The sequence below is a fragment of the Odocoileus virginianus genome, unplaced genomic scaffold (genome assembly GCF_023699985.2).
Source record: "Odocoileus virginianus isolate 20LAN1187 ecotype Illinois unplaced genomic scaffold, Ovbor_1.2 Unplaced_Scaffold_18, whole genome shotgun sequence".
NCBI classification, from domain to species: Eukaryota; Metazoa; Chordata; class Mammalia; order Artiodactyla; family Cervidae; genus Odocoileus; species Odocoileus virginianus.
The window spans coordinates 795,746-899,477 of NW_027224280.1; the positions used below are offsets into that span (position 1 = coordinate 795,746).

Here is a 103,732-nt window from a genome sequence, read left to right on the forward strand (position 1 = left end):
AATTAGCATCCAGGACATGACAGCCCAGGTGACTAGCCCATCAGGCAAGAGCCACGAGGCCGAAATCGTGGAAGGGGAGAACCATACCTACTGCATCCGCTTTGTGCCTGCTGAGATGGGCATGCACACGGTCAGCGTCAAGTACAAGGGCCAGCATGTGCCCGGGAGCCCTTTCCAGTTCACCGTGGGGCCCCTGGGGGAAGGGGGAGCCCACAAGGTCCGTGCTGGGGGCCCTGGCCTGGAAAGGGCTGAAGCCGGAGTGCCAGGTAGGCCTGCTTCCTTCGGGACTCTGGCTGCTCCCAGCTGGGGATGCGGTGGGAGGGAAGAAGTCTCCAGCAGCCCCTGCCGGGGTGGGGGCCACAGGGCACAGCTCTCCATGAGGACACACTCTACTTTCCTGCAGCCGAGTTCAGCATTTGGACCCGGGAAGCTGGCGCGGGGGGCCTGGCCATTGCTGTCGAGGGCCCCAGCAAGGCCGAGATCTCCTTTGAGGACCGCAAGGATGGCTCCTGTGGCGTGGCTTACGTGGTCCAGGAGCCAGGTACTGCAGTCTGGCCGGGGCCGTCAGGCTGCCCCTGGGGGTGGGTGCTGGTCCGGGTCTATGCAGACAGCCCCGCCCTCTCCCCCCCCACACCCGGAGGGCCCAGGGCCTCTTGGGCTGTTGGGGGGAGGCATGCATGGCCGTCTTGTTCCCGCTTCCCGTCCAGGTGACTATGAGGTGTCAGTCAAGTTCAACGAGGAGCACATCCCCGATAGCCCTTTCGTGGTGCCTGTGGCTTCTCCGTCTGGTGACGCCCGCCGCCTTACTGTTTCTAGTCTTCAGGTGAGGCACTGAGAGAAACCGCCCGCCTGGGGCTCCTGTGCCCGGCCAGACCAGAGCCCCTGTGTCCAGGGACCCGGCCAGCCCAGCTCAGGGTGCCGGGCTGCTTCTGCTCTGGCCGGGAACAGCCCACGCCTGGGTCGGCAGGACGCACCCCTGACGGCCGCGTGGAGTTTTTCTCGTGTCTCAGGTCTAAAGGCTTTGAACAGAAGCCTGTGCCCCTTGAGCACCAGGGCTGAGGTTTAAAGAGGGACAGCCGCCTGCCAGGGCTGCTGAGTGCTGCTCGCGGGCCGGGGTCCGTCCCGCTTCCCGCCTGCCCGCTGTGTGCCTGGAGCGTGTGGGGCTAGGTGTTCAGGGTGTGTGCCTGGAGCTTGCTGCCCCTTGAGAAGCGCTGGCTCTCCCTCTTTAAACCCACTTGGACGCCAGATGGGTAAGTGCCTCCCCCTGGGCCTCCTGCTTCTCGGGCCCAGCCTCCCCTCGCCCCGCACCCCAAGCCTCCACTATCCTAACCATGTCTGCTGTGCTTCCAGGAGTCAGGGCTAAAGGTCAACCAGCCAGCCTCTTTTGCAGTCAGCCTGAATGGGGCCAAGGGGGCAATCGATGCCAAGGTGCACAGCCCCTCAGGAGCCCTGGAGGAGTGCTATGTCACCGAGATCGACCAAGGTGAGGCCCTGCCCGGCCACCCAGCCATCCACCTGGGCACTGCTGGGAGCAGTGGGCCTCCTCAGGCTGGCCCTGCTTGCTGGAAGCAGGCTGAGAGTGTAAAGCAAGGCACACAGTCTGCAAACAGCCGAGACAGGGCCTGGGCTTCCCGCCCCCTACTTGGGACCCAAGCACTTGGCGACTGGGCTCAGCAGCCATGCTGCTAGAAAGGACAAAGCCTTCTGCAGGCACGATCCTGCCGTCTCTTACAAGAGAGACCCCAAGTCTAGCAGTGGGGCCTGCCAGGGCCTGGAACTCATAGACAGGCTTGGGGATGGGAGGAGCTGCTTAGTCAATTAGACTAGTCCATGGCTGAGTCCTGCCCCTTGCTGGCTGTGTGACCTAGAGGAAGTTCCTGCCTGTCTCTGGGCCCCCGTTAGCATGTGGTGGATATGGCATTCAGGATAGCCTTTCTCAAGAGGCACTGAGGCGGGTGTTTTGCTTACAAAAGACTTCAGTCCAAATGTTGCAGCATCTAAAGCTAGCTTGGGCATCTAAAGCTTCATCCCTCAGGCTTCAGGATTTCTGTGCAGTGGGGTGAAGGTGCCCAGCACAGTTCCCAGAAGAAGCTAACTGGGCCCCGAGACCTGCTGGACTCAGACTGGTGGGCACATGCCAGTTGCTCAGTTTTAGAGGAGGGACCCCAGGCCCATCACCTACTTCTCTGTTCCTCAGATAAGTATGCTGTGCGCTTTATCCCACGGGAGAATGGCATCTACCTGATTGATGTCAAGTTCAATGGCACCCACATCCCAGGGAGCCCCTTCAAGATCCGAGTTGGGGAGCCTGGGCATGGAGGGGACCCAGGCCTGGTGTCTGCTTATGGAGCTGGCTTGGAAGGCGGCATCACAGGTAGGTCAGCGTGGGCAGCTTCCGGTGTGTGAACATGACTAGGGTTCCCTCCTCCTCCGAGCTCTCAGTGACAACAGGTGGCGTGCAGAGGTGACAAGACTCTGCTGGGGACTGAGGGTGGAGGGTGGGGCAACGGGCCAAGCTAGTTCTACCTACCTTCCTGTGCCCCCAGGGAGCCCAGCTGAGTTTATCGTGAACACCAGCAACGCGGGTGCTGGTGCCCTCTCAGTCACCATCGACGGGCCTTCCAAGGTGAAGATGGATTGCCAAGAGTGCCCCGAGGGCTATCGCGTCACCTACACCCCCATGGCACCTGGCAGCTACCTCATCTCCATCAAGTACGGTGGCCCCTACCACATTGCGGGCAGCCCCTTCAAGGCCAGAGTCACAGGTGAGCCTGGTGCCAGACGGCTGCTACCCACCCTATTGCCGGGCACTCCCGCCACCTCTTGGCTGCCCACTGCTCTGCCCTGCAGGTCACCGCCTTGTCAGCAACCACAGCCTCCATGAGACGTCGTCCGTGTTTGTGGACTCCCTGACTAAGACTGCCACCGTCCCCCAGCACAGCACCCCAGGCCCGGGTCCCACTGATGCCAGCAAGGTGCTGGCCAAAGGCGTGGGGCTGAGCAAGGCCTACATGGGCCAGAAGAGCAGCTTTACGGTGGACTGCAGCAAAGCAGGTGGGCATGCGGGCCCCAGCCCTTACAGAAATGGGAGGCTGGAGAGAAAAGCAGAGAGGCCATGCCTGGGAAAGAGGGAGTGGGAAGGCCTCTTGGAGGGCCTTCTGGGCGCCCCTGCTAGCTCCTCTGCCCTCCAGGGCCCTGGAGGAACTGCAGGTTCTTTGGTTGTTCTGGGGGGATGGGTGCTGGCTGTTTTTAAGAAGGGCTGTCACCCCAAGACAGGCAAGGTGGGAAGGGGAGGACCCAGGGCAGGAACAAAGGGGGTCGCTGCAGTCACCACTGATGGGAGGGGGCTTGGGACCTGGCAGTGAGGCCCCGGCCCCCAACCCCAGGCAACAACATGCTGCTGGTGGGTGTGCACGGGCCCCGGACGCCCTGCGAGGAGATCCTGGTGAAACATGTGGGCAGCAGGCTCTACAGCGTGTCCTACCTGCTCAAGGACAAGGGGGAGTACACGCTGGTGGTCAAGTGGGGTGACGAGCACATCCCGGGCAGCCCCTACCGAGTCCTGGTGCCCTGAGTGCTGTGCGCCTGCCAGCCAGCAGCTCCCAGGACAAGAAGTGCCCCTGCGCCTGCCCCTCGCCACCCAAGCAGCACCCGCCCCAGCCCCGGCCAGCCCTGGCCACCCCATCACTGCAGCCTGACCCTGCCCTGTGCTGCGCTCACCTGCCTCCACGTGGGCAAAGGAGAGAGGCTAGCAGAGGCAGCCTGCCTGTCTTCTTTAGTTCTGGAAGGGGTGTAGGGTGGGGGCCATGCACACCTGCCCGCTAGTTCTCTCCCCTAGCCAAGAGGAATAAAAGTTCTGCTTCCATTCTCCTGAGCGTGACTTGAGCTTTGTGGCAAAGAGGGCTGACAGGGTGGCTGGAGGTGCGGGCCCGGACCACAGGCTGTGGGATCTTCCGCTCCAGCCCCCTCTGCTGCCTGGGCACCTGGGGGCTCCGCCTCCCTGGGTTCCGATCCGTGCGGGCTAGGGGGTGTCTAGTGCCCCGAGAACTGAGCCTGACATGGGTGTCCTTGTCCCAGATCATACCAGGAACAGATGCTGTCCCAGGGGAAGACCAGGCCTCAGCCAGGCTACAGGAGGTTGCGTGCCGGGTGGGAGGGCCAGGTAAACAGAAGGCGAAATCCCAGCAGATTCCTGGCCATGACCCAGGCATCTTAAATGTGCCACCAGTCCCTGGTAAGGGGCCATCCCCGGGCCACACAGGTGGCAGCAGGTGGACACCTTCAAAACCCTGCCCCCTGGCCAGCGTCTGCCCATCCTCACTAGGTCCTTCTGATCCCGCGCCTGTCCAGCTTTGTGTGCCTGGGTGGGCTGTGCTCTCGGCGCGGTAGGGTGATCTCAGCCCCTCAGTGCGCTGCTCTGAATCACTGTTCGGAATTCCCATCTTAGGCACACAGTCCGCCCCAGGTCCGCAGGTCAGGAAGGCTGTTACAGCCAGCCAGGGTTCCAGCTTTCAGGCTTCCTCTCAACTGGGCACCTGGAAGCCATACCCCTTTCTGGAAGCACCTTCTGGGCCAGCCTGAGCCCAGGGTTCACAGCACAGTTGCTTCTTGGCCACCTCAGTGACAAAAGCGTGAGGTCAGGAAGGGAGAGGAACAGGATCAGACGGGCTGGGGGCCAGCTCCCCCAGGCCCAGATCAAGGGCCCACCCATCCCCCAGCCCCTTCTGCCATGGAGGGAGCAGGCAGATCGCATACAGCCACTGGTCTTACAGGATACACTTCTAGAAGCTGCTCAGCTGGACAAGGGGGCAAGAAGAGGCAGATGCAGGCCTAGAGAAGTCCCACCCTGGGAGTGGGGACGGGGAAAGGGACCCCCCCCCCCAATCAGCGCTTTCTCACCTCTGCCAGCCCACCAGGCACCACTTCAGCACCCTGACTCGCCCCGAGCCTCTTGCCTGCTCCCTGGACCAGCCTGCCAAGGGCAGACAGTCCTCACTGCCATCAGTCCTCCCTGCCATTCAGAACCAGCAGGGGAGGGGGCCCAGCCCTGACAGGCCCCACGGCCGAGCCCTGCCCGCCACCAGGTGCCCGGAGCAGGGGAGGGGTCCAGCCACAGACGCCCGCCAGGGCCCTTCTTCCCTACTAAGCCTGGGAGGGGGTGTCTGGTCACCCTGTGGGGAGCGGCCCCCACATCCTGCAGGTCCTGTCTGCTCTGAGGCGGGGGGATGGGGGAGCTGACCACTCCCACACCATGACCAGCCCCCGCCCCCGCCCCAGGGCACCCCTGCACCGCACCCTCCCTGGTGCCTGCTCCCCCAGGAGGGTGGGCCAGACCTAGGTGAAGCGAGGTGCACAGCACCCCCAGGACTGGACGGCAAACCACCCACAGAGAGGGAGCCTCGGCGTTTCAATGATGGCGACGGTCTAGAGACCCTTGGAGGACCCGCACGGCCCCGGTCTGGGTGGCCACACCCCACTCCAGGGCACAGGGCCAGGGCACTGACGGGGACCCCGCTGGAACCCTGACAGAGACAGTGGGCCAAGGGGCGAGCAGCCGCTAAGTCAGGGTCAGCGAACATGAGGAGTGATGGATGCTGGCCGCCAGGAACTCGAGTGTGTGTGTGTGTGTGTGTGTCTCTGTGTATCATCCAGCTCCACGTCCCAGCTGTGGACAGGTCCCCAGAGGACAAGGCCCGCCACCGACAGCAGCCTCTTCCACAGGCCACGGGCACCCCCAGCAGGACTTAGGCATCTGGCAGGGGCACGCTGTGCTGCTCAGAGGTCAGGCTGGCCTCAGCCAGCTCCAATGCTTGCCATGGATGTTGGCAAGGTCCCCATGAGCCCAGGGAGGCCACAGCCTGGGGAGTGGGGCTGAATGAGGGCCGGGACTGGGGGGTGGCTCTGGGACCCAGCACCGGTGGAGGATGGGCCGCTCCAGACGCCTGAGCTCTGGAGGGCAGGCACCATCATGCCCAGCGGGCGGAGGATGAGGACTGAGGGTGAGGCCCGAGGCAAGCGGACAGCAGGGTGGGGCTGGGGCCAGGCTGCTGCCCAGACTGTGCCCATCCGCCAGGCAGGCACCTGCAGGAGCTCCACCAGCCACAGTGCCCGGGCGACAGGAGAGGGAGGACAGTGCCCACGCAGCCCTGGGCCCGAGGGCAGGCTTCCTTAGGGTGAAGACGGCAGGGAAGCTGGCCCCTTGTTGGTCCTTGTGCCCGGGGCTCAGGGGCTACAAGGCTGCTCTACTTAGGAGAACAGTTAGCGGGCCCAGGAGTGCGGGACTGCAGGGGTTCGAGCATCTCCAGGGGACCACAGGACCCTGCGGCGGCCCCACATCCTGGCCGAGCGGTGTCCCCGTGAGCCACGGCCACGATCCCCAAGGACAGGCCCCGCAAGCTCAGCCTCAGCCTCTGCTTCTGCCCCGGGACGGAGTCAGAGAGCCCGGCTCTCCTGAGGCCATGGTCGTCAGGCTCGAGAAGAGCGTGATGGCCACGGATGGGGCCAGGAGCTGTCTCCAAGGGCCCCAGTGCTGCCCAGAAGCAAGAGGCAACAGGAGGAGCCCTCACCGCCCACAGAAGCTGAGTGACACATTCAGAGCCACCAAGCGTGTCATCGGGAAGTCCTGTCTCAGTCCCAGCCAGGACAGGAGGTGGGCATGTCCCCCATGGGCACAGCGGGAGCACCTTCCTGGGACCAAAGGGACACTCGGCTGCCACCTCAGCCTGGCACCAGCCCAGCCCGGGGCTACCGGGCATGGTCATTGAAGAAAAGGGGCTTGTCAGCCTGCACCCCCTCAATGGGGGCCCCCTGGGAAGGAGGGGGTGTGGGCAGGGCTGACCACAGGGTGAGGATACCTCAGAGGGCACAAGGCACAGGGCCCAGGTCTGAGTGTGCCAGGGTGAGAAAGCTTCTGCACCTGTGCCCAGGGCTACACCACTCACTGGGATGGCACTCCAGGCTGCGGACACCTGGGCAGAGGGCAGAGGGCACACGCCACGGGCTCTTCAGGCCATGCTGGAATCATTACATGGTCTCTGTTTCTCTGGCTTTCCGTGTGTTCTGCAACCATTTCAAGGTGAAAAGATACTCTCTGCCCTTACAACACATGCCTGGCCTGGCCTGGATCCGGGCTGCAACCCGCCACCCCTGCTTCCACAAAAGACACATTCCTGAGGGCTCCGGGTAGCCCGGGAGTCCCACACCCGGGCCCAGGGGCAGAGACACTCCTCGGAGCCTTCTCATGTGCCATGAATGTGAAGAACCTAGGCCCACGCAGGTACCACTCTCTTCTCCATGGGTGACCGGTGTGACCCATAAAAACACAGCAGAGGCAAGGGAGTGTCACCTTGAGATGAGTTATGAGACAAACACTTTGGCTTCCATCTCAGGGCTGCTCTGTCTCTCTGAGATCGCTGGATCTGGGGAAGGCCTGACCCGAGCAGCCCAGTGGAGAGGCCTGGTGGGGAGGGACCGTCCCCTGCCACAGCCCCGTGAGCCCTCCAAAAGCAGAGCCTGCCCCCCTCCCACCCCAACACCCCAGGCAGACCAGAGGGTTGTGGCCCCGGAGAAGCCTTGACCGCAGCCTGTGATGGACCCCAGGCCAGAAGCCCCAGCCAGGCCTTCTAGAATCCTATCCTTCAGACACCTGGGAGAGTGCAGGTTGTTTTAAGGGACTACAACCTGTTTAGGGTAATTTGCTACACAAGCTTGCATGCTAAATCACTTCAGTTGTGTCTGACTCTTTGCAACCCCATAAATTGTAGCCTGCCAGGCTCCTCTGTCCATGGGATTCTCCAGGCAAGAGTACTAGTGTGGGTTGCCATTTGCTTCTCCAGGGGATCTTCCCAACCCATGTCTCTTATGTCTCCTGTGTTGACAGGCAGGTTCTTTACCACTAGCATCACCTGGGTATCCCCTTGTTACTCAGCAATGGGTAACTTATACACGATGACTTTAAATGGAGAAGATCACCCTAAGTCAGTTGGCAGCAAACAAACTGACAAGAAACCCCAGAAACCATTAGGAAGAGCCTGGAAAGTCTGATGACACAAATGCTAAGATCGTCTGCCTAGCCAAACACAAACCCCAAACCACAAAGTCAAGAGACAAGTGACAAAGTGGGCCAAAAAATAGTACCAAGATGTGACTCAGGGCTCATATCATTAATGTATAGAGAACTTGAACCAGTCAATAAGAAAAGATCAGCGACCCAAAGGAAAAGGGTGCAGGAGGAGTGGCCTTGGAAAATGCCAACCAAAGCGCCCCCCCTACCCCCCGAAATGATCTCACAGCCAGAATGTGCTCGGGGGCTGGGGTCCCAGAGCTGCTGCTTCTTGGCACATGGGGCAGTTGTACACTGGCATTGCTTTTGATCTGCAGCTCCAACTGGATGGTGGGCCATCCTGGAGCCACAGACAGACCAGTCTTCGGCAAAGACTGGCCAAAGCAGTGGGTGGTGCCCAGCTCAAAGCTGGGCATTGAGCAGGTCTGGGCAGCATCACCCAAGAGCTGGGAGACCCTCTTGGTGAGGAACGTGTGGCAGGAAAGGCAGTGGCTTCCCACCAGCAAGAGAAGGCTGACCACACCTGCAGACCAGACAGCTGTCAGGGCAGTTCCTGGGCAGACAACCTCCTTTCTGGTCTCCGTGCATGTGTACTAAGTCGCTTCAGTCGTGTCCGACTCTTCGCAATCCCATGGACTGTAGCCCACCAGGCTCCTGTGTCCATGGGATTCTCCAGGCAAGAATCTTCAGTGGGTTGCCATGCCCTTCTCCACGGGTCTTCCCGACTCAAGGATTGAACCCGCATCTCCTCACGTCTCCTGCATTGGCAGGTGAGTTCTTTACCACTAGCACCACCTGGGAAGCCCTTCGGGTCTCCATGCTCCCCTAGACCCACACTTGGTCTCAGGGCCGATGTTCCTTTCCCATCCCTGAGCTCGACATGCATGCCTTTTTCCTCTGCTCATCAGATAGTTCCTCCATCCCCACACCCAGCCACTGGATCTGATCTCGCCCCACCCTCCTACGTGTCCAGATGTTATCAGCCCAAGTGAGGAGCTGTTGAGCAACTCGACAAACCTGACACCTGATCTTGCCTGGTCTGTGGACAGTCCCCTCCTTCGGCTTCAGGCAGGGAAGGGTGACGACTGCTCAACGGGAAGCCCCAGATCTCGCCAGAGCCACCAGCCTCCTGGCTTTTCCCAGCTCCGTGGGGACCCTGCAGAGAGCCAGTCCGGGAGGAGGGCAGGGGGCACACACCTAGGAGTCTCGGGCCTCTAGAGCAGCGCTTCTCACTGTGGGGTCTCTGGACCAGCAGCTTGTTGGAGTCGCAAATGCTCAAGCCCCACCCCAGATGTGCAAGATCAGAGACTCTAGGGCGGGGCCCTGCGGCCGGCTTTGAGTGAGCCTTCCAGGTGTTCTCACGCCCCTTCCAGCATGATGGATGGAGGGGGCCAAATTCTAGACCCTGGGAGGGTGGAAGGAATCAGGAACGCGGGCCAAGGCCGCCCTCAGATGCCATCAGGATGAATGGTTTCTGATCTCACCCACTCCTAGGGAAGCCATGGGCTTTCTCTCCCTGCCGGGCTCACTCACCTTGACCTCCCAGGGGAGAGGCAGGCAGTAGGCACTGAGGGCTGCAACCATAGGCGGTCCTGGATAACAGGAGTGCTTGGGCAAGGTTCCCTCCCAGCGGGCCACACCTGTCGAGTGACAGGGGGAAGACTGTGTTACTTTGGGCCCTCCCCACCTCCAGAAGCATGGCACCCCTGCCCGACTCCGCTTTTCTGGGCACTGGGCTCAGCTCTGCCCACCTCTCCCTTGTTACTCCGTGTGGGGCAGGGGGGAAGGGAGGAGGATCCGGGCTTCACAGAGAATCGTCCCAGTCACACTCACGAGTGGTGGAACAGTGTGGGCCGGGCAAGGGGTGGGGGCGGCTGGAGGCGGCCAGATTCTAGACCCTGGGATGGTGGAAGGAATCAGGAACTCGGGCCAAGGCCGCCCTCAGATGCCAGGACTGGAGGGCGGGGCCGAGTGGAGACCCCCTGACCCTGCTCTTTGGCAGCATCCTGGTGGGGTTGCCGCCGACCGTCCCCGCTCACCCGGTCCCTGGGCTCCCCCAATACACTGTCCCGGGTCATCTCGAGGGCCAGACGCCCTCAGTACAGCAGGCGGAGTCCTGCCAGGAGCGGGGGGTGAGGCCCCGACGGAATCCCCAAGGTCTCCAGGGCCCTGGGCTCGGGGGAAGCGTCTTTTCGCCTTCCCCCAAGAGAGGGCGCACAACCCAGTGAACTGCGGGGCTCTGACCCCGCCCAGGACCCAGAGGGAGTGCGGTGGAGTACTGAGATGGAGGGCGGGGACACGGAGCAAGGGGGCCGTCTCCGCGCTTCGAGCCCCGCCCTGACCGCCCCAGCGGCCGTCGTCTCTCGCTCCCCGCTTCAGTCCGCCCACCGGAAGCCATGGAGCACTGCCCTCCTGCCCACCTCTTCCGTCTGACTCTACCAATGACCATGCTCGACTCCTCAGAAGACCCGCCCTCCAGTGCCGAACCCTCCCGTCCCTCTTTGTGACGGGCACCTCTGTGGCCCAGTCAAAGCAGGCCGATCTCGTGAGCTCCGCCCTCCGCTCAGCCTTTGGGCTCTTTCCTCAGTCCCTAGGCGGGCGTGCTGTGGGCCCTTGGACTTCCCCGCGGAGAGATCCAGACTTTCCGTGCAGAGTCATGCGAGTGTACACGCCAAGCCCTGCTATGTGCCTTTGGTGTGAGCTTGTATTCTGAAGGAGTTAAGTTCACGGGAAGTTACAGGGAAATGCCCCTCCCGTTGTTGCCCCAGCATCAGCGTGTTGTGTATCCAGTCGGACCTCACACTAGGAAATGGCATTCTGTGTGTGCGTGTGTGCGCGCACGTGCCAGTGGTTAGGACACCACACTCCCACTGCCAATGGCCTGGGTTCGATTCCTGGATGATGCTGCATACCTCGCCACACACACACATACACGTCAGTACATTAATGAAACCATGCAGTTTGATAACGGGGTGGCCTTTTTTTAATCACACACTGCCCTTGAGATCCATCCATCTCAATCAATAGTTAGTTGGTATCAGCAGTCAGTTTTCCCTTTGTATTGCTAGGCTTCTTCCTTGGTGTGGATCAGCCACAGTTGTTCAAGCCTTCATTCACTGAAGGACATGTTGCCCGTTTCCACTTTTAGATTTCTAGAAAAAATCTGCTTTGAACATTTGTATCCAGGCTTTCCTGTGGTCAGAATTCTCCATTTCTTTGGCATGAATGCTTAGCAGTGCAAGTGCTGTGTCCTTAGGAAGTGGACAATTAGCCTTAGAAGAAACTGCCAATTTGCATTCCACTGTGGCTGGACCATTTTTCCTTACCACCCCAGATATTTTTAAAGCACATAACTGAAGATTTTTACAAAACATTGTTTTAGGCAATACTGTTAACAATTCTGTTTCTCACCTCTAACTATATTCTTCTATGGGATCACCTACATAGTTCTTCACTCAGGTTAAAAAAAACACACACACCCTGTACATTCAGTGTGATTTTAACTAGCAATAATATATTTGCAAAAGTCTTCCTTGTCAGTGCACAAAACTCTAGCTCATGTCATCTCTGGCCACAAGGTATTGAACAGAACACATGTGCTATAGTTTACATAACAAATCCCCAACTGATGTAGTGTTACCTTTTCTGTTCTTCTTGTTTGTTTGTTAGCACCTCTGAAAATGTGTAAATCTCCCTCAGGATATTACCTTTAAGTGGAACTACCAGGTGAAAACCTATGGGCATTTACCGTGTTCATTGATACTAAGCAGTTGCCTCCCCAAAAGACCCTGATAGGCATATAGCAGGGCTTAGTTAGCCCTGTGTTCCACATGTTGCAGAGATTTTCTCTCAGTCTCTCTCTCTCTAAAGAGCTCAGCTTTTTATTGAATGTGTTATTAAAGTGAGTGAAGTTGCTCAGTCATGTCTCATTTTTTGCGACTCCATGGACTGTAGCCTACCAGGATCCTCCATCCATGGGATTTTCCAGGCAAGAGTACCGGAGAGGGTTGCCATTTCCTTCTCTAGGGGATCTTCCCAACCCATGGATTGAGCCTGGGTCTCCCACATTGTAGGCAGATGCTTTACCATCTGAGCCACCAGGGAAGTTACTACAGAGGTTTAGTCAAAAAGAGCAAAGCTCATCTCATCATCAGGGTCTTCATATTCTTTTTTCTTTGTTTCTACTTTCTTCTCCTCAGATTGGGCAGCAGTGGTGGAGGGGGCAGGACTTTCTGGTGGTGCAGCTCCTGCTGTCGGGACAGGTCCACCAGCCCCCACATGGCAGGTGAAGCTGCCGATGCTGACACTGGCCAAAGCCTTTACAAACAAGCCTGGCCAGAAACTGTCAACATTTACACCAGCTGCTTAAATGAGGGCACTGATCTTATCCTCTGTGACCATCACCTCACTGGGCAGAATGAGGGCCGAGTAGGTGCAAGGATGCTCCGAGACAGAGGCCATGGTGCGGGTGAGTGCTCGGTGGGGCTGCTGGCTCGGTGCCAGTCTCCAGATGAAGTGAGGGCCTCACCCCAAAATGGCCTTGGATTCTCGGAAGGACCAAGCACCTTAGCGGCCGCAGAAGAAAGGGATCTCTCTCCTTTTTTGGCTGCACAGCATGGCATGCCAGATCTTAATTTCCAGACCAAGAATTGAACTGAGCACGTAGTGGAAGCATGGAGTCTTAACCACTGGACCACTGTGGAATTCCCATCTCTTGTCTCAAAAGACTAGGCCAGCCAGTTTTGGCTGTCAAGTAGTTACACAGTTTTATGTGACCAAATTATTAAACACTGGATTGATGATTTCTGGGTTGTGTATCTTGGGCACAAAGTTGTCCTGCCTCAAGTGAGGAGAGTCATGTGACACAGGGCAGACTTTCCGAGTTCCCACACCCAATGCTTCGTGGACCCAGGCTGGCTGATTCTTGCTGTCCTGCAGGCCCCACTACTGTGTGTGTGTGTGTGTGTGGGGGGGGTCATATGATCCCAGGCTAGGTAGGGCAGGACTGGGGCCAGTGCCTCTCAGACACCCAGCCCCTGCCCTCCTGGGATGCCAGCTCAGTTGGGGAAAAGACGAGGAAACGTATACTGAGAAGAGAGTATTATATTATTTAAATGCATAGGTGGCCTGCAGGTGAGCAAGCGAGATCCATGGGGAAAGCACAAATAAGAACCAAGAATCCACCTAAAACCAGTGCTCTTGAATGGTCGCCTGCAACGGTTAGAAGGAAGGACAAGGCTGTCAAAGAACTGGGTCCATCCCAGCATGGGTCTGAGTGAGCAGGAGAAGACCGGTCCCCATCATCTGCAAGCAGGGGCTTCCATCCCTCTGCCACAGACAGTGGGGCTTCAGCAAACCACTGGCTGAGGGAGGCTCCCCCCTGACCCTGGCACTGCAGTCGTACTGCTGGGCTCCTGGCAGAGCACATGCTCCCAGAAGGGATGCCTCACCTCTGGCTTCCGACTCAGGACTCCCAGAGGGCCAGCTAAAGACTGGTCTGCGAACCATGTTGAAGACACCACCCATCCTCATGGAACGCTGGCTGGTCCCTCAAAGAGAGGAGTGGCCCTGTTATGTCCCCAGGGCATCACTGTCAGAAGCCAGATGATATAATTTTCAGTAAGGGCTGGGAGTGTCTGCTACAGGCCTGGACTCACCCATCCCAGCCTCGCGGTGGCCCTAGGAAGTCAGTAGCATGTCAACCCCTTCTCCAGATGAGCAAATGAGGACATGGAAGGCTTGAGCAGTTTGTTCTGAATCTCTAGCTAGCAGCAGGGAGGGGTGGTTAAGGACACTGGCCTCTAAGCCTGACCTCCTTTTGCAGGCTGTGAAGTGACATGAAGTCTCTCAGTCGTGTCCGACTCTTTGCGACCCCATGGACTGTACAGTTCATGGAATTCTCCAGGCCAGAATACTGGAGTGGGTAGCTCTTCCCTTCTCCAGGGGATCTTCCCAACCCAGGGATCGAACCCAGGTCTCCCGCATTGCAGGTGGATTCTTTACCAGCTGAGCCACCAGGGAAGCCCAAGAATACTGGAGTGGGTAGCCTATCCCTTCTCCAGCGGATCTTCCTGACCCAGGAATCAAACCGAGGTCTCCTGCATTGCAGGCAGATTCTTTACCAACTGAGCTCTCAGGGAAGCCCTTTTCCAGGCTATGCTCTCCATTTGGCTTCCAAGGAGGTTCCTGGGGCATCGTATCGCACATCAGCTTGTCCTGAAGGCATCGGAGGTGAGTCCCAGTGAATATCCCCGGGCCTTGGACCAGTCTATAAAGGAAGGAGGTAAGAAAGAGAAACACCTGTACTCTTGTGCCTAATCAGGGGGGACTTTGAAATAGACAGTACCTTTGAATTCTCATGAGATCAGAGAGCAGTTCTCATGGATATTTACCAGTTGTCTGCATTCCTGTGAATGAAGCCTACTGCAACTCCCCAAATCTTCACTAGCTTCTGAGACACACCAAAAGAGACATACATGGTGGGAGGTGGGAGGGAGGTTCAAGAGGGAGGGGGACATATGTATACCTATGGCTGATCCATGTTGATGTATGACAGAAACCAATGCAGTATTGTAAAGCAGTTATCCTCCAATTAAAAATAAAAAAGTAGATACACAAGAAGGAATCAAAAAGGTAAGACAAATTTTTAAAGTCCAGGCGGATTTTAAAATGAAAAAAGAACTTTAGATGTTAGACACAAAACCAGTCTTTGAAATAAAAATCTGAGCTGATGAATCAAACCACATGTAGATGACTCAGAAGATGACAAGGCAGTGACCTTTAGGAGAGATGGGCCGGTCTTCGTGGCCCCTCATCCTGGCTTCCGGGCTTCTGATGACATCAACCCCTTCCCTTCTTTTCTGGGTCTGGGGTGACAGCTGCTTCCTGTACTCACTGTGTGCCTTCAGCCCTCCGAGCCATCCCTGAGTGACCACCTGGGCTCGAGGCATCCATGACCTGCGGGGGTCTCAGCAGTCACCATGCTGCCCCCTGCACTCGAATGGGGTGAAGGGCCAAGGACAGCAAGTGCCCGAGGAGCCAGAGCAGCTGCTACCCTGAACTGTCATGGAGGGAATGCCAGGGACTAAGGCTGGGCTGTGCAGTCACTGCAGTGTCCCTGGGAGGAAACTGACAAGGACACCTGCCTTACCTCTCAGCTCAAGTCACAGGATGACAGCCACAGCTCTTCCATGGCAGCCTGCAAATTCCCCTGTGCCTGTTGGGCTGACGGGACTGGAAATCAAACACAGCATTCCACCGTGTCAGTTGCAGAATCCCCAGGTCGCTTGAATCCCCAGCCTCTCTGCATTTCCTAGGTAAAAGGCAGGGCACTGCGTGGCCGAGTGGGGCCTTGAAACTGCGACTCGGGATATCTGGTTGCCCTCAGTGGAAGCTGACAATGGGCAAGCCCCCAGTCCCCCAGAGCCTCCCTTGCAGACGGAAGTAGCTTGCCCAGCTGTGTCTGGAAGGCTGGTGTTCTGTCCTTTGAGGACTGTGTCATTACCTCACCTGGTGCTGATCCCTTGCAAGGGGACACTGACTGTCCTCCAGACCCTCTGCCACCACGTCCTGTTGCCATGAGTCCTATAAGTGGGGTCCGATTACTGCATGATTGAGGGGACAGACACAAAGTCTGACCCTTCAGGAAATAGCTCATACATCAGTAAATATTTTCCAGACTTCACTGCTATCTACCAGCTTAACTTTATTCGCACATTTCTGGTAGGAGTTTCTCAGGAAGTTCGATTCAGTAGGTGAGCTGTGCTAATCGATGAAGTGGATTAACTGTTAGAGGTCTATTTACTAGAGGGTTCTGATTGAAAGCATCAGTATTAGGACATGCAGCTGCTGTGTAGTCTAGCACACAGTTCACATGGGTGGCTGACTGATACTTGGACCTACTGCTGACCTGCATTTCATAGGTTTTGATGCCAGAAGAGCCCTGACAGGAGGTGGAGGAAAGAATACAAAGGCTTCAGTTCAGTTCAGTCACTCAGTTGTGTCTGATTCTTTGTGACCCCATGGACTGCAGCATGCCAGGCTTCCCTGTCCATCACCAACACCCAGAGCTTGCTCAAGCTCATGTCCATCGAGTCGGTGATGCCATCCAACCATCTCATCCTTTGTCATCCCCTTCTCCTCCCGCCTTCAATCTTTCCCAGCATCAGGGTCTTTTTTCCAATGAGTCAGTTCTTTGCATCAGGTGGCCAAGGCACTAGAGCTTCATCTTCAGCATCAGTCCTTCCAATGAATATTCAGGACTGATTTCCTTTAGGATGGACTGGTTGGATCTCCTTGCAGTCCAAGGGACTCTCAAGAGCCTTCTCCAACACCACAGTTCAAAAGCATCAATTCTTCGGTGCTCAGCCTTCTTTATGGTCCAACTCTCACATCCATACATGACTACTGCAAAAACCATAGCTTTGACTAGATGGACCTTTGTTGGCAAAGTAATGTCTCTGCTTTTTAATATGCTGTCTAGGTTTGTTATAGCTTTTCTTCCAAGGAGCAATCATCTTTGAATTTCATGGCTGCAGTCACAATCTGTAGTGATTCTGGAGCCCCCGAAATAAACTCTGTCACTGTTTCCATTGTTTCCTCATCTATTTGCCATAAAGTCTTGGGACCAGATGCCATGATCATTGCTTTTTGAATGTTGAATTTTAATCAGCTTTTTCACTTTCATCAAGAGGTTTTTCAGTTCCTCTTAGCTTTCTGCCATAAGGGTGGGGTCATCTACATATCTGAATTTACTGATATTTCTCCTGGCAATCTTGATTTCAACTTGTGCTTCATCCAGCCCGGCATTTTGCATGATGTACTCTGCATAGAAATTAAATAATCAGGGTGACAATATACAGCCTTGATGCTGGATATTGACAATATACTCCTTTCCCAATTTGGAACCCAGTCCATTGTTCCATGTCTGGTTCTAACTGTTGCTCCTTGAACTGCATACAGATTTCTCAAGAGGCAGGTAATGTGGTCTGGTATCCCCATCTCTTTGAAAATTTTCCACAATTTGTTGTGATCCACATAGTCAAAGGCTTTAGTGTAGTCAATAAAGCAGAAGTAGATGTTTTTCTGGAATTCTCTTGCTTTTTCTATGATCCAGTGGATGTTAGCAATTTGATCTCTGGTTCCTCTGCCTTTTCTAAATCCAGCTTGAACATCTGGAAAGTTCTCAGTTCATGTACTGTTGAAGCCTAGCTTGGAGAATTTTGAGCATTACTTTGCTAGTATGTGAGATGAGTGCAATTGTGCAGTAGGTTGAACATTCCTTGGCATTGCTTTTCTTAGGGATTGGAATTAAAACTGATCTTTGGCAGTGCTGTGGCCACGGCTAAGTTTTCCACATTTGCTGACATATTGAGTGGAGCACTTTCACAGCATCATCTTTTAGGATTTGAAATAGCTCAGCTGGAATTCCATCACCTCCACTAGCTTTGTTTATAGTGATGCTTCCTAAGGCCCACTTGACTTTGCACTCCAGAATGTCTGGCTCTAGTTAAGTGATCGCATCATTATGGTTATCTGGGTCATTAAGACCTTTTCTGTATAGTTCTTCTGTGTATTCGTACCACCTCTTCTTAATGTCTTCTGCTTCTGTTAGGTCCATACTGTTTCTGTCCTTTATTGTGCCCATCTTTGCATGAAATGTTCCCTTGGTATCTCTAATTTTTCTTGAAAAGATCTCTAGTCTTTCCCATTCTATTGCTTTCTTCTGTTTCCTTGCAGTGATACTGAGAAAGGCTTTCTTATCTTACCTCTCCTTGCTATTGTTTCGAACTCTGCATTCAGATGGGTTTATCTTTCCTTTTCTCCTTTGCCTTTCGCTTCTCTTCTTTTCACAGCTATTTGTAAGGCCTCCTCAGACACACATTTTGCCTTTGTGCATTTTTCTTGGGGATGATCTCAATCACCGCTTACTGCACAATATCATGAACCCCTGTCCATAGTTCTTCAGGCACTCTGTCTATCAGATCTAATCCCTTGAATCTATTTGTCACTTGCACTGTATAATCATAAGGGATTTGATTTAGGTTATACCTGAATGATCTAGTGGTTTTCCCTACTTTCTTCAATTTAAGTCTGAATTTGGCAATAAGGAGTTCATGATCTGAGTCACAGTCAGCTCCAGTCTTGTTTCTCCTGACTGTATAGAGCTTCTCTATCTTTGGCTGCAAAGGATATAATAAATCCAATTTCAGTATTGACATCTGTTGATATCCATGGGTAGAGTCATCTCTGGTGTTCTTGTCAGAGGGTTTTTGCTATGACCAGTGTTCTTTTGGCAAAACTGTTAGCCTTTGCCCTGCTTCATTTTGTACATATCCAAAAGCTTAGGGAGAGAGAAATCAGCTCTTTTCTGTGAGGCACTGACACAGCCATTGGAGCAGGAACATTAGTATCCCTGAAAAGCTCTGAAAGACCACAGCGCCTCTAGGGAAGAAATAGTTGGGCACCCTGCTCCAGATGGTCAATACTGAAACCAGATTAAGTATATATTTTTTCCAAGAGAATGCACTAGTCATAGCAAACACCCTCTTCCAACAACACAAGAGACGACTCTACACATGGATATCATCAGATGCTCAAAATGGAAACCAGACTGATTATATTTTTGCAGCTGAAGATGGAGACGCTCTATACAGTCAGCAAAAACAAGCCCGGAGCTGACTGTGGCTCAGATCATGAACTCCTTATTGCAAAATTCAGACTTAAATTGAAGGAAGTAGGGAAAACCACTAGACCATTCAGGTATGACCTAAATAAAATCTTATGATTATACAGTGGAAGTGACAAACAGATTCAAGGGATTAGATCTGATAGACAGACTGCCTGAAGAACTATGGACGGAGGTTCATGACATTGTACAGGAGGTGGTGATCAAGACCATCCCCAAGAAAAAGAAATGCACAAATGCAAAACAGTTGTCTGAGGAGGCCTTATATAAGTTGTGAAAAGAAGAGAAGCAAAAGGCAAAGTAGAAAAGGAAAGATATACCCATCTGAACGCAGAGTTCCAAAGAACAGCAAGGAGAGATAAGAAAGCCTTCCTCAGTGATCAATGCAAAGAAATTCAGAGAAAACAATAGAACAGGAAAATCTAGAGATCTCTTCAAGAACATCAAAGATACCAAGGGAACACATCATGCAACAGTGGGCACAATAAAGGACAGAGGTGGTACGGACCCAACAGAAGCAGGAGACGTTAAGAAGTGGTGGCAGATATGACCCAGCAATCCCACTTCTGGGCATACACACCGAGGAAACCAGATCTGAAAGAGACACGTGCACCCCAATGTTCATCGCAGCACTGTTTATAACAGCCAGGACATGGAAGCAACCTAGATGCCCATCAGCAGACAAATGGATGAGGAAGCTGTGGTACATATACACCATGGAATATTACTCAGCCATTAAAAAGAATTCATTTGAATCAGTTCTAATGAGATGGATGAAACTGGAGCCCATTATACAGAGCGAAGTAAGCCAGAAAGATAAAGACCATTACAGTATACTAACACATATATATGGAATTTAGAAAGATGGTAACGATAACCCTATATGCAAAACAGAAAAAGAGACTCAGATGTATAGAACAGACTTGTGGACTCTGGGAGAAGGCGAGGGTGGGATGTTTCAAGAGAACAGCATCGAAACATGTATATTATCTAGGGTGAAACAGATCACCAGCCCAGGTTGGGTGCATGAGACAGGTGCTCGGGCCTGGTGCACTGGGAAGACCCAGAGGGATCGGGTGGAGAGGGAGGTGGGAGGGGGGACCGGGATGGGGAATACATGTAAATCCATGGCTAATTCATTTCAATGTATGACAAAAACCACTGCAATGATGTAAAGTAATTAGCCTCCAACTAATAAAAAATAAATAAATAAATAAAAACACTAATTGGCAAAAAAAAAAAAAAGAAGTGGTGGCAGGAATACACAGAAGAACTATACAAAACAGGTCTTAATAACTCAGATAAGCACAATAATGCAATCACTCACCTAGAGCCAGACATCCTAGAATGTAAAGTGAAGTGGGCCTTAGGAAGCATCACTATGAAGAAAGCTAGTGGAGGTGATGGAATTCCAGCTGAGCTATTTCAAGTCCTAAAAGATGATGCTGTGAAAGTATTGCATTCAATATGTCAGCAAATGTGGAAAACTTAGCAGTGGCCGCAGCACTGCTAAAGATCATTTTTCACTCCAGTGCCAAAGAAAGGCAATGCCAAAGAATGTTCAAACTACCACACAATTGCACTCATCTCACACACTAGCAAAGTAATGCTCAAAATTCTCCAAGCTAGGCTTCAACAGTACGTGAACCGAGAACTTCCAGATGTTCAAGCTGGATTTAGAAAAGGCAGAGGAACCAGAGATCAAATTGCCAACATCCGTTGGATCATAGAAAAAGCAAGAGAATTCCAGAAAAACATCTACTTCTGCTTTATTGACTATGCTAAAGCTTTATGTGTGGATCACAACAAATTGTAGAAAATTGTTAAAGAGATGGGAATACCAGATCACCTTACCTGCCTCCTGAGAAATCTGTATGCAGTCAAGAAGCAACAGTTAGAACCAGACATGGAAAAACAGACTGGTTCCAAATTGGGAAAGGAGTACGTCAAGGCTATATATTGTCACCCTGCTTATTTAACTTCTATGCAGAGTACATCATGTGAAATGCCCAGCTGGGTGAAGCACAAGCTGGAATCAAGATTGCAGTGAGAAATATCAATAACTTCAGATATGCAGATGACACTACTCACCCTTACATCAGAAAGTGAAGAGGAACTAAAGAGCCTCTTGATGAATGTGAAAGAGGAGAGTGAAAAAGCTGGCTTAAAACTCATCATTCAAAAAACAGTTTAAAAAAAGTAAAAAAAAAAAGTTAATGGGATCCAGTACCATCACTTCATGGCAAATAGATGTGATACATTGGAAATAGTGACAGACTTTATTTTCTTGGGCTCTATATCACTGCAGACAGTGACTGCAGCCATGAAATTAAAAGACCTTTGCTTCTTGGAAAGAAAGCTATGACAAACCTAGACAGCATATTAAAAAGCAAAGACATCACTTTGCTGACAAAAGTCCATATTGTCAAAGCTATGGTTTTTCCAGTAGTCATGTATGGATGTGAGAGTGGACCATAAAGAAGGCTGAGCGCCAAAGAATTGATGCTTTGGAACTGTGGTGCTGGAGAAGACTCTTGAGTGTTCCTTGGACTCCAAGGAGACCCAAAAGGTCAATCCTAAAGGAAATCACTCCTGAATATTCATTGGAAAGAGTGATGCTGAAACTGAAGTTCCAATCCTTTCTCCTGATGCGAAGAGCCAACTCACTAGAAAAGACCCTGATGTTGGAAAAACTGAGGGCAGGAGAAGTGGGTGACAGAAAATGAGATGGTTGGATAGCATCACTGACTCAGTGAACATGAGCTTGAGCAAACTCTGGGAGACAGTGGAGGACAGAGGAGCCTGGCAAGCTGCATCCCATGGGTTTGCAAAGATTCAGACATGAGTGAGTGAACAGTATCAACAGCTGATCCAGCTCTGCCTGATGTATACTATAAAACCCTAAATGTTCTAGTTCTCGGGAGCCAAAAACCTGAGTTGAGTTGCCCCCACGGATAGTCACATCTCACCCCATTTCCAGAGATAAGGCCTCTGGATGGAATGAGAGATCATGTTCCCTAAGAAAGACCCCGTGCCACAGCTGGAAGTGCACACAGCAAATCTTCCCACGCCTTCCTAGAGGACCCATGCACTAAAGTGACAGGCCGTCCTGGAGAAGAGGTGCGTCACGTCTGTCAAGTGACATGGGGATGCCTTCAAAACTTCCTTACCTTCCTGTGGTCCTCACCTCTAGAAGGCTGGGCCCCTCTGGCAGACGTTTAGATCCCTGGTGGTAGGAACATTAGTTCTGCACACTTCTCTGGATACTATCCTTGGATTGGTGGGGGAAGGATCCTTGCTTTATCTGTAAACATTTCAAAGGCACACTTAGGAGGTGCTGGAATTCAGTGGGCAGGGAACAGAAAATACCGCATCGCGGGGGTGTGTGTGTTTTGGGGGGTATGGAGCGTTGAGTACCAGATTCTGGGCCCTGGGAGTGTGGAATCTCCCAGGAGTACCAGTTAAGGTAGCTCTCAGAGGCCAGGACTGGGGCGCAGCCCAGGACTGACAGTGTTCCTTTGCCATCTGAGGGGGATCACCAGCTTACTATCCCCTTCTCCAAAGCACCCTGTGGAGAACAACGTCTCATTTCTTGCAAGGGACAGGGTAGGCCCAACGGGGCTCGAGTGGGGTCTCCTGATCCCTGGATCTCGGTGGCGTCTCTTCCTTGGCCTTTCTCGCGGGAAGGCGCAGACCACCTGGGGTTGGCGCTGCTCCCCCTCCCTGCCCTGGGTCTTCAGAGAAGGGGGACATGGGTACTGCTCACAGACAAGTGGGTTCAAGACTCTTTGGGGGGGCTGAGACAGGGGCGGGCTTCCCCCTCGGCATCCCGGTCGACAAAGAAATGCAGGCTGAGCCTCCAGCCGGGCGCGTCCCTGCCGAGCTCTGGGGCGCTGGGGAAGGCGGAGAGGGCTTGTCCCAGGCTCCGCGATGCCCGGGAACACGCACGTGGCCGCCGCAAACCCCCACTTGAGAGTACTTCTTTCAACTCTAGGAACATAACGTCTTTCACAGTTACGGCAAAGCCTCGGGCAAGAGCTCTACGCCCAAGATGGCCAGCCGGAAGCTGAGTTCTCGCGCCGATGTGGCGAAGCCCCATTGGCCAGCTGGCCTCCCGCGGTCGGGAGCCCAGCCGCCTTCTCGGTCTGCGCATGTGCTCAGCTCCGACCGCACGCAGGCGCAGAGCATCGCTGCATCTATGGTCCGGAAGTCTGATAGAGCGTCTATGCGTCCTCGCCTGGACTCTATGGTTCCTACGCGTGAAGATAGGCTGCCTATATAAGACCTGCGCAGGGGTGGGAGCGCCTCTTTCCCTTCGGCACGGTGAGTAGTCGCGGGCTCTGGGTGTGGCTGTGCCCTTGCCATTTCTTCTAGTTTAATACCTGTGTTCGACTTCTCTTCCGACTTTGTTTCATTGTAGCCACTGAAGATCCTGGTGTCGCCATGGGCCGCCGCCCCGCCCGGTGGTGAGTGCTACTCCATGCTTTTTCACTGCTGGAAAGCGAGAGGACAGCCATTTAACCTTTAAAAGTAACAGTGGGGTGGGGTCTCCTTGGTGCGGCTTTTCTGTCCTGGGGACGGACTCTGCGTATTCTCTGAGACATTCCAGGTCACTTGAGGTCTTCCTCCATTTTGTTTTAGCGGTGGATTGACCCAATTTTGCATACGATGGCCCCATTGTAGGGGTACACACGATGTCTACCTTGCATCCCGCCTTCTGGACTTGAAAATTAGTCGGCTTAGTTTCCACTCGGGGCCTCTGTGTACCATTCCCATCTTATTTCCAGGCAACGTGCGATGTGGGCGCCTCGGATGCCAACGGCAGTCCCGGAAAAGTGGTTTCAGCCGCCTCGGCCCTGCAGGGGGCGCCGGGAGCCCTTCACATTGCTTGGAGGCGAACTTAATGCCACGTGCTCCAAGGTCCATTTAGGTGGATGGCTTGAACTGTGCAATTTTCTATTTAAACCGAGAAAGTGCATTTCAGAATGTTAGCCTTATATGACGTTTGAAACAACAGGATTGAGGATGGTATTTTATTTGTTAATCTCCTGTCATGGGTGACTTGCTTTAGCGCCCATTTCCTGTAAAGGAGACCAAGCTTGGAGATTAACATGTGTGAAATTTTCAACGTGCATGTTGTAGAGCTCGTTTATGAATCCTCTCTAATCTGGGTCCTCCTCCCTGCAGTTACCGGTATTGTAAGAACAAGCCGTACCCAAAGTCCCGCTTCTGCCGAGGTGTCCCTGGTAAGTAGGGACAAAGCTTCCAAACAGGTTTGGATGACCTAGTTTCTTACGGGACTCCCACACTAAGCAAGGTTGTCTTGTCTTTTTTTTTTCCAGATGCTAAGATCCGCATCTTCGACTTGGGGCGTAAGAAGGCCAAAGTGGATGAGTTCCCACTCTGTGGCCACATGGTGTCAGATGAGTATGAGCAGCTCTCCTCTGAAGGTGAGGCAGACTTCCTTGTTAGTGTTGCCGGGTTCCTTGTATGTGCCCTTCCCCCCCAGCCAAACCTGGAACTCACTGCACTGAAATGATCAGCTTATTAATCACAGGTGCCCAATCATTAGCCGGTTTGCTAAACTCATCCCACCAAGACAGAGTGTCATGGTAAATGCTTCTGTGGCATTTTGTCTTCCCCGTAGCCCTGGAGGCTGCCCGTATTTGTGCCAACAAGTACATGGTGAAAAGCTGTGGCAAAGATGGTTTTCACATCCGAGTGCGGCTCCACCCCTTCCATGTCATCCGCATCAACAAGATGTTGTCTTGCGCTGGAGCTGATAGGTGAGCTGCATCCTGAGACCTCTACTTTGGGCTTGATGATTTTCATCAACCAGGGCAGAGAGGTGGCCCCACAGAGATTGACCCACAGCAAAGCCGAGCCAAAGTGCTAGCAAGTGGGCCTCAGTGGACATTGAACAACCCAGAGTCCCAGAAAGAAGCTCAAAAGGCATCATGGCTCTGGGCAACATTGCAAGCTGTTTCTGGGGGAATAGCTCCTCTTTGCACCTGATGACATAACCTGCAAGCAAGCAGGTTGCTGGGGTGGTCATAGATCAGTTGGCTTTCAGAGGAGTCCAATGGCACCTTGCAGGGACTCTAGCTAGTCTGTTTTTCAGTTCTCTGTCCTTTGCAGCCAATTAAGCCGACTGTGCTCTTTTCCCCATGGGGGCCCAGTGTGCAATGGCTGCAAACAGCAGCCTCCTTGGTAGTGTATGCAACCTGTTGCCTGTACAGGTAGCCCTAAGGGACCTTGGAGACAACTCTTCCTAGTGGGCATTCATGACTGGCCTGCTGTTTCTCAATCTAGACTCCAGACAGGTATGCGCGGTGCCTTTGGAAAGCCCCAGGGCACAGTGGCCAGGGTCCACATTGGCCAGGTCATAATGTCCATCCGCACCAAGCTGCAGAACAAGGAGCATGTGATTGAAGCCCTCCGCCGGGCCAAGTTCAAGTTCCCTGGCCGTCAGAAGGTAAGGAACATTGCAGCCTTGATCTCCCCTTTCTCTGCTCCTGGCCTCAGGGCCCATGATTCAGTTGTTTCTCTCTCTCTCTAGATCCACATCTCCAAGAAGTGGGGATTTACCAAGTTCAATGCGGATGAATTTGAGAACATGGTGGCAGAAAAGCGACTCATCCCGGACGGCTGTGGGGTCAAATACATCCCTAATCGTGGTCCCCTGGACAAATGGCGGGCCCTGCACTCATGAGCATCAGCTCTGTTCCCTCCTTAATCACGCTCACCAATAAATGCTATTTCCTGTCCATCTGTCTTTGCATCTGAATTCATGGTGGGTGGGGAACCTCTGGAAGCCCCAAGGGTTGCTGTCATTTCAGAAGAAGGCTGACAAGCTGGCCAGTTGACTGTAAGGTCAGTGAGGTACATGCCTTGACCCCAGGCAGTCAGTTCTGAAGTCCCGACCTGTACGTGGAACACTGAAGCACACACCCTGGATGATGGAAAAGGGCTTTTGGTCTAATGTTGGCCTTAGGCTGCTGTGGAATCTCACCAGACAGCCCTGGAGGTGGGGGTCATCCAGTTAGCCCTAGAGTAAACATCTGTCGTGCCTAACCACCTTTTCCTGTCTTTAGAATTGTTGAGAAACCTTGTTGCCCTCCCCCATCCTAAGCCTAGTCTACCACCCCTTATAGGACTTCGTTTTCAGGGCCACCACCCCTGACATCAAGTTGCTATGGTAGAAATGTTTAGTCTCTAAATTGAGTCTGACTCTTGTGACCTTGGAGGTTGTAGCCTGCCAGACTCCTGTGTCCATGGATCTCCCAGGCAAGAATACTGGAGGGGGTTGCCATGCCCTCCAGGGGATCTTCCCAACCCAGGGGTGGAACCCAGGTCTCCCGCATTGTAGGCGTATTCTTGACTAGCTGAGCCACCCTTGTACCTCAAGTAGATGTTTCTAGATCACAGATAGTTCACAGTATGATGGATCTGATGTCCAGATTTTTAATGAGGTCTGTTTTCTGGAAAAGGGAGGTGGGGAAGAGTTCTGTGCTGACAACACACTAAATGGGGCTATTAACTTTTGCTCTGTGTCCTTTTACCCCCCACCACCACCCATAGGACTGCACATTTACAAAGTATAATGGTTACATGATAACTGGTTTCTGTAGATAGTTTGTGTGCATCTATAGCCTTGGTGACCAGCCTCTTCTAGGCAGTGCTTGACCACACCCTGAGTGGTAGGGGCCAGATTGCATTGTGGTTCTGAACATGGATTTGGCCAGAGGTGTTAACAGCATCTAGTTAAATTACAATGAGTTTGACCACTTGCTGTTGTTTTCTTATGTGTGTGTGTCTGTAAACTGCTGATCTCTACCCTTGTATCTCCTGTTGTTTTCTAGTTTATGTGTGTGTGTGTGTGTGTGTGTGTGTGTGTGTGTGTATAAACTGCTGATCTCTATCTTTGTATCTCCTGGGGTCTTAATACTGTTTCCTAGGAGTCTTGTGTATGTTAAAGATGACCTTTTGGCACGTCTGCTACACACATGTAATGTCTGTGTCATCTGGCTTTCTATTCTTGAGTGGATGGTTTTCTCAGGATAAAATCCTTTGATCTGTTGATTCCCTTCTCTGAGCCCTGCCCTTGAGCCAAGATCACCTCTCCTGAGCCCCTAACCCCCTACCCCAGCCTATTGTCATTCTTGACACTACCCTGGGGACAAGTGGCATGGGTCCAGCCCCAGGGCCCCACCTGCCTTTTCCACCTTCTGATGACAGGCAGGCACAGGCCCGACCAGAGGACACACCCAAAGTGAAGGCACACAGAGGGGTGGCACCAGGGCAGGCTAGGAGCAGGGCAGGGCTTTGAGTCCAGAAGACAGGACAGTCCTCACACTGGGGCAGCAGGTACGCGGTGGCTTCAGGCCACCAGGCCCAGTTGGAGGGGCAGCAGCAGTGACAGCCACAGAGTGGCCAGGCCAGGGGGCTGGACCCCATGTGCTGCCCAGCTCAGGGCCAGGTCCACCTCCACAGGGTAGTGATCACTGATGTTGAGGGCCTGGGGGCGGGCAGGGAGTGGGGAGACAAAGCATCAGTCTCAGGCCCGAGGGGCTTACTGGGGAGCCCACTGTGGCCTCGCCACTGCTTTACCTCCTGCTCAGTGAGCCCAAAGCTCTGGGGGAAGTCGAAGGCGGCCGCGCCACGCAGCAGACCCTTGAGGTGCTCCCCGTGGAGCACGATACGGTCATAGGTGCAGTGGGTGCTAGCCCGCACCGTAGTGTCCACGCCGTCAGCGATAGCCCAGTGGAAGCCGGCCTGAGTCCGAAGGACTAGGTCATCCAGGCGCTTTTTGGTCAGTGACGCACAGTCAGCATTGAAGTCCCCAAGCAGGATCACATCCTGGAGATGCAGACAGCCATTGGGCCCGACCACCCAGCTGCTCTGGCCCTCCTCCCTCCATAGAATCGGCCCAGCCTTACCTTGGTCTGCCAGCGCCTGGAAGCATCCAGAAACACGTCATACAGGGCATTCAGCTCTGTCTCCACGGCCTTCGGAGTGGTGTGCAGTGGGACCAGCACCAGGCTGGGAAGAACTGCAAGATCACAGGGACACAGGGCTCCCAGCCACTCCTGGCCCTCCCCGGCCCGGTCCCTGCCAGATGACCGACCACCCCCCCGCCCCCCCCCCCCGGCAGAACCCTCCAGACCCCGCTTCCTGCTCCCCCATAGTAGGACCACCGTTCTACCCCCTCCTCTTACCCTTGCTGTGTAAAGAGAACCAGCACACAAAGGGCTCCCGGATAAAGAGGTCATCCTGATCCTCGTACACGTAGGAGTCCCGAACCTCTGCCTCATGTGACCTGGTGGACCAGGGACAAGAAGCAGTGGCCCCGTGTCACTGCTCTTGGTCTGCAAGTGCCGGCATCAGAACTGGTACTCAGGGAGGGGGACCCACCACCAGCAGCTCTATTTCATGGAAGCACAGCCTTCCAGCCCTTCTTTCTAGAACTTCTTTTAGATTGAACTAGAATTCACTTACTATAAAAGCACCTTGTCTAACATGCACAGTTCAGTGGCAACGCACAAAGTTGTGCAACCATCACCACAATCAATTTCAGAATAGTCTTAGCACGCCAAAGAAGCATCAATCATGAGCAGTCTCCTTTCCCCTCCCCTTCAGCCACTGATCTGTTTTCCATCTCTGCTGAACACATCATGCGAATGGAATCAAATAATACGTAGTGTTCTGTGACTGGTTCTTTCCCTTAGCACGTGTGTCCCAGCTTCATCCGGGCTGCAGCCTGGCTGAGACTTCCTCCCTTCTTAGGCCGAATGATACTCCACTGTGTGTAGAGACCACCTTTCATTTACCTGTTCATCGACTGATGGACACTCAGATCAATTTCCACTCTGAGATGGTTAGGAGTGGGGCTGGTGTATGGGCAGGGCTCTGTCCCCCCATCATTTCGGAGTGAGTTCTAGATACTATATAATTTCATCTATATAGAGGAGCAGGTCTCCATCCCTGACTGCCACTCTTGCCCTCTCAATCCTGACACCCCCAGGCTGTCCTCCCAGGGATTGAGGGCTGTTTCCAGAAACTGCATCTGCCCAGGACTCAAGACAGGTGCCCAGGGAGTCTCTTCCCAGGAGCTGCAACAAGTCACTCCCAAAGAGGGGGCCACCCTTGCCCTGAGCCCCAGTGGCTTCCACAGGGGGGCGGCATGGGGTGCCCACATCTATGCTTGGGGAAGGAAGGCATCCTGCTGGAGGGAAACATGGGCACCAAAGCTGTCTGGGCTAGAGGACGGGAAGACCCCAGGATAACACCTCTGATGAGAAGTACGATGTGAAGATGAGGGCCACCCTTGGGGCTACTACACGGCACCAAGCGTCCAGGCTGCTTCAGTCTCTGTCTGTGCTCACCGGTAGATATACACGTACTTCTCCTTGTATGTGCTGCGCCCCAGCAGGCGGCTGCTGTGGGAGGCGTAGGGCCCAGAGTCACCAAATCTGCCAGGAAAGGGGAGCTGGGGTCAGCAACCCTGAGGCTCTTGGTGGGGGGAGCCTCCCTTAAGACCCACAGAGCCCTCCTCACCGATTGAGTTCTCGAAGCAAAAGGGGGATGGCACTGTCAGAAGAGTCCACCACCTCCTGCAGCACCATGATGTCACAGCGAGCCAGGATCTGCAGGAAACCAGGAAGGCTAGTCCCGCTCAGGGCCAGCTGCCCAGGGAGAAGGGTGGTCTTTCTGGGGACCGGGAAGTGGTGTGGCCATGAGTGTCATAACACGCTGGCTGCAGCCCCAAGAGAGCCATGAGGCTAGAAAAGCCCTGGGAGAAGATGGAATGCTATCGCCATCAACACTGCACCCATTTCACGGAGGAGGAGACTGAGGCCAATGACAGGGAAGGAAGGTGCTGTTCCACATTGCCACACCATGTCTCCTGATGTCCCCCTCTTCTCTGGGACATGCCCCCGGTCAGACAGGGCTAGGGGCTTTGGGTCATGGTCCTCAGGGGTCCGGCTCCCCTGCAGGGATGAACTGACCTTCACTAAGGTATCAAGCACAGGTTCCCTGGCCATCTTGGCAAGTGTCAGCCTCTGCGCATTGAAGGCACAGATGTGAAAGGTCTCAGCCCCACTGGCCAGGAGGAGGAGCAGGAGCAGAGCATGGCTGTGTATGGGCTTCTGGAACCCTCCAGAGGAATCCAGGTTGCCCCAGGTTCAGGTCCCAGTTGCGCACAGTTCTAGTTCCAGAAGGACATGGTAATATGCAACAGAGAAAGTGATGCTCATCCTGCTACCCAGAACCAGTTTCCCCGTGCTGCCACCATCACACATGTCCTACCTTTCTTCCTTGTGGATACCTTCCAACATCAGTATGTATGTCGGAAGCTCTTTTTCAGTCTTGTTCTTTTTCATTGCGATCAAATACACATAGCATCGAGTTTACCATCTGAACCATTTTTAACTGCACAGTTCAGTGGCGTGAAGCACCTTCACCTTGTTGTGCAACCATCCCCACCATCCATCTCCAGAACTTTCTCATCTTCCCAAACTGAAACTCTGTCCCCATTAGACAATAACCCCCCTTCCCTCCCCCAGCCTGTGGCCCCCACCATCCTTACTTTCTGTCTCTAGGAATCTGGTTCCTCTAGGCACCTCATGCAAGTGGAGTCATACAGTAGCTGTCTGTGACTGATTTCACTGACCATACTGTCCTCATTACATCCACAATGTAGCAGGTCTCAGAATGCTGTTTTGAAATTCTAAATAACATTCTACAGGATGGATGGACCACATTTTATCTATTCACCTATCCATAGACACTGGGTTGCTTCTACCTTTTGGCTACTGTCAATAATGCTGCTGTGAACATGAATCTACAAATATCTCTTCAAGCTCCTACTTTCAATCCTTTTCATTAAGTATCCAGAAGTGAAACTGCTGGATCATGTAGATTCAAGGGATTAGATCTGATAGACAGAGTGCCTGAAGAACTATGGACGGAGGTTTGTAACACTGTACAGTGAGGCAGTGATCAAAACCATCCCCAAGAAAAAGAAATGCAAAAAGGCAAAATGGTTGTCTGAGGAGGCCTTACAAATAGCTGTGAAAAGAAGAGAAGTGAAAGGCAAAGGAGAAAAGGAAAGATATACCCATCTGAATGCAGAGTTCCAAAGAATAGCAAGGAGAGATAAGAAAGCCTTCCTCAGTGATCAATGCAAGATATAGAGGAAAAAACAGAATGGGAAAGACTAGAGATCTCTTCAAGAAAATTAGAGATACCAAGGGAACATTTCATGCAAAGATGGGCACAATAAAGGACAGAAACAGTATGAACCTAACAGAAGCAGAAGATATTAAGAAGAGGTGGCAAGAATACACAGAAGAACTATACAAAAAAGATCTTAATGACCCAGATAACCACAATGGTGTGATCACTCACCTAGAGCCAGACATCCTGGAGTCCAAAGTCAAGTGGGCTTTAGGAAGCATCACTACAAACAAAGCTAGTGGAGGTGATGGAATTCCAGCTGAGCTATTTCAAATCCTAAAAGATGATGCTGTGAAAGTGCTGCACTCAATATGCCAATAAATTTGGAAAACTCAGTAGTGGCCACAGGACCAGAAGAGTTCGGTTTTCAGTTTTCATTCCAATCCCAAAGAAAGGCAATACCAAAGAACGTTCAAACTACCACACAATTGCACTCATTTCACATGCTAGCAAGGTCATGCTCAAAATTTCCAAGCTAGGCTTCAACAGTACATGAACTGAGAACTTCCAGATATACAAGCTGGATTTAGAAAAGGCAGAGGAACCAGAGATCAAATTGTCAACATCCATTGGATCATAGAAAAAGCAAGAGAATTTCAGAAAAAACATCTACTCCTGCTTCATTGACTACACTAAAGCCTGTGACTGTGTGGATCACAAAAAACTGTGGAAAATTCTTATTTTGGAGAATTCTTAAAGAGATGAGAATACCAGACCACCTTACCTGCCTCCTGAAAAATCTGTATGCAGGTCAAGAAGCAACAGTTAGAACCTGGACATGGAACAATGGACTGGTTCCAAATTGGGAAAGGAGTACATCAAGGCTGTATATTGTCACCCTGCTTATTTAACTTATATGCAGAGTACATCATACAAAATGCTGGGCTGGATGAAGCACAAGCTGGAATCAAGATTGCCAGGAGAAATATCAATAACCTCAGATATGCAGATGACACCACTTTAATGGCAGAAAGTGAAGAGGAACTAAAGAGCCTCTTGATGAAAGTGAAAGAGGAGAGTGAAAAGCTGGCTTAAAACTCAGCATTCAAAAAACTAAGATCATGACATCCAGTCCCATCACTTCATGGCAAAAGATGGGGAAACAATGGAAATGGTGACAGACTTTCTTTTCTTGGGCTCCAAAATCACTGCAGATGGTGACTGCCCCATAAAATTAAAAGACACTTGCTCCTTGGAAGAAAAGCTAAGGCCAACCTAGACAGCATATTAAAAAGCAGAGACATTACCTTGCCAGCAAAGGTCAGTCTACTCAAAGCTATGGTTTTTTGAGTAGTCATGTACCAATGTGAGAGTTGAACCATAAAGAAGGTTGAGCGCTGAAGAATTGATGCTTTCAAACTGTGGTGCCGGAGAAGACTCTTGAGAGTCCCTTGGATGGCAAGGAGATCAAACCAGTCAATCCTAAAGGAAATCAGTCCTAAATATTCATTGGAAGGACTGATGCTGAAACTGAAGCTCCAATACTTTGGCCACCTGATGCAAAGAGCCGACTCACTGGAAAAGACCCTGATGCTGGGAAAGATTGAAGGCAGGAGGAGAAGGGGACAACAGAGGATGAGATGGTTGGATGGCATCACTGACTCAACAGACATGAGTTTGAGCAAGCTCTGGGAGATGGTGAAGGACAGGGAAGCCTAGTGTGCTGCAGTCCATAGGATCGCAAAGAGTCGAACACGACTGAGCAACAAAAATAAAATGGTAATTCTCTTTTTTTTTTTTTTTTTGAGGAATGTCATTCTATTTTCCACAGTGGCTGCCTCATCTTCCATTCCCACCAGCAGCACACCGGGGTTCAACACCTTAGAGTTGATTCTACCTTTTCACCACCATCAGCAACCAGGAGGACCATCTTGGTGCATTTCTTTCTCTCCAGCTGCCAGACATGATCTTTAAGACAAACTCCCAGCAGTATAATTGCTGGATTCAAGTCAGCCACAGTCATGTCCCGACTCTTTGCGACCAAAGGCCCACTTCCTGCTGGTGTCACCCTTATACAGCCATGTCAGTCTGGCTACTTCCCTCTGCTGGCTTTTCTCTGGTGCCTCTGTGACCTTCCTCCCTGGGCTCACTTTCTCCTTGTCTGGGCCCCCTGCCTGTTTCTCTCTAGCCACCTGCTAGAGTCACTCATGCTAGTTTGGGCTCCTGCTCCAGTGCCTATTCTGGGATGCCCTTGGGTCTTTAGGCAGCCCTGGGCAGGCAAGGGCAGGCTTGGAGGCTCTGGGGCCAGGGGCTCCCAGGAGGGGGTAGGACCAGAAGAACTAGAGTTTCTGCCCTCACGGCTTCCCTGATAGCTCAGTTGGTAAAGAATCCGCCTGCAATGCAGGAGACCCTGGTTCAATCCCTGGGTCGGGAAGATCCCCTGGAGAAGGGATAGGCTACCCACTCCAGTATTCTTGGGCTTCCCTTGTGGCTCAGCTGGTAAAGAATCCGCCCACAATGCGGGAGACCTGGGTTTGATCCCTGGGTTGGGAAGATCCCCTGGAGAAGGGAAAGGCTACCCACTCCAGTATTCTGGCCTGGAGAATTCCATGGACTAGTCCATGGGGTCACAAAGAGTCGGACACGACTGAGCGACTTCACTTACACTTTGGCCTCATCTCAAAGCGGGTCAGGTCTCCCAACACCAGCCCTGAGCCCCAGTCCTGGAATCCCCTTCCCGGCTGGCCTTCCCAGGCTGGGGGCCACTTTCTCCTTCCCCCTCTAGCCAACGGGCGCCCATACCTGCGCAGACCGGGTCGTCTCCACACCTTTCTGTTCTGTGGGCTGATCGCGACAGCCCCCACGGAATCGCAGCGCTGGCCTGGGCCAGAGACGGAAGGAGACAGCAGAGGAAGACGCTGCCGATACGCTGACCGCCCCGTCGAGGCCAGTTCCCCGGCCTCACCCTTCCCGGCGGGCGGGCGCGGCCCTGGCTCCGCCTCGGCGGTGGATGGGAGGGCGGCACAGAGGCCTAGGAAGTGCTGACCCAGCCGACCGCCTTCCCAGCAGACTCCGCCTTCCCCGCCCGCGAGGGACCCGGCACCGGCGGTGGCCAAGGCGGCGGAGACTCAGAGGCATGGGGCGAGCCGTGACTCAGAGCCGGCCCTGGGCGCAATCTGGTGGCGAAGACGCCCGACCTGGAGCGCCTGGCGCACCGAGGGGAGCCCCGCGGCGAGCCTGGGCACTCCCCACCGCACCCCCCACCCCAAGACAAGAGCCTTTTCTCCAAGTCTTCGGGCCGCGCACTTCTAGGTTCTCTGCATGGCCGCAGGCGAGCGGGCACAGGAACGCGCGGTGTAGGTGGAGCCCAGGGCAGACCGCGTGGAGGGTCCCCGTGGGGGTCGCTGCTGGGACAATTGGGCGACTTGCGCGGGTTCTGCGGCCCGACGGTGGGTCCTCACTGGCTGCTTTGTAGTGCGGTCTTCCCCGCCTACCCACTTGTGGATTGGGGGTGGTGATGAGCAGAAGGTTTGGGCATTTTTTAATTTTTTGGCCTCTCCACACCTTGCAGGTACTTAGTTCCCGGACCAAGGACAGAACCTGCACCCTTGGCAGTGAGAGCATGGAGTCCTAACCACTGCACTGCCAGGAAATTGGTGGGGAAATGTTTTTTAAATACATGAAGTCATGCTGTGCTTTAAAAAATAAAAGTTAAAAATATACTGCTTAAGGAGTACAGGCCTTTCTTTTTAGGTGATGAACATGTCTGGAACGAGTTGGAAATGGCTGACAACATTGTGGATGTATCACTACTAAATGATATATGATAATGTTATATATATTTCCTATTGTATGTTATATGCATACATTGCATATATGTATGTTATATATACACTGCATATAACATCACATATGACATTATATTACAAACATACATTCATACAGTGCAATTCTATAATATGGCAATTAAATAAAATTGTATGTAGTTTCAGTTCAGTTCAGTAGCTCAGTCATGTCTGACTCTTTGCAACCCCATGGACTGCAGCATGCCAGGCCTCTCTGTCCATCACCAACTCCCAGAGCTTGCTCAAACTCATGTCCATTGAGTCGGTGATGCCATCCAACCACCTCATCCTGTCGTTCTCTTCTCCTGCCTTCAATCTTTCCCAGCATCAGGTCTTTTCCAATGAGTCAGTTCTTCACATCAGGTGGCCAAAGGATTGGAGTTTCAGCTTCAGCATCAGTCCTTCCAATGAATATTCAGGACTGATTTCCTTTATGATGGACTGGTTGGATCTCCTTGCAGTCCAAGGGACTCTCAAGAGTCTTCTCCAATACCACAGTTCAAAAGCATCAATTCTTTGGCGCTCAGCTTTCTTTACAGTCCAACTCTCACATCCATACATGACTACTGGAAAAACCACAGCTTTGACTAGATGGATCTTTATTGGCAAAGTAATGTCTCTGCTTTTGAATATGCTGTCTAGGTTGGTCATAGCTTTTCTTCCAAGGAGCAAGTGTCTTTTAATTTCATGTCTGCAATCACCATCTGCAGTGATTTTGGAGCCAAGAAAATAAAGTCTGTCACTGTTTCCATTGTTTCCCCATCTATTCGCCATGAAGTGATGGGACCGGATGCCATGATTTGAGTTTTTGAATGTTGAGTTTTAAGCCAGCTTTTTTTTTTTTTAATATATTTATTTATTTGGCTGTGCTGGGTCTTAGCATGTGGTATATGGGATCTAGTTCCCTGATCAGAGATTGAACCCGGGCCCCCTGCATTGTGAACGCAGAGTCTCAACCACTACACCACCAGGGAAGTCCCTTAAGCCAGCTTTTTCACTCTCTTCTTTCACCTTTATCAAGAGGCTCTTTAGTTTTTCTTCACTTTCTGCCATTAGGGTGGTGTCATCTGCATATCTGAGGTTACTGATATTTCTCCTGGCAATCTTGATTCCAGCTTGTGCTTCATCCAGCCTGGCATTTCACATGATGTACTCTGCATATAAGTTAAATAAGCAGGGTGACAATATACAGCCTTGACATACTCCTTTCCCAATTTGGAACCAGTCCATTGTTCCATGTCCAGTTCTAACTGTTGCTTCTTGACCTGCATACAGATTTCTCAGGAGGCAGGTCAGGTGGTCTGGTATTTCCATCTCTTGAAGAATTTTCCACAGTTTGTTGTGATCCACACAGTCAAAGGCTTTGGTGTAGTCAATAAAGCAGATGTTTTTCTAGAACTCTCTTGCTTTTTGTATGATCTATCAGATGGACATTTGATCTCTGGTTCCTTTCCCTTTTCTAAATCCTGCTAAACATCTGGAAGTTTTCAGTTCATGTACTGTTGAAGCCTCACTTGGAGAATTTTGAGCATTACTTTGCTAGCATGTGAGATGAGTGCAATTGTGCGGTAGTTTTTGAACATTCTTTGCCATTGCCTTTCTTTGGGACTGGAATGAAAACTGAACTTTTCCAGCCCTGCGGCTACTGCTGAGTTTTCCAAATTTGCTGGCATATTGAGTGCAGCACATTCACAGCAACATCTTTTAGGATTTGAAATAGCTCACCTGGAATTCCATCACCTCCATTAGCTTTGTTAACAGTGATGCTTCCTAAGGCCTGCGTGACTTCAGACTCCAGGATATCTGGCTCTAGGTGAGTGATCATACCATAGTGGTTATCTGGGTCATTAAGATCTTTTTTGTATAGTTCTTCTGTGTATTCTTGCCACCTCTTCTTAATATCTTCTGCTTGTTAGGTCCATACCATTTCTCTCCTTTATTGTGCCCATCTTTGCATGAAATATTCCTTTGGTATCTCTAATTTTCTTGAAGAGATCTCTAGTCTTTCCCATTCTATTGCTTTCCTCTATTTCTTTGCATTGTTCACTTAGGAAGGCTTTCTTATCTCTCCTTGCTATTCTTTGGAACTCTGCATTCAGATGGGTATATCTTTCCTTTTCTCCTTTGCCTTTTGCCTCTCTTCTTTTCTCAGCTATTTGTAAGGCCTCCTCAGACAAGTATTTTGCCTTTTGCATTTCTTTTTCTTGGGGAATGTCTTGATCCCTGCCTCCTGTACAATGTTACGAACCTCTGTCCATAGTTCTTCAGGCACTCTATCAGATCTAATCCCTGAATCTATTGTCACTTCCACTGTACAAGTGTAAGGGATTTGATTTAGGTCCTACCTGATTGGTCTAGTGGTTTTCCCTACTTTCTTCAATTTAGGTCTGAATTTTGCAGTGTACGTAGGTAATTATGTAAAATTACATAGTGTAATAACATTACATATGATACATTCATAAAATAATCTATTTAATAAAAATGCTATAACGTAAATTCCATGTTAGATGAAATTAATGAAAACAAAGGGGAAAAAGCTAAAAGGGCTCTGCCAACCCCGACCTTGAGTGGCGTCAGATAAACGTGCCGGCAGCAGGTTAGTCACGGAGACTTTTCCAAGGACGAACAAACTAGACAAAAGGGACGTGGACTCTGAAAGGGGCGGGGCTCGAGCCCCTCCTGCGCCGGGGCGTGGCGGGGGCGGGGGCGCGGCGTGGCGGGGCCAAGCCGCCCTTGAGCCCGTAATCGCTGCCATCAAGCGGCCTGAGCACGTTTTACGACAGTCGGCGGTCGAGCCCGGCGCCACCGCAGTCTTGCTTTCCGGCGGGTCCGCGGAGCTCGCGGCTACCGCCGCCATCCTCTCTGGTTCTTGAGTGCGCTCCCTTTCTTGGTTCCGGGACGGCTAGTGGGTGATGCGAGAGCGAGGCAGGGGCCAGGCCCGGTTCAGGCCCGACCCGCGAGGTGACCTTGATCGAGTGCCCTGTCGCGTCAAGCTGCGGCGCCCGTCCGTGGGCCTGTTAGTGACCCGGCTCCCGAGCGGTTGAGGACCTAGAGAGGCCCCTATAGGCTTGCCCCAGGGCAAGGGGAGCGCCGGGCCGCTGGGGGCTGTGGCAGAAGCTGGGTCGCGGGGGGAGATGCCCCTCCACGTGAAATGGCCGTTCCCCGCGGTGCCGCCGCTCACCTGGACCCTGGCCAGCAGCGTCGTCATGGGCCTGGTGGGCACCTACAGCTGCTTCTGGACCAGTGAGTGGGCCCACAGCCGAGGCAGGGTCGGCCGCGGGGCTCCACGCCCAGCCAGAGTTGGGGTTCGGGGCACTGGCAGGGGCTGGCTTGGTAGGGGGGAGCCCTGGGCCCCCGGGGAAAGGAAGCCAAGATCCCGACCCTGCCCGTCTCCCCTCAGAGTGCATGAACCACCTCACCGTACACAACAAGGAGGTTCTGTATGATCTCATCGAGAACCGAGGCCCAGCCACACCCCTCATCACGGTCTCCAATCACCAGTCGTGCATGGATGATCCTCATCTCTGGGGTACATGGGCCAGCGTGCTCGGCTTGGGGAGGCAAGGAGGGAACCTGGGTCAGGGCCGAACAAGAACAAACTCCTCACAGGGCTCTTTGCCCGGCCCTGACACTTCTGTTTCTGGGGTGTCCTGCCCCAGGGATGAAAGTTTGATTTGTGGCCCCTGCAGCATTCCCCTAGGCAGTATGGTTTAGAGAGGGCACCTGGAATTTGGAGGAAGTGAGGAGATGACCACAAGGCAAGGTCTGACGGCTTCTTTACTCTGAGCTATCAGGCCTGTGGGACCCTCCATTCTCTAAACTGTTGATGGTTCTAAAGAGCCTTGGGAATAAATCTGAGGAGCACAGCGTGTCCTGTCAAGAAAGCTCTGGGCTAGGGGCTGGAAGACCTGTGTCCTTGTTCCGGCTTTGCCCGGCTGGGTTTGTAGCCTTTTACCAGCCTCATTGGGGAGTCTAGAAGTTCTGCTGTGCTGACTTCACAGGTAGTTGCTTGGCTCTAATAACCCAGGTGGCTGGCTACAGGGGTGTCCAGAGCTCCCACTGCTGGATGAGGACAGGGAGCTCATAGGGATCCATGTGGTCAATTCAGTCTTTCAGAGCACACACTTGCTGCTGGGCAGAAGATGGCCTATAGGGTGCCAGAGGCAGATCCCAGGGACCAGGAGGAAGGTTTTAGTGCCATCCAGTCACCTGGACCAGGGTGGTGGCAGTGACTGGAGGAATAGTTAGAAGGATGTGCTGCATGTGCATGCTAGTCGCTTCAGTCTTGTCTGACTCTTTGCGACCCCATGGGCTGCAACACACCAGCTCCTTTGTCCATGGGATTCTCTAGGCAAGAATACTGGAGTGGGTTGTCATGCCCTCTTCCAGGGGATCTTCCACACCCAGGGATTGAACCCCCATTTCCTTTATTGCAAGTGGATTCTTTAATGCTGAGTCAGGAGGGATGGGCAACATTAGCATATATCAGGGAGGTAGGCAGACTGGATGTGGTGACTACTAAGATATAGGGGGTGGGAGACGGAGGAGCCAGGGAGAACTTGGGGGTCCAGCCGAAGGGTCTGGAAGATAGCTCTTTGGGCCATAGGGAAATGTCCTTCTCCCTCATTTCCTGAAACGGTGACAGAAAGTGGTGCCCCCTAGGTACAAGGTCAGTTGGGGCATGCAGCCTTCTCTCCTCCAGGGATCCTGAAACTCCGTCACATCTGGAACCTGAAGTTGATGCGTTGGTGAGGAGAAATGGACCCCCACGGTGGGCCCAGCAGGCCTTACCCGTCTGCCCAGATTGGCCCTCCTCCTGGCCTGCTCAGGAGGTGGCCTCCAGCAGTCCAGGCAGGGCCTGGGGTGGGACCCCACTGGCCCTCCTGTGTCTCCATTCTGCATTGCTGATGCCATCAGGCAGCATGCTGGTGGGGGGAGGGTGGCAGGGATGCAGGATGCAGGGGAAGCTGGGATGACCGCATCCATCCCCACTCCAGGACCCCCACAGCTGCAGACATCTGCTTCACCAAGGAGCTGCACTCACACTTCTTCAGCTTGGGCAAGTGTGTGCCCGTGTGCCGAGGTGAGCCGCTCCTCTGCAAGGGGCTGTTGGGCTGTTGGGTGCCGGGGACCCTTCTCTGGCCCTTCCGGGGGCAGGGAGACTGGTGGCAGTGTCTCTGATTCAACTGCACTGGGAGTTGAGGGACTCCAGTGAGACAGGCTGCCTGGGTGCCAGGGGCAGTTGCCTCACTTGCATGATGCCCACCTCCATCATCTGGGAGGAGGGAGCAATGGTTTCTTGGAGAGCACCAAGTTCCCTGTGAGTGCCGGAGGACTGGGTGCCCTGGGGCTCTGGCATTGGAGGTCATGGAGACATTATCCACAGTTGCTTCTTGGGAGGCTGTTGCTAAGAGACGCGTTGATGGCCACTTGGTGTCATCAGTCAGCGATGGTGGTGGCATGTGCCAGAGGCTGTGAGTTTGGGAAAACAAACAGGCTTCTGTGTCGAGCCGTGTGACATGGAGTGATTACTCCGCACCTCTTGAGAGCTTCAGAAGGTCAGGGCCATTTGGATCCCCCTTCTCCAATAAAAGGGGCTTGGAGAGATAAAGCTGCGGGGCCAAGGTCACAGGGCAAGAGGTGGCCAAGCCTGGATTCAAATCCAGCTTGCTTGTTTCTCTGGGGAAGTGGGATTTTTCCTGGCAGAGTATGAAAGGCAAGGCATCCTAGACCCAGGAAGCACGTAGCAAACCCTGGAAGGGTACGTGACCAAGGAAGAAATGTAGGTTGTGGGCTGCCTGTGAAGATTCTAGAACACTTGGCTAAGAATTTGACATGCTTTCGTGTGTGGTTGAGAGAGAGAGAGAGCCCCCAGGCTGCAGTGTACCTGGTGGACAGAATCAGGGTCGAGTGGAGGCCAGGAGCCTGGTTAGGGGCTGTCACAGTTCCTCTGGTGACAGGGCCTCTGGGGGTCACCACAGAGAGCCAGGGACCACGTGCTTTGAGCTGTGTTTTGGAGGTAGAGTTGCCAGGACTTGTTGATAGATTGCTCGTGGGCGGGGTGAGGGGGGCGGCGAGGAGAAGAAAACTCAACGATGACACTAGGTGACGGCTGGTGCCAGGGAGCTGCTGGGAGGATGGGACCAGGGACGAGCAGCAGGGTGTTGAGAGACCCTGTCACCCGAGGAAGGAGCAATCCAGAGACCATGTGATGTGCCATTCTGGAACTCTAAAAGATCCTGGGAACCCTGGTGCAAACAAAGTTGGCCACACAGAAATGAGAGCGTAGAGGGGGAGAGAAGGGACCAGAACAGCCCCTTACCGCAGTGGAGACACAAGCCCCCAGCGCAGCAGGGAGCAAAACAGGGCTCCTGGCTATTGTAGAAGCTTCCCATGACCCTGGAGAAGCCACTTCCCTGGACTGACAGCTAAAGGAGCTGCGGGAGTGGTGGGGAGGGGCCCAGCAAGGGGGGCCACTTCTCTCAGAGGTTGGGGTGTCAGGAGGAAGTAACCAGGGGGCGTTTGAGGGGAACCTTGAACGGAGAAACCTTATTGCTAGTAGTGGAAATGGTGATGATGGTTTAACTCGGTCGGAAAAGAATCTGCCTGCGATGCAGGAGATCCGGGCTTAATCCCTGGGTCAGGAAGATCCTGTGGAGAAGGAAATGGCAACCCACTCCAGTGTTCTTGCCTGGAGAATCCCATGGACAGAGGAGCCTGGCGGGCTGCAGTCCATGGGGTTGCAAGAGTCAGACACGACTTGGCGACTAAACCATCACCATCCACTGAAAAGTTGCCATGCCCACCCCTCAGATCTGCAGACTTACTTACTCCCCAGAGACCCCTGTCTGAAACACTCGTTTTTTGCTGCATTTGGAGGCAACTTCATCTCCCCAAAACACAAGCAAAGGCCCCAGTGTCATGGCAGTTGACTGTGGTGTCCATCACGCACTGCTCTGAGCGATGCTGATGCTGCTCGGGTACTCTGTCTTGAGTCTCAGTCCCTCCTTTCTGTGACGTCAGAGGCCTTCCATGTCCACTTCTAGCCTCATTCTTCTTTTTGACCTGTATCTACATTTTAGGGTACAATAAAAGCAGCAAGTGCAGTCTTAATCCTAAGCACCTTCTGGTGAGAGAATGCGGGAAGGGACAAGCTGTCAAATGCATTGGTCGCAGTAAAGGCCTAACAATTGAAGCAAAGGAAGTACCCAGTATACTTTGCTTCTGTATTCCAGAAAATTTCCTCCACACCTCCTGCTAGGACATGAAGTGTCAAAGTGATCTTGCACAAGTCATGCAAGTGAGTAGAAATAGCATTTGTAAAAGCTAAACATCCTGAAGGGTTGCTCCCCAAGCATAGAATTTTAAAATTTCAATCGTGAGCTGGAAGGCTGGTTTGCACCAGTGAGTTTTTGTAAAGCAGGAGCCTGTGCCTCTGAAGACCAACCCTAGCGTGTTGTGTGATCCCAAGTAGGGAACCTGCAGCTCTCACTCACAACACCCAGAGAAACTTCAGTGGGTGACTGCTCCCCAGCTCCAGCCCCTGAGGTAGCTGCTGGGCTGTTTCCATGTGGATCGGGTTGGGACCGTTGGATCCCTATCTAGCACCTTCCAAAGACTTGGCCTTGCAGAGAACAGGTTGTAAGTCCATTTCTTAGGGCATCGGCCCAGGTAGTCCTACCGTTCATCTGTTCTTGTCTCCCTCTTTGTTTTATTCTTCTTGTTCATTCCACAGGGCAAGCAAGATCTTACTTCCCTGACCAGGAATGCACCCACACCCCCTGCAGTGGAGGTGTGGAGTCTCAGCCACTGGGCCACCAGGGAAGCCCCAATCTACCCCTTTGTGTTGTGGCTCTCTACTCCTCACTTGATGAGATAAGGATATTTACCCCACTTTTTCAGCCTCCCTCTTTCTCGGTCTCTGTCCACTCTCCGGACAAGCTTGACAAGCAAGATTTTTACTGCGTGTGGGCACAGATTGTCCCCATGTGACTCTCAAGTTGAGAGCCAGCAGTCATGTCTGGGTTATTGCTGACCGCTGGGCCACTTGGGGCCAGTGTCACAGTCTCGGGGCATCTCCGAGGCAGTGTTGCCAGCATCGGGGATGGCTCAGCCACAGCGTTTTCCGTGTAGTGGATTTGACTTTTTCCCCAACTCTCAGTGACACTATGAGTCAAAGTCACTCAGTCATGTCCAACTCTTTGTGACCCCATGGACTATACAGTCTGTGGAATTCTCCAGGCCAGAACACTGGAGTGGGTAGCCCTTCCCTTCTCCAGGGGATCTTCCCGACCCAGGGATCGAAGCCAGGTCTCCCGCATTACAGGTGGATTCTTTATAAAGGGCGACTCGAGTTTTCAAGGGGCGCCCTTTGATGAAGGGGCCAGCAGGAGGGAGGGACAGCAGAGAATGAGGACTCAGGCGGGGCTCAGAGGCCCCTGAGGGGTACCTGTGGGAACTGGCCTGGAAGAGACCCTGGGGAAAGGCTTGCTGTGCAGAACCTGGGGCCCCAGTGAGACTGGAGATCACAAATAGCCTTGCTTTGCTCCCGCAGCTCCCTCTGGGCCAGCGGCAGCCACTGGGAGGCTTGCCCCCAGACTAGCTCATCCCAAGGCTCCAAGAGCCCAACTGTGGAAGTGGGGGCAGGGAGGACAGTAATTGGTTTGGGGGTCCGAGAGGGCACACACTGCAGGTGTCTGACCACAGCCGGAGTTCCTCAGGGGCCGCAGCTGTGCTGGAACTGACGGGCAGAAGGTGGGGTCATAGGTGGGTTGTAAGGAAGTAAGGGGAGTCACTCAGTTGTGGCTGACTCTGCAATCCCATGAACTGCAGCCAGCCAGGCTCCTCCATCCATGGAATTTTCCAGGCAAGAGTACTGGAGTGGGTTGCCATTTCCTTCTCCAGGGATATTCCCGACTCTGGGATCTTCCCGACCCAGGGATCGAACCCAGGTCTCCCACATTGCAGGCAGACACTTTACCATCTGAGGTGTTCGCGTGGACCAGGCCCTGAGGGTGAGGCAGAGGAGGGGGGTCCTGGACAACCGAGACTGACGGAGGAGACTTTCTCATTGGCAGGAGATGGCGTCTACCAGAAGGGAATGGATTTCATTTTGGAGAAGCTCAACCACGGGGACTGGGTGCACATCTTCCCAGAAGGTCAGTGGCGCTGGCAGGGTCGCAACCCACTCAAGGATCTAGATGGGACTGCCCCCTATCCCCTCCCAGTGGCCCCTAAGCCACAACTCTATCCTCTCTCTCGACAGGGAAAGTGAACATGAGCTCCGAGTTCCTCCGCTTCAAGTGGGGTAAGAGCCACTGGTCCTTTCTGGCTGGGTGGGACCTGGGCACGTGGGGCAGATGACTGTGATCATTGCCACAGAAGGGGGACAGGAGCCCAGACCAAGGCCTGCCTGGCAGAGAAGCTGGCCCAGGGCAGCCACTTTGAACAGGGTTGGGGGGCGGGCAGGAGTGGCCCTGTCCACAGGCTGGCACCAAAACACTGCTTGTGCCAATGTTTCTTCCTCTCCGCCCGGGCAGGAATAGGTCGCCTGATCGCCGAATGTCATCTCAATCCAATCATCCTGCCCCTGTGGCATGTCGGTGAGCCTCCCTCTCGGGCCACTGCTGCAGCCCAGGGAGAGGGGCTTGGCATGGTGGTCTTGTGGGGTGGGTCTCCTCCGGGTGGTTGAGGCAGGGTGCCCGGACTGCCCCGCTCCACCCCCCCCATGCCTGCATCCTGGCTCTCTGTCTGCTGTGCTGCAGGAATGAACGACGTCCTTCCTAACAGCCCACCCTACTTCCCCCGCTTTGGGCAGGTAGGTAGGGCCGCCGATCATGTCTGTCTGTCTGCCCTCTGCCCCGTGACTCCCACACGGCACCACCAAGCCCAGATTCAGGAGGGGCTGGGCTTGCAGCAGAGGGAACAGAATGAAGCAGAGACAAGGGGCGGTGGTTTCCTGGCACCACAGCCAGGGAAGGGGCAGGATAGGGACGACTTGGGCATGGACTCCAGGACTGGCAGGGCTCTTGGATGTCACTGAGCCCGACCGCTCTGTTTTAAAACGGGAGGGTCTGTAAAAAAATAAAATAAAAAATAAAACGGGAGGGTGGACCCAATGGGGTACTCAGCATCTTAGTGCTGGGGTTGTGGGCACCCTGTTCCTGTCAACCCACTGGTGGCTGGTCTCCCTGCAGAAAATCACCGTGCTGATCGGCAAGCCCTTCAGTGCCCGGCCTGTGCTCGAACGGCTGCGGGCAGAGAACAAGTCAGCAGTGAGTTTCTCCCTGGGGCTGTCCTTGCCTGTCCTGGTGCCCTTGGCTTCCCCAGGCACCCTGGGTGAAGCTCCCTGAGGACTGCCTGGCAGCCTCAGTCCTTCGCCCTCAGGTGGAGATGCGCAAAGCCCTGACAGACTTCATCCAAGAGGAATTCCAGCACCTGAAGAGCCAGGCAGAGCAGCTCCACAACCACCTGCAAGCCAGATAGGTGCCATCCCCCCTAGACCTGGGTCCAGCTGCATTTTGGACTGGGGGGAGGGGCAGCTAGGCCTGGGCCAGACACAGCTCTGGGACCCCTCCCAGCTCTCTCAGTGCTGCCTTTGGGCGCTGGGCTGGGGGATGGACTGATGCTGGGAGCTCAGATATGGTCCTTTTGACAGATTGGTGCATAACCCTTCCAGGGTTCCCCCTCCGAGTGGGTGAGCATCCCAGCGCCTCTGGTTCTGCCACTGAAAGAAGGCTCTCAGCTGCTCCTGGCACTTGGCCACGCAGGGAGGAAAGACCTTTAGGCAGGGGGCCCCTGCTCTCTTGCCTACAAGCCGTTTGCTCCCAGAGCTGGGGACTGGAAGGAGGAGCCCTAATCTTACTGCTTCCTCAGGGATAGCCATCAGCCATGTCTTCCTTCTGCCTGTGCTCCCTGCAGGCATGGGAGCCTCGGGCAGGGCCCAGCCCTGAGCTGCAGGTGGAAGAGGTGCCCTTTTCTATAAGGGGAGCCCGTCCAACAGGGCCCGAGACCCGGCCCCTCGCTGGGGCCCACTGTTCTTTCCGCCTCCCTGGCATCACTTGAATCCCCTGGTTGTTTTATAAACTATTAATAAAGGATTTGTGTTGTGCTCTTTTACCTCTGGCCTCTCTGTTGGGGTGGGGCTGGGAGGTGACCCTCTGGACCAGAAGGCTGGCCCCTGAGAGCTCTGGGCATGTCAACAGTATTTGACCGGACGGGCTCTCAGTGGGCACCAGCCACTGAAGACTTCCATCCTTGTCTGCGATCCCCACGCAGCCTGATAAGAGTAGGGCTTCATCTCATTCTGCAAATGGTGCAGCGTGAGGTTAATGGACTTGATTCAAAAACTAAAGTTTGCAAGGTAGGGAGGAGCAAGTAGCAATTCTGTCCTCGGGCTGGTTCCCAAGGCAGAGGTGGTCTCCGAAGCTCCCAGTGAGCCGCCATGAACTAACTACACGTGCTGTGATGGGAGGTGGGAAGGGGGACAACTTGACTGAGTTTGGGGCTCTGGGTGGGAGAAAAGGTAGGAGGATCCAGGGTGGTGGCACTCCTGGCAGAAGGGAAATCCTCTCGAGAGAAAAGCCAGTTCTGTTTAGGCCTCCAGTTTGTCCACAGGTGATTGTTCAGTTGCTAAGTTGTGTCTGACTCTGTGACCCCATGGACCGCAGCACACCAGGCTTCCCTGTCCTTCACTGTTTCCCAGAGTTTGCTCAAATTCATGTCCATTATTGTGGTGGTTTTCTTTCTGGCACATTTGTTAAGTTTTCAAATGGGCCTGACTCTGCCACATATATTATATAGGAGCTGGCAAAGGCTTGATGACAAAGAGATCTCTTTCTAGCCTTTTCTGCATCAGAGATGGCCTCCCACATGTGAAAGGCTGTCTCATAAGTTTAAGTCCTTACAGACAGGATGACATAGCCTGTCTGGCCTGAGGAAAATGTCTGCTGAGGGGGTCCTCAATCTTTCCCAGCATCAGGGTCTTTTCCAAAGAGTTGGCTCTTTGCATCAGGTGGCCAAAGTATTGGAGCTTCAGCTTTAGCATCAGTCCTTCCAATGAATATTCAGGGTTGGTTTTCTTTAGGATTGACTGTTTCCTTTACTTTTTCCTTTAATTTTCCTTGACTTTCCTTTTTTCCTTGCCTACTTTTCCTTTAGGAATGACTGTTTCCTTTACTTTTTCCTTTACTTTTCCTTGAATTTTTTCCTTTAGGATCAAGTCCTTGATCTTGCAGTCCAAGGGACTCTCAAGAGTCTTCTCCAGCACCACAGTTCAAAAGCATCAGTTCTTCAGTGCTCAGCCTTCTTTGTGGTCCAACTCTCACATCTATGTATGATGTGAGACATCATACAATTCCAGACAACTGGAGAAACCACAGCTTTGACTATACAGACCTTTGTTGGCAAAGTGATGTCTCTGCTTTTTAATATGCTGTCTAGGTTTGTCATAGCTTTCCTTCCAAGGAGCAAGCATCTTTTAATTTCATGGCTGCAGTCATCATCTGCAGTGATTTTGGAGCCCCCAAAAATAAAGTCTGTCACTGCTTCCACTTTTTCCCCTTCTATTTACCATGAAGTGATGGGACCAGATGCCATGATCTTAGTTTTTTGAATGTTGAGTTTCAAGCCAGCTTTTTCATTTTCTTTCACCCTCATCAATAGGCTCTTTAGTTCCTCTTCACTTTCTGCCATTAGTAAAGTTCAGTTCAGTCGCTCAGTCATGTCTGACTCTGTGACCCCATGAACTACAGCACGCCAGGCCTCCCTGTCCATCACCAACTCCCGGAGTTTACTCAAACTCATGTCCATTGAGTTGGTGATGCCATCCAACCATCTCATCCTCTGTCGTCCCCTTCTCCTCCTGCCCTCAATCTTTCCCAGCATCAGGGTCTTTTCAAATGAGCTCTTCACATCAGGTGGCCAAAGTATTGGAGTTTCAGCTTCAACATCAGTCCTTCCAGTGAACACCCAGGACTGATCTCCTTTAGGATGGACTGGTTGGATCTCCTTGCAGTCCAAGGGACTCTCAAGAGTCTTCTCCAACACCACAGTTCAAAAACATCAATTCTTCGGTGCTCAGTTTTCTTTATAGTCCAACTCTCACATCCATACATGACTACTGGAAAAACCATAGCCTTGACTAGACAGACCTTTGTGGACAAAGTAATGTCTCTGCTTTTTAATATGCTGTCTAGGTTGGTCATAACTTTCCTTCCAAGGAGTAAGCGTCTTTTAATTTCATGGCTGCAGTCACCATCTGCAGTGATTTTGGAGCCCCCCAAAATAAAGTCAGCCACTGTTTCCACTGTTTCCCCATCTATTTGCCATGAAGTGATGGGACCAGATGCCATGATCTTAGTTTTCTGAATGTTGAGCTTTAAGCCAACTTTCTCACTCTCCTTTCACTTTCATCAAGAGTTTCTGTAGTTCTTCAGCTTCTGTCATAAGGGTGGTGTCATCTGCATATCTGAGGTTAGCCATTAGTGAAAGTTGGACCATAAAGAAGGCTGAGCACCAAAGAATTGATGCCTTCAAGTTGTGGAGCTGGGAAGACTCTTCAGAGTCCCCTGGTATTTGAGGAGATCAAACCAGTCAATCCTAAAGGAAATCAACTCTGAATACTCATTGGAAGGACTGATGCTGAAGCTGAAACTCCAATACTTTGGCCACCTGATGCAAAGAGCTGACTCATTGGAAAAGACCCTGATGCTGGGAAAAATTGAGGGCAGGAGGAGAAGGGGGTGACAGAAGATGAGATGGTTGGATAGCATCACCAACTCAATGGACATGAGTTTAAGAAACTCCAGGAGATAGTGAAGGACAGGGAAGCCTGGCATGCTGTGTCCATGCCGGGTCGCAAAGAGTTGGACACGACTTAGCAACCGAACAACAACAATGGGAAAAAACATAAACCCTTGTAAACCTTAAAACAAGAAAGAACATAAACCCTTGTGGCTCAGCTGGTGAAGAATCTACCTGCAATTGAGAGACCTGGGTTCAATCCCTGGGTTGGAAGATCGCCTGGAAAAAGGAAAGGCTACCCATTCCAGTATTCTGGCCTGGAGAATTCCCATGGATTGTATAGTCCATGGGGTTGCAAAGAGTCAGACATGACTGAGCGACCTTCACTTGTAGGAAAAAACAGACTGTCAGCCAGTTTGCATCTGCATAAGTCCAAATGTAACATCTCTTTTTCATGTATATATTTTATATTCATTTTGACAGACATCAACTATTTCATGAAGAGTTCCAATTTGATAACCTAAATAAATGTTCCATTTTTCCATGTAGTTGTGTTTTAAATTATTTATTAATTTAACTTTTGGTTGCACTGGGTCTTCATTGCTGCCAGAGCGGGTGGTTACTCTCTAGTTGTGGTGCACAAGTTTCTTATTGCGGTGTCTTCTCTTGTTGTAGAGCACAGGCTCTCGATGTATGGCCTTCAGTAGTTGCAGTACATGAGCTCAGGAGTTGTGGGTCAGTAGTTATGTCACATGGGCCTAGTTACTCTGCTGTATGTGGGATCTTCCCAGACCAGGCATCAAACCTGTGTCGCCTGCATTGGCAGGTGGATTCCTATCCACCATACCACCAAGGAAGTCTCATGTTCAGTCTCAGAAAACTTGGAACAAAATGAGGTGAAAGTCAGTTTTTGGTTTTTCTATGTGGAGAGTCCTAATAGCAGAGAATAATGACAGTGTTGTTTCCTTCTTTACAAGTATTCTACTTTTTATTTCATTTGTCTAACTGCTTTGGCAGCACTTCTAGCTTCTGGAACTGAAAGAATACCTGAAAGAATTTATACCCAAATTTTTGGAAACAGGTTTTACAAAGTTTCCCAGTATAAGATCAACATGTATAAAAATCAGTTGTATTTACATACATACACCAGCAACAAAAAGTTAGAAAGTGTAGTTTAAGACTCCATTTACAAAAGTTACAAGGTAACTTGAAATCTCACAAAAGATGTGAAAGATCTATATAAGAAAAATCATAACATTTTATGGAAAGATAATAAAGAAGACCCAAGTAAATGGAGAGTGATCCCATGCTCACGAATAGGAATACTTGATATAGTAAATATGCCAGTTCTCCAGAATGATCTACAGATGGATAAAAAAAGATCGATCTACCGATTAAATGTGATTCCAATCACAAGCTAATCAGGGTTCAGACAGACAGTTGCACAACCATGTTCATAACAGCATTACTCACAACAGCAAAAAGGAAACTCAAGCGTCCATCAACAGATGAATGGGTAAATAAACCGGAGTCATACAAGGAAATATTATTCTCCATAAAAAGAAAGGAAATTCTGACATTGTGGCTGCATTGTGGATGAACCTTGAAAACATTACACTAAGCGAAGTATGCCAAACACAAAAGACCACATGTAGTATGATTCCATTCATATGAGATCCCTAGAGTAGTCAAATTCATAGAGACAAAAAGTAGAATGGGTGACAGGGACTGGGGGAGGACGGAATAGAGAGAAAGAATGTTTAGTGGAGACAGTTTTAGTTTGGGGTGGATGAGAATGTTCTGGCAATGGATGTAGGCAATGGTTGTAGAACAATGTGAATGTGCTTCATGCCCCAGAACTGGACAGTTAAAAATGGTTACAATGTTAAAGTTTTATGTCACGACTATTTTACCACAATAAAACTTTTAAATAAAAAATGGCTAAAATGGTAGACTTTGTTATGTACATTTTACCACAACTTTAAATAATCTAGCCAATATAATGAATTAATTCTAAAATCGATATGGACACACAATAGCCCAAGAACAGCCTCTTGAAAAAGGACAAGGTGGGAGGATTTGCCTTTTTGGGTATCAAAGTTTTTTATGAAGTTATAATAATTAAGACAGGGTGGTACTCGGGAGACAAATTGATTAGTGGAATGGAATAGGGGCCAAAAACTGACCCACAGCTGTAAGGACACTTAATATAGAGCAAAATTGGCATTTCAAGACAGTGGGTAAAGGACATTCATCTCAAACAATACTGGGATAATTGCAGCTCTCTTAAAGACACTTGATCCTTGCCTCACAACATACATGAAGGAAGTGAAAGTGTTAGTCACTCAGTCGTGTCCAACTCTTTGTGACCCCATGGACTGTAGCCTTCCAGGCTCCTCTGTCCATGGAATTCTCCAGGTGAGAATACTGGAGTGGGTTGCCATGCCCTTCTCCAGGGAATCTTCCCAACCCAAGGATTGAACCTGCATCTCTTATGTCTCCTGCATTGGCAGGTGGGTTCTTTATCACTCACACCACCTGGGAAGCCCCACAACATACATGAATACATGGAAAACAAAGACAACTTCTAGAAGATAATGTAGGCAAATATTTCCATAATCTAGGGGCAGGGAAAGGCTTCGTAAACAGGATATTAAAACATGAGGGATTCCCCGATGGCTCACTGGTAAAGAATCTGCCTTCAATGCAAGAGACGCAGGAGATGCAGGTTTGATCCCTGGGTTGGGAAGATCCCCTAGAGGAGGAAACAGCAACCCACTCCAGTATTCTTGCCTGGAAATATCCCATGGACAGAGGAGCCTCACAGGCTACAGTCCATGGGGTCACAAAGAGTCAGACATGACTGGGCAACTGAGCACACACACAAAAAACATGAACCATCAAGAAAATGGTACATTTTACTACAGTAAAATTAAGACATTCTGTTCATCAGAAGACATCATGAAGAAAGTGCAAAGGGGGGCTTCCTTGGTGGCTCAGTGGTAAAGAATCTGCCTGCAATGCAGGAGACTTGGGTTTGATCCCTGGGTTGGGAAGAGCCCCTGGAGAAGGGAAAGGTTATCCACTCTAGTATCCTGGTCTGGAGAATCTCACAAATAAATCACTATTTACCCACTCCAGTATTCTGGCCTGGAGAATTCCATGGACTGTATAGTCCATGGGGTCACCAAGAGTCGGACATGACTGAGTGCCTTTCACTTCACTTCATCCACTATTTATCCATGGAGGATCCCATGGATAAATCACTAAGATAAAGATAAGCAATCCATAGAAAAATGGGAAGATTGATGTGAGCAGGCATCTCATTGAAGAGGAAACACAATGGCAGAGCTGAAAATGTATATACAGTAAGAACTTCCTGTAATTGCATTAACAAAGCACAATAAACTGAAGTGTTAGTTGCTCAGTCGTGTCCAACTCTTTGCAACTCCATGGACTATAGCCTGCCAGGCTCCTCTGTCCATGGAATTCTCTAGGCCAGAATACTGGAGTGGGTTGCCATTCCCTTCTCCAGGGGATCTTCCCAACCCAGGGACTGAACCCGGGTCTCCCACACTGCAGGCAGATTCTTTACTGTTTGTGCCATCACGGAAGCCTGGACATGAATTTGGGGGGACACTATTCAACCCAGTAAATGCTAAGTTGCTTCAGTCGCACCAGACTCTTTGCAACCCTATGGATTGTAGCCTGCCAGGCTTCCTCTGTCCATGGGATTCTCCAGACAAGAATACTGGAGTGGGTTGCCATTTCCTTTTCCAGGGGATCTTCCTGACCCAGGGATTGAACCTGTGTCTCTTACGTCTCCTGCATTGGCAGGTGGGTTCTTTACCACTAGCACCACCTGGGAAGCCCGTTCAACCCAGTGTATATACCTATGACCTGAGATACACACACACACACACACACACACACACACACACACACACACACACACCTATGGAAATACACATACATGTGTGCCATTAGGCAAATATATGTTTGCAGCACCACTAGTTGTGCTAGCTAAAGTGGAAAAACACTCAAATATCCCTCAATAGAAGGGCTCAATGACTGGCAGAATATCTGTCCAGAGGAACAGCAGTCATGTGGCTATTATGCATTGACTCACATTAACCTCCCAATTTTGAGCACAGAATCTAGACACAAATATAATACTGAATAATTCCATTTATACAAAGTCCCAATGCAGACAAAACAAAACCATTGTATTGAGAGATGCCTGCTTATCTGGCTCAATGGTCAGGATGTTTGTCCAAGCTCATATATTGAAACCTAATGCCCTAATGGTATTTATTAGGAGGTGGGGCCTGGGAGAGGTGCTCAGGTCATGAGCTCATCAGGGTGAAGTCCTCAAGATGGGATGAGTGTCCTCATCAAAGTGTCCTCATCCAGTTTCTTCAGTCCTCCTACCCAGTGAGGATACAATGAGAAGTCTGCAGCCTGGGAAGAAGACCCTCCCCCATGCTGATGGTACCTTGATCTCTGATGGCAAGCCTTGGTGAGCAATAAACTTCTGCTGTTTGTAAGTGCCACCATCTGTGACACTTTGTCCCAGCACCCCAAATGGGCTGATACAATTGGTAAAGTTATGAAAAGCCAAGAGATTACCCCCAAAATCAGGTGAGTGCTCACTGGTGGAAGGGAGAAGGAAGTGATGGGAAGGGGATGAGGATGTAGACATTTCAATTCTTGACTTGGGCAATGCCAAGGCAAAATTTGCTTTGCTAAGTCATTGTGCTGGACATCTGGATTTCGCAACTTTTCTTTATCAGTCACACAAGGAGTGTGTGGGGGAAGGCAAGCCTGGGAGGGCTGTGTGATGCCTGGGTGAGAGGGCTCAGAGTGTGGACTCCACTTTGGGGAGCACTCCAGGGACGTGGGCTGCAGGGGTGAGGCGGTGACCCCCTTCACCTCTATCACAGCAGGCACAGCATGGAGCTCAGGGTTTTGCAAGCAACGTTCCATTGCTGAGTCACTTGCCGTGAGGGTGCTGAAAGATTCCCACAGGGGGCCTGTGGGTTTCCTGATACCCGGACTCTGCCTCTTGCAGTGTGTCTCCTGGCTGGCAATGGGCAAGGAAGAGTGCTCCTAAAGGGAAGGTGACGGAATCATTGTGAACAAGAGGGCCATTGACCATGGCCCCAGAGACATCTTGCGTCTGTAGGTCATTAAGAGCCTCCTGGCAAACCAAGGGACAGTAAGAAGCACCAGCATCTGCCAAAGGAAGAGGAAAAGCAGGCATTGGTTTTACTCCATGAGGATGCTCCAATGCTCCCCATGTCATCTGTGTGGGTCTATGAGCAGGATGATGCCATTTTGTCAAGCTCAAGTATCAGCAGACTGAGCACAAGACTGTTTAGGGGGGCATCCTGAAGTGGTCAGCCTCTAAGAGAAAAAGGAATAATAAATAGAAAGTTTAGGCTAGCAATTACTTCCTGGGGGAAGGGAGGGGCAGGAGAAAGGGATTCGGGGAGAAAGATTCTTGCCCAGGACCTGGAAGCACTCTGTGAAGTCTTGGACGGGTGAAGGGGGCTCCTTTTATTGTCTATTTCACATGCAATAATGTGATGTGTGTAATGTAAATGTGATGCGTGTCTACGCAACATAGGTAATCCACACAGCACACAGATATTACACTGATTTTGGGATGTGTCCAATATTGTATTAAAAGAAGACACAGGGATGGTGAGGGCCCAGGTGGGTTTTCATGAATAAATGCTTTCACCCCCAAAAAGGAAGCCACAGACAGAAGGTACTCATGGGTTCTGTCAATATGTATTGAAGGACTCAGCTTAGATGTCACCTTGCGTTCGAAGCAGACTCAGGTGGGCGCCCCTCTGTGCACCTCCCTCCCAGCCCTGTGTGTCTCCCTTTTGAACATCCATCACCCTGGGCTGGGACCCCTGATGTCACGTCTCCTGCAGATCAGATTGGGAACTTGAAGGGCAGAGTCTAAGTCCGACTCAGTGCCCGGCCCATAGCCACTGCTTCCAGAGGATTACCACTCCAGGGACCTGTGGGAACTGAGCAAAGAAGAAACGCATCTGTGGGCCTCTGTAATGACAGGAAGCAGGAGACTGCTGGCCATCAAGGCCACACCTTGGAGAAAATCTTTCCCTTGAAACTTGGACTTCAGTGATGCTGTGATGCCCTGTTGGGGGGAGGGCATCCCTGTTTTTTTTTCCCTTGGGGCACCAGGCTGAGTAGGATTGACAGACCAGGGGAATGCAATTGAGCCCCCAGGCAGACAGCAAGAGCAAGGATGGGGGAGGACTCGAGCACGTGGACTCTGGTCTCTCCCTTCCCCATCCGCTGGCTACCCTGGCTCCAATCTCTCGCTTCAGATGCTCCCAGGGCCCCTGCCACCATGCCACCTGCTTGAACATCAGCCCCACATTAATGCTGAGGCAGCGGCCTCTGCAGTCTCTCTGGCTTTTTCCTCTGCCTCTATCAACTGGTCCAGCCCCATCACCTTCCTCCCAGACAAGGGCAGCAGCCTCTTGCTGGTCTCTGCTGCCACTCTCCCCACCTCATCTGTTCTGCTCCCATAGCCAGATTAGCCCTTTTAAACACAACTGAGATCATGGCCCTAAGCTTTCCAACCTCTCCCGGGCTTCTGGGGACACAGCAAGCTCCAGCACAAGGCTCTCCCTGCAGCTGACTCAGACATTACCACTGAGGGGCCCCACAAACAACCCAAACTTAACTGTCCTCAACTGACCTTGTCTCCCAGTCCCCAACTCAGACAGATCCAAGAGCCACCTCCAGTCTCTGTCTTCCTCAACAATGGCAAGCCCACCTCATTTCTTCAGTTCAACTGCCACTGTCGTAGTTGAACCCACATTTGTGACAACCATGATTACAATCTCCTAAGCAGTTGATGAGTAGAGGTGATCAGTGGTCTGTCAGGTCTGTGGGGTTGGGGGGTAGGGAGTCATATAGATTGAATTATGCCAAGGAGATGGTACTTGAGGGGCAGAGATGGCAGCAGCAGTGGCTGGACAGTGTCCCGATGTCCAGCCCCAAATACCCACATCTTTGTAACCACAAACAGTGCTGCAAAAGCTCTCCTTGTGTGCGGTTGGCTGAGTATTTCTATTGAAAGTGAAAGTGAAGTCACTCAGTCGTGTCTGACTCTTTGTGATCCCATGGACTGTAGCCTGCCAGGCTCCTCTGTCCATGGGATTTTCCAGGCAAGAACACTGGAGTGGGTTGCCATTTCCTTCTCCAGGGGATCTTCCCAACCCAGGGATCAAACCCAGGTCTCCCGCACTGCAGGCAGACTCTTCACCATCTGAGCCACCAGGGAAGCCCAATTCTATTGAATGGATCCCTAAGAGGGAAATCACTTAGTTAAAGGTCATACAGGTTTCAGTTTGTTAGATGCTACCAAATTATCCTCTAAAAACAGTTCAACCAGTTGATATTTTCACCACCATGTAGTCGAGACTATTTCCCAACATCCTTGCTGGCAATGGGCATGATCAAACTTTCATCTCCCCATATTTTTTATTGTGAAAAATTGCAAACATCTAGTGTTTTAGTCTCCCAGGGCTGCTATAGGAGATTACCAAAAACAAAAAAAAAAAAAAAAAAAAAAGAGAGATTACCACAAACGGGCAGGCTTCAACCAACAGAAATTTATTCTCTCCCAGTTCTGGAGGCTAGAAGTCCAAAGTCAAGGTGTCAACAGGGCTGTGTTCCCTCTGAAAGCTCTAGGGAAGAATCTCTCCTTGTTTCTTTCAGTTTCTGGTGGTTCCAGGAGCTCCTCAGTTTGTGGCTGCAAAACTCTGTCTCTACCATCGATTGGCCTTCCCTGTGTGTCTGTGTCTAAATTTCTCTCTTCTTAGGAGGATACTTGTCATGGATTTAGGGCCCGCCCTACTCCAGCATGACCTTATTTGGATCACATCTGCAAAGATATAATTTCCAAATGAAGTGACATTTACAAGCTTTGGATAGACATGAATTTTAGAGGGATACTCTTCAACTCAGTACATGTATCAATGTTAAAAAAAAAAAACAACAAACAGCACCCATTTACTCACCCACTAGATTCCAATGGTCGTCAATATGAGAAATGAAAAATGGCACAGACAGGGACTTCCTCAGTGGTCCAGTGGTTAAGACTCCATGCTTCCAATGCAGGGGACTTGGGTTTGATCCCTGGTTGGGGAACTAATATGCCACTTGCTGCGTGTTATGGCAAAAAAAAGAGGCATATAGCTAAAAAACATGACATTATGATTCCACTTTTTTGACTTAGTATGAATAGATTGCTAGATTTCTTTTTTTTTATTTCTAGATTCTAATTAAAAAAACAGATGTGCAACAAGCAACAAAGGTTTACTGTATACCGTAGGTAACTATAGTCAATAGTTTGTCAATATCTCTAATGGAATACCTATAATATAAAATTATCTGAAATATCTATAATGGAAAATAACCTAACAATAATAGATATGTCTATTATAAAAGTAACATATGTGTATAAGAATCACGGAGTTGTGCACCTGAAACATTGTAAGTGTTTTGTACCTGCTTTTGTAAGCACACACAAAATATTAAGAGAAAAAAAAGAGGCACAGAGAAAGATGAAAGTCTCCCAATTCATTTGAGGTGATGTCCCACATCTTCTGGCTCTAGCTTTCTCTTGAAGGCAAACTTTGAGAAAGGAACAATCGACGCTGTGTCTCCACTTCCTCACAATGGCATCGCTCTTACCAAACTGGTGTTCCGAAGTACAAGAAAGTTTTCTGTCCTCATCTTACCTGCTTCCTGGCAGCAGTCGAGACTGACTGTTATTCATGGCATCCTTGAAACTTCCCAGGGTTTTCCCCCTCCTCCTTGATGCTACTCTCCGATCTTTCTTCTGGATCGTCCTCCCTGCCCCTAGTAAGTGCTGGTGTTTCTCTGGACACTCTCCTGGGCGTCCTGTTCTCTCCTTACCTGTATAACGGAGGGTCCAACTGCGGGAAAAAGAAAGCACTCTTGCTATTCTAAGCATTCAGTTCAGTCGCTCAGTCGTGTCCGACTCTTTGCGACCCCATGGACTGCAGCACGCCAGGCCTCCCTGTCCATCACCAACTCTCCCGGAGTTTACTCAAATTCATGTCCATCGAGTCGGTGATGCCATCCAACCATCTCATCCTCTGTCATCCCCTTCTCCTCCCGCCTTCAATCTTTCCCAGCATCAGGGTCTTTTCCAAAGGAGTCAGTTCTTCGCATCAGGTGGCCAAATAACTGACTCATTGGAAAAGACCCTGACGCTGAAGTTTTAAAACAGGGAGAAGTTAGCCGTGAGTGCGGGGACTAGCAGAGTCCCACCCCGCCCAGTACCTTCAGCTGGGTCGCAGCCGCCTGCATCCGCAGATTGGCAGGCGGGCTGTGGGAACCAGAGGAGCGCTGCCCCGCCCCCTTAACTATTTGGAGCGTGCGCGCCCGGAGACCCGTAGAGCCAATCAGCGAAAAGGAGAGGCTGTGAGTGACAGCCACATCGTTCAATCACCTGAGAGCCTGGAGAGCCGTCTTGCACCCAGACCAATGGCAGCTCAAGGCGGACTTCGGGCGGGGGCGACAGTCACCTGATCCGCGGCGGCCGCGGTAGGTCCTGGCAGTGGAGGCCGAGAGGTTATGATGGCGGCGACAGCGGCGACTCGGGTGCGAGCGGGGACGCGGCGGGCCCCAGCGCTCTGCCAGATGCCATGGCTGCCGCTGATGCTGGTGGCGGCGGCGGCAGCGTCGTCGGAGCAGCAGGTGCCGCTGGTGCTGTGGTCGAGTGACCGGTGAGTGGGGCGGGCTGCGCTGTGCGCCGCGGCGGTTGAGGTGCCCTCGCTCGACTCCGGGGCTGTCCTTGGCGGGGGGCGGCGAGTCCCAGGGGGGCTGTCCCTTGTTCGGTGGCCTGTAGCAAGGGCGCTGGCTCTGGGCCCCAGGCATCAAGCTGGGAGCCCACGGGCTTCGGATCTCAAGCCCCCACTTGACAGCACCTCTCTATCCCCTGCCAGAGGCCTGTGGGCTCCTGCGGCCGACACCCACGAGGGCCATATCACCAGCGACATGCAGCTCTCCACCTACTTAGACCCCGCCCTGGAGCTGGGACCCCGAAATGTGCTGCTGTTCCTGCAGGACAAGGTGCGCCTCCCCCAGCCCCCTCTCCCTTCCTCATTCAGGAGACAGCCCCTCTGCCCCAGGACACTGAGGCCCATTCCCCGAGGGAAGCTGCAGTGACCTTGTCCAAACTGCAGGGAGGTGTGGTTCCTTCCTTGGGAAGGCCTGCGGAAGAACGTTCAGAGGGAATGGTGCGTGCCTGCTAAGTCACTTCAGTCGTGTCTGTCCTACTCTTTGGGACTCTATGGGCTAATAGCCCACCAGGCTCCTCTGTCCATGGGATTGTCTAGGCAAGAATACTGGAGAGTGGGTTGCCATGCCCTCCTCCAGGGCATCTTCCCAACCCAGGAATCGAACCTGGGTCTCCTGCATTGGCAGGCAGATTCTTTACAGTCTGAGCCACCAGGGATGCCCCTAGTCAAGAACAGTGGAGTGGGTTGTCATGCCCTCCTCCAAAGGATCTTCCCCACCCAGGGATCAAACCCACATCTCTCTATGTCTCCTGCACTGGCTGGCGGGGTTGTTGTTTTGTTTTTTTTTTAAACACTAGCGCCACTTGGGAAGCTGAACAGCTAGCAAAGGATGGTTTCCATCCATCTACCTCTGGGTTATGGGCACAACACGCTTCCACTGAGCCACTCTGCCAAGCATGGGAATAGTGAGGGCCCAGAAATGGCACCCACTTGATTGGGGGAAATAAGGGGTCAGAGGCCAGATGCTGATTGAGTGCCAAACCCTTGCCTGACTTACTACATGGCAGAGATGATGAACCCTTTTTACAGATGAAAAGCCCAAGGATGGTAAGTGACTTGCCCAAGGTCACATAGCTAATGGGTGGCAGAGTTGTGATTCTGACTGTAATGATTGTAAGACAGAGAATGGAGGAATGATAGATCACTTACTGAGTGCTTCATTCATACTAGCTGAGCTGATGTCATTATCTTGGTTTTACTGCCTAAGGAGCTAAGGGTTGTAGGATCAGCTGAAGTTCATGGCTTGTGCAAGCCCCAGGTTATTCCAGCTTGAGTCTGTTGGACACCCCTCCCCCACTGTGATTTTGTGCTTATACCCAGCACACTGTTTACCCTCCCATCTGGGCATTTCTGCCCCTAAAGCAGGTATGCAGACCACAGGAAGATTCTAGGGCAGTGTAGGATTAGTGTTTGCGAGATTATTGAGCTTCTGCTTGTCTGTTCCTCATTGGTGGCCCGTTTGGCTCATTCCCTTTGTGATCTTGCTTTGTGGGCAGGGGGTGGTAGCTGTGCTGGCTTGTAGTCCTTCCAGGAGATGGTGAATAACATAGTCAGACTGGAACTCAGTTCTAGTTCTACTGCTTACTGGACATGTGAAATACTCTGCAAATGCCAGTTTCCACATCTGTAAAAAGACACCACTGACATCAGAGGGCGAGGAGCAATTCTGATAGTCCATGTAAAATATCTGGCTGGTGCCCCCCCACCGCCATCTGATGGTATTCATTCATTTGTCAAATATAGACTACCTACTCTGTGCCAGGTATTGATTAAGTGCTGGGGACATAGAAATAAGCAGAATCACCCAAGCCCCTACTCCAAAGAAGCTAACACTCTTGTGAGGGTGAGAGGTTTACGTAGATGCTAAGTTGGTATGACATAAGGTCAGCACTTAGATAAGAAGGAAGCAGACTCAGAGAATAGAGTGACTGGCAATGCTGTGTAAGATAAAGAGGGAGTAGGCAAGTGCTCACTGAGGAGGTGGTATTGAAGCAGAGATCTAAGCGGAGGTAGAGATGGAGCCATGTGGCTGCGGGAGGAAGGTATGCATTCCTGGCAGAGGTAACAGCAGGTGCAAAGGGCCTGGGTGAGGAATACTCCTGGTGAACCTGTGGAAGAGCTGGTGTGGCTGGAGTACAGTGAGAGAGAGAAAGGCGTAGGAGATGGTCAGTTGAGGAGCCTGGAGATGACGCGGAAAGGGGTTGGTCGCAGTTATAAAATGTGTCAGGAAGCCTTGGGTGATTTCAAACGGAGTGTACACAGGCTTTCGGAATGATAGCCTCGGCGCCAGAGAGGCTCAGGATTCCTGCCCAGAAGGGCAAGGAGGCTGGGCAGGTGTGTATACTAAACACGATGACATCAGGGAAGCTGATTAAAATCACCTCTGGGCCTCCCTGGGAAAAGCCAGAGGAAGCTGGGAGTTGGGGCAGAAAGCAGAAGTTGAAGGACATCCCTAAGTTGTGGAGATTAGAAGGATGGGGGTCAGGGTGATTGTGGTCCAGAGTGCTCAGAAGCCTTCAGTGGTCGGTCCAGTGTGTTCTGAGATCTTCACCTCTGTCCCCTTCCACCAAAACCAGGGCAGGGAGGAGGGACTTCTCACCCTCCTTTGCAAAGGGTCCTGTGCACACTGGACAGAGGCGGCTCCAGCTGTTGCAGCTGGCATGTAGGTTCTCTTTCTGGGCCTTCCGCCCCGGGGGCACGCAGTCAGTGTTCTTGGCTTCCCCCAGCCCCCTCCCCGCAGCTTCCCTCTTCTGTCGCAGTTCCTCTTATCTCCAGGCAGGCTGCTGACTCTTACTCCTGAGGTTATCACGAGCCAGCTGCCCACACATTTCTCTCAACCCCATGACCGCCTTCCTTGTCTTCTCGCCCTGCTGAGAGTGTTACTGGTGTAAAGAAATAGAACCTTCCACGCCCCTGCCCCTAAAACACACCCTCATGCCCCAGATCAAACCTGCTTCTAAATGAGATGTTGCTGGCCCTGCAAAAATGCCCAGGGCCAGTGTCTTCCCCCTGCCCTGGCCCCACATCCATCCAACCTTCTGAGGCTGTTTCCCTCCCTTCTACTAGCTGAGCATTGAGGACTTCACAGCATATGGTGGCGTGTTTGGAAACAAGCAAGACAGCGCCTTTTCTAACCTGGAGGTAAGAGTCCACACTCAGCCGGTGACCCTGGAGGCTACTCTGTGCCCCCCTCCACCAGCATAATAGGAACTGTCCCCTCAGTAACCAGAGACGTTGGCTCGACAGGGAAAGGTTGAGTGTCAGGTCCAGGGGTGTGGCGTGTTTTGTTTCTTACCTGGAGTGAGACCTGGCGTAGGTTTGGCTTGCCACCAAGGTCTGGGTGGCTGGCCCTGGTCCCGTGGCCCCTTGCTAACTCATCTGCCCATTTCTCACCTGTCCCCAGAATGCCCTGGACCTGGCCCCCTCCTCTCTGGTGCTTCCTGCCGTTGACTGGTATGCAATCAGCACTCTGACCACTTACCTGCAGGAGAAGCTCGGGGCCAGCCCCCTGCATGTGGACTTGGCCACTCTCCGGGAACTGAAGCTCAACGCCAGCATCCCGGCCTTGCTGCTCATCCGCCTGCCCTACACAGCCAGGTATGGCTGGGCCTCTAGCCTCAGGTCCCAAGCTCTGAGGGTGCCGTTCTGTCCAGGCGAGCCGTCCTCCACTTAGCACCCTGAGGCCCTCCCAGAGGGCGTCTGTCTGGACAGAAGAGGCAGGAAGGCCCTCCAGCCGGGTTGGGACTTGGGAGTCAGTGCCCAACATTGAGCTAGGCCTCTAGGGCCTCCTGAGATGAGCCAGGCGTGGGCTTCGCTAGCGGGGAACCAGCCTGCCTAGCGGAGACTGTTCATGGAAAGGTGGCAGGGAAGTGATCGGGACTCCGGAGCTGGGGGAGAAGGTGCAGGGGATTCCAGGCAGGGCCACGAGGTGAGCAGAGGTCCCGGGAGGGGGGACTGGTGGTGTTGAGTGTGGCTCTTGGAGGCCCAGTTCGAGTGTGCTAGGTGGCAGGGCTATACCAGGGAATGACAGGGCCTGGAGGGGCTTCAGGAGGCAGCCCAACGGGTGGCAGAGAGCCATCAGGATTTGGGCGGCTTGAACTTTTTGTCTCTTCCCTAGCTCGGGTCTGATGGCACCGAAGGAAGTCCTCACGGGCAATGGTGAGCAGGGTCGGGGAAGGTGCAGTTTCCATTTTTATCCAGCCCTTGGCCATACGGAGCTGGCCTGGGTTCCTCAGCCCCTTGGTGCTCCCAGGGGGCCCGGCTGCTTCTCCGAGCCCCTGGCAGCTGGGCAAGGTCCCCAGGCCTCGGCCCAAGTGTTGGATGCCCAGGGGCCTCCTCCACACAGCCTGGAGTCAGCTTCCACCCAGGCAGCTTGCACCCTAAGGTCTGGGGGTTTAACACTCCAGCACTGTTTCAAACACCTGTTCTGAGAACTTGTCTCCCTTGTGCTAGAGAGGACAGTTCTTCCTCCCAGAAAGGTCACCAGAAACTGGCCATGGTGGATTTGGCATTTTTGGTAGCAGTCTGTCTTTTTTCTCTCCACCTGGGGGAGGCGGTGACTGGGGCCTTGGTATCCCAGGGGAGGCTGGAAACAGGTGGGATGAGAAGTGGCTGCTGAAATGGAAAACGCTACTGGGGGTTGATGGGAGCTGGCTCTTGGAGGGGCTTGGTGTCCCACCCGGGGACATGCTGGTTGCTAGGGTGGGAAGGGCTTCACAGTGGAGATGTCTAGGGGTGCCCACCTCCACAAGGTGATCTCACAGAGCGCCATCCAGAGAAGGCGCCCAGAGGGGCATAGAAGGGCACAGCTTGCCCCTCCCGGCTTCTGCTGGGTACAGTGGCTCTGAAGGGCTGCCTCTGACCTGCATCTCTGTTCTCCCCCTGGCCCCTCAGATGAGGTCATTGGGCAGGTGCTGAGCACACTCAAGTCAGAAGACATCCCCTACACGGCAGGCCTTACGGCGGTCCGCCCTTCTAGGGTACGTGCCCATGCCCAGGGCTCCAGGAGGTGTGGTTGGGGAGCCTGGAGGGGGGCTGGTTCCTCCTCTGGGCAGGTGTAGGGGTGGGGGGCATGGATGAGCCACAAAGTCAGGCGACCACTGGCCATCTCGTCCCATCAGCCTTATAGGCTGGTGTCTTCGGACATGAAGCCCAAGTGTTCCAAAGTTGCAAAGATTAGCAGCGTCACAGAGGCTTAGGGGAAAGCTGCTCAGAGGAAGCTTTTGCCTATGAACATCACTGGTGGGACCGGAGATGGTGCCCAGTGGGGAGAGGATGGGCAGGCTATCTGGTTCAGGGCCCACCCCCAGGGCTGTTGAGAAGGTTTTGTGGGCTCTTATTTGCAGGTGGCCCGCGATGTAGCCATGGTGACTGGGGGGCTAGGTCGCCAGCTGTTGCAGAGAACGGTGGCACCACCTGCGATCAATGCCCCCGTAAGTTACAATGACACTGCCCCCCGGATCCTCTTCTGGGCTCAAAACTTCTCGGTGGCATACGGGGAGCATTGGGAGGACCTGACCTCCCGCACCTTTGGGGTCCAGGACCTCAACCTGACTGGCTCCTCCTGGAACGACTCCATTGCCAGGTGAGGGCAAAGTGTGTGCCCCTGCCTGGGTCTGTGTTGGGGGGTGTTCAGCATGAGGACGCAGGTGGTGGTGTGGGGTGGGGCTGCTGCTCAGAGCTCTGCCTGCTCACGCCTTCTTGTCCTTAGCTGGGGCCTTGGTTGTTAACAGTTCCTAATCACCCTGGATCCCGGTGCCACCCCCTTGGGCAGCCTCACGGCCCAACCTGAGCACCTTCAGCAACCCCAAGAGAGAGTCTGGGGGTTCAGGGAACCGAGAGGAAGGAGCCCTCCGCAAGGTGGGGCACCTGTGTGCTACCTGGTTCCTGACTTGGAAAGGGATGAGGCCTCAGGTCTCCTATCTGTCAATCGAGGGTGCTGTTTCTTCAGGTGGCTCTGTGGGAAGACCCGGTGCAGCTCAAGTAGGAGACCTGAGGGCCTTGCTCGGAAGTATTTTCAAGGCCATCCCAGAGTCTGAAAACTCCTCTTCCTCCGCAGGCTGGCGCTGACCTATGACTCACTCTTTGGGACCATGGTGACATTCAAGTGAGTCTGAGAGGCAGGGGCGGGTGGGCTGCTGTGGCTCCAGCCTCTCCAGCTGCCTGACCCCCCTGCGGCACCCCCCCAACCCCAGGTTCACGCTGGCTAACCGCTTCTACCCGGTGTCTGCCCGGCACTGGTTTACCTTGGAGAACCTGGAAATCCACAGCAACGGCTCCGTCGCCTACTTCAATGCCTCCCAGGTCACGGGGCCCAGTATTTATTCCTTCCACTGCGAGCATGTCAGCAGTGAAAACAAGGATGGCAACCTCCTTGTGCCTGACACGCAGCCTTCTCTTTGGCAGATGACTTTTCGGGACTTCCAGGTAGGAAGAGAGGAGGGACTGTGTCTGAGAGTGGGGGAGCCCTGGCTGGAGGAGGGGTTGGGGGGCAGCAGAGGCCTGTGAAGGGTCTCCGGGTTCTTTCAGGTTTGGGCCTGGGAATGTACCTTAGAGTTCCGTCCCCTTGGTGCTCTCCTCCCACCAGCTGGGGAACCCCCAGCCCTTACCAGGCCTCTCCAGGTGGGGGCCACTCAGTGCTTTCTGTCCCTCAGATCCAGGCCTTCAACGTGACAGGCGAGCAGTTCTCCTATGCTAGTGACTGTGCAGGCTTCTTCTCCCCGGGTATCTGGATGGGGTTGCTCACCTCCCTGTTCATGCTGTTCATCTTCACCTACGGCCTGCACATGATCCTCAGCCTCAAGACCATGGACCGCTTCGATGACCACAAGGGCCCCACCATTGTTTTGACCCAGATTGTGTGATTCCACACCTGCCAGGGGTTGAGGGTGTGGCTGGGGTCCAGGTTGTCACCTCCCCATCAGAGGCCCACTGGGCAGGAAGGCTTCTCCCTCTTACGCCATCGCATGACTCCCTGACTCCCCTTAGCTTGTCAGGCTACCTGTTCAAGCTGCTGAGGGTCTTCCCTGGACTGCCCACTCCCCACCACATCTCTCTCCACAAGGTGTATATATTTCTGCATAGATAGTAGACAGATCTCCTAGGCTTGATCATTATAAATGTAGGGGCTGTTAGTTCTACAAAATCCACCCCCCCTTCTTATTTATTCTCATTTCTCCACCTTCGCTTCTTGCTGTTGATAGTGCTTTTGTGTAGCCAGCCCTCCCTTCCCAGGCTCTGTGGGGTTCCTTGTAGCAGCCGGGAGCTGTTCCATTACCTGAGTTTGGGGGGGGGGGGGCGGGGAGTGTGGAAGTACTATTTGTCCCGCTTAGCTGGCGTTATTGATTTAGTTTTTGGTGATGTGCTAACAATAAGCCGTACACTGGGGTTTATTCCTTTGGCCTAAGAAGGAAGGGACTTCTATGGCAGGTGGGCTGGGTGTGATCACGGGGTTTGGGGCCTGTTCCTGTCGGGAGAACCCGGCAGGAGTCCCGGGGTGCTCGTGGTTTCCTTCCGAATAAAATAAAGACGGGTCGCCATGCTTGGGCCTCTTGTCACTCATTTCTGCGCTGGGCACAAGGAAGGGAGGATGCGCTTGGCTGACGGCCGAGAGAGGAGGCCCGAATATGGAGAGATGGAGGCCGTCCCGCGGGCTGCTTTTCCAGGGACCCAGGAGAGGCCGAGAGGGTTGTTCGCAAACTGGGTCCCCCCCCCCCCCCCCCCCCGCCTCAGCGACTAGGGGAGGGCGGGGGCCGTCGGCGCCCGAGAGAGGGAGGCGGGGGAGACGGCCACGACAATAGTCGCCCCCACGTCCCCAGGGGCCCGCCTTGGGCTGCTGCAGCAGCGCGCGCCCAGCCGGCGGGGCCACGCCGAGCTTCCCGGGGCGGGGCGCGCGCGGCTCTCGCGCACGGATCCCTGGCGGGCCTCAGCACCGTCTGCCAGGCGGCCCCGCCCCGCCTCACCGCCCTCTTTTCGAGGCCCTCGGCGAGGCGGCGCGGCCCGCCGAGTGGCGCGAGTGCTAGAGCCCGGGCCCCAGCAACCCTTCCCGGGAGGCAAGCGGGGACAGCAGGGGCCCCCGGTAGGCGCGGCGGCGGAGGGGAGGGGCCGGGACTCTTTGACGTGGCGGAAGGGTCGAGAGACGCCAAAGCGCCGCCATCTTTGGTCCACTGCGGCGGCGGCGGTGGCGGCGGCCGAGGCGGCGGCGGCGGCTGTGGCGGAGGAGGAGGAGCCGACGGGCGCTGACACCGAGGCCTGACCATGGACGAGGAATACGACGTGATCGTACTGGGGACCGGACTCACCGTAAGTGCGGCTTCCAACGTCCAGGGCGCCTCCTCTCCTCCTCCCTGGGATGCTGCAGCCCCCGGCCGCATCCTCCCCTCAGTGCTGGCGCGGCGCTGTTCGGTCCCCGAAAAGACAGCCCCGTGCCCAGCCCCCGTGATGCGGCCTCCATCCCTGTCATGGCCGGTCTCCCAAGAAGCGGCCCCTTTTCTGTCTGTCTCTCTTGACCTATTCCCCGGGCCCGACCCCCGGCCCCTAACCCAGGACCAGCTTAATCCCCTCTCATTTTGCACTCATTCTGACGGGGATGTCGTGGTACAGGGACCTCCGGTCAGGTCGGAGCTGGGGGGGGGGGTGGACTCGGCAGGGTAGGCTTTCATCCTGCCTCCCCAGGTTCTCAGGGGGCCCGAGGACCCAGGGAATGTTCCAGAAGGAGCCGCGGTGAGGACCGTGACCACATTCCTGCTACCCCACCCCGGTTTCCCATGGAGACCTCGGGGCTGAGACGTATTTGCAGCCTTTGTCCTTGGGCTGGTGACAGTGACTGGTGAGGGTGTTTACCCTCCCCCGAACCCTGTTGGACTGCCTCCCTGAGAGAGGCCTCTCCCACAGTTGGGTGTGGAAGCCCCTACTGTGGCTGGGAAGGCTCTGGGTCAGGGGCTTCTCTTTGAGGAAAGCGGCCCAGGGTGGGGCCTCGGATTTTGGCACCATGCTAAGCCTTTCTTTACTTCCCTTTCGTGTCCTTTGCTTGTCCAGCTAGGCGATCCCTGTGTTTTATCTGCCTTTTTGTGGGCTTCTAAGTCTATAGGTGATTTTCTTGGCATCTTGGTTGCTTGAAGACCATCCATGTGCCTACTGGATACCCTCTTCCTTGTTCACTTTTTTGCCCATCAAGGTTATAAAACGAAACCGTGGTCAAATGAAGCGCCTCCCCCCCCCCCCCAATTTAGGCAAAGTGACCAGCCACAGATGCAAGGAGCTGTGTGTTGAGGCAGAGGCCCTTCAGGTTGACTCTCCCCTCAAGGTTGGAGTGGGGAAACATGGTCAGGGCTGCTGGTGGGAATGTGGGCAGATGGGAGTGCAGTGAACATTGCCTCTCGCTCAGGAATGTATCCTGTCGGGTATCATGTCTGTGAACGGGAAGAAGGTGCTGCACATGGACCGGAACCCCTACTATGGGGGCGAGAGCTCCTCCATCACCCCCTTGGAGGAGGTAGGTTGTTCCGGGCCTGGGCCTGTCCCTCATTAACCTCTTGCATGGGGGACTGAATGAAGCAGCTCCCCAGGTTTTCTGGGTGGGGGGCGGGGGCGGGAGGGAGTTCCTTGAGATGCATCTCTCTGTCTCTCTCTCTTCCCCCTCCCCTGCCCACAGCTGTATAAGCGTTTTCAGTTGCTGGAGGGGCCCCCTGAGACAATGGGCCGGGGCCGAGACTGGAACGTTGACTTGATCCCTAAATTCCTCATGGCCAATGGTGAGGGAGATGAAGGAGGTATTGTGGGGTGTGGGATGATTGGGACGAGCAGAAAAGGGTTAGACTGCAGACCAGGGGCAGACAGACCAGCTCGAGCTTGTGAAGGGAGCCACGCTGACCTTGTTGCCTTGCTCACGCCACTCTGCAGGGCAGCTCGTGAAGATGCTACTGTATACAGAGGTGACACGCTACCTGGACTTCAAGGTGGTGGAGGGCAGCTTTGTCTACAAGGGGGGCAAGATTTATAAAGTACCATCTACTGAGACTGAAGCCTTGGCTTCCAGTGAGTGTGGGTCCTGTGAACCAGGGAATCAGGGGTGGGTGGAAAGGGGGGACAGCTATTGAGAGCGAGGTGGCCCTTGCTGCAGGTCATGTTTCTTGTGCAGTACCAAAAGCCCCTTGCTCTGTCATCCCCCTGTGTGCACCCACTGGTTGCCAGGAGGGGAGTCCAAGTGCGAAGGGAATGTGTTGTTCTGGACAGATTTCAGCTTTTGACAGGGGCTTCACCTGATCAGTGAAACATCCCTAAGTGTCAGAGCCGGGAGGGCCCTCAGAGGCTGTCCAGCCAGACTCACTCTTGGTACAGTTGAGGAAACAGGCCAAGAAGCACAGAGGGGTTAATTGAAAATCACACAGTGGTTGGCAAGAGAACTCTGCTGGGAATTAGGGCGCCTGCCTGCTCTGCCTGCCTGGCAGGTGGAGAGGTTCACGGCCCGCACCTCAGTGGTACTTTGCACATGGTCCTCGCAGACCTGATGGGCATGTTTGAGAAACGGCGCTTCCGCAAGTTCCTGGTGTTCGTGGCAAACTTTGATGAGAATGACCCCAAGACCTTTGAGGGCGTCGACCCCCAGAACACCAGCATGCGTGATGTCTACCGGAAGTTCGACTTGGGCCAGGATGTCATTGACTTCACTGGCCATGCCCTGGCGCTCTACCGCACTGATGAGTGAGGGGAAACTGGCATGGCAGACAACCCCTCAACTGGCCCACACCCTGCCCTCCCTGCTCCTGCCTGCTGCTCCCTTGGGTCACCCTGCCTACCTCCTGTACTCAGCTCTGGGCTCACTCACCTGTCGCCTTTTCTGTCCCTTCCCTGCGTTTGACCCATGGTCTTTCCCAGGCCCGCAAGGGTGGGAGGGCTGGCCTGATGCTGGGGTGGGGGTGCACTGGGCCTTCTGCTCTTGGAGCCTCTTCTGACCCTATTTCCCCCAGCTACCTGGACGAGCCGTGTCTTGAGACCATCAACCGCATCAAGTTGTACAGCGAGTCCCTGGCTCGGTATGGCAAGAGCCCGTATCTGTACCCACTCTATGGCCTTGGCGAGCTGCCCCAAGGCTTTGCAAGGTGAGGGCATGGCTTCTGTCAGTTGGCAGTGGAGAAGGCTGAGGCCAACAATGGAAAGGGCCCTCTTGGGCATCTCCACTGTGTTTTGTTACTTTCCCACTGTGGACTTAGTTTACTTCTTGCCATCCTCGGGTGATAGCAGCCCAGTGGGGGCACTGAAGTGCAGAGATGAAGGACCACAGATGGGGCTTGCTTGGCTCCTGGCTGGAGTCAGATGGCACGAGGACTGGGCCTGTGGCCTTGAAACCTCCAGTCGGATTCTCCAGAGCCATTCATTCTGTTCCCTGGGACATTTCCGTGAAGAGCCACCCTCACACTAGCCCTTTGCTGGAAATTTCTGGCATTAAGTCTAGAGAGGAGGGACCCCTCCAGGTTCAGTCTTGAGGTCCTGGCAGTGACAGCTTGAAAGAGCCCCCAGGTCTCCTGAGTCTGCCTGCCTGAGGCCACCTTCTCCATGCCCTGCACTGCTGGGGGCAGGGCATGCGGTAACGCTGGTCCCCATGTCTCCCAGGAGGCACTCTCATGGCCCCTCTCCCCACTGTAGATTGAGTGCCATCTACGGGGGGACGTACATGCTGAACAAACCGGTGGACGACATCATCATGGAGAATGGCAAGGTGGTGGGTGTGAAGTCCGAGGGCGAGGTGAGCCTTCTTGCTGCACAGGCACGCTGGTCTAGGCGGGGCTTGGCCCGTCCTTTGAGACACTCTTCCTGGTCACCCTAGCTCTGCTGGAGCTCCTGCAGCTTGGCTGGGCACCTCAGCCTGGGGACCGGGGCTCCAGAGGAAGACGATAGTCACTGCTGTCAGCAGACAGCTGTGGTTGAGGGCCCACCTTCCCGAGGTGCAGGAGAATGTACGCTGTGGGCAGGGTGATGGTGACAGCTCTGGGGAGTGGCCCGCTTGCCAGAGCTGCCAGCCCTCCCTGGGCGTCCTGGCTCTCAGACATCGAGGGGGGGGTCGCATAGGGCCAAGGCCTTCTGGTGCTTTCACAGGTGGCCCGCTGCAAGCAGCTTATCTGTGACCCCAGCTATGTTCCCGACCGCGTGAGGAAGGCTGGCCAGGTTATCCGTATCATCTGCATCCTCAGCCACCCGATCAAGAATACCAATGATGCCAACTCCTGCCAAATCATCATCCCCCAGAACCAGGTCAACAGGAAGTCAGGTAGGCCAAGCCCCATGCGACTTTCTCCAGTGTGTTCTCTTCTTCGGGGTAGCCCTGTCTTGCCACCCTCCCCCACCAGCCCATGGGCTGGCTCTCTGCCCGATCCCTCCATGGAAGAGCAGGGATCCACATCATGGTCCCCATGCCTTGAGGCCCTAGGGAAGGACACTTCCTTTCCACAAGGGTGGCTGCTGGGATGTGGCCAGCTCTGCAGGGCTGGGGAGGGGCAGGAGGGCCCAAGTTGAGCTTGGCCCCCAGGAGCCTCCCACGTGCCCCTGCTAACAGAGGCTTTCTTGTGGGCAGACATCTACGTGTGCATGATCTCCTACGCACACAACGTGGCCGCGCAGGGCAAGTACATTGCCATCGCCAGCACCACAGTGGAGACCACAGATCCCGAAAAGGAGGTTGAGCCGGCCCTGGAGCTGCTGGAGCCCATTGACCAGAAGTGAGGGGCTGGGGGGCTGGAGCTGGGGGGAGGAAGGGAGCCAGGGAGCTGGAGGGCGGACATCAGGGAGGGCAAGGCTGATCCTGAGACCTGTTTCAGTTTCTCCATCTGCCCCTCAGGTTTGTGGCCATCAGTGACTTGTATGAGCCCATCGATGACGGTTCCGAGAGCCAGGTAAGCAGCCTGTCCCGGCCCTGGCTCCTGGCTGCCAGCCCAGGGCCCCTGTCCTTCTCACCTTGGGCCCTGGGCGCTGGCTGTTTCCAGGTGTTCTGTTCCTGTTCCTACGACGCCACCACACACTTTGAGACAACCTGCAACGACATCAAAGACATCTACAAGCGCATGGCAGGCTCCGCCTTTGACTTTGAGAACATGAAGCGCAAACAGAATGATGTCTTTGGGGAAGCTGACCAGTGATGGCTGACTCCTAGCCCAACCCCTGGTGCCCTCTCCCCCAACCTGAGTCTGTTCTCCTTGAAGGCTGGGGAGATGGGTGTGGCTGGGCGTCCCCGTTTCCAGCATCTTCTGCTTCCCCTACCACATTCCTGTCACCCACCTCATTGATTCACTGACCAAATCCTTAACCTTAGTGATGGTTTGGGAGACGGGGGGGAGGGGGTGGTTGGTTAGTATCCTCCTTCTTGGCCCTTCCTTATCCTGGGAAAAGGGGGTTCCTCTCCTTGTGTGTGTATCTTCCCCCCACCCCTAATTCTTCTGCTCTGTTTGGGAAGAACATGGAGGAAAGCTGACTTCTGCCCCCGTTGCTCTTACCCCCTACTGTAGTGGCCTTTGGAGATGCCCCCTGCCTCCCCCTACCAACTCTAGTGTGTTGGAAAGAAGGGGCCCTCCCAGCACAAAGTTACATTCCCTTCCCTAGTCCACCCCCATAATTTATTCTAATTTATTAACTTTGGCCCACCCTGTGTGAGAAGGGAGCCCTGTCCCCTGCAGCCTCTCGATGTGCCCTGGGGCTGTGGAACAGCTACCCTGGCCAGGCCCCGCCTGAGCCTGGCAACCCTGGCGCAGCTTGGGAAGGGAGAGGGCTTGGGTGTGGCCCCGTTGGAGGTTGATCTTGTTTTTGTTTCTTGTCTTCGTGTCCACTGGTACTGGCTGAGAGAGAAAAGACTTGTGAACAAAGCAGAAGGAGGTGGGAAAATGGATCCAAATCCCCTGTGCCCTGCCCGCCCCTATTCCTTCCCATTAGTGGTGGGAAATCCTTATCTTGCAAAGTGAATGTGTCCCTTTCCCCATCCTCTAGTGTATTTCACAGAAAACAAACTCTCCCAATAAAACTGTGTTGAAATCTGAGCCTAGATCTTTAGTTTTTTCTTCTCAAAGCTGTTTTCAGGCCAGGGCCTTGGCTCCATGGGCTGCCCTGCTCTCCTACACAGGCTTGGGACTGCATGTTTAGCTTTTTTCCTGATGGCTATAAAAGGTGACTTCCTTCATCAGGGAACTGCAGAGCTTCTGAACTAAAGGGAGCAGGTCACATCACCCTGCCCAAGGCCACACATTGAGCTAGTACTGACGCTAGGACTCCAACCCTTGGGGGGGTCAATGTGAGGGAAATGGGAGACAGGTCCGGCCTGGGGTGAGGGTTGAAGTGGCGGAAGCAGAGGCACAGGGCCCCTACCTTCAGGCCAAGAAGGAGGAAGAGGAGGAGGCAGAGGGGACTCAGGCCCAGTCTCGTGGCCTGGGGAAACAGGACTGGGGCCCAGTCCTGGGAGAGGAGTCAAAATCAAGGAAGCAGAAGTAACCAGAGGGGCTTCAGGCAGGGAGGCAGCAAGGGGACTAAGGGGATCTACCCTTAGACTGAGATAAACACTGAAGAAGTGAAGGGTCCAGGGTGGGGGCAGCTTTGGGGTCAACAGAAGGAAGTAGAACTGGGGACCCAGCCTCAGGCCAGGGCTTATTGTTATGAAACTGATAGGGAAGCTAGGAAGAGCGGGATCGTCCAGCCTCCAAAGGCCGGCTGGGCTGGGCCACTATGGGGCGGGGCTACCGGTGATCACGTGTCTGGAGAGGCGGGGCGAGGCGGCTACTTGACCCCTGGTGACTGACGTCACGGGGCGGGCGTCAGCGAACGGAGCCGCAGTCTTCACAGCCGCTTCAGCTCCGGAGACCCAGCCAGTCCATCATCGCCGTCGCCGCCACCGCCATGGCTCAGTACAAGGGTGCCGCCAGCGAGGCGGGCCGCGCCATGCACCTCATGAAGAAACGGGAGAAGCAGCGCGAGCAGATGGAGCAGATGAAGCAGAGGATTGCTGAGGTGCGGGCCGGGCCGGGGCCCCTCAGAGCAGGCGCTCGAACCTCCGCCCCGATTCCCCGGGACCCCGCGCGACCCTGGGAGGCGGGACTGAGTGCGGGCGGCGGGTTGGGGTGGGAACGTTGCTCGCCGATCTCCAACAAGGGGCGGAAGCGGGCCGGCGACAGTCTGCTCCTCTGTAAAATGGGCCCAGAAGGCTGAGTCGAGCTAGATTGTGACGGGCCTGCAACAGGAAGGAGCCACATTCAGTGGTTCCATGTATGGCAGTTGGGGCGACCCTCGAGGATAGAGAGCATCCTCCTGTCTCTCTGACCCCTCAGCCCCGAGAGTCAGGCCTCTGTCTGGGTTCAGTGGCTATCGGGAAGGGCGGGGCCCCAGCCACTCTGCCGGCCACTGAACCCGTTTCAACTAACAGAGGCAGGCAGGAGGGTCCTAGGTGCTAGCGGTTCACTAAGGGCTTCTGTGAGTGGCCGCTGGCGATGGGCCACCCCACTTGTCTTTGGGGGCCTTGGGTCCCGTGGCAGCCGAGAAGGGGCTGCACGCTGAGGCCCGACTGCTGCCTCAGTTTACACTCAAACCCCAACCTGGCTGTTGCTGTGTGGCCAGACAGAGGTTCATCTCTCTGTGGAGGTCCATACAGTGGTATGCAGTGGAATGGGGCAGGCCTGGAGCGAGGGGGCCTCATGAGGGAGCCACACTGCTCAGTGAGGGTCTAGGCCCCCAGCTGCTCTCCGCTTCTTCTTGTCACTCCTTGCCTTGGGTCTCCAGAGCTTCAGCTCAAGAGCTGGGTGTGAAAAACACCAACGGCAGGTAGGACCCACGCATCCAGGCTACTGAGTGAGCGGGATATGTGGACGGACCAGAACAGTGCAGGGAAACCACCCCACTTGGCTGCCTGGGCACTTGGAAGAGCCTCTCACAGCCCCGTGGGACCCTCCATCAGGCAAAGGGGCCATGTCTTTTCCAAGGCCACATCATAGTCTAAGGACCCATTTAGGATGAGAACCCAGGTCCCCACTTCCACGGTGGGGTGGCAAGTGGCCATCATCCCTGCTCTGCCTCCCGGACAGGAGAACATAATGAAGTCCAACATTGACAAGAAGTTCTCTGCGCACTACGACGCCGTGGAGGCCGAGCTCAAGTCCAGCACTGTGGGTACGCAAAGCATTCGTGCCCCCTCTCCTGGCCTGAGGCCCGCTGCATGGTTCACTCTGCGTGACCACCTTTCACCCCCCTGTCTCCTTGACTCGCAGGTCTTGTGACCCTGAACGACATGAAGGCTAAGCAGGAGGCGCTGGTGAAGGAGCGGGAGAAGCAACTCGCCAAGAAGGAGCAGTCGAAGGAGCTGCAGCTGTGGGTCCTCCCCTCCAGATGGAGCTCGTGTTTGAGGGCGGGTGAGGCCATTCCTGCTTATGGAAGCCGGGTGGGGGGGGCAATGGGGGTCAGAGCCCTGCTGGTGAACTTGAAGGGACCCAGGGCAGTAGGACTCTGGGTCTGCACTGCCTGGGACCTGCCCTGCACTGAGCACACAGGTGGCTCTGGGTCGGGAAATGGGCCTTAGGGGTGGGGACATGCATGGTAGCCCCCCGTGCCTTGGCAGGAAGCTGGAGAAGCTGCGAGAAAAGGAGCGCAAGAAGGAGGCCAAGCGGAAGATCTCCAGCTTGTCCTTCACCCTGGAGGAAGAAGAGGAGGCAGGCGAGGAGGAGGAGGAGGTGGCTGTGGACGAGGAGGAGCTGGAAAGGGAAGGTGAGGGCAGGCTGGGGATGGGTTCAGTGGGCAGAGCTCTGTCCTGGCTTCTGGGTCTCGAGTGAAGAAGCACATCCACCAACAACCTTGACTGCTCACCACATCTGGGGCCTTGAACCTCAGAAGTTGGGGCAGGAGAGAGAGAGCCAAGTCTTCACCATAGCAAAGCTGAGTGGAGGGCTTGCTTTCTGGTGGCGGACTGAATGGAAACTGGGTATGCAGTCCCTGGGCGGGGTGTGAGGCTCATGTGACTGGGGCACCAAACTGTTAATTGTGTTTGAATAACTTCAGTGTAAATTGACACAACCACAGACATTAAGTGGCTGCTAATTGGACAGAGCAGCTCACTGGGGCCAGGGGAGAGGGGATGATTTGAGTTGGGCCTTCAGAGTGAGGGGAATTTCATTAGCACCCAGAGATGTGGGGAGTCAGGAGGCATGTAGAGTTGAGAGATGAGTGTGCCCAGAAGTGGAGCTGGTGGGAGTGCACACATTTTAGGACTAGGGAGGGTGCAGCTGCAGGCCTGGAGCCAGTGGGTGGTTAGAAAGCCTAATGGCCTGGGATCCGTATGGTAGAACCAAGGCAGGGGTTGGCACAGGGACAGCTTTGAGGGGAGCAGCCAGTGCTGTCAGGAAAAAGAACGAAGAGCCTGCCAGCTTCTTGGGGGAAACCCCAAAATAGTCTTTGTACTATTTAGTAACATTAAGTATTTGGTGTCTAAAACATTCCCATTGGCAGGTCAGTTGTATTGGGTGTTAGCTGCATCTGTGTGGCAGAGGCTACCTTTGGGACAGCACAGGTCTAGATGGAGGCTTTCAACCTCACTGTGTCATTGGGGCTTTGTGAGTGCTTCCCCTCTCCCTGGAGATTTTGTTTTGGGGGCCTGGCCGTCGGTAGCCAGTGTAGAATTTTTTAAAATATTTATTTGGCTGCACTGGATCTTTCTTACAGGATCTGTAGTTGCGGCTTGTGAACTCTTAGCTGTGCCATGCAAACTTAGTTGTGGCATGTGGAATCTAGTTCCCTGACCAGAGATTGAACCCAGGCCCCCTGCATTGGGAGCATGGAGTCTTAGCCACTGGACCACCAGGGAAGTCCCCGGTGTGGAATTTTTGTAAGTTATCCAGGCTCTGGAAACCTTGCCCTGGAGTATGGGCTCATCTTCTAGGTCGGCAGTTCTCAAAGAATGATCTAATGACGCTAGGGTTTCTGAGACCCTTTGGAGAGGTCCGTGAGGTTAAAACCATCTTCATAATCCTGCGAAGACATTCTTGGCCTTCTGTACTCTTGTTCTTTCATGACTGTGCTGTGGATTTTTCCAGAGGTCATGTGACGTGGCATGACGTCCTTCCTCTGACAATTGATAGAGTTGATACAGTTGTCTTCCTGAGGCAAGGGCCATCATACTGTTGACTTCTTGTGTCTTCTTTTGCTCCAGAGATCACCACAAAGAAGAGGAAAATGGGGAAGAACCCAGATGTGGACACAAGTTTCTTGCCTGACCGAGACCGGGAGGTAAAGGCAGCGTGACCCTGGCAGAGGCTTTCAGTCAGGAAGCAGGGGCCATGTGTGCCCCCTGAGCAGCCCTGGGCCTCCCTGTTTTGCCCATTTCTCTTCCAGGAGGAGGAGAATCGGCTCCGGGAGGAGCTACGGCAAGAGTGGGAAGCCAAGCAAGAGAAGATGAAGAGTGAGAGCTCCTGGAGTGGGACGCGCGCGCGTGCAACCTGGGGCAGGGGCCGTGCCTGCTTTCCTATGAATGCTGCTCATGGCAGTGCCCTGAGCCCCAGGAAGCTGGCAGGTGTCTGGAGGCCAAGCAGCAGGTCTGTCTTGTAGGTGAGGAGATTGAGATCACCTTCAGTTACTGGGATGGCTCTGGGCACCGGCGCACAGTCAAGGTAGGCGATGTGAGGCCTGCACCCCATTTCCCTTGCTCTTGAGCCCAGCCTTCCATTGGGAAGAAACTGTCAGTCCTGACAAAGCCCACAGACCCCTTGGCATGAGTGGCCTGGGGGGAGCAGGGAAGAGGGCAAGTGTTCCAGGGTGCCCGCCATCTCGAGGGCCCCCCTCTGGGCTTCCATCCTCCTTTCCCAACCCCTTGGTTTCCCACATGCCTGTTCACACAGATGAAGAAGGGCAACACGATGCAGCAGTTCCTGCAGAAGGCACTTGAGATCCTGCGCAAAGACTTCAGCGAACTCAGGTGGGGCTGTGTGGGCGTGTGAGTACATGTGAGCGTGTGCACCAGATTCTGCAGCCTCAGCTTGGCACCTGGGATCCCCAAGTGGCAGCTCCTGCTTGCAGAATGCTGGGCACTGCGCTCCCGAGAAAGGAGTTCAGGCCCCTTTTTCCATCCCTCTCCCCATGGGGAGCTGGGATAGGAAGCGCCTTCTGGCCTGGGCTGCCTGCTAGCCTCATAGGCCTCCGGCTCTGGTGTCTGGTATCCTTGGCCAGCGGCTTCCTCGTCTTTTCTTCCTCAGATCGGCAGGCGTGGAGCAGCTCATGTACATCAAGGAGGACTTAATCATACCTCACGTTAGTCCCTTCTGTGTCCTTGAAGCCCCAGGCGGGGTGGTAGGGAGGGTCTCAGGCTTTGGTGCACCCAGGGAGTTCGAGGGGGCCCTTCTGCTCGGGGTCTTTGGCTCAGGTGGGCAGGGTCGGAGCCAGGCTTGCAGGCAGGTAGCCACAAGACGCTGAAATGAGTCACCCGCTGTCACTTTCCTGTGCTCGGCTTGTAGCACCACAGCTTCTACGACTTCATCGTCACCAAGGCTCGAGGGAAAAGTGGTGAGTGCACCTGGCTGCACCCTCCTCCCCTGCACCCTCCTCCCCGAGCTTGCCCCTGTCGTAGGGTGGCAGCTGAGAGGGAGGCCTGGACCCTTGTCCCTGCAGGGCCCCTCTTCAATTTTGATGTTCATGATGATGTGCGGCTGCTCAGTGATGCCACTGTGGAGAAGGATGAGGTATGCTTGGGGCTCGCCGGGGCGGGGAGGAGGGGGCGGGCATCCAGCGGCCCTGAGCAGCAGCATCTGGGCCTCTTCCCGTCCTCAGTCGCATGCGGGCAAGGTGGTGCTGCGGAGCTGGTACGAGAAAAACAAGCACATCTTCCCCGCCAGCCGCTGGGAGCCCTACGACCCCGAGAAGAAGTGGGACAAGTACACGGTATGAAAGCCCTCGAGTGCAGGGTGGAAGCCCAGCCGGGCTGACAGGCTGGAGGCCCACCCAGCCCCACTCTGCTCACCTCTCCTCCTCTGTCACCTCGTCCTGCACCAGATCCGATGACGTGGCTGCAGTGTGGCCCCGGCTCCCTGCGGTCCCCTCCTCTGGTCCCCAGGACTCCGGGTGCCCGGCTCCCCGCTCCTAAGATGGGATCGGACCTGCTCAGCCCCTGCCCTGGCGCTGTTGTTTCTTGCCTCTTTATTTCATGACACTTGGAGCACCCGATGTGTGTTTTGTCTAAAAACTTTTTTTGATCGAGCTAAAATTCACTTACAATGAAATTCACCATTGTGATCATGTGAAAGTACACCACACAGGGGTATTGCGTACATTCACGGTGTTGTGAATCACTCCTGAAAGAGACCCCACGTCCATTAGCAGCCAGCCCTTCACACCCATTAGTCTATTTCCTGTCTGTTTGGATTTGCTTATTCTGGAAGTTTCTATAAACAGAATTATACAGTATCTCTGCTTTCTGTGTCTTGCAAGAAAGAGTGTGTTTTTCAGGGATTTGAGGGTGGAAGGAGATTGGGTGGAAATGTGAATCCAAGGCAGGAGGGGGCACTTGTGATCCACTGGGGGCCTAGGCAGGCCCAACTGTCCCCGTATCCAGCCTGTCCCCACCACAGCCCCTATGTGGGTAGGAAGGCCATTCCTCCCTGGGCTGCCCACCCAGGCCCCTCGGTCTCCTTTGTGTCTCCCAGTGGCCCATTCCATAAAGGCCATAGCTATCCTGTGGCTCCCAGCTGCCCTGTGTCCCCATCACAGCATTTCTCCCCAGTGCTGACACAGGAAGGCCACTGTGGGTGCCCTGTACCCACTGCTTGCCCACCTCACCCTGGCAAGCTCTGTACACACTGTACTGGGGCTGGCTGCTCTCATCGCCCCCAGGGGCACAGGCCCTGGCTTGAGGGTGTCATTCATGCCCCACCTCAGAGGCCCTTGCCAACTCTTAATTCTCCCGGACCCAGCTCCAGGAGGCTGAGGAAGGTAAACTGTCCACCCTTCTTTGCTTTGCCTGCAAAGGGCAGTGGATAGCCCACAGCCAGTTGTGAGCATGCCAGCTCTGGGTCCGGCCCCACCTCCCAGGCCGATGGGCAAAATTGATGGTAATGGTGGGCTCTGCCCAGTGCAGTCTCCCTTGCTCTCCTCACTTGTGGCAGGGCGCTGTCAGCCCTGTCCTGGGGAGGCCCATCTGGCAGCTAGGAGCTGTCATTTGGGCTTCCTCACCCTGTGTCTGAGGCAGGGCCATCTGGGGTCACTTGGAGGAGGGAGGAGGGGAGCATAGGCCAGCTCCTGGGGCACAGCGAGGAGGGGTAGGCAGGCCTCGCCCTAAGCCCTGGATGTGGAGGGCAACTCTGAGAAAGTCAATGGGGCCTTTTGTGGGGTTCCAGAAACCCCATAGAGGGAATCCTCTGGCCTGCGCCAACCCTCTCCTGCCCTCTTTGAGAAGCTACCAGAAGAGTGGCTTCCTGCGGAGAGGGAGCCCCTTCAGTGGCTCACCCAGGGCTGGATGGTTTCTGAGGGATGCATGATGCAATGAAAAACCCAATGCAGTCAAATAAATAAAATCAAAAAGAAGACATTTCCCAACAGCCTCCGCCTCTGTGCAGCTTGAAGGATTCCTAGTTCTGTGCCCAAGGATTGAACCCACGCTCCCTGCGGTGGAAGCACTGAATCTTAACCACTGGACCACCAGGGAAGGCATAATTAAGTTTCCAGAGAGTGATAGATTTTTCTCCCTACACCCCTCCCATTTGTAGCATGATCACCGGGTGAGAATCCTGGCTCCCCAGCTTCGCCAACACAGTACTGTCACTCCTGAAGAGGGGGGACACTTATGCAACCTGAGATGGCACATGTGGTCTCTCACTGGGGGATTTTTTTTTTCAATTTTTTTTTCAACTGAGGAAAAATTCACATTACATAAAAATAACCATTAACCATTTAAAAATGCACATTTCAGTGGCACTGAGTACATTTCACAATGTTGTGAAGCCATCACCCCTATCTACTCCCAGAATAATTTTATCACCTCAAAAGGAGAGAAGAGGGGGTAGGGATAAAAAAAAAAGGAGAGAATAAATATCTGTTGTTTTAGCTACTCAGTTTGTGGAACTTTGTTTTGACAGCCACAGGAAACGAATACTCCTTACTTAGACCATGGAGAAAAATGAATTTGACATGGGTTGTAGACCTAAAAGTAAAAGTTAAAACTTAAAAAAGCATATAAATGAAACAAGGGGGAAAATCTTTGTAACCTTGCTGTAGGCAATCTTGGCAAAGTTTTCTTGCACAGGATACAAAAAATAATCATAAAAAGAAAAGCTGACAAATCAGACTTCACAAAAATGAAAACTTTTGCTCTTTAAAAGATATGAAAATGAAAACACAAGCCAGTAGATTCAAGAAAAGAAAATATTTTTATGACAGAGGGGTGGTACCAGAACACATTCATACAGACATACACAAACTCCTGCAAATCAATAAAAATTAGACAAACATCCCCATTTCTTTGTTGCTGTGCTGCATGTCACGTGGGATCTTAGTTCCCTGACCAGGGATCAAACCTGGGTCCCCTGCATTGGGAGCATGGAGTCTTAGCCACTGGACCACCAGGGAAGTCCCTGCAAACAGTGTTTAAACACAGCACTTTCACTTTATACCTTCAGTTTTAAGACAAAAGAAACTAAACAACAAAAATCCTGCAAGGAAATTTTAGATTCCTCTTAGGTTTGTTTGTCCTAGGGACAAATACTTGATTCTGAAAGTGCTCTCTATGCATTATTAGAGGATCAAGCAAATGAGTCAGTACATCAGTAGTGTTGGGAGCCAGGTCTCCCAATGCTGAAGGGAGATACAAATATACACTGGGGAAAGGCTAGGAAGTTTTGGTGTGGAATTGGAGTGGGGCCATCAGTATGTATTCAGGACATTTTTATATACATAGCCTGTGTATAGGGGTTTCCCAGGTGGCCCTAGTGGTAAAGAACCCGCCTGCCAATGCAGGAGATGTCGGTTCAATCCCTAGGTTGAAGGGCATGGCAACCCACTCCAGTATTCTTGCGTGGAGAATCCCATGGACAGAGGAGCCTGGCTGGCTACAGTCCATATGGGTTGCACAGAGAGTCAGACAGGACTGAAGCGACTTAGCACACACAGCACAGAGAACTATTAGTAAGATCCCACATTCCATGTAGTGTGATAAAAAAAAAAATTAATGGATTACAATCCACCGAATAAAATCCACATCCATGAGTCCACACAGATCATGTATATATAGATAGATAAACAGAGGAGTTCTTTCTAAAAGAAGGATGCCATTGAGTAGGAGGGATCATGAAGGGAGAAAAAGCACTGTTTTGTAACCATCATCTTGAGGTTTGGAACTGAGCAACTATGGAAGTGAAATTCATGTCCAACTTTTTACAACCCCATGGACTGTAGCCCATTAGGCTCCTCTGTCCATGGAATTCTCCAGGCAAGAATACTGGAGTGGGTAGCCATTCCCTTCTCCAGGGAATCTTCCTGACCCAGGGATCAAACCCAGGTCTCCTGCATTGGCAGGCAGATTCTTTACCGTCTGAGCCACCAGGGAGGCATTAGAGTATGATTCAGGCAAGAGTTATCAGTGAGGAGGTGACATTTTGATGAAGAAGAGAATAGTTACCTAGTTTCAAAGTACCTTTCTACAAAGTATGTTTTAGTTACAAACGGAAAACTACAAACTGTCCATTTGAGAACCTGCTGAAACGGAAAAAAGACAAACTATCCATTTGAGAACCTGCTGAAAGTGCAAGTTGCTCAGTCGAGTCTGACTCTGTGACCCCCCCATGGAATTTTCCAGGCCAGAATACTGGAGTGGGTAGCCTTTCCTTTCTCCAGGGGATCTTCAGGGATCGAACCCAGGTCTCCCGCACTGCAGGCAGATTCTTTACCAGCTGAGCCACAAGGGAAGCCCAAGAATACTGGAGTGGGTAGCCTATCCCTTCTCCAGGGGATCTTCCCCACCCAGGAATTGAACCAGGTCTCCTGCATTGCAGGCAGATTCTTTACCAACTGAACTATCAGGGAAACCCATTGAGAAACTGGTAGTTACCACCTTAACCAAATGCTTAAAGTTAACATCACAGTGAAGGGACAAAACAATAACACTTGCCTCTTGATAAGAAGCACAGAGAGGGCCTGGTAAACCTCCCACCACATACAGCCTGAATCTTGCCCTGAGAAAACATCAGACATATGCAACCCGAGGATGGTCCATCAAATACCTGGCCTGCACCCAGTGAAAGTGAAAGTCACTCAGTCGTGTCCGACTCTTTGCAACTCCATGGACTATACAGTCCGTGGAATTCTCCAGGCCAGAATACTGGAGTGGGTAGCCTTTCCCTTCTCCAGGGGATCTTCCCAACCCAGGGATGGAACCCAGGTCTCCTGCATTGCAGATGGACTCTTTATGAGCCTCCAGGGAAGCCAATTATGCTATAGTTATGAAACACAGATGGTAGTATTTAGGGGTTAAGGGGTAAGCTGTATGCAACTTAGACGTAGTTGAGAAAATATTTTCATTATAATTTGTTCAGAATATCAGCCTCATAGGTTTTTTTCTTCTTTTACTTATTTGTTTTTGGCTGTACTGGGTCTTTGCTGCTGCACAGGCTTCTCATTGCAGTGGCTGTTCTCTTGTGGAGCACGGGCTCTAGGGTGTGTTGTTTTCAGTAGTTGCGGCTTCTGAGCTCTAGAGCACAGGGCCGATAGTTGTGGCATATGGGGCTAATTGCTCTGAGGTATGTGGGATCTTCCCGGACCAGGGATCAAACCCATGTCTCCTGCATTGGCAGGTGGATTCTTTACCACTGAGCCACCAAGGAAGCCTGAGAAAATATTATTCTAATATATGAAATAAAAATATATGCACCCACAAGAGACAAAGAGAATGAGAAAGCAAATGGAACAAAATATGAACTCTTGGTGAATGTGAGTTAAGGGTACATGGGAGCTTTCTGTACATTTCTTATAGCTTTTCCGTAAGTCTGAAATATTTTCAAATTATAAAGTTAAAAAGAAAATGCCCACTTCTATCCAACATTTGACTGGAGAGTGCTCAGTTCAGTTGCTCAGTTGTGTCCAGCTCTTTGCAATCCCATGGACTGCAGCACGCCAGGCTTCCCTGTCCATCGCCAACTCCCAGAGCTTGCTCAAACTCATGTCCATTGAGTCAGTGATGCCATCCAACCATCTCATCCTCTGTCATCCCCTTCTCCTGCCTTCAATCTTTCCCAGCATCAGGGTCTTTTCCAATGAGTCAGTTCTTCGCATCAGGTGGTCAAAGTATTGGAACTTCAGCTTCAGCATCAGTCCTTCCAATGAATATTCAGGACTGATTTCCTTTAGGATTGACTGGTTTGATCTCCTTGCAGTCCAAGGGACTCTCAAGAGTCTTTTCCAACACCACAGTTCAAAAGCATCAATTCTTTGGTGCTCAGCCTTCTTTATGGTCCAACTCACATATCTGTACATGACTACTGGAAAACCATACCTTTGACTATACGGACCTTTATTGGCAAAATAATGTCTCTACTTTTTAATACGCTGTCTAGGTTGGTCATAGCTTTTCTTCCAAGGAGCAAGCATCTTTTAATTTTGTGGCTGCATTCACCATCTGTAGTGATTTTGGAGCCCAAGAAAATAAAGTCTGTCACTGTTTCCATTGTTTTCCCATCTATTTGCCATGAAGTGATGGGACTAGATGCCATGATCTTCGTTTTTTGAATGTTGAGTTTTAAGCCAGCTTTTTCACTCTCCTCTTTCACTTTCATCAAGAGGCTCTTTAGTTTCTCTTCAATTTCTGCCATAAGGGTGGTTTCATCTGCATATCTGAGGGTGTAGCCAGGGCAATATAGCCAGCCATATTGGAAAGGAAGAAGTAAAACTATCTCTATTCACAGATGAAATAATCTTGTATATGCAAAATCTTACTACATGTGCTGGAAAAAACAATAAAGCTAATAAATGAGTTCAGCAAAGTTGCAGGAAGAAACATCATTACACAAAAATCAATTGTATTTCTATACCTGAGCAATGAACAGTTCTGTTTTATAATAGCATAATAAAGAATAAAATACTTAGGAATAAATTAATAATAGAAATAGCAAGACTTCCATATAAAATAGGTACTTCCATGTAAAATATTTAACCTATTTTACTTCCATGTAAAATAGATAGCCAACGGGAATTTGCTGTATGGCTCAGGAAACTCAAACAGGGGCTCTGTATCAACCTAGAGGGGTGGGATGGGGAGGAAGATGGGAGGGAGTTTCAAAAGGGAGGGGATATATGTATACCTATGGCTGATTCATGTTGAGGTTTGACAGAAAACAACAAAATTCTGTAAAGCAATTATCCTTCAATAAAAAAATAAAAAGAAAAGGAAATTCACATAATAAAAAAAAAATGCAAGACTTGTACATCGTAAACTAGACAATATCACTGAAAGAAAATAAAGCAAACCTGAATAAATGAAAACACATTTATTTAGTCAGGGTTCTCTGGAGTAACAGAACAGGATACACACACACACACATACACACACAATTAATTTTAAGGAATTAGCTCATGTGATTGTGAGGGCTGACAAGGTGAAAAATTTGCAGGGCAGGTTGGCAGGCTGCAGATTCAAGCAGGACTTCTACATTACAGTCTGGAGGCAGAATATCTGTTTTCCATGGGAACTTCAGTTTTTGCTTTTAAGGCCTTCAATTGAGTGGACAAGATTCACCCACATTATGGAGTGTGATTTAAAGTCAACCTGAAAAGAAAAAATATAATAAAGTCAACCGGTTGTTGATGTTCACCACATCTACGAAATTTCTCCAGAGCAACAGCTAGATGAGTGATTAAATAATTGCCAACTATAGCCTAGCCAAGTTGAAAGTAATACACATGAATTCATCATCACAACATCCCAAATTCATGGATGGAAAGAATCTTGTTAAGATGGTGTGTGCCTGCATGCTAAGTCGCTTCAGTTGTGTCTGACTCTTTGCGACCCTATGGACTGTAGCCTACCAGTCCCTCTCCTCTGTTCATGGGACTCTCCAGGCAAGAACACTGGAGTGGGTTGCCATTTCCTCCTCCAGGGGATCTTCCCAACCCAGGGATCAAACCTACATCTCTTATGTCTCTTGCATTGGCAGGTGGGTTCTTTACCACTAGCACCATCTGGGAAGCCTTGTTAAGATGGCAACATTCTCTGAATTGATTTACAGATTGAATTCAATCCGTATCAAACTTCCACTGGCTTTTTTTTTTTTTTTTTTTTTTGCAGAAACTGAAAAGTCCATCCTAAAATTCACACGGGGTGAACTGATGGCTGGCTAAAGGGTACATAGAGATTTATTTTGGGGGTGATGAGAACAGGAATTCCAAACTCCTGTTTTGGAATCAAACAGGAGTAATGGTTGCCCAACTTTGTGTGAATATATTAAATGTTATTGAATGTTACCCTTTACATGAGGGACTTACATGATAGATGAATTATAGGTCAATAAAGCTGTATAAAAAGAAAAGGAAAAAGGAACCAAGGGACTGAAAATCTCCAATTCAGGGCCACTGGGGACGGGGCCAGGTGGTAAAGGCAGACAGCCTTAGTCCTCGTGGATGTTATCAGACTCAGGCCCTCCGGATTAGTGGACCTTCTCCGGGAGAGTGTCCTGGGTCAGGACCGCGAGTCCCAGGCTGGTGTGTGCCAGTAGGATCCTGACCGGAGTGCGGGGTGGGCGGGGACGGGGCGGGGGTGGGGTGGGGTGGGGTGGTTGCTGCGAACCGGCGGCAGGTGGCCTTGGGCGGGCCTTCGAGCGCCCGGGAGGCGTCTGCGCGACCCCGAGGCCCGCGCGCACCCCTGGCCCGAAGGGGGTGTGGCGCGGGCGCGCGCGGGTCCCCAGGTGGCGGGAGGCGGCGGGCGGAGGGGCGCGCTCCCCGGACGCAGCCATTTCGCTAGTGGAGGGGAGGGTCGTATCGCTGCGGGGGGTAGGGGGGAACCCCAGCCGCTCGCCGGGGGCTGGAGCTGCGCCGCTGGGCCTCTCCCGTAGCTCGGGGAGAGGCAGGCCACCCCCGGCTGTGAGCCCTCCCTGGGCACCCCTGCCCGGCGCGGTGGTACGGTCCGGATTTAAAAGGCCCCGGCGGCCGCGGGCTGGCCCCAAAGTGTGGGCGGCGGCGGGGGCGCGGGCGCGCGGGGTGCGGCGGCGGGGGCGCGCGAGCGGGGCGGTGTGGGGCTCGAGGGCGCGTCCACGTGGCCAACGGGCGGCCACCCGGAGCCGGCGGCGGCGGAGGGACAGGTAGGTGCCTGCCACCCCCCCCCCCGCCCCCGCCGCCCGTGCGAGGCCAGCCTGCTCATCTGCCCCGGGGTCGGGCATCCCCGGGGGTCGCCTTGGCCTTCCAGGGGTCGGGCCCTGCCCCCGCCTTCTCCGGCTCCCGCCCGACTGGTCCTTCGTGCTCTGCGCCTCGGCGGCCAGCCCCCTACCCGTGGGGACCCTTTGTGGTGGAGAAGCAGCCCCGGCGCCTCCGTCCACTGCGGGGGTGGGCGGCGGGGCGGGGGGGGCGGTGTCCCTGGTTGGGGGCAGGGCAAACCGGGCCGGCAGAACCGCGCGGGGCATTGGGGAGCGGGTGCGAGAGCCCCGTCTCTGCCAGTGTCTGCCCGCATCCTCGGGCTCCGCAGGGCTGGCTCAGAGAGGCTCGGTTGGCCGGAGGCTCCCGCTTCCAGGCTGTGCTTTGGAGCGGGCGTTTGGGCTCCACAACGTACCTCTCCAGGTATCCCTCCCGACCTGTCCGGTTCCCCTTCTTAGGCTTGTATTCCCGTGCACTGCGGAGGAGGTGAGGGTGGCATGACGACCCCCCCCGCCTTCTCCGCCCTCCTTTCTTCTCCAGCTCTGGCATTCAGGGTCCAGAATGCGGACCTTGACAAAAGAGCCTGGGAGAGCCGAGCGGTCTTGAGCTGAAACTTAGCAGTTCCAAGCTGGGTCTGCTCCTGGTTCTGGCAAATGCAATCCCCCCCACCCCGTTTCTTCTGGGCTGCCTTGGTTTGGTTCCTCGCCACTCCCTCCAAGGTGGGGTAACTTGTGTCTCTCTTGGGGCTTGGGCACCGATAGGGGGGCCCTGAGCCCTGCCCTGTTGGCTGCCACGCCACGGCTCTGCTGTCTTGGCTGCCTGGAGCTGGGTGTGGCCTCAGGGTGAAGACCCAGCCAAGCCTGGTGCTGTTCCTGGGGTCCCCTGGTTTGTCTCGCCAGAGTCTCAGCTGTGTTTACCAACCCTGCCTCTCCCCTTCGCCAGCTACCGTCTGGCTTTGGAGGGGGCTGCGTGCACCCCTGCTCTGGGCATCCATCCGGTTGTGCCTGGGCAGAGCCTGACGTCTGTCTGTCTCTGTGCATTGCTGCGGGGGCCGGCACCACTTGGCTTTTGTGTGGCAGCTTGTAGCCCAGATCGCAGGCTCCCTGTCAGCCGGCAGACAGGGGCCCTTGGGGCAAGGAGGCAGCCGGGGCGCAGAGGGCAGATTGGTGTCCCTGGGTGCTGTCTGGGCTCAGGCTTTGATGCCTCAGACCTCTGATGTCCCGACACCCCAACATCCCATTTGCCATCGTTTTCCCACTCCCTTGTCTCCTCCCTGCCCCCCAAACTAGGGTGCAAGGTGGCTCCATGGCCTTGAGTGGCCCACAGTTGGGTTGGGCCCGTGTGTGGCTGGCCACCCTCGGGCCTGGGATCTGCTGTTCGGCTTCTCCTTCCTGGAGGGCCTCCCACCCTGCCTCTCCCAGCATCTGGCGCCGTGGCCCGCTTGGGTGTGGTCCAGCTGAGGCGAGGCCTCCCGGCTGCTTGCCAGCAGTGGGTGGGGGGTGATTGATGGCCCCCAAGCCTGCCTGTGCTTGTGGCTCCCTTGTGCACCCTGGCAGACGCCCCTCCTTTCTCCCAGCTGGGGCTGCCATCTGGGGCCCTGGTGTGGTGGCAGGTGACTGGCCTCCACCCTCTGGGCCATGGTTCTGGGCTGGCCGGAGGCCCAAGGCCAGGCCAGGGGGTGGGCCTGTGACTGGCCCCTGCTGTCTCTCTCCAGGCCCACCCCCCAGGACAGCCGCCAGCCATGTCCACCATCTTCATCCTGCTGTTCCTTCTGGCCGCCGGGCGGGCCCTGGGCAGCCGCAGACCCTTCCCTGCTTTTTCAGTGACGGACACCTCGCTCACCCACCTGGCTGTGCACCGGGTGACTGGGGAGGTGTTTGTGGGCGCCGTGAACCACATCTTCAAGCTGGCGCCCAACCTGACTGAGCTGCGGGTCCATATCACGGGGCCCGTTGAGGACAATGCCCGCTGCTACCCGCCCCCCAGCATGCGTGTGTGTGCCCACCGCCTGGCGCCTGTGGACAACGTGAACAAGCTGCTGCTCATAGACTACGCAGCCCGCCGTTTGGTGGCCTGTGGCAGCATCTGGCAGGGTATCTGCCAGTTCCTGAGGCTGGACGACCTCTTCAAGCTGGGTGAGCCCCACCACCGCAAGGAGCACTACCTGTCAGGGGCCCAGGAGCCGGACTCCATGGCTGGCGTCATCGTGGAGCAGGGCCAGGGGCCCAGCAAGCTGTTTGTAGGCACGGCTGTGGATGGCAAGTCCGAGTACTTCCCTACCCTGAGCTCCCGAAAGCTCATCCGGGACGAGGACGGTGTGGATATGTTCAGTCTGGTGGGTGAGCCCCACCCCTGGCTGTCAGGCGTCCCCTGCCCTCCCCTCCCTTTGCTCCCCTCTGGAGAGCCAGGCCCTGTGCCCTCATGCCTCCACTGCGTCCTGCCTCTGCCCCCGGAAGAGACCTGGTTGGTCCCAGACGGGACAAGCTGCTGAGGATGGCAGGGTGGGCCGGGTCATGGCTTGCCCTCTGGAGTCTTTCTGGCCTGGGGTCCTGTGCATGCATGGGTGGGGGGTTGTGATGGAAGCCCCTTAGGGACCCTGTTGTGGGATCGAGGCCAGGGCGAGTGGCAGGGGCCATGGATGGGGAGGCCACGGGTGGACCCTGGCCTCATCTCAGGCTCTCTCCCCCGCCTGTTCTGTAGGTATACCAGGACGAGTTCGTCTCCTCACAGATCAAGATCCCCTCGGACACCCTGTCCCTGTACCCGGCCTTTGACATCTACTACGTCTATGGCTTTGTGAGCGCCTCCTTTGTGTACTTCCTGACGCTGCAGCTGGACACCCAGCAGACACTGCTGGACACAGCGGGCGAGAAGTTCTTCACGTCCAAGATTGTGCGCATGTGCTCAGGAGACTCCGAGTTCTACTCATACGTGGAGTTCCCCATTGGCTGCTCATGGCGCGGCGTGGAGTACCGCCTAGTGCAGAGCGCCCACCTGGCCAAACCCGGCTTGCTGCTGGCCCAGGCCCTGGGCGTGCCGGCTGACGAGGATGTCCTCTTCACCGTCTTCTCTCAGGGCCAGAAGAACCGGGCCAGCCCACCGAGGCAGACCATCCTCTGCCTCTTTACCCTCAGCAACATCAATGCACACATCCGGCGTCGCATCCAGTCCTGCTACCGTGGGGAGGGCACGCTGGCACTGCCCTGGCTGCTAAACAAGGAGCTGCCCTGCATCAACACTGTGAGCCCCTGCCCACACCCCCCGCCCCTCTGCCAGGCCCTCTGCCCCTTCCCGGGTCTGCGGGGCCAGCCATGGTGGTCACCTAGCAGCCACTAGGCTGCTGGCCTGTCCCAGGCTCGACAGGCCCGCTCACCTGGGAGATGCTCCTCTGGACCGTCTCGGGAGTGACAGCTTAGCCCAGAATCCCCCACCCCCTGTGATCCCCTCCCTGCCTTTGCAGATTCTCTTTCCTCACCAGCCTGCCTCCCTGCCAATCCTCTGGGTGGGCACACTCTGTTTGTGGACCACTCCCTTCCTCTTCCTGCCCCTCTGTCCCCAGCTGGCTCCTCCAGCTCTATCTTGCGGGTGCCCCCTCACATTCTGCATCAGTGGCAGCCTCCCAGGCCTTGCTGTCTACTCCCCACTCCTGCCTGCTCGCCTTCCTCCAGCTCCTTTCTCATCCCCCCATTTCCTGTGGGGTCCTGGGACTAATGGTTGGTTGGTCTTGGCTAGCAAGGAGTGAGTTCTGGGTCCTCTTCCCTGCCACAATGTGGGATCTCGCAGCCGACATCCAGTGGGTGCCCATGAGCTGACCTGTGTGCACCCCTCCTATTTCACCAGCCCATGCAGATAAATGGAAACTTCTGTGGGTTGGTGTTGAACCAGCCACTGGGCGGCCTACACGTGATCGAGGGGCTGCCCCTGCTAGCTGACAGTACCGATGGCATGACCAGCGTGGCCGCCTACACCTACCAGCAGCACTCTGTGGTCTTTATTGGCACTCGCGGTGGCAGTCTCAAGAAGGTGGGCACCAGTCTGTGGGCATCAGGGCAGGCTGAGATGCAGAATGAGGGGTGGGGACAAGATGGTGCAGGCAAGCCCTGTGCGCCTCTGTGCCACCCATGCTCACTGGTGCCACTACCTGCTGTGGCCTGAACCACTGGCTTCCTGTGGCTGACCCAAGCCTCTGTCCTTATCTCTGGGCTTCCCTGCCAGGAGAGCAGGAGCCATCATTGCTGGGTCCTCCTTGAATGAAAAAGGAAAGGAAAGTTAGTCCCACAGTCAGGTCCGACTCTGCAATTCCACAGACTGTAGCCCACTAGGTCCTCTGTCCATGGAATTCTACAGACAAGAGTACTAGAGTGGGTTTCCGTTCCCTTCTCCGGGGATCTTCCTGACCCAGGGATTGAACCCAGGTCTCCTGCACTGTAGGCAGATTCTTTACCAACCAAGCTACCAGGGAAGCCTCCTTGAATGAATGAAGGAACAAATGTGAATCTGACTGCCTTTGCCATCTTGTCCCCTGATAGGCCCAGGGGTTGCTTCTGTTTTGGGGCTGGGAGCTCTGAGGTTTTCTAAAGGGACAAGGAGCCAGACAAACTACAAGCTTCTCCTCGTGCTCACCTGGGAGATGCGGGGTGTTCCCAGGGAGGTCTGGAGTGTCCAGGGAACTCTTGGGGGCCTAGTCTACTCCCCTCCAGGTCCTTTTTTTTTACATTTCTCACAGCTTTATTGGGGTATAACTCCTGTGTCACACTTCTGCCCTCATATAAAGCATCTCTGTGATTTTGGTACATTTGCAGAGTTACAGTGGCATGAACACTCCTTCATTCCAGGGTATTGCCATCATCCCGAAAACCCCTTCCCCTATAAATCACACCTTTTCCCTGTGCCCAGACTCTATAGTTACAGTTCAGTCACTCAGTCGTGTCCAATTCTTTGTGACCCCATGGACTCCATCACCAACTCCTAGAGTTTACTCAAACTCATGTTCATTGAGTTGGTGATACCATCCAACCATCTCATTCTCTGTTGTCCCCTTCTCCTCCCACCTTCAATCTTTCCCAGCATCAGGGTTTTTTCCAGTGAGTCAGTGGTTCGCATCAGGTGGCCAAAGGATTGGAGTTTCAGCTTCAGTATCAGTCCTCCCAATGAATATTCAGGGTTGATTTCCTTTTGGATGGACTGGTTTGATCTCTTTTCAATCCAAGGGACTCTCAAGAGTCTTCTCCAACACCACATCTCAAAAGCATTAATTCTTTGGCTCTCAGCTTTCCTTATGGTCCAACTCTCACATCCATACATGACTACTGGGAAAACCATAGCTTTGACTAGACGGACCTTTGTTGGCAAAGTAATGTCTCTGCTTTTTAATATGCTGTCTAGGTTGGTCATAGCTTTTCTTCCAAGGAGCAAGCATCTTTTAATTTCATGGCTGCAGTCACCATCTGCAGTGATTTTAGAGCCCAAGAAAATAAAGTCTGTCACTGTTTCCATTGTTTCCCCATCTATTTGCCATGAAGTGATGGGACCAGATGCCATGATCTTTGTTTTTTGAATATTGAGTTCTAAGCCAGCCTTTTCACTCTCCTCTTTCACTTTCATCAAGAGGTTCTTTAGTTCTTTGCTTTCTGCATAAGTGTGGTCATCTCTGTGCCCTGTGAGCCTTTTTGGGCTGGCTGTGACACCCCCAAGAGCCTCTAGGGGGCAGCCTTGGCGTCATCCTTCCCCATCTGTCTATGATGGGACAAGGCTGGGCCCCTGGCTGCCGAAGAGCCTGCCCGGGTACGTGGACTGCTGCTGTGGTGTCAGGTGGCTGGTCTTGTGGCCCAGGTGCGGGTTGACAGCTCTCAGGAGGCTCACCTATACGAGACGGTGCCTGTGGTGGATGGCAGCCCCATACTTCGTGACCTGCTCTTCAGCCCTGACCACCAGCACATCTACCTGCTGAGTGAGAAGCAGGTGGGCCCGGGGCAGGTGGCAGGGTGGGCCGAGGGCAGGGCATGGCACGGGCTAACTTGGCTGTGCCCAGGTGAGCCAGCTCCCGGTGGAGACCTGTGAGCAGTACCTGAGCTGCGCGGCCTGCCTGGGCTCGGGGGACCCGCACTGTGGCTGGTGCGTGCTGCAGCACAGGTGAGGACCTGCCCAGCTCTGCCTGTAGCTGGGAGCCATGGTGCCCACCCTCTCCCATGTGCCCACCCCAACAGCTGTGGCCTTGTAGCCTCCCTCTCCCTCCTGTCCAACTTTCTCCCGCTAATGAGCAGAACCTCTGGTCCAAGTGACGTCTCTCAGGCCCTCGGAGATGAAGCCGAGGCATGTGGTTGCCTGGCACCATAGGCTGGGCCGGCTGCCCCCTCGTCACCCCTTCCTGGCCCCCAGGGCAGCTGTGGGATGGGCCTGGCCTGACCCCACACAGGTGCTGCCGCCAAGGGGCCTGTCCAGGCGCCGTGGCCCCGTATGGCTTCGCCGAGGCACTCAGCAAGTGTGTCCAGGTGCACGTCTGGCCCAACAATGTGTCAGTGACGTCGCCCGGGGTGCAGGTGAGGGGCATGGTGGGGATGTGGCAGGGGCGTGGTGCCCACATGCTGCAGTGGACCCTGCTCCAAGCCTTTGGCTTCCTGCAGCTGACCGTGGCCATGAGCAACGTGCCAGACCTCAGTGCGGGCGTGAGCTGTGCCTTTGAGGAAGTGACCCAGAGTGAGGCCGTCCTGCTGCCCTCTGGGGAGTTACACTGCCCCTCACCTTCCCTCCAGGAGCTCCGGGCTCTCACCCGGGGGCATGGTCAGTGGCTGGGGCTGTGGGGGGTGGGGGGTGCTGTCTGTCCATGGCTCACACAGTGTGCCGTGGGCTCGCTGCAGGGGCCACCCGCACCGTGCGGCTGCAGCTGCTCTCCAAGGAGACTGGCGTGAGGTTTGCTGGGGCTGACTTCGTCTTCTACAACTGCAGCGTCCTCCAGTCGTGAGTAGTAGCTGGCCTGCCCCCTGGTCCCCGTGTCTCTGTGGCTCGCTGTGACGTGGGTGCCTTTTTCCTTTGGCTTCCCCTGTGGCCCACGCAAGGGACAGTGAAGGTCCCGGCTTGGTCTCCTCTGTGATTTCTGAAGCCTCTCCCCTCCAGGTGCATGTCCTGCGTCAGCAGCCCTTACCCCTGCCAGTGGTGTAAGTACCGCCATGTGTGTACCAGCCAGCCCCACGACTGCTCCTTCCAGGAGGGCAGGGTGCACAACCGTGAGGTGAGGTGGGCACTGCACGCGAGGGGGCCAGGCTCCCTGCAGGCTGGCCCCTGGCTTTGCCACCCTCCATCTTGGGGTTTTCTCAGAGCCTCCTCAACGCGGGGGTTTTCCCCTCAGGGCTGCCCTGCGATCCTGCCCAGCGGGGACCTCCTGATCCCGGTAGGCGTTGTGCAGCCCCTCACCCTGCGGGCCAAGAACCTGCCGCAGCCTCAGTCAGGACAGAAGAACTACGAGTGTGTGGTCCGGGTGCAGGGCCGGCAGCAGCGTGTCCCTGCTGTACGCTTCAACAGCAGCAGCGTGCAGTGCCAGAATGCCTCGGTGAGGCCCACCCCGCCTGTCTTGGGGGTTCGGGCTGTGCCCAGCAGACTCTTCAGGAAGCCTCAGTTCATCCTGGCAGAGGACCTTCTGAGTCTTCTCCTGGGGATTCCTGAGTAGGGTGGGTGGGGTGGTCTGTGCACCTTCATGAGGGTCACACAGGTCCTTCTCCCCTAGTATTCCTATGAAGGTGATGAGTACGGTGACACTGAGCTGGACTTCTCTGTGGTCTGGGACGGCGATTTCCCCATCGACAAGCCTGCTACCTTCCGAGGTGAGCAGCGGGATGGGGCTGAGGACCTCACTTCCTGGGGCAGCGTAGGCACAAGCTGGGGCCGGGGTCCCCTAGAGGGACCCTTCATCAGGGCCCGTAACTGCTCCCCAGCGATGCCCTCTGTGCCCACAGCCCTCTTGTACAAGTGCTGGGCGCAGCGGCCCAGCTGTGGCCTCTGCCTCAAGGCTGACCCCCGCTTCAACTGTGGCTGGTGCATCTCGGAGCACAGGTGCCAGCTGCGGGCCCACTGCCCAGCCCCCAAGACCAACTGGATGCACCCGAACCAGAAGGGCGCTCGCTGCAGCCACCCTCGCATTGCCCAGGTCGGTCTCCCCTCCACCCACTGTCCTCTGGGCACCCGCCAACTCAGCTTACCCTCCCGCCTCCCATCCTGCTCCACAGATCCACCCAGTCATGGGGCCCAAGGAAGGGGGCACCTGGATCACCATCGTGGGTGAGAACCTGGGCCTCACCTCTCGAGAGGTGGGCCTGCGGGTGGCTGGCGTGCGCTGCAACTCCATCCCTGCCGAGTACATCAGTGCTGAGAGGTGAGTGCAGCCCAGCTGGTGGACACCAGGCCTCATCCCCAACTGGGGGCTGGCCTCTGGGGCCTGACCTTCTCGGACCCCACCCCCAGGATCGTCTGTGAGATGGAAGAGTCACTGGTACCCAGCCCTCCACCGGGGCCCGTGGAGCTCTGTGTCGGCGACTGTTCGGCTGACTTCCGCACGCAGTCTGAGCAGCTCTACACCTTTGTGGTAGGTGGGGTGCATACCCGTTTCCTCTCCCATTGCTTCCTGGGGGTAGTGTGCAGCCTGGCCCCTCCTGCCTCGCCCTGCCCCTTAGGATCTCTTCTCCCATAGACGCCTACTTTTGACCGTGTGAGTCCCAGTCGGGGCCCGGCCTCTGGGGGCACGCGGCTCACCATCTCTGGAAGGGCTCTGGACGCTGGCAGCAGGGTCATGGTGACCGTGAGAGATGGCGAGTGCCAGTTCGTCAGGTGGGTTGTTTGGGAGCTGGGGCCTCAGGCCGGCAGATGGCAGGCAGCCCTGGGCCACCTGGGGTCCCCATCTCCAAGTCCCCACTTGCTGATGCAGGAGGGATGCTGAAGTCATCGTGTGCATCTCGCCTGTCTCCACCCTGGGCCCGAGCCAAGCCCCCATTACACTGGCCATTGACCATGCCAATATCTCCAGTCCTGGTGTTGTCTACACTTACACTCAGGACCCCACCGTCACACGCCTCGAGCCCACGTGGAGCATCATCAAGTAAGAGGGGAGGCTGGGGACCAGGTCTCTGAGCGCCAGGCATCAAACTCCACCCCCTCTGAGCCTGAGCCCTCCTCAGCAGAGGGGAGCCTGGTTCCTCCATGACCACATGGCAGTTGGCACCCACTGGGTAACCCAGGGTTAGGGAGACTCCAGGGCCACTGGGTTGGGAAGATCCCCTGGAGAAGGGAAAGGCTACCCACTCCAGTATTCTGGCCTGGAGAATTCCATGGACTATATAGTCTGTGGGGTCACAAAGAGTCGGACACGACTGAGTGACATTCATTTCACTTCCACTTCCAATGGGGAAAGCAGAGAGAGGGCCACATTCGGGGCAGTTGGGAGGAGCCCTGAAGTCCCTCACTCCTGTCCCTAGTGGAAGCACTGCCATCACCGTGAGTGGGACCCACTTGCTGACAGTCCAGGAGCCCCGGGTCCGGGCCAAGTACCGAGGCATCGAGACCACCAATGTGAGTGCCAGCTGCGCCCCCACCCCCGTCCCACACCGCCACCCTGCCCACTGTGGCCTCAAGTGCTGGACTGTTTGCCTTTGTCCCCACAGACATGCCACGTGATCAATGACACTGCCATGCTGTGTAAAGCCCCTGGCATCTTCCTGGGGCAGCCCCAGCTGCAGGCCCAGGGCGAGCACCCAGATGAGTTTGGTTTCCTGCTGGACCACGTGCAGACCGCCCGATCCCTCAACCGGTCCTCCTTCACCTACTACCCCGACCCCAGCTTTGAGCCTCTCGGTCCCTCTGGGGTCCTGGACATCAAACCGGGCTCCCACGTAGTGCTAAAGGTGCTGCTGGGGCAGGAGCGAAGGGCAGGAGGGCCAGGGAAGGGGGGAGCCCTGGCTGACTGGGGTGTCCATGTGCAGGGCAAGAATCTGATCCCCGCAGCAGCTGGCAACTCCCGCCTCAACTACACGGTGCTGATAGGGGGCCAGCCATGCACGCTGACCGTCTCCGACACACAACTCCTCTGCGATTCCCCCAGCCAGACGGGCCGGCAGCCCGTCATGGTGGGTACAGGGCAGGGAGGCGGCCAGGGCAGCCTGGGGCAGGCATGGGGCTTGCCTCACCATGCGCCCGTCCCCGCAGGTGTTGGTGGGCGGTCTGGAGTTCTGGCTGGGCACCCTGCACATCACAGCCGAGCGGGCACTGACCCTGCCAGCCATGGTGGGGCTGGCAGTAGGGGGCAGCCTCCTGCTGCTGGCCATCACTGCTGTACTGGTTGCCTACAAACGTAAGACTCAGGATGCCGACCGCACACTCAAGCGGCTCCAGCTCCAGATGGACAACTTAGAGTCCCGGGTGGCCCTGGAGTGCAAGGAAGGTGCCTGTGTGGAGGTGGGGTGCGGGGCAGGCCGCAGGGGCTCCCCACTCCTGCCCTGCTCACTCTGCCCCACCGGCCCTCCCCAGCCTTTGCTGAGCTGCAGACAGACATCAATGAGTTGACGAACCACATGGATGGCGTTCAGATCCCTTTCCTAGACTACCGGACCTACGCTGTGCGGGTGCTCTTCCCGGGGATCGAGGCCCACCCAGTGCTTAAGGAGCTGGATGTGAGTTCCACCCAGTCCCATACACTCCCCCCCCCATTGTCTGCCCTTGCCCTGTCATCCGCAGGGTCACCTCTGCTCTCTGAGACGCCCTGTTGCCTCCAGACCCCCCCCCATGTTGAGAAGGCCCTGCGTCTCTTCGGGCAGCTGCTGCACAGCCGCGCCTTCGTGCTCACCTTCATCCACACCCTGGAGGCCCAGAGCAGCTTCTCCATGCGTGACCGGGGCACTGTGGCTTCCCTTACCATGGTGGCCCTGCAGAGCCGCCTCGACTACGCCACGGGTCTGCTTAAGCAGCTGCTGGCGGACCTCATCGAGAAGAACCTTGAGAGCAAGAACCACCCAAAGCTGCTTCTGCGCAGGTACTGGGTTTTCCCCCCCAAAGCCCCCAGGCCAGCCCTGTCCTGGCCAGGCCCCACCCCTTGGGAGGCCCTTTCCAGCCAGGACCCCAGCACCCCTTTCTCTCCAGGACTGAGTCAGTGGCTGAGAAGATGCTCACCAACTGGTTCACCTTTTTGCTGTATAAGTTTCTGAAGGTGCACATGCTCACAGGGCAGGTGGTGGGGGCGGTAGGGTGGGGAAGCTGCTGGCCGGCCAGCAGTCAGCTGTATGCCTGGCCCTGCCTCCAGGAGTGCGCCGGGGAGCCGCTCTTCATGCTTTACTGCGCCATCAAGCAGCAGATGGAGAAGGGCCCCATCGACGCCATCACGGGCGAGGCGCGGTACTCGCTGAGCGAGGACAAGCTCATCCGGCAGCAGATCGACTACAAGACGCTGGTGTGTGGGGTCGGGGCGGGGGTGGTCAGGTGGACAGGGTGTCAGGTCTGCAGGGAAGCCTCACCCAGGACCCACCCTGTGGCCCCCCCACCTTCTCAGACCCTGCACTGTGTGTGCCCGGAGAGCGAGGGCAGCGCTCAGGTGCCCGTGAAGGTGCTCAACTGTGACAGTATCACCCAGGCCAAAGACAAGCTGCTCGATGCTGTGTACAAGGGCATCCCTTACTCCCAGCGCCCCAAAGCTGAGGACATGGACCTAGGTGAGGCCCCTGCCTTCTCCTCCTGGCCCCCCCCCGCACCTCCTGGTACCATGGCTGGTGTTCATGATCCCTTCCACTGAGCTGTCTGTGGCCCACAGAGTGGCGCCAGGGCCGCATGGCCCGTGTCATCCTCCAGGACGAGGACGTCACCACCAAGATTGAGTGTGACTGGAAGAGGGTCAACTCGCTGGCCCACTACCAGGTGAGGAGCTGGAGGGCCGGCCACCCATGACCAGTGCTCCTGTGGGGCCGCGACCCTGTGCTAGCCCCTCCCCTCCATCGTCCCCACAACATAGGTCCTCCTCTGGGAGGTGTGGGAGCTGCCCCACATACCCCCACAGAGTTGGCCTCTTGGCTTCTCAGCCTCCTGCATTGCCCCCTTTCTGTCCCTGGTATCTGCAGGTGACAGACGGTTCCTTGGTGGCGTTGGTGCCCAAACAAGTGTCAGCCTATAACATGGCCAACTCCTTCACCTTCACCCGTTCCCTCAGCCGCTATGGTAAGTATCCTCGGTGTGGTGGCGTCTGCTGGCCTCGTGCCCTTCCAGGCTGTGTCGGCCATGGTGGGGAACCCTTGCTCTGGGCAGGCAGCCAGCTTGGCTCCGGCAGCCTTCCTGGACCCTGCCCTCAGGAGGTCTGGGCTCTTTAGAGCCTAGAAGTGCGGGGCTCCTGGGATAGAGGGGGCGAGAGCCATGGTGATGGCTGGCCCACTGGCCTAAGGGGGCACACCATCCCCTGCCCCAGAGAGCTTGCTTCGCACGGCCAGCAGCCCTGACAGCCTCCGCTCTCGGGCACCCATGATCACCCCGGATCAGGAGACAGGAACCAAGCTGTGGCACTTAGTGAAGAACCATGACCACGCCGACCACCGAGAGGGTGACCGTGGCAGCAAGATGGTCTCAGAGATCTACCTGACGCGGCTGCTGGCCACCAAGGTGCGCCTGCCCTGTGCCATCCTGGCCTTAGTGCGGGTCCCTTCTGTCCTGGACTTGGCACTCAGGCTGGCCCCGGCTGCCTGGGGAAGGGGCCACTGGATTGTTCCAATGCCAAGGGACTGTCTTAAGGCCTTGGCTATGGGAACTACCACCCTGAGGTCAAGGCGAAGTCTATCTGAGGGGTGTTGTTAGCCGGGCAGAGAAGCCCTACTCGCTGTCAGGCCTCTCCATCCCCATCTGTCCTGCTGTGGGAACATTTCCCCATGGCTCCCTGTCAGCTGGTGCCCTTGCTGTGCCCCTGCAGGGTACACTGCAGAAGTTCGTGGACGATCTCTTTGAAACTGTGTTCAGCACAGCACACCGGGGCTCAGCCCTGCCACTGGCCATTAAGTACATGTTTGACTTCCTGGACGAGCAGGCTGACCAGCGGCAGATCAGTGATCCCGACGTGCGCCACACCTGGAAGAGCAACTGGTACCACTGTGCGCTGGCCCTCCAGGCCAGGGCTGGGTGGGAAGAGGAGGCTTGGCTGGTACTTGGGGACCTTGGTCAGGGTGACAGTGGGGGCTGGGGCTGGGCTGCTCATCCCAGCAGGGGAGGACAGTGGCTAGGCATCGATGGTGCCACCAAGTAGGGAGAGCAAGGGTCTGTCACTCTGCCAGGGGTTTGGGCAGCTGGGATGCAGATAGTGCTGCCCGCACTCAGAGGTGCCCTTGACTGACTGGGCCTGGCTGCTCACCTGGTGATACCACTGGCACAGAGCAGAGATGCTGGAAGCCTGGCCCAGGGGGTGAATGTGTGTGTGGGGAACATTGAGATCACCAAGGCCAGAATGCCATTCCCTCTTACTTCTCACTGCTTGAAGTCAGGCCAAAAATTAAAGAAAAGGCCGCTAACTCTCAGTGTGTGTCATCTTGCCGCCTGTGGGCCTGTGGAGGTGAGCAGACAGGAGGGTGTGGCACGGGGAAACTGGGGAGCTGCGGGCCTTTGTCCCTCTGTCTAGCCTGCCCCTGCGCTTCTGGGTGAACGTGATCAAGAACCCGCAGTTCGTGTTCGACATCCACAAGAGCAGCATCACGGACGCCTGCCTGTCGGTGGTGGCCCAGACCTTCATGGACTCCTGCTCCACGTCGGAGCACCGCTGGGCAAGGACTCGCCCTCCAACAAGCTGCTCTATGCCAAGGACATCCCCAACTACAAGAGCTGGGTGGAGAGGTGGGCCCCAGTGTGTGTGGGTGGGGGGCCTGGACACCCACAGGACATAGCTACTGGGTGAGGGTAGAAGCTAGCCCTGCCCAGGCTGGCTCATATTAATGGAGGGCCACCTTCAGGAAGGAGTCCCAGAGGCTGGCCTGGCAGCCAGGACAAGGGCTTTGACTTTTGCAGCAGATGCCAGCATGACTTCTTCGGGATCCCATTAGGTACTACCGGGACATAGCCAAGATGGCATCCATCAGTGACCAGGACATGGATGCGTATCTGGTGGAGCAGTCCCGTCTCCATGCAAGTGACTTCAATGTCCTGAGTGCACTCAGTGAGCTCTATTTCTACGTCACCAAGTACCGTCAGGAGGTGCGTGCCACCCCCGCAGGCCCCTCGAGTTTGAGAGTGCAGCCAGTTGCAAAAGCAGGGGTGTGATGGGAGTCAGGGGTACCAGCTCTTGGATTACTCACAATTCCTCCCACAAACAAGCCCTCAGGATGGCAAACGTGACACTCTGTAGATGTGGGGAGGTGAGGGCCCCAGGAGAGAAGCTACTGGCTGAAGCACCAAGTTCTGGTTGGGAGAAAGTAAAGGGCCAGGAACGCAGTGGGGGCCAGAGGTGGGCAGGGTCAGGCCACCTGCCTGATTTGTGCCTGGAGCCTCAGTAGACAGGGAAGCCAGAGGGTGGGCTTCAGGACTGGGCTCCTGGTTGGAGATGAGAACCGGTGAACCTCAGCTGGACACAGGCCTGAGAGCCCTGAGCCTGGAGGAGCTCACCAAGGGGTTCCCCGGGCAGCTAGATGGATCCATGGCCCAGGCACTGAGCCCTGGGGTCCTGGGACACTCTGACATGGCAGAGCAGAAGGGGAGCTGGCTGTGGAGTCTTGAGGAGGGTCGGGAGGGACACTCCCCACCAAGTGCCACACGGGCCCGGATCACATGCGTGAGGACCCCCCCCCCCCCCCCCCCGCCGCCAGTTGTCAGGAGTAATGGGCTATCGGGTGCTGCCCATGGTCAATGGAGATGAGGCCCGAGAAGGCCTGCTGCTTTGGATGGGAGAGGTCTAGGGTGGGATTGGGGGTCTGCAGGGGACGGGAAAGGGAAGCCTCGAGTCCACATCACCCCTGGACAGGGCTGCATGCTGGCCATGGAGAGGAGGGACGAGAGTTGTGCGGTTGGAGGAGGATTTGGGGTCAAAGAGGGGCTGTTCGAAGGCCACGTGCCCAGGGTCCTGGCCAGCAGGGAAGGACACCCTGAGACCTGAGGGAGGGGAAAGCTTGCCCTGAGGAGCAGGGGGCTTGGCTGGGAGGAACAGCCCGCCGCCCCTGAGAGCCCAGCTCGGGGCCTGCTTCACAGGTTCTCAGCGCCCTGGACCGAGATGCCTCTTGTCGGAAACACAAGCTGCGCCAGAAGCTGGAGCAGATCATTGGCCTCGTGTCCAGCAACAGCTAAGGGCGGCCGACCCGGAGAGAAGGGTGCATCTCAGTCCTGAGACAGTCTCCCGTCCAGGGGGCGTCTCAGGCCTGGGTCCCGGGCTGAGCCTCGGATCAGGTGGAACCGGGCCGAGACACCCCCAGCACAGCCCGGGGCCCTTCATTAGTGCCTTGCTTTGGGCCCTGCATGGGGAGGGGGCGACCGGACCAAGCCCCCCACCACAGCAGCAGCAATACCCCCACCCTCCCCCTGCTCTCCTGCCCAGTCTGGTGATCACCCCTTGCTATTTATGCCCCAACCACCTATTTATTTAATTTATCTCCACTCACCTCTCCATCTGTAAATAAGCGTTCCCCCTTACCCGCCCCCCCTGCCCCAGATGTCCCAACCTCACTCACCTCCTCTCCTTGAGTCCTCCCGGCTCCCCTTGAGACAGGGTCAGCCTTGGCCTCACCTCTAGCCCTGCCCCTTCCCCTGGCTGCCCCCGCCCATCTCCAAAAGAGGGCCTGGACACCAGCAGCACTCGGGGTAGGCAAGGCACCAAAGGTGCCCTCAGACTACGACTCTGCAGAAGGGGTACCCCTGCAGCTGACACAGAAGCCCGTCCAGACTTCTCGGGCTGGGCCTGGGCCTTCTCCCAGGCCGTGTTCTCTGAGGCCTGGAGAGCTTGAATCAGCTCCTGCCAGGGCCAGATCTGGGCCTGGGGGCACCAGACTCTGCTCCTCTGGGCCCTGCTGCCAAACTCCGTCTGTGGGGTCTGCACGCCCCCTGGACCACTCACCCTCCGCTGCCCTGCCCTGCGCAGAGGTGGCAGTGCCTTACTCCTTTGTTCTTCTGCCTCCTTGGAGGAACCCGGCCCTGGTCCATGCTCCTACAAACCCGATTTGCCCCCTTTTTCTTTTCTGCATGAGATTTTCTTTGACCCTGTCATTTTTTTTCCTAATTAAATGTTGGGAAACAGAGTTGGTGTGTGGCTTTGTTCTCGGGGCAGGTGGAAGCAGGTGGGGAGACTGTCAGACTCTGCTTGAGCTGAATGCCATCTACGGGAGGAAAGGTGACTTCTTGTGGGGTTTCTGAGGATCTGAGGTGGTCCAGGGCGGCCATGTCCAATCCATCAACGAGGCCGGGTGGCTCCACCATTAAGACATGTTCAGAAGCCACTCCCTTCTCCCCACCTCCACTGCCCCTGAGTGGTCCAAGCTGCCCTTGTCTCTTGCCTGGATGCCAGTCTCCCCATTTCTGCCCTGGCTGCCCTGAGCCTCTTCTCACCATGGGAGGCACCGGGACCCTGTTAATAAACATGGTGGCCCTTGTCCCCATTCTGTTCAAAATGGTCCAGAGCTTCATGGCCACCAAACACCTTTATGTCTGCCAACTCTTTCCTGTCCCAAGTGCATTGCAGTCATTGTGCCCCTGTGCAGTGCTGTGCTGTGCTGAGTCCCTCAACTGTGTCTGAGTCTTTTCGACTCCATGGACTCCCACCAGGCTCCTCTGTCCATGGGATTCCCCAGGCAAGAATACTGGAGTGGGTTGCCATTTCCTCCTCCAGGGGATCTTCTGGACCAGGGATCAAACCCTCATCTCTTGCACCTCCCACACTGGCAGGTGGATTCTTTACTACTACACCACCTGGGAAGCCCCTAATGGTGACACTAATGTGGGGGAAACCAGAATTCTGGTGGGAGGGTATTTTATAGAGAATAATTTCACATACTTCAGATTGAGAGCTTTAAATATTTAACTAATTCTACTT

At 54.2% G+C, this 103,732-nt stretch overlaps 9 protein-coding genes, 3 long non-coding RNA genes, 2 other non-coding genes and 1 pseudogene across 26 annotated transcripts in view; 10 read left to right on the forward strand and 5 right to left on the reverse strand.

Annotated features, from left to right (window-relative positions):
• Positions 1-3,868, forward strand: part of FLNA (filamin A) — a 25,152-nt gene extending 21,284 nt beyond the window's left edge. For both annotated transcript variants that reach the window (XM_070462939.1, XM_070462938.1), the window contains 8 exons: positions 1-266; positions 404-541; positions 708-823; positions 1,351-1,483; positions 2,198-2,374; positions 2,547-2,765; positions 2,851-3,054; positions 3,387-3,868. The exon at positions 1-266 is cut by the window's left edge and continues 1 nt beyond it. In XM_070462939.1, the coding sequence (XP_070319040.1) occupies positions 1-266; positions 404-541; positions 708-823; positions 1,351-1,483; positions 2,198-2,374; positions 2,547-2,765; positions 2,851-3,054; positions 3,387-3,574 (1,441 nt within the window). In that variant the 3' untranslated portion in view covers positions 3,575-3,868. The remainder of the gene's footprint in view (positions 267-403; positions 542-707; positions 824-1,350; positions 1,484-2,197; positions 2,375-2,546; positions 2,766-2,850; positions 3,055-3,386) is intronic.
• A 4,279-nt stretch (positions 3,869-8,147) lies between these two features.
• On the reverse strand, positions 8,148-10,511 carry LOC139033565 (uncharacterized). Its single transcript, XM_070462928.1, has 5 exons — positions 10,497-10,511; positions 10,102-10,435; positions 9,596-9,702; positions 9,080-9,218; positions 8,148-8,820 (listed from the first exon to the last, which is right to left on the reverse strand). Exons 1-5 carry the CDS (start codon positions 10,509-10,511, stop codon positions 8,789-8,791), a joined length of 627 nt encoding a protein of 208 aa, XP_070319029.1. The 3' UTR covers positions 8,148-8,788.
• A 534-nt stretch (positions 10,512-11,045) lies between these two features.
• Positions 11,046-22,917, reverse strand: LOC110143853 (large ribosomal subunit protein P1 pseudogene; annotated as a pseudogene).
• Positions 22,918-23,103: 186 nt separating this feature from the next.
• RPL10 (ribosomal protein L10) lies at positions 23,104-25,524 on the forward strand. Its single transcript, XM_020893820.2, has 6 exons — positions 23,104-23,215; positions 23,937-23,995; positions 24,092-24,199; positions 24,397-24,535; positions 25,062-25,224; positions 25,309-25,524. The coding sequence occupies exons 1-6, from the start codon at positions 23,193-23,195 to the stop codon at positions 25,459-25,461; spliced, it is 645 nt and encodes a 214-aa protein (XP_020749479.1). The 5' UTR covers positions 23,104-23,192; the 3' UTR covers positions 25,462-25,524.
• On the forward strand, positions 24,882-25,016 carry LOC139033571 (small nucleolar RNA SNORA70). Its single transcript, XR_011486122.1, has one exon. It is a non-coding gene; the product is annotated as a small nucleolar RNA SNORA70 (small nucleolar RNA).
• A 669-nt stretch (positions 25,525-26,193) lies between the features above and the next one.
• DNASE1L1 (deoxyribonuclease 1 like 1) lies at positions 26,194-33,885 on the reverse strand. 5 transcript variants are annotated; one of them, XM_020893816.2, is made up of 8 exons: positions 33,732-33,885; positions 29,759-29,958; positions 29,307-29,395; positions 29,135-29,221; positions 27,968-28,068; positions 27,689-27,801; positions 27,360-27,608; positions 26,194-27,267 (listed from the first exon to the last, which is right to left on the reverse strand). In XM_020893816.2, the coding sequence occupies exons 2-8, from the start codon at positions 29,792-29,794 to the stop codon at positions 27,130-27,132; spliced, it is 813 nt and encodes a 270-aa protein (XP_020749475.1). In that variant the 5' UTR covers positions 29,795-29,958; positions 33,732-33,885; the 3' UTR covers positions 26,194-27,129. The 5 variants fall into 5 exon arrangements, with proteins under 5 accessions (XP_020749475.1, XP_020749478.1, XP_020749477.1 ...); XM_020893819.2 differs by lacking the exon at positions 29,759-29,958; XM_020893818.2 differs by lacking the exon at positions 29,759-29,958 and having other exon boundaries at positions 29,307-29,459; positions 33,732-33,884.
• Positions 33,886-33,915: 30 nt separating this feature from the next.
• Positions 33,916-34,651, forward strand: LOC139033566 (uncharacterized). Its single transcript, XR_011486115.1, has 2 exons — positions 33,916-34,285; positions 34,501-34,651. It is a non-coding gene; the product is annotated as an uncharacterized lncRNA (long non-coding RNA).
• A 2,902-nt stretch (positions 34,652-37,553) lies between these two features.
• On the forward strand, positions 37,554-45,892 carry TAFAZZIN (tafazzin, phospholipid-lysophospholipid transacylase). 6 transcript variants are annotated; one of them, XM_020893815.2, is made up of 11 exons: positions 37,558-38,017; positions 38,175-38,303; positions 39,477-39,522; positions 39,772-39,857; positions 43,852-43,932; positions 44,040-44,081; positions 44,314-44,376; positions 44,539-44,591; positions 44,971-45,048; positions 45,161-45,259; positions 45,453-45,540. In XM_020893815.2, exons 1-10 carry the CDS (start codon positions 37,909-37,911, stop codon positions 45,257-45,259), a joined length of 786 nt encoding a protein of 261 aa, XP_020749474.1. In that variant the 5' UTR covers positions 37,558-37,908; the 3' UTR covers positions 45,453-45,540. The 6 variants fall into 6 exon arrangements, with proteins under 6 accessions (XP_020749471.1, XP_020749469.1, XP_020749470.1 ...); XM_020893814.2 differs by having other exon boundaries at positions 45,432-45,519; XM_020893812.2 differs by lacking the exon at positions 44,539-44,591 and having other exon boundaries at positions 37,554-37,735; positions 45,432-45,892.
• A 609-nt stretch (positions 45,893-46,501) lies between these two features.
• LOC139033573 (small nucleolar RNA SNORA12) lies at positions 46,502-46,649 on the forward strand. The gene has a single exon (XR_011486124.1). It is a non-coding gene; the product is annotated as a small nucleolar RNA SNORA12 (small nucleolar RNA).
• A 9,509-nt stretch (positions 46,650-56,158) lies between these two features.
• On the reverse strand, positions 56,159-57,954 carry LOC110137466 (uncharacterized). 2 transcript variants are annotated; one of them, XR_011486116.1, is made up of 4 exons: positions 57,878-57,954; positions 57,310-57,507; positions 56,587-56,731; positions 56,159-56,450 (listed from the first exon to the last, which is right to left on the reverse strand). It is a non-coding gene; the product is annotated as an uncharacterized lncRNA (long non-coding RNA). The 2 variants fall into 2 exon arrangements; XR_011486117.1 differs by lacking the exon at positions 57,878-57,954 and having other exon boundaries at positions 57,488-57,869.
• Positions 57,955-58,112: 158 nt separating this feature from the next.
• ATP6AP1 (ATPase H+ transporting accessory protein 1) lies at positions 58,113-65,938 on the forward strand. 2 transcript variants are annotated; one of them, XM_020893809.2, is made up of 10 exons: positions 58,113-58,323; positions 58,543-58,669; positions 61,465-61,539; positions 61,802-61,995; positions 62,516-62,556; positions 63,292-63,377; positions 63,744-63,982; positions 64,457-64,504; positions 64,593-64,824; positions 65,052-65,938. In XM_020893809.2, exons 1-10 carry the CDS (start codon positions 58,172-58,174, stop codon positions 65,259-65,261), a joined length of 1,404 nt encoding a protein of 467 aa, XP_020749468.1. In that variant the 5' UTR covers positions 58,113-58,171; the 3' UTR covers positions 65,262-65,938. The 2 variants fall into 2 exon arrangements, with proteins under 2 accessions (XP_020749468.1, XP_070319049.1); XM_070462948.1 differs by having other exon boundaries at positions 61,886-61,995.
• Positions 65,939-66,366: 428 nt separating this feature from the next.
• Positions 66,367-72,419, forward strand: GDI1 (GDP dissociation inhibitor 1). The gene is made up of 11 exons (XM_020893808.2): positions 66,367-66,699; positions 67,784-67,891; positions 68,051-68,150; positions 68,299-68,433; positions 68,901-69,099; positions 69,366-69,497; positions 70,042-70,141; positions 70,492-70,663; positions 70,967-71,111; positions 71,231-71,285; positions 71,376-72,419. Exons 1-11 carry the CDS (start codon positions 66,655-66,657, stop codon positions 71,526-71,528), a joined length of 1,344 nt encoding a protein of 447 aa, XP_020749467.1. The 5' UTR covers positions 66,367-66,654; the 3' UTR covers positions 71,529-72,419.
• Positions 72,420-73,167: 748 nt separating this feature from the next.
• On the forward strand, positions 73,168-78,804 carry FAM50A (family with sequence similarity 50 member A). Its single transcript, XM_020893793.2, has 12 exons — positions 73,168-73,380; positions 74,448-74,532; positions 74,631-74,730; positions 74,978-75,123; positions 76,562-76,638; positions 76,744-76,810; positions 76,957-77,018; positions 77,247-77,323; positions 77,601-77,655; positions 77,859-77,907; positions 78,013-78,083; positions 78,172-78,804. Exons 1-12 carry the CDS (start codon positions 73,270-73,272, stop codon positions 78,286-78,288), a joined length of 1,017 nt encoding a protein of 338 aa, XP_020749452.2. The 5' UTR covers positions 73,168-73,269; the 3' UTR covers positions 78,289-78,804.
• Positions 78,805-84,854: 6,050 nt separating this feature from the next.
• LOC139033569 (uncharacterized) lies at positions 84,855-87,653 on the reverse strand. Its single transcript, XR_011486120.1, has 2 exons — positions 87,140-87,653; positions 84,855-85,147 (listed from the first exon to the last, which is right to left on the reverse strand). It is a non-coding gene; the product is annotated as an uncharacterized lncRNA (long non-coding RNA).
• On the forward strand, positions 86,572-102,941 carry PLXNA3 (plexin A3). Its single transcript, XM_070462970.1, is given in 34 exon segments — positions 86,572-86,675; positions 88,439-89,059; positions 89,425-89,964; positions 90,565-90,747; positions 92,557-92,685; positions 92,756-92,856; positions 93,140-93,263; positions 93,348-93,504; positions 93,582-93,681; positions 93,838-93,952; positions 94,070-94,270; positions 94,445-94,541; positions 94,674-94,864; positions 94,944-95,089; positions 95,179-95,299; positions 95,405-95,541; positions 95,639-95,809; positions 96,186-96,279; positions 96,372-96,611; positions 96,690-96,833; positions 96,913-97,147; positions 97,234-97,376; positions 97,479-97,735; positions 97,843-97,909; positions 98,003-98,149; positions 98,249-98,408; positions 98,507-98,610; positions 98,811-98,907; positions 99,152-99,342; positions 99,647-99,816; positions 100,346-100,482; positions 100,485-100,557; positions 100,764-100,914; positions 101,902-102,941. Coding segments are annotated over 33 exon segments (5,613 nt in total). The 5' UTR covers positions 86,572-86,675; positions 88,439-88,465; the 3' UTR covers positions 101,998-102,941.
• The last annotated feature ends 791 nt before the right edge of the window (positions 102,942-103,732 follow it).

What these genes read in the sequence shown, in the direction of transcription:
- LOC139033565 (XM_070462928.1), bottom strand. An exon ending in TGGGGGAGCCCAGGGACCGG is followed by an intron (nt 9,703 to 10,101) that starts GTGAGCGGGGAC and finishes GTCACTCGACAG; the next exon opens with GTGTGGCCCGCTGGGAGGGA. An exon ending in CTCTCCCCTGGGAGGTCAAG is followed by an intron (nt 9,219 to 9,595) that starts GTGAGTGAGCCC and finishes GGCTCTCTGCAG; the next exon opens with GGTCCCCACGGAGCTGGGAA.
- RPL10 (XM_020893820.2), top strand. Translation starts at nt 23,193, where the DNA reads ATGGGCCGCCGCCCCGCCCGGTG. An exon ending in TCTTGCGCTGGAGCTGATAG is followed by an intron (nt 24,536 to 25,061) that starts GTGAGCTGCATC and finishes TTCTCAATCTAG; the next exon opens with ACTCCAGACAGGTATGCGCG. An exon ending in AGTTCCCTGGCCGTCAGAAG is followed by an intron (nt 25,225 to 25,308) that starts GTAAGGAACATT and finishes CTCTCTCTCTAG; the next exon opens with ATCCACATCTCCAAGAAGTG.
- DNASE1L1 (XM_020893816.2), bottom strand. Translation starts at nt 29,794, where the DNA reads ATGGCCAGGGAACCTGTGCTTGATACCTTAGTGAAG. An exon ending in CCAGGCGCTGGCAGACCAAG is followed by an intron (nt 27,609 to 27,688) that starts GTAAGGCTGGGC and finishes CTGCATCTCCAG; the next exon opens with GATGTGATCCTGCTTGGGGA. An exon ending in TTGGGCTCACTGAGCAGGAG is followed by an intron (nt 27,268 to 27,359) that starts GTAAAGCAGTGG and finishes GCCCGCCCCCAG; the next exon opens with GCCCTCAACATCAGTGATCA.
- TAFAZZIN (XM_020893810.2), top strand. Translation starts at nt 37,909, where the DNA reads ATGCCCCTCCACGTGAAATGGCCGTTCCCCGCGGTGCCGCCGCTCACC. An exon ending in GTGTGTGCCCGTGTGCCGAG is followed by an intron (nt 39,858 to 43,851) that starts GTGAGCCGCTCC and finishes TCTCATTGGCAG; the next exon opens with GAGATGGCGTCTACCAGAAG. An exon ending in ACCACCTGCAAGCCAGATAG is followed by an intron (nt 45,260 to 45,431) that starts GTGCCATCCCCC and finishes TCCTTTTGACAG; the next exon opens with ATTGGTGCATAACCCTTCCA.
- ATP6AP1 (XM_020893809.2), top strand. Translation starts at nt 58,172, where the DNA reads ATGATGGCGGCGACAGCGGCGACTCGGGTGCGAGCGGGGACGCGGCGG. An exon ending in CGCCTGCCCTACACAGCCAG is followed by an intron (nt 61,996 to 62,515) that starts GTATGGCTGGGC and finishes TCTCTTCCCTAG; the next exon opens with CTCGGGTCTGATGGCACCGA. An exon ending in CGGCGGTCCGCCCTTCTAGG is followed by an intron (nt 63,378 to 63,743) that starts GTACGTGCCCAT and finishes TCTTATTTGCAG; the next exon opens with GTGGCCCGCGATGTAGCCAT.
- GDI1 (XM_020893808.2), top strand. Translation starts at nt 66,655, where the DNA reads ATGGACGAGGAATACGACGTGATCGTACTGGGGACCGGACTCACC. An exon ending in GACTGAAGCCTTGGCTTCCA is followed by an intron (nt 68,434 to 68,900) that starts GTGAGTGTGGGT and finishes TGGTCCTCGCAG; the next exon opens with ACCTGATGGGCATGTTTGAG. An exon ending in CTGGAGCCCATTGACCAGAA is followed by an intron (nt 71,112 to 71,230) that starts GTGAGGGGCTGG and finishes TCTGCCCCTCAG; the next exon opens with GTTTGTGGCCATCAGTGACT.
- FAM50A (XM_020893793.2), top strand. Translation starts at nt 73,270, where the DNA reads ATGGCTCAGTACAAGGGTGCCGCCAGCGAGGCGGGCCGCGCCATGCAC. An exon ending in GCTCAAGTCCAGCACTGTGG is followed by an intron (nt 74,533 to 74,630) that starts GTACGCAAAGCA and finishes CTTGACTCGCAG; the next exon opens with GTCTTGTGACCCTGAACGAC. An exon ending in CCACTGTGGAGAAGGATGAG is followed by an intron (nt 78,084 to 78,171) that starts GTATGCTTGGGG and finishes TCCCGTCCTCAG; the next exon opens with TCGCATGCGGGCAAGGTGGT.